At 42.5% G+C, this 144,179-nt stretch overlaps 4 protein-coding genes and 2 long non-coding RNA genes across 16 annotated transcripts; 3 read left to right on the forward strand and 3 right to left on the reverse strand.

Moving 5' to 3' along the window:
* Window positions 1-28,394: 28,394 nt before the first annotated feature.
* On the forward strand, window positions 28,395-43,114 carry LOC118379116 (probable RNA-binding protein 18; the record flags this gene model as incomplete). Its single annotated transcript, XM_035766132.2, is given in 3 exon segments — window positions 28,395-28,559; window positions 29,018-29,101; window positions 40,389-43,114. Coding segments are annotated over 3 exon segments (339 nt in total), but the record flags the coding sequence as incomplete, so codon positions are not given.
* A 1,538-nt stretch (window positions 43,115-44,652) lies between these two features.
* Window positions 44,653-72,469, forward strand: LOC118379118 (LIM/homeobox protein Lhx6-like). 5 transcript variants are annotated; one of them, XR_004824565.2, is made up of 9 exons: window positions 44,653-45,431; window positions 46,164-46,232; window positions 46,489-46,686; window positions 48,172-48,293; window positions 63,173-63,393; window positions 67,297-67,397; window positions 67,698-67,793; window positions 67,959-68,128; window positions 69,371-72,469. XR_004824565.2 is itself a non-coding variant. In XM_035766133.2 (9 exons), the coding sequence occupies exons 1-9, from the start codon at window positions 45,270-45,272 to the stop codon at window positions 69,451-69,453; spliced, it is 1,242 nt and encodes a 413-aa protein (XP_035622026.1). In that variant the 5' UTR covers window positions 44,653-45,269; the 3' UTR covers window positions 69,454-72,469. The 5 variants fall into 5 exon arrangements, 3 of the variants coding, with proteins under 3 accessions (XP_035622026.1, XP_035622028.1, XP_035622029.1); XR_004824566.2 differs by having other exon boundaries at window positions 67,959-68,113; XM_035766133.2 differs by having other exon boundaries at window positions 67,939-68,128.
* Window positions 72,470-73,825: 1,356 nt separating this feature from the next.
* On the reverse strand, window positions 73,826-94,429 carry LOC118391614 (MORN repeat-containing protein 5-like). Its single transcript, XM_052458414.1, has 5 exons — window positions 93,241-94,429; window positions 92,890-93,037; window positions 91,987-92,098; window positions 91,620-91,751; window positions 73,826-74,069 (listed from the first exon to the last, which is right to left on the reverse strand). Exons 1-5 carry the CDS (start codon window positions 93,378-93,380, stop codon window positions 73,990-73,992), a joined length of 612 nt encoding a protein of 203 aa, XP_052314374.1. The 5' UTR covers window positions 93,381-94,429; the 3' UTR covers window positions 73,826-73,989.
* Window positions 94,430-99,130: 4,701 nt separating this feature from the next.
* On the reverse strand, window positions 99,131-101,030 carry LOC118391547 (uncharacterized). The gene is made up of 2 exons (XR_004827162.1): window positions 100,892-101,030; window positions 99,131-100,239 (listed from the first exon to the last, which is right to left on the reverse strand). It is a non-coding gene; the product is annotated as an uncharacterized LOC118391547 (long non-coding RNA).
* On the forward strand, window positions 100,931-105,729 carry LOC118391546 (NADH dehydrogenase [ubiquinone] 1 alpha subcomplex subunit 8-like). The gene is made up of 4 exons (XM_035783042.2): window positions 100,931-101,383; window positions 102,317-102,480; window positions 104,381-104,546; window positions 105,298-105,729. Exons 1-4 carry the CDS (start codon window positions 101,333-101,335, stop codon window positions 105,433-105,435), a joined length of 519 nt encoding a protein of 172 aa, XP_035638935.1. The 5' UTR covers window positions 100,931-101,332; the 3' UTR covers window positions 105,436-105,729.
* Window positions 105,730-125,305: 19,576 nt separating this feature from the next.
* Window positions 125,306-126,297, reverse strand: LOC127906387 (uncharacterized). 7 transcript variants are annotated; one of them, XR_008061145.1, is made up of 3 exons: window positions 126,158-126,297; window positions 125,982-126,069; window positions 125,306-125,819 (listed from the first exon to the last, which is right to left on the reverse strand). It is a non-coding gene; the product is annotated as an uncharacterized LOC127906387 (long non-coding RNA). The 7 variants fall into 7 exon arrangements; XR_008061143.1 differs by having other exon boundaries at window positions 125,306-125,841; XR_008061140.1 differs by having other exon boundaries at window positions 125,894-126,069.
* Between the last annotated feature and the right edge of the window lie 17,882 nt (window positions 126,298-144,179).

Consider the following 144,179-nt stretch of genomic DNA (forward strand, 5'->3'; position numbering starts at 1 on the left):
ACAGGTTAGTTAAGAGAAGGCAGGATGTATTTATGTGATATAACCTGCTAATATAGAACAGGTTAGTTAAGAGAAGGCAGGATGTATTTATGTGATATAACCTGCTAATATAGAACAGGTTAGTTAAGAGAAGGCAGGATGTATTTATGTGATATAACCTGCTAATATAGAACATAGGTTAGTTAAGAGAAGGCAGGATGTATTTATGTGATATAACCTGCTAATATAGAACATAGGTTAGTTAAGAGAAGGCAGGATGTATTTATGTGATATAACCTGCTAATATAGAACATAGGTTAGTTAAGAGAAGGCAGGATGTATTTATGTGATATAACCTGCTAATATAGAACAGGTTAGTTAAGAGAAGGCAGGATGTATTTATGTGATATAACCTGCTAATATAGAACAGGTTAGTTAAGAGAAGGCAGGATGTATTTATGTGATATAACCTGCTAATATAGAACAGGTTAGTTAAGAGAAGGCAGGATGTATTTATGTGATATAACCTGCTAATATAGAACAGGTTAGTTAGGTTAGTTAAGCTAATATAGAACATAGGTTAGTTAAGAAGGCAGGATGTATTTATGTGATATAACCTGCTAATATAGAACACAGGTTAGTTAAGAGAAGGCAGGATGTATTTATGTGATATAACCTGCTAATATAGAACAGGTTAGTTAAGAGAAGGCAGGATGTATTTATGTGATATAACCTGCTAATATAGAACAGGTTAGTTAAGAGAAGGCAGGATGTATTTATGTGATATAACCTGCTAATATAGAACAGGATGTATTTAGGTTAGTTAAGAGAAGGCAGGATGTATTTATGTGATATAACCTGCTAATATAGAACAGGTTAGTTAAGAGAAGGCAGGATGTATTTATGTGATATAACCTGCTAATATAGAACAGGTTAGTTAGAGAAGGCAGGATGTATTTATGTGATATAACCTGCTAATATAGAACAGGTTAGTTAAGAGAAGGCAGGATGTATTTATGTGATATAACCTGCTAATATAGAAATAGGTTAGTTAAGAGAAGGCAGGATGTATTTATGTGATATAACCTGCTAATATAGAACAGGTTAGTTAAGAGAAGGCAGGATGTATTTATGTGATATAACCTGCTAATATAGAACAGGTTAGTTAAGAGAAGGCAGGATGTATTTATGTGATATAACCTGCTAATATAGAACATAGGTTAGTTAAGAGAAGGCAGGATGTATTTATGTGATATAACCTGCTAATATAGAACAGGTTAGTTAAGAGAAGGCAGGATGTATTTATGTGATATAACCTGCTAATATAGAACAGGTTAGTTAAGAGAAGGCAGGATGTATTTATGTGATATAACCTGCTAAGGTTATAGAACAGGATGTATTTATGTGATATAACCTGCTAATATAGAACATAGGTTAAGAGAAGGCAGGATGTATTTATGTGATATAACCTGCTAATATAGAACAGGTTAGTTAAGAGAAGGCAGGATGTATTTATGTGATATAACCTGCTAATATAGAACAGGTTAGTTAAGAGAAGGCAGGATGTATTTATGTGATATAACCTGCTAATATAGAACATAGGTTAGTTAAGAGAAGGCAGGATGTATTTATGTGATATAACCTGCTAATATAGAACATAGGTTAGTTAAGAGAAGGCAGGATGTATTTATGTGATATAACCTGCTAATATAGAACAGGTTAGTTAAGAGAAGGCAGGATGTATTTATGTGATATAACCTGCTAATATAGAACAGGTTAGTTAAGAGAAGGCAGGATGTATTTATGTGATATAACCTGCTAATATAGAACATAGGTTAGTTAAGAGAAGGCAGGATGTATTTATGTGATATAACCTGCTAATATAGAACAGGTTAGTTAAGAGAAGGCAGGATGTATTTATGTGATATAACCTGCTAATATAGAACAGGTTAGTTAAGAGAAGGCAGGATGATGTATTTATAGGTTAGTTAAGAGAAGGCAGGATATGTGATACCTGCTAATATAGAACATAGGTTAGTTAAGAGAAGGCAGGATGTATTTATGTGATATAACCTGCTAATATAGAACAGGTTAGTTAAGAGAAGGCAGGATGTATTTATGTGATATAACCTGCTAATATAGAACAGGTTAGTTAAGAGAAGGCAGGATGTATTTATGTGATATAACCTGCTAATATAGAACATAGGTTAGTTAAGAGAAGGCAGGATGTATTTATGTGATATAACCTGCTAATATAGAACAGGATGTATTTATGGTTAAGTTAGGTTAGAGAAGGCAGGATGTATTTATGTGATATAACCTGCTAATATAGAACATAGGTTAGTTAGAGAAGGCAGGATGTATTTATGTGATATAACCTGCTAATATAGCAGGTTAGTTAAGAAGGCAGGATGTATTTATGTGATATAACCTGCTAATATAGAACATAGGTTAGTTAAGAGAAGGCAGGATGTATTTATGTGATATAACCTGCTAATATAGAACAGGTTAGTTAGAGAAGGCAGGATGTATTTATGTGATATAACCTGCTAATATAGAACAGGTTAGTTAAGAGAAGGCAGGATGTATTTATGTGATATAACCTGCTAATATAGAACAGGTTAGTTAAGAGAAGGCAGGATGTATTTATGTGATATAACCTGCTAATATAGAACAGGTTAGTTAAGAGAAGGCAGGATGTATTTATGTGATATAACCTGCTAATATAGAACATAGGTTAGTTAAGAGAAGGCAGGATGTATTTATGTGATATAACCTGCTAATATTAGGTTAGTTAAGAGAAGGCAGGATGTATTTATGTGATATAACCTGCTAATATAAGGTTAGTTAGAGAAGGCAGGATGTATTTATGTGATATAACCTGCTAATTAAGTTAGAAGGCAGGATGTATTTATGTGATATAACCTGCTAATATAGAACATAGGTTAGTTAAGAGAAGGCAGGATGTATTTATGTGATATAACCTGCTAATATAGAACAGGTTAGTTAAGAGAAGGCAGGATGTATTTATGTGATATAACCTGCTAATATAGAACAGGTTAGTTAAGAGAAGGCAGGATGTATTTATGTGATATAACCTGTTAATATAGAACATAGGTTAGTTAAGAGAAGGCAGGATGTATTTATGTGATATAACCTGCTAATATAGAACAGGTTAGTTAAGAGAAGGCAGGATGTATTTATGTGATATAACCTGCTAATATAGAACATAGGTTAGTTAAGAGAAGGCAGGATGTATTTATGTGATATAACCTGCTAATATAGAACATAGGTTAGTTAAGAGAAGGCAGGATGTATTTATGTGATATAACCTGCTAATATAGAACAGGTTAGTTAAGAGAAGGCAGGATGTATTTATGTGATATAACCTGCTAATATAGAACAGGTTAGTTAAGAGAAGGCAGGATGTATTTATGTGATATAACCTGCTAATATAGAACAGGTTAGTTAAGAGAAGGCAGGATGTATTTATGTGATATAACCTGCTAATATAGAACAGGTTAGTTAAGAGAAGGCAGGATGTATTTATGTGATATAACCTGCTAATATAGAACAGGTTAGTTAAGAGAAGGCAGGATGTATTTATGTGATATAACCTGCTAATATAGAACATAGGTTAGTTAAGAGAAGGCAGGATGTATTTATGTGATATAACCTGCTAATATAGAACATAGGTTAGTTAAGAGAAGGCAGGATGTATTTATGTGATATAACCTGCTAATATAGAACATAGGTTAGTTAAGAGAAGGCAGGATGTATTTATGTGATATAACCTGCTAATATAGAACAGGTTAGTTAAGAGGCATGTGATATAACCTGCTAATATAGAACATAGTTAGTTAAGAGAAGGCAGGATGTATTTATGTGATATAACCTGCTAATATAGAACATAGGTTAGTTAAGAGAAGGCAGGATGTATTTATGTGATATAACCTGCTAATATAGAACAGGTTAGTTAAGAGAAGGCAGGATGTATTTATGTGATATAACCTGCTAATATAGAACAGTTAAGAGAAGGCAGGTTAGTTAAGAGAAGGCAGGATGTATTTATGTGATATAACCTGCTAATATAGAACATAGGTTAGTTAAGAGAAGGCAGGATGTATTTATGTGATATAACTGCTAGAACTAGGTTAGTTAAGAGAATAGATGTATTTATGTGATATAACCTGTTAGTTAAGAGAAGGCAGGATGTATTTATGTGATATAACCTGCTAATATAGAACATAGGTTAGTTAAGAGAAGGCAGGATGTATTTATGTGATATAACCTGCTAATATAGAACAGGTTAGTTAAGAGAAGGCAGGATGTATTTATGTGATATAACCTGCTAATATAGAACAGGTTAGTTAAGAGAAGGCAGGATGTATTTATGTGATATAACCTGCTAATATAGAACAGGTTAGTTAAGAGAAGGCAGGATGTATTTATGTGATATAACCTGCTAATATAGAACAGGTTAGTTAAGAGAAGGCAGGATGTATTTATGTGATATAACCTGCTAATATAGAACATAGGTTAGTTAAGAGAAGGCAGGATGTATTTATGTGATATAACCTGCTAATATAGAACATAGGTTAGTTAAGAGAAGGCAGGATGTATTTATGTGATATAACCTGCTAATATAGAACAGGTTAGTTAAGAGAAGGCAGGATGTATTTATGTGATATAACCTGCTAATATAGAACATAGGTTAGTTAAGAGAAGGCAGGATGTATTTATGTGATATGTGATATAATAGGTTAGTTAGAGAAGGCAGGATGTATTTATGTGATATAACCTGCTAATATAGAGGTTAGTTAAGAGAAGGCAGGATGTATTTATGTGATATAACCTGCTAATATAGAACATAGGTTAGTTAAGAGAAGGCAGGATGTATTTATGTGATATAACCTGCTAATATAGAACAGGTTAGTTAAGAGAACAGGATGTATTTATGTGATATAACCTGCTAATATAGAACATAGGTTAGTTAAGAGAAGGCAGGATGTATTTATGTGATATAACCTGCTAATATAGAACATAGGTTAGTTAAGAGAAGGCAGGATGTATTTATGTGATATAACCTGCTAATATAGAACATAGGTTAGTTAAGAGAAGGCAGGATGTATTTATGTGATATAACCTGCTAATATAGAACAGGTTAGTTAAGAGAAGGCAGGATGTATTTATGTGATATAACCTGCTAATATAGAACAGGTTAGTTAAGAGAAGGCAGGATGTATTTATGTGATATAACCTGCTAATATAGAACATAGGTTAGTTAAGAGAAGGCAGGATGTATTTATGTGATATAACCTGCTAATATAGAACAGGTTAGTTAAGAGAAGGCAGGATGTATTTATGTGATATAACCTGCTAATATAGAACATAGGTTAGTTAAGAGAAGGCAGGATGTATTTATGTGATATAACCTGCTAATATAGAACAGGTTAGTTAAGAGAAGGCAGGATGTATTTATGTGATATAACCTGCTAATATAGAACAGGTTAGTTAGAGAAGGCAGGATGTATTTATGTGATATAACCTGCTAATATAGAACATAGGTTAGTTAAGAGAAGGCAGGATGTATTTATGTGATATAACCTGCTAATATAGAACATAGGTTAGTTAAGAGAAGGCAGGATGTATTTATGTGATATAACCTGCTAATATAAGGTTAGTTAAGAGAAGGCAGGATATAACCTGCTAATTAGAACAGGTTAGTTAAGAGAAGGCAGGATGTATTTATGTGATATAACCTGCTAATATAGAACATAGGTTAGTTAAGAGAAGGCAGGATGTATTTATGTGATATAACCTGCTAATATAGAACAGGTTAGTTAAGAGAAGGCAGGATGTATTTATGTGATATAACCTGCTAATATAGAACAGGTTAGTTAAGAGAAGGCAGGATGTATTTATGTGATATAACCTGCTAATATAGAACAGGTTAGTTAAGAGAAGGCAGGATGTATTTATGTGATATAATGTAATATAGAACAGGTTAGTTGATGTATTTATATATAACCTGCTAATATAGAACAGGTTAGTTAAGAGAAGGCAGGATGTATTTATGTGATATAACCTGCTAATATAGAACATAGGTTAGTTAAGAGAAGGCAGGATGTATTTATGTGATATAACCTGCTAATATAGAAGGCAGGATGTATTTAGGTTAGTTAGGTTAGAGAAGGCAGGATGTATTTATGTGATATAACCTGCTAATATAGAACATAGGTTAGTTAAGAGAAGGCAGGATGTATTTATGTGATATAACCTGCTAATATAGAACATTAGGTTAGTTAAGAGAAGGCAGGATGTATTTATGTGATATAACCTGCTAATATAGAACATAGGTTAGTTAAGAGAAGGCAGGATGTATTTATGTGATATAACCTGCTAATATAGAACATAGGTTAGTTAAGAGAAGGCAGGATGTATTTATGTGATATAACCTGCTAATATAGAACATAGGTTAGTTAAGAGAAGGCAGGATGTATTTATGTGATATAACCTGCTAATATAGAACAGGTTAGTTAAGAGAAGGCAGGATGTATTTATGTGATATAACCTGCTAATATAGAACAGGTTAGTTAAGAGAAGGCAGGATGTATTTATGTGATATAACCTGCTAATATAGAACAGGATGTATAGGTTAGTTAAGAGAAGGCAGGATGTATTTATGTGATATAACCTGCTAATATAGAACAGGTTAGTTAAGAGAAGGCAGGATGTATTTATGTGATATAACCTGCTAATATAGAACATAGGTTAGTTAAGAGAAGGCAGGATGTATTTATGTGATATAACCTGCAGGTTAGTTAGGATGTATTTATGTGATATAACCTGAATAGGTTAGTTAAGAGAAGGCAGGATGTATTTATGTGATATAACCTGCTAATATAGAACAGGTTAGTTAAGAGAAGGCAGGATGTATTTATGTGATATAACCTGCTAATATAGAACAGGTTAGTTAAGAGAAGGCAGGATGTATTTATGTGATATAACCTGCTAATATAGAACAGGTTAGTTAAGAGAAGGCAGGATGTATTTATGTGATATAACCTGCTAATATAGAACAGGTTAGTTAAGAGAAGGCAGGATGTATTTATGTGATATAACCTGCTAATATAGAACATAGGTTAGTTAAGAGAAGGCAGGATGTATTTATGGATATAACCTGCTAATATTAGGTTAGAGAAGGCAGGATGTATTTATGTGATATAACCTGCTAATATAGAACAGGTTAGTTAAGAGAAGGCAGGATGTATTTATGTGATATAACCTGCTAATATAGAACAGGTTAGTTAAGAGAAGGCAGGATGTATTTATGTGATATAACCTGCTAATATAGAACAGGTTAGTTAAGAGAAGGCAGGAGGTTAGTTAGGTTAGAGAAGGCAGGATGTATTTATGTGATATAACCTGCTAATATAGAACAGGTTAGTTAAGAGAAGGCAGGATGTATTTATGTGATATAACCTGCTAATATAGAACAGGTTAGTTAAGAGAAGGCAGGATGTATTTATGTGATATAACCTGCTAATATAGAACATAGGTTAGTTAAGAGAAGGCAGGATGTATTTATGTGATATAACCTGCTAATATAGAACATAGGTTAGTTAAGAGAAGGCAGGATGTATTTATGTGATATAACCTGCTAATATAGAACAGGTTAGTTAAGAGAAGGCAGGATGTATTTATGATATAACCTGCTAATATAACCAGGATGTATTTATGTGATATAAGCTAATATAGAACAGGTTAGTTAAGAGAAGGCAGGATGTATTTATGTGATATAACCTGCTAATATAGAACATAGGTTAGTTAAGAGAAGGCAGGATGTATTTATGTGATATAACCTGCTAATATAGAACATAGGTTAGTTAAGAGAAGGCAGGATGTATTTATGTGATATAACCTGCTAATATAGAACAGGTTAGTTAAGAGAAGGCAGGATGTATTTATGTGATATAACCTGCTAATATAGAACATAGGTTAGTTAAGAGAAGGCAGGATGTATTTATGTGATATAACCTGCTAATATAGAACATAGGTTAGTTAAGAGAAGGCAGGATGTATTTATGTGATATAACCTGCTAATATAGAACAGGTTAGTTAAGAGAAGGCAGGATGTATTTATGTGATATAACCTGCTAATATAGAACAGGTTAGTTAAGAGAAGGCAGGATGTATTTATGTGATATAACCTGTTAATATAGAACATAGGTTAGTTAAGAGAAGGCAGGATGTATTTATGTGATATAACCTGCTAATATAGAACATAGGTTAGTTAAGAGAAGGCAGGATGTATTTATGTGATATAACCTGCTAATATAGAACAGGTTAGTTAAGAGAAGGCAGGATGTATTTATGTGATATAACCTGTTAATATAGAACAGGTTAGTTAAGAGAAGGCAGGATGTATTTATGTGATATAACCTGCTAATATAGAACAGGTTAGTTAAGAGAAGGCAGGATGTATTTATGTGATATAACCTGCTAATATAAGGTTAGTTAAGAGAACAGGATGTATTTAGGATATTAGTTAGGTTAGAGAAGGCAGGATGTATTTATGTGATATAACCTGCTAATATAGAACAGGTTAGTTAAGAGAAGGCAGGATGTATTTATGTGATATAACCTGCTAATATAGAACAGGTTAGTTAAGAGAAGGCAGGATGTATTTATGTGATATAACCTGCTAATATAGAACAGGTTAGTTAAGAGAAGGCAGGATGTATTTATGTGATATAACCTGCTAATATAGAACAGGTTAGTTAAGAGAAGGCAGGATGTATTTATGTGATATAACCCTAGAACAGGTTAGTTAAGAGAAGGCAGGATGTATTTAGATATAACCTGTTAATATAGGTTAGTTAAGAGAAGGCAGGATGTATTTATGTGATATAACCTGCTAATATAGAACAGGTTAGTTAAGAGAAGGCAGGATGTATTTATGTGATATAACCTGCTAATATAGAACAGGTTAGTTAGAGAAGGCAGGATGTATTTATGTGATATAACCTGCTAATATAGAACATAGGTTAGTTAGAGAAGGCAGGATGTATTTATGTGATATAACCTGCTAATATAGAACATAGGTTAGTTAAGAGAAGGCAGGATGTATTTATGTGATATAACCTGCTAATATAGAACATAGGTTAGTTAAGAGAAGGCAGGATGTATTTATGTGATATAACCTGCTAATATAGAACATAGGTTAGTTAACCTGCTAATATAGAAGGCAGGATGTATTTATGTGATATAACCTGCTAATATAGAACATAGGTTAGTTAAGAGAAGGCAGGATGTATTTATGTGATATAACCTGCTAATATAGAACATAGGTTAGTTAAGAGAAGGCAGGATGTATTTATGTGATATAACCTGCTAATATAGAACAGGTTAGTTAGAGAAGGCAGGATGTATTTATGATATAACCTGCTAATATAGAACAGGTTAGTTAAGAGAAGGCAGGATGTATTTATGTGATATAACCTGCTAATATAGAACAGGTTAGTTAAGAGAAGGCAGGATGTATTTATGTGATATAACCTGCTAATATAGAACATAGGTTAGTTAAGAGAAGGCAGGATGTATTTATGTGATATAACCTGCTAATATAGAACAGGATGTATTTATGTGATATAAGGTTAGTTAAGAGAAGGCAGGATGTATTTATGTGATATAACCTGCTAATATAGAACATAGGTTAGTTAAGAGAAGGCAGGATGTATTTATGTGATATAACCTGCTAATATAGAACAGGTTAGTTAAGAGAAGGCAGGATGTATTTATGTGATATAACCTGCTAATATAGAACATAGGTTAGTTAAGAGAAGGCAGGATGTATTTATGTGATATAACCTGCTAATATAGAACAGGTTAGTTAAGAGAAGGCAGGATGTATTTATGTGATATAACCTGCTAATATAGAACAGGTTAGTTAAGAGAAGGCAGGATGTATTTATGTGATATAACCTGCTAATATAATATAGAACAGGATGTATTTAGGTTAGTTAAGAGAAGGCAGGATGTATTTATGTGATATAACCTGCTAATATAGAACAGGTTAGTTAAGAGAAGGCAGGATGTATTTATGTGATATAACCCTGAACAGGTTAGTTAATATAGATATAACCAGGTTAGTTAAGAGAAGGCAGGATGTATTTATGTGATATAACCTGAACAGGTTAATATAGAACATAGGTTAGTTAAGAGAAGGCAGGATGTATTTATGTGATATAACCTGCTAATATAGAACAGGTTAGTTAAGAGAAGGCAGGATGTATTTATGTGATATAACCTGCTAATATAGAACATAGGTTAGTTAAGAGAAGGCAGGATGTATTTATGTGATATAACCTGCTAATATAGAACAGGTTAGTTAAGAGAAGGCAGGATGTATTTATGTGATATAACCTGCTAATATAGAACAGGTTAGTTAAGAGAAGGCAGGATGTATTTATGTGATATAACCTGCTAATATAGAACAGGTTAGTTAAGAGAAGGCAGGATGTATTTATGTGATATAACCTGCTAATATAGAACATAGGTTAGTTAAGAGAAGGCAGGATGTATTTATGTGATATAACCTGCTAATATAGAACATAGGTTAGTTAAGAGAAGGCAGGATGTATTTATGTGATATAACCTGCTAATATAGAACATAGGTTAGTTAAGAGAAGGCAGGATGTATTTATGTGATATAACCTGCTAATATAGAACATAGGTTAGTTAAGAGAAGGCAGGATGTATTTATGTGATATAACCTGCTAATATAGAACAGGTTAGTTAAGAGAAGGCAGGATGTATTTATGTGATATAACCTGCTAATATAGAACAGGTTAGTTAAGAGAAGGCAGGATGTATTTATGTGATATAACCTGTTAATATAGAACAATATAGAACAGGATGTATTTAGGTTAGGTTAAGAGAAGGCAGGATGTATTTATGTGATATAACCTGCTAATATAGAACATAGGTTAGTTAAGAGAAGGCAGGATGTATTTATGTGATATAACCTGCTAATATAGAACATAGGTTAGTTAAGAGAAGGCAGGATGTATTTATGTGATATAACCCTAATATAGAACATAGGTTAGTTAAGAGAAGGCAGGATGTATTTATGTGATATAACCTGCTAATATAGAACAGGTTAGTTAAGAGAAGGCAGGATGTATTTATGTGATATAACCTGCTAATATAGAACAGGTTAGTTAAGAGAAGGCAGGATGTATTTATGTGATATAACCTGCTAATATAGAACAGGTTAGTTAAGAGAAGGCAGGATGTATTTATGTGATATAACCTGCTAATATAGAACATAGGTTAGTTAAGAGAAGGCAGGATGTATTTATGTGATATAACCTGCTAATATAGAACAGGTTAGTTAAGAGAAGGCAGGATGTATTTATGTGATATAACCTGCTAATATAGAACAGGTTAGTTAAGAGAAGGCAGGATGTATTTATGTGATATAACCTGCTAATATAGAACATAGGTTAGTTAAGAGAAGGCAGGATGTATTTATGTGATATAACCTGCTAATATAGAACAGGTTAGTTAAGAGAAGGCAGGATGTATTTATGTGATATAACCTGCTAATATAGAACAGGTTAGTTAAGAGAAGGCAGGATGTATTTATGTGATATAACCTGCTAATATAGAACAGGTTAGTTAAGAGAAGGCAGGATGTATTTATGTGATATAACCCTAATATAGCTAGGTTAGTTAGAAGGCAGGATGTATTTATGTGATATAACCTGCTAATATAGTTAGGTTAGTTAAGAGAAGGCAGGATGTATTTATGTGATATAACCTGCTAATATAGAACAGGTTAGTTAAGAGAAGGCAGGATGTATTTATGTGATATAACCTGCTAATATAGAACATAGGTTAGTTAAGAGAAGGCAGGATGTATTTATGTGATATAACCTGCTAATATAGAACATAGGTTAGTTAAGAGAAGGCAGGATGTATTTATGTGATATAACCTGCTAATATAGAACAGGTTAGTTAAGAGAAGGCAGGATGTATTTATGTGATATAACCTGCTAATATAGAACAGGTTAGTTAAGAGAAGGCAGGATGTATTTATGTGATATAACCTGCTAATATAGAACATAGGTTAGTTAAGAGAAGGCAGGATGTATTTATGTGATATAACCTGCTAATATAGAACAGGTTAGTTAAGAGAAGGCAGGATGTATTTATGTGATATAACCTGCTAATATAGAACAGGTTAGTTAAGAGAAGGCAGGATGTATTTATGTGATATAACCTGCTAATATAGAACAGGTTAGTTAAGAGAAGGCAGGATGTATTTATGTGATATAACCTGCTAATATAGAACAGGTTAGTTAAGAGAAGGCAGGATGTATTTAGATATAACTAATATAGAACAGGTTAGTTAAGAGAAGGCAGGATGTATTTATGTGATATAACCTGCTAATATAGAACAGGTTAGTTAAGAGAAGGCAGGATGTATTTATGTGATATAACCTGCTAATATAGAACATAGGTTAGTTAAGAGAAGGCAGGATGTATTTATGTGATATAACCTGCTAATATAGAACAGGTTAGTTAAGAGAAGGCAGGATGTATTTATGTGATATAACCTGCTAATATAGAACAGGTTAGTTAAGAGAAGGCAGGATGTATTTATGTGATATAACCTGTTAATATAGAACATAGGTTAGTTAGAGAGAAGGCAGGATGTATTTATGTGATATAACCTGCTAATATAAGGTTATAGAACAGGATGTATAGATATAACCTGTTAGTTAAGAGAAGGCAGGATGTATTTATGTGATATAACCTGCTAATATAGAACAGGTTAGTTAAGAGAAGGCAGGATGTATTTATGTGATATAACCTGCTAATATAGAACATAGGTTAGTTAAGAGAAGGCAGGATGTATTTATGTGATATAACCTAGAACAGGTTAGTTAGAGAATATGTATTTAGAACCTGTTAATATAGGTTAGTTAAGAGAAGGCAGGATGTATTTATGTGATATAACCTGCTAATATAGAACAGGTTAGTTAAGAGAAGGCAGGATGTATTTATGTGATATAACCTGCTAATATAGAACAGGTTAGTTAAGAGAAGGCAGGATGTATTTATGTGATATAACCTGCTAATATAGAACAGGTTAGTTAAGAGAAGGCAGGATGTATTTATGTGATATAACCTGCTAATATAGAACAGGTTAGTTAAGAGAAGGCAGGATGTATTTATGTGATATAACCTGTTAATATAGAACATAGGTTAGTTAAGAGAAGGCAGGATGTATTTATGTGATATAACCTGCTAATATAGAACAGGTTAGTTAAGAGAAGGCAGGATGTATTTATGTGATATAACCTGCTAATATAGAACAGGTTAGTTAAGAGAAGGCAGGATGTATTTATGTGATATAACCTGCTAATATAGAACATAGGTTAGTTAAGAGAAGGCAGGATGTATTTATGTGATATAACCTGCTAATATAGAACATAGGTTAGTTAAGAGAAGGCAGGATGTATTTATGTGATATAACCTGCTAATATAGAACATAGGTTAGTTAAGAGAAGGCAGGATGTATTTATGTGATATAACCTGCTAATATAGAACAGGTTAGTTAAGAGAAGGCAGGATGTATTTATGTGATATAACCTGCTAATATAGAACAGGTTAGTTAAGAGAAGGCAGGATGTATTTATGTGATATAACCTGCTAATATAGAACAGGTTAGTTAAGAGAAGGCAGGAGGATGTATTTATGTGATATAACCTGCTAATATAGAACATAGGTTAGTTAAGAGAAGGCAGGATGTATTTATGTGATATAACCTGCTAATATAGAACATAGGTTAGTTAAGAGAAGGCAGGATGTATTTATGTGATATAACCTGCTAATATAGAACAGGTTAGTTAAGAGAAGGCAGGATGTATTTATGTGATATAACCTGCTAATATAGAACATAGGTTAGTTAAGAGAAGGCAGGATGTATTTATGTGATATAACCTGCTAATATAGAACAGGTTAGTTAAGAGAAGGCAGGATGTATTTATGTGATATAACCTGCTAATATAGAACATAGGTTAGTTAAGAGAAGGCAGGATGTATTTATGTGATATAACCTGCTAATATAGAACATAGGTTAGTTAAGAGAAGGCAGGATGTATTTATGTGATATAACCTGCTAATATAGAACAGTTAGGTTAGTTAAGAGAAGGCAGGATGTATTTATGTGATATAACCTGCTAATATAGAACTAATATAGAACAGGTTAGTTAAGAGAAGGCAGGATGTATTTATGTGATATAACCTGCTAATATAGAACAGGTTAGTTAAGAGAAGGCAGGATGTATTTATGTGATATAACCTGCTAATATAGAACATAGGTTAGTTAAGAGAAGGCAGGATGTATTTATGTGATATAACCTGCTAATATAGAACAGGTTAGTTAAGAGAAGGCAGGATGTATTTATGTGATATAACCTGCAGGTTAGTTAAGAGAAGGCAGGATGTATTTATGTGATATAACCTGCTAATACAGGTTAGTTAAGAGAAGGCAGGATGTATTTATGTGATATAACCTGCTAATATAGAACAGGTTAGTTAAGAGAAGGCAGGATGTATTTATGTGATATAACCTGCTAATATAGAACAGGTTAGTTAAGAGAAGGCAGGATGTATTTATGTGATATAACCTGCTAATATAGAACAGGATGTATTTATGTGGTTAGTTAAGAGAAGGCAGGATGTATTTATGTGATATAACCTGCTAATATAGAACATAGGTTAGTTAAGAGAAGGCAGGATGTATTTATGTGATATAACCTGCATAGGTTAGTTAAGAGAAGGCAGGATGTATTTATGTGATATAACCTGCTAATATAGAACATAGGTTAGTTAAGAGAAGGCAGGATGTATTTATGTGATATAACCTGCTAATATAGAACATAGGTTAGTTAAGAGAAGGCAGGATGTATTTATGTGATATAACCTGCTAATATAGAACATAGGTTAGTTAAGAGAAGGCAGGATGTATTTATGTGATATAACCTGCTAATATAGAACATTAGGTTAGTTAAGAGAAGGCAGGATGTATTTATGTGATATAACCTGCTAATATAGAACAGGTTAGTTAAGAGAAGGCAGGATGTATTTATGTGATATAACCTGCTAATATAGAACAGGTTAGTTAAGAGAAGGCAGGATGTATTTATGTGATATAACCTGCTAATATAGAACAGGTTAGTTAAGAGAAGGCAGGATGTATTTATGTGATATAACCTGCTAATATAGAACATAGGTTAGTTAAGAGAAGGCAGGATGTATTTATGTGATATAACCTGCTAATATAGAACAGGTTAGTTAAGAGAAGGCAGGATGTATTTATGTGATATAACCTGCTAATATGTATTTATGTGATATAAGAACATAGGTTAGTTAAGAGAAGGCAGGATGTATTTATGTGATATAACCTGCTAATATAGAACAGGTTAGTTAAGAGAAGGCAGGATGTATTTATGTGATATAACCTGCTAATATAGAACAGGTTAGTTAAGAGAAGGCAGGATGTATTTATGTGATATAACCTGCTAATATAGAACATAGGTTAGTTAAGAGAAGGCAGGATGTATTTATGTGATATAACCTGCTAATATAGAACATATGTGTTAAGTTATAGAGAAGGCAGGATGTATTTATGTGATATAACCTGCTAATATAGAACAGGTTAGTTAAGAGAAGGCAGGATGTATTTATGTGATATAACCTGCTAATATAGAACAGTAGGGTTGTTAAGAGAAGGCAGGATGTATTTATGTGATATAACCTGCTAATATAGAACAGGTTAGTTAAGAGAAGGCAGGATGTATTTATGTGATATAACCTGCTAATATAGAACAGGTTAGTTAAGAGAAGGCAGGATGTATTTATGTGATATAACCTGTTAATATAGAACAGGTTAGTTAAGAGAAGGCAGGATGTATTTATGTGATATAACCTGCTAATATAGAACAGGTTAGTTAAGAGAAGGCAGGATGTATTTATGTGATATAACCTGCTAATAGTTAGAACAGGTTAGTTAAGAGAAGGCAGGATGTATTTATGTGATATAACCTGCTAATATAGAACATAGGTTAGTTAAGAGAAGGCAGGATGTATTTATGTGATATAACCTGCTAATATAGAACAGGTTAGTTAAGAGAAGGCAGGATGTATTTATGTGATATAACCTGCTAATATAGAACAGGTTAGTTAAGAGAAGGCAGGATGTATTTATGTGATATAACCTGCTAATATAGAACATAGGTTAGTTAAGAGAAGGCAGGATGTATTTATGTGATATAACCTGTTAATATAGAACATAGGTTAGTTAAGAGAAGGCAGGATGTATTTATGTGATATAACCTGCTAATAGGTTAGTTAAGAGAAGGCAGGATGTATTTATGTGATATAACTAATATAGAACAGGTTAGTTAAGAGAAGGCAGGATGTATTTATGTGATATAACCTGTTAATATAGAACATAGGTTAGTTAAGAGAAGGCAGGATGTATTTATGTGATATAACCTGCTAATATAGAACATAGGTTAGTTAAGAGAAGGCAGGATGTATTTATGTGATATAACCTGCTAATATAGAACATTAGGTTAGTTAAGAGAAGGCAGGATGTATTTATGTGATATAACCTGCTAATATAGAACATAGGTTAGTTAAGAGAAGGCAGGATGTATTTATGTGATATAACCTGCTATATAGAACAGGTTAGTTAAGAGAAGGCAGGATGTATTTATGTGATATAACCTGTTAATATAGAACAGGTTAGTTAAGAGAAGGCAGGATGTATTTATGTGATATAACCTGCTAATATAGAACAGGTTAGTTAAGAGAAGGCAGGATGTATTTATGTGATATAACCTGCTAATATAGAACATAGGTTAGTTAAGAGAAGGCAGGATGTATTTATGTGATATAACCTGCTAATATAGAACAGGTTAGTTAAGAGAAGGCAGGATGTATTTATGTGATATAACCTGTTAATATAGAACAGGTTAGTTAAGAGAAGGCAGGATGTATTTATGTGATATAACCTAGAACATAGGTTAGTTAAGAGAAGGCAGGATGTATTTATGTGATATAATATATAGAACAGGTTAGTTAAGAGAAGGCAGGATGTATTTATGTGATATAACCTGCTAATATAGAACATAGGTTAGTTAAGAGAAGGCAGGATGTATTTATGTGATATAACCTGCTAATATAGAACATAGGTTAGTTAAGAGAAGGCAGGATGTATTTATGTGATATAACCTGCTAATATAGAACATAGGTTAGTTAAGAGAAGGCAGGATGTATTTATGTGATATAACCTGCTAATATAGAACATAGGTTAGTTAAGAGAAGGCAGGATGTATTTATGTGATATAACCTGCTAATATAGAACATAGGTTAGTTAAGAGAAGGCAGGATGTATTTATGTGATATAACCTGCTAATATAGAACATAGGTTAGTTAAGAGAAGGCAGGATGTATTTATGTGATATAACCTGCTAATATAGAACAGGATGTATTTAGGTTACCTGCTAATTAAGAGAAGGCAGGATGTATTTATGTGATATAACCTGCTAATATAGAACATAGGTTAGTTAAGAGAAGGCAGGATGTATTTATGTGATATAACCTGCTAATATAGAACAGGTTAGTTAAGAGAAGGCAGGATGTATTTATGTGATATAACCTGCTAATATAGAACAGGTTAGTTAAGAGAAGGCAGGATGTATTTATGTGATATAACCTGCTAATATAGAACAGGTTAGTTAAGAGAAGGCAGGATGTATTTATGTGATATAACCTGCTAATATAGAACAGGTTAGTTAAGAGAAGGCAGGATGTATTTATGTGATATAACCTGCTAATATAGAACAGGTTAGTTAAGAGAAGGCAGGATGTATTTATGTGATATAACCTGCTAATATAGAACATAGGTTAGTTAAGAGAAGGCAGGATGTATTTATGTGATATAACCTGCTAATATAGAACAGGTTAGTTAAGAGAAGGCAGGATGTATTTATGTGATATAACCTGCTAATATAGAACAGGTTAGTTAAGAGAAGGCAGGATGTATTTATGTGATATAACCTGCTAATATAGAACATAGGTTAGTTAAGAGAAGGCAGGATGTATTTATGTGATATAACCTGCTAATATAGAACATAGGTTAGTTAAGAGAAGGCAGGATGTATTTATGTGATATAACCTGCTAATATAGAACATAGGTTAGTTAAGAGAAGGCAGGATGTATTTATGTGATATAACCTGCTAATATAGAACAGGTTAGTTAAGAGAAGGCAGGATGTATTTATGTGATATAACCTGCTAATATAGAAGGTTAGTTAAGAGAAGGCAGGAGGTTACCTGTTAGAGAGTTAGTTAAGAGAAGGCAGGATGTATTTATGTGATATAACCTGCTAATATAGAACATAGGTTAGTTAAGAGAAGGCAGGATGTATTTATGTGATATAACCTGCTAATATAGAACAGGTTAGTTAAGAGAAGGCAGGATGTATTTATGTGATATAACCTGCTAATATAGAACAGGTTAGTTAAGAGAAGGCAGGATGTATTTATGTGATATAACCTGCTAATATAGAACATAGGTTAGTTAAGAGAAGGCAGGATGTATTTATGTGATATAACCTGCTAATATAGAACAGGTTAGTTAAGAGGAGGCAGGATGTATTTATGTGATATAACCTGCTAATATAGAACAGGTTAGTTAAGAGAAGGCAGGATGTATTTATGTGATATAACCTGCTAATATAGAACATAGGTTAGTTAAGAGAAGGCAGGATGTATTTATGTGATATAACCTGCTAATATAGAACATAGGTTAGTTAAGAGAAGGCAGGATGTATTTATGTGATATAACCTGCTAATATAGAACAGGTTAGTTAAGAGGAGGCAGGATGTATTTATGTGATATAACCTGTTAATATAGAACAGGTTAGTTAAGAGAAGGCAGGATGTATTTATGTGATATAACCTGTTAATATAATATAGAACATAGGTTAGTTAAGAGAAGGCAGGATGTATTTATGTGATATAACCTGCTAATATAGAACATAGGTTAGTTAAGAGAAGGCAGGATGTATTTATGTGATATAACCTGCTAATATAGTTTTAGGTTAGTTAAGAGAAGGCAGGATGTATTTATGTGATATAACCTGCTAATATAGAACATAGGTTAGTTAAGAGAAGGCAGGATGTATTTATGTGATATAACCTGCTAATATAGAACATAGGTTAGTTAAGAGAAGGCAGGATGTATTTATGTGATATAACCTGCTAATATAGAACAGGTTAGTTAAGAGAAGGCAGGATGTATTTATGTGATATAACCTGCTAATATAGAACAGGTTAGTTAAGAGAAGGCAGGATGTATTTATGTGATATAACCTGCTAATATAGAACAGGTTAGTTAAGAGAAGGCAGGATGTATTTATGTGATATAACCTGCTAATATAGAACATAGGTTAGTTAAGAGAAGGCAGGATGTATTTATGTGATATAACCTGCTAATATAGAACATAGGTTAGTTAAGAGAAGGCAGGATGTATTTATGTGATATAACCTGCTAATATAGAACAGGTTAGTTAAGAGAAGGCAGGATGTATTTATGTGATATAACCTGCTAATATAGAACAGGTTAGTTAAGAGAAGGCAGGATGTATTTATGTGATATAACCTGCTAATATAGAACATAGGTTAGTTAAGAGAAGGCAGGATGTATTTATGTGATATAACCTGCTAATATAAGGTTAGTTAAGAGAAGGCAGGATGTATTTATGTGATATAACCTGCTAATATAGAACATAGGTTAGTTAAGAGAAGGCAGGATGTATTTATGTGATATAACCTGCTAATATAGAACATAGGTTAGTTAAGAGAAGGCAGGATGTATTTATGTGATATAACCTGCTAATATAGAACAGGTTAGTTAAGAGAAGGCAGGATGTATTTATGTGATATAACCTGCTAATATAGAACAGGTTAGTTAAGAGAAGGCAGGATGTATTTATGTGATATAACCTGCTAATATAGAACATAGGTTAGTTAAGAGAAGGCAGGATGTATTTATGTGATATAACCTGCTAATATAGAACAGGTTAGTTAAGAGAAGGCAGGATGTATTTATGTGATATAACCTGCTAATATAGAACATAGGTTAGTTAAGAGAAGGCAGGATGTATTTATGTGATATAACCTGCTAATATAGAACATAGGTTAGTTAAGAGAAGGCAGGATGTATTTATGTGATATAACCTGCTAATATAGAACAGGTTAGTTAAGAGAAGGCAGGATGTATTTATGTGATATAACCTGCTAATATAGAACAGGTTAGTTAAGAGAAGGCAGGATGTATTTATGTGATATAACCTGCTAATATAGAACAGGTTAGTTAAGAGAAGGCAGGATGTATTTATGTGATATAACCTGCTAATATAGAACAGGTTAGTTAAGAGAAGGCAGGATGTATTTATGTGATATAACCTGCTAATATAGAACAGGTTAGTTAAGAGAAGGCAGGATGTATTTATGTGATATAACCTGCTAATATAGAAACAGGTTAGTTAAGAGAAGGCAGGATGTATTTATGTGATATAACCTGCTAATATAGAACAGGTTAGTTAAGAGAAGGCAGGATGTATTTATGTGATATAACCTGCTAATATAGAACAGGTTAGTTAAGAGAAGGCAGGATGTATTTATGTGATATAATATAACCTGCTAATATAGAACCTGCTAATATAGAACAGGTTAGTTAAGAGAAGGCAGGATGTATTTATGTGATATAACCTGCTAATATAGAACAGGTTAGTTAAGAGAAGGCAGGATGTATTTATGTGATATAACCTGCTAATATAGAACAGGTTAGTTAAGAGAAGGCAGGATGTATTTATGTGATATAACCTGCTAATATAGAACAGGTTAGTTAAGAGAAGGCAGGATGTATTTATGTGATATAACCTGCTAATATAGAACAGGTTAGTTAAGAGAAGGCAGGATGTATTTATGTGATATAACCTGCTAATATAGAACAGGTTAGTTAGAACAGGATGTATTTAGGTTAGTTAAGAGAAGGCAGGATGTATTTATGTGATATAACCTGCTAATATAGAACAGGTTAGTTAAGAGAAGGCAGGATGTATTTATGTGATATAACCTGCTAATATAGAACAGGTTAGTTAAGAGAAGGCAGGATGTATTTATGTGATATAACCTGCTAATATAGAACATGTTAGTTAAGAGAAGGCAGGATGTATTTATGTGATATAACCTGCTAATATAGAACAGGTTAGTTAAGAGAAGGCAGGATGTATTTATGTGATATAACCTGCTAATATAGAAACAGGTTAGTTAAGAGAAGGCAGGATGTATTTATGTGATATAACCTGCTAATATAGAAACAGGTTAGTTAAGAGAAGGCAGGATGTATTTATGTGATATAACCTGCTAATATAGAACAGGTTAGTTAAGAGAAGGCAGGATGTATTTATGTGATATAACTAATATAGAACAGGTTAGTTAAGAGAAGGCTGATATAACCTGCTAATATAGAACAGGTTAGTTAAGAGAAGGCAGGATGTATTTATGTGATATAACCTGCTAATATAGAACAGGTTAGTTAAGAGAAGGCAGGATGTATTTATGTGATATAACCTGCTAATATAGAACATAGGTTAGTTAAGAGAAGGCAGGATGATTTGACAGGTGGTGCAGGATTCTTTTTTTGCCTGGTTTTAAATATGTTTCTGCTTCTAATTTCTGACATTTTGGTAGACTTTTTGTTAGTCAACTTGTGTTTAATTAGATACTGTAGATGCAGCATTTTCTCTGTCATTGTATGTTGCCCTAGAAGTCTAAATAAACCTTTACTCACCAGAATAATGTCATAAATGATAGAATGAATGTTTAGTTGACATTGACATGAATGTTTAATCTAGTTGACATTGGCAACGTTTTCCCTGTCATCTCTGCTTCTTTCTCGGAGCAAAGGAAATAGAAACCTGTGTAAACGACCTAACATGTTTCTGATTAGATTTCAGTTCAGCTTGGATGCATATTTAATGTGGTTGAAGTACTATCAGTGTTTATGATGCTGATAAATATAGCACCTCTACAGACGGTATCTAACTGACCATTCACATTCTCTCAAGATACTGAAATAAATAAATCATATTTCTCCACTCCTGTTCCCCAGTCAAAATGTAGCCTACATTTGGTGTATCATTTTAGTGCAAGAAATGTTTAATTCTACAGGAGTTAATGTTAAGGCAATGTGGGAGGTTATAGACCTACAGTCAGAGTCCAGATTTCAGTTTCCATTTTACCCATCTGAACAGCAGGCTACAGTTCCCTTGACCTGTCATTGGCCTATTTGAAGTCTGATCTTGTGACTGTTGAATTTGTATAGCGTCTCACAATCACCACACATAACATAACCGCCACTGCCAAACCCTTAACCAACAATGCAGTTCAAGAAATAGGGTTAAGAAAATATTTACTAAATAAAGTCAAAAGTAACCCAATAAAATAACAAGGTTATATATAGGGGTACCGGTACCAAGTCAATGTGCTGGGGTACAGGTTAGTCGGGGTAATTTGTACATGTAGGTAGGGGTAAAGTGATAGATAATAAACAGCGAGTAGCAGCAGTGTAAAAACAAGGAGGGGGTCAATGTAAATAGTCTGGTGGCCATTTGATTAAATGTCCAGCAGTCTTATGGCTTGGGGGTAGAAGCCTTTAAGGAGCCTTTTGGACCTAGACTTGGCATTCCGGTACCACTTGCCGTGCGGTAGCAGAGAGAGCAGTCTATGACTTGGGTGACTGGAGTCATTGAAAATTGTTTGGGCCTTCCTCTGACACCGCCTGGTGTAGAGGTCCTGGATGGCAGGAAGCTTGGCCCCAGTGATGTACTGGGCCGTACGCACTACCCTCTGTAGCGCCCTATGGTCGGATGCCGCCATACCAGATGGTGACGCAACCAGTCAGGATGGTCTCAATGGTGCAGCTGTAGAACTTTTTGAGGATCTGGGGACCCATGCCAAATATTTTAGGGGGGAAGGTGTTGTCGTCTCCTCTTCACGACTGTCGTGGTGTGTTTGGACCATGATAGTTTGTTGACGATTTGGACAACAAGGAACTTGAAAATCTCAAGCCGCTCCACTACAGCCCTGTCGATGTGAATGGAGATGTGTTCGGCCCTCCTTTTCCTGTAGTCCACGATCAGCTCCTTTGTCTTGCTCACATTAAAGGAGAGGTTGTTGTCCTGGCACCACACTGGCAGGTTTCTGACCTCCCTATAGGCTGTCTCATCGTTGTCGGTGATCAGGCGTCAGCAAACTTTATGATGATGTTGGAGTCATGTTTGGCCACGCAGTCGCGTGTCAACGGAGAGTACAGGAGGGGGCTGAGCACGCACCCCTGAGGGGCCCCCGTGTTGAGGATCAGCGTAGCAGATGTGTTGTTACTGACCCTTACCACTTGGGGGCAGCCTGTCAGGAAGTCCAGGATCCAGTTGCAGAGGAAGGTTTTTAGTCCCAGGGTCCTTAGCTTAGTGATGAACTTTGAGGGTACTATGGTGTTGAACGCTGAGCTGTAGTCAATGAACACCATTCTCACATAGGTGTTCCTTTTGTCCAGGTGGGAAAGGTTGATTGCATGATCTGTTGGGGTGGTATGCGAATTGGAGTGGGTCCAGGTTTTCCGGGATGATGGTGTTGAAGTGAGCCATGACCAGCCTTTCAAAGCACTTCATGGCTACCGACGTGAGTGCTACGGGGCGGTAGTTATTTAGGTAGGTTACCTTCGCTTTCTTCGGCACAGGTACTATGGTGGTCTGCTTGAAACATGTAGGTATTACAGACTCGGTCAGGGAGTGTTTGAAAATATCACTGCTAGACCACTTACCAGTTGGTCTAGCAAAACAGTCCTGTAGCGTAGCATTCACAAGAATAATAAATTAATGACAGATGAGTGACAGATGAATGGTAGATTAATGATGGATTGATGATGGATTACTGGTAGATTAATGATGGATTAATGATGATTTAATGGTAGATTAATTGATTTTTTTCAAGGCATTGCTATATTTTTTTTCAATCCACACAATATTTCCTGACCCACCCGCCCAGCTGATATAACCCAGAGGGCTGTTTGTGAGTCAACCCTTGCATCACAAATGACTATGACACAACGACGACCCGTTTTAGAGTGAGGATTCCATGAGAGATAATGAATATAAAGGTTATATTATGACTGTATGATAAGGTAACCTTTCTATTCATGATCTGGTCATGCCCAGTCTACGCTGGAGATGCTGTTATAATGACCCCCGTGAATGAGTAGCGTGCAGCACAGACTCGTGACGTGCATGGACAGTGATATTTGGCTTGGATAACAGAGAAAATACACTCTCCTACGCACAGACTGCATGCTAGGCTGCCCACTAATACAGACAGTCGACATGGACATATGAAATTGTCTGCATCTTGTTCAGACTGCTCCTCCCCCATTTATATTACAGCTCGGACTAGACATACAGTATATCCTTTACTGTTTTCTTAACTTCTCTCTCTGTTCTAGGCTACTGTAGGGATGTTTGAGAGAACTCTCATAATCACTTATACTTAAAGGGATAATCCACCCTGTAAACCACTACTTCCTATGATTAACAGTGTTAAACAATGTAAAATAACACTAATATGTGAAAATATATATATTTTTTATAAATATTACATTTTGTTATATCAAGGATGCTAGAAAAATCGTTATGGAAATCTGTTGAGACTCAAGTTGACAAAACCCACAATGTCTCTCTCTGGGCTGGCTAGCTCACTAGCTAGCAAATGTAGCTACACACAATAATATCAATGTCAGCATGTGAAGTCGCTAGTTGGCAGTAAAATTGCCGTAAACCAACTTCACTATCAATTTAGGAGTCTATCCCACCGAGTTCAGCTTACAGTTGGTCTCTTGCCCAGAGCCAGTTCAGCTTACAGTTGGTCTCTTGCCCAGAGCCAGTTCAGCTTGCAGTTGGTCTCTTGCCCAGAGCCAGTTCAGCTTGCAGTTGGTCTCTTGCCCAGAGCCAGTTCAGCTTACAGTTGGTCTCTTGCCCAGAGCCAGTTCAGCTTACAGTTGGTCTCTTGCCCAGAGCCAGTTCAGCTTGCAGTTGGTCTCTTGCCCAGAGCCAGTTCAACTTGCAGTTGGTCTCTTGCCCAGAGCCAGTTCAGCTTGCAGTTGGTCTCTTGCCCAGAGCCAGTTCAGCTTGCAGTTGGTCTCTTGCCCAGAGCCAGTTCAGCTTGCAGTTGGTCTCTTGCCCAGAGCCAGTTCAGCTTGCAGTTGGTCTCTTGCCCAGAGCCAGTTCAGCTTGCAGTTGGTCTCTTGCCCAGAGCCAGTTCAGCTTGCAGTTGGTCTCTTGCCCAGAGCCAGTTCAACTTGCAGTTGGTCTCTTGCCCAGAGCCAGTTCAACTTGCAGTTGGTCTCTTGCCCAGAGCCAGTTCAACTTGAGTGCAGCACTACGTTTTATTTCATCCACTGATACAACATAGGCTTTTGCCAAATTGACAGTTTCATGATTGTTATTTCTGGGGTATGGATTATCCCTTTAAACGTCAGTGTGTAGGCTGTGTAGAATGTATGTATAGTCGTGGCCAAAAGTTTTGAGAATGACACGAATATTAATTTTCACAAAGTCTGCTGCCTCAGTTTGTATTATTGCAATTTGCATATACTCCAGAATGTTATGAAGAGTGATCAGATGAATTGCAATTAATTGCAAAGTCCCTCTTTGCCATGCAAATGAACTGAATCCCCAAAAAACATTTCCACTGCATTTCAGCCCTGCCACAATAGGACCAGCTGACATCATGTCAGCGATTCTCTTGTTAACATAGGTGTGAGTGTTGACGAGGACAAGGCTGGAGATCACTCTGTCATGCTGATCGAGTACGAATAACAGACTGGAATCTTCAAAAGGAGGGTGGTGCTTGGAATCATTGTTCTTCCTCTGTCAGCCATGGTTACCTGCAAGGAAACACGCGCCGTCATCATTGCTTTGCACAAAAAGGGCTTCAGAGGGAAGGATATTGCTGCCAGTAAGATTTCACCTAAATCAACCATTTATTGGATCATCAAGAACTTCAAGGAGAGCGGTTCAATTGTTGTGAAGAAGGCTTCAGGGCGCCCAAGAAAGTCCAGCAAACGCCAGGACCGTCTCCTAAAGTTGATTCAGCTGCAGGATCAGGGCACCACCAGTACAGAGCTTGCTCAGGAATGGCAGCAGGCAGGTGTGAGTGCATCTGCACGCACAGTGGTGAGGAAAGGACTTTTGGAGGATGGGCTGGTGTCAAGAAGGGCAGCAAAAGAAGCCACTTCTCTCCAGGAAAATTCTGCAAAAGGTACAGGGATTGGACTGCTGAGGACTGGGGTAAAGTCATTTTCTCTGATGAATCCCCTTTCCGATTGTTTGGGGCATCCGGAAAAAAGCTTGTCCGGAGAAGACAAGTTGAGTGCTGCCATCAGTCGTGTGTCATGCCAACAGTAAAGCATCCTGAGACCATTCATGTGTGGGGTTGCTTCTCAGCCAAGGGAGTGGGCTCACTCACAATTTTGATTAAGAACACAGCCATGAGAGAGCAACTTCTCCCAACCATCCAGGAACAGTTTGGTGACGAACAATGCCTTTTCCAGCATGATGGAGCAACTTGCCATAAGGCAAAGTGATAACTAAGTGGCTTGGGGAACAAAACATCGATATGTTGGGTCCATGGCCAGGAAACTCCCCAGACCTTAATCCCATTGAGAACTTGTGGTCAATCCTCAAGAGGCGGGTGGACAAACAAACCCCACAAATTCTGACAAACTCCAAGCATTGATTATGCAAGAATTGGCTGCCATCAGTCAGGATGTGTCCCAGAAGTTAATTGACAGCATGCCAGGGCGGATTGCAGAGGTCTTGAGAAAGAAGGGTCAACACTGCAAATATTGACTCTTTACATCAACTTCATGTAATTGTCAATAAAAGCCTTTGACACTTATGAAATGCTTGTAATTATACTTCAGTATTCCATAGTAACATCTGACAAAAATATCTAAGACACTGAAGCAGCAAACTTTGGAAATTAATATTTGTGTCATCCCCAAACCTTTGGCCACGACTGTAGGCCGTAATCTTCTTACAATGTTGAGACTCTTCTGTCTGGAGGCCTTCTGTATCACTGGTACAATTGTTAGCCATGTTTATGACTAATGAATCCAATTAGTCTATTGAGTCGTACAAGGCCGGGCTGGTCTAGTACAGCATGTGCCACTGTAGAGGACTCCTCCGAGCCTAACGTGTTCACAATGAGGCTATAGTCTAGACCTTCTCACAGTCAGATGGTCAAATAATTAATATTAGATTCTAGCTATCTGGGATCCTTGGGATGTACCAACTCTGACATTACCACATTGAAGTTGAAATGTTTAAGATAAGGGTTAAGGTTATATTATTATTATTATTATTATATTATTATTATTATTATATTATTATATTAGGTTAGGGTTATGGTAGGGGTTAAGCTGAGGGTTATGGTAAGGGTAGGGATTAGGGTTATGGTAAGGGTAGGGGTTAAGGTTAGGGATGTCCGAACGGGATAGCACTAACCATTCATATTATTAATGGTTCCTGGATGTTAGTGAGAATGAATCCCATTGCTAATAACATAACATTTCCCACGAATTCTATAGGTTACAGCAGCATGGCAGCTAGCCTAATGCACGCAGTAGTGGATGTTTTTCTTGAATTAGAGTCTGTTGGGAATTCAGGCTTCCTCTGTTTTATTTTGTCATTGTCCTGCTGCCGTATCCTCTGCATTGTGTGGATATAAGATTTACTGTGCCTAAAAAGGTGTTAAGAGACCTGTCATTCTAATCAGGGTCAGCTGACCGGGATACCTAATGTACTGTAGTTATGTTACATGGGTGGATGATGTATATGTTAAGAATAGAATAGCACTGTCTGTGACAAAGGAACATTAACCAATTATGTTCTTATGTTCTTAGTTGATAGTAGACATTCATAAAGGCATATAGGCCTGTATTGAGAATGACATTCATGTGTTTGGAGATTACAAAATGGAACTTTAAAGTGACTTAAGTACTTTGAAACAGCAAATCAAAACTGAGCGACATGATTTTTTTTTGGGGGGGGGGCATTTTAGTAATTTAGCAGCTGCTCTTATAAATACCGACTTCCAGAGCAATTTGGGTTTAAGTGCCTTGCTCAAGGGCACATTGACAGATTTTTCACCAATTCACCTTGGGGATTCGAACCAGCAAATGTTTGGTTACTGGCCCAATGCTCTAACCGCAGTATTGTTTGTGTGTTTTTCTCCCTCCCTCGCTGTACCACCTGGTGAAGCTGCTGGAGAGGTTTGGGAAGGTGAAACAGTTTGACTTCCTGTTCCACAAGTCTGGACAAATGGAGGGCCAGCCCTGATGATACTGCTTCGTTAACTTCCACACCAAAGAGGTACAACACCAAACCAACCATTTCACATCTTTCAATTCCAAGAAAAGATTAGCTCACGAACGTGAAAAGTTAGGGCTAGTCAAAAGCTATAGACGGCATAGACAAGAGGCACGATATAACCGACTATTTCCCATCTCTAACTTAATAGGGCTCCACCAACGGTAAGATGGAGATCTCTTGTTTAGTGTAATGGGAGGCAGTCCCCTGGTTGTTATTCAGAGGAACTATGTGTATTAGCCTCATACACACACACACAGACACATCATCATCAGCCATTATTGTCTCTGTTGTCATCACTCTATGAAAAGGAATGATGATATAATGATTTGTGTAAGAGGTCTTGGATAAGAGTGTCTGCTAAGTGACTACAATGTGATGATACTGACCTAGTTTCAGATGGGGGAAATTATGATTTTCATGAGGATCAAACACGTACTCTTTTTCCAATCTCCAGGAAGCAGAGTGGGGCGATCCATTGTCTGAATGGGAAGCTGGCCCTCTCCAAGAAGCTGGTGGTGCGCTGGGTACACGCACAGGTAAAGGTAAGGGTCCCTCTCTGAAACCTCTTCAAATCAAATCAAATGTTATTTGTCACATACACATGGTTAGTAGATGTTAATGCGAGTGTAGCGAAATGCTTGTGCTTCTAGTTCCGACAATGCAGTAATAACCAACGAGTAATCTAACAATTCCACAACTACCTTATACACACATGTGTAAGGGGATAAAGAATATGTACATAAAGATATGAGTGAGTGATGGTACAGAGCGGCATAGGCAAGATACAGTAGATGGTATTGAGTGCAGTATATACATATGAGATGAGTATGTAAACAAAGTGGCATAGTTAAAGTGGCTAGTGATACATGTATTACATAAAAATGCAGTAGATGATAGAGTACAGTATATACATATGAGATGAATTATGTAGGGTATGTAAACATTATATTAGGTAGCATTGTTTAAAGTGTCTAGTGATATATTTTACATTTCCCATCAATTCCCATTATTAAAGTGGCTGGAGTTGAGTCAGTGTGTTGGCAGCAGCCACTCAATGTTAGTGGTGGCTGTTTAACAGTCTGATGGCCTTGAGATAGAAGCTGTTTTTCAGTCTCTCGGTCCCAGCTTTGATGCACCTGTACTGACCTCTCCTTCTGAATGATAGCTGGGTGAACAGGCAGTGGCTCGGGTGGTTGTTGTCCTTGATGATCATTATGGCCTTCCTGTGACATCGGGTGGTGTAGGTGTCCTGGAGGGCAGGTAGTTTGTCCCCGGTGATGCGTTGTGCAGACCTCACTACCCTCTGGAGAGCCTTACGGTTGTGGGCGGAGCAGTTGCCGTACCAGGCGGTGATACAGCCCAACAGGATGCTCTCGATTGTGCATCTGGAGTAGTTTATGAGTGCTTTTGGTGACAAGCCGAATTTCTTCATCCTCCTGAGGTTGAAGAGGCGCTGCTGCGCCTTCTTCACGATGCTGTCTGTGTGGGTGGACCAATTTATTTTGTCTGTGATGTGTACGCAGAGGAACTTAAAACTTACTACCCTCTCCACTACTGTCCCATCAATGTGGATAGGGGGGTGTTCCCTCTGCTGTTTCCTGAAGTCCACAATCATCTCCTTAGTTTTGTTGACGTTGAGTGTGAGGTTATTTTCCTGACACCACACTCCGAGGGCCCTCACCTCCTCCCTGTAGGCCGTCTCATCGTTGTTGGTAATCAAGCCTACCACTGTTGTGTCGTCCGCAAACTTGTTGATTGAGTTGGAGGCGTGCGTGGCCACGCAGTCATGGGTGAACAGGGAGTACAGGAGAGGGCTCAGAACGCACCCTTGTGGGGCCCCAGTGTTGAGGATCAGCGGGGTGGAAATGTTGTTGCCTACCCTCACCACCTGGGGACGGCCCGTCAGGAAGTCCAGTACCCAGTTGCACAGGGCGGGGTCGAGACCCAGGGTCTCGAGCTTGATGACGAGCTTGATGACGAGCTTGGAGGGCACTATGGTGTTAAATGCCGAGCTGTAGTCGATGAACAGCATTCTCACATAGGTATTCCTCTTGTCCAGATGGGTTAGGGCAGCGGGCAGTGTGGTTGAGATTGCATCGTCTGTGGACCTATTTGGGCGGTAAGCAAATTGGAGTGGGTCTAGGGTGTCAGGTAGGGTGGAGGTGATATGGTCCTTGACTAGTCTCTCAAAGCACTTCGTGATGACAGAAGTGAGTGCTACGGGGCGGTAGTCGTTTAGCTCTGTTACCTTAGCTTTCTTGGGAACAGGAACAATGGTGGCCCTCTTGAAGCATGTGGGAACAACAGACTGGGATAGGGATTGATTGAATATGAATATGCTTGCCTTTACACACACGCACACATGCATACGCACACACGCATACGCATGGCCAGTGATTCATTGTGGCTTCCTCAGTTAGGGTGCAAGGCTAGCCCAATACAGGTCATTAAGTTGTACGGAGTTAGCCTGTATGTTAGCGTCATGCATGCAACTATGTTTGCCTATGGTCTGGTCAGTGGTGTGACTGTTTTGGGGTGCTGCACTGTGGCAGCATGTAGGACATTAGCTGAAAGGCAGTAGTGTGGGACGTTAGCTGAAAGGCAGTAGTGTAGGACGTTAGCTGAAAGGCAGTAGTGTAGGACGTTAGCTGAAAGGCAGTAGTGTTGGACGTTAGCTGAAAGGCAGTAGTGTAGGACATTAGCTGAAAGGCAGTAGTGTAGGACATTAGCTGAAAGGCAGTAGTGTAGATAATTAGCTGAAAGGCAGTAGTGTGGGACGTTAGCTGAAAGGTAGTAGTGTAGGACGTTAGCTGAAAGGCAGTAGTGTGGGACGTTAGCTGAAAGGCAGTAGTGTGGGACGTTAGCTGAAAGGCAGTAGTGTGGGACGTTAGCTGAAAGGCAGTAGTGTAGGACGTTAGCTGAAAGGCAGTAGTGTAGGACGTTAGCTGAAAGGCAGTAGTGTAGGAAGTTAGCTGAAAGGCCGTAGTGTAGGAAGTTAGCTGAAAGGCAGTAGTGTAGGAAGTTAGCTGAAAGGCAGTAGTGTAGGAAGTTAGCTGAAAGGCAGTAGTGTAGGACATTAGCTGTAAGGCAGTAGTGTAGGACGTTAGCTGAAAGGCAGTAGTGTTGGACGTTAGCTGAAAGGCAGCCGTGTAGGACGTTAGCTGAAAGGCAGCCGTGTAGGACGTTAGCTGAAAGGCAGCCGTGTAGGAAGTTAGCTGAAAGGCAGTAGTGTAGGACGTTAGCTGAAAGGCAGTAGTGTAGGACGTTAGCTGAAAGGCAGCCGTGTAGGACGTTAGCTGAAAGGCAGCCGTGTAGGACGTTAGCTGAAAGGCAGTAGTGTGGGACGTTAGCTGAAAGGCAGTAGTGTGGGACGTTAGCTGAAAGGCAGTAGTGTAGGACGTTAGCTGAAAGGCAGTAGTGTAGGACGTTAGCTGAAAGGCAGTAGTGTAGGACGTTAGCTGAAAGGCAGTAGTGTAGGACATTAGCTGAAAGGCAGTAGTGTAGGACATTAGCTGAAAGGCAGTAGTGTAGGACGTTAGCTGAAAGGCAGTAGTGTAGGACGTTAGCTGAAAGGCAGTAGTGTAGGACGTTAGCTGAAAGGCAGTAGTGTAGGACGTTAGCTGAAAGGCAGTAGTGTAGGACGTTAGCTGAAAGGCAGTAGTGTAGGACGTTAGCTGAAAGGCAGTAGTGTAGGACGTTAGCTGAAAGGCAGTAGTGTAGGACGTTAGCTGAAAGGCAGTAGTGTAGGACGTTAGCTGAAAGGCAGTAGTGTAGGACGTTAGCTGAAAGGCAGTAGTGTAGGACGTTAGCTGAAAGGCAGTAGTGTAGGACGTTAGCTGAAAGGCAGTAGTGTAGGACGTTAGCTGAAAGGCAGTAGTGTAGGACGTTAGCTGAAAGGCAGTAGTGTAGGACGTTAGCTGAAAGGCAGTAGTGTAGGACGTTAGCTGAAAGGCAGTAGTGTAGGACGTTAGCTGAAAGGCAGTAGTGTAGGACGTTAGCTGAAAGGCAGTAGTGTAGGACGTTAGCTGAAAGGCAGTAGTGTAGGACGTTAGCTGAAAGGCAGTAGTGTAGGACGTTAGCTGAAAGGCAGTAGTGTAGGACGTTAGCTGAAAGGCAGTAGTGTAGGACGTTAGCTGAAAGGCCGTAGTGTAGGACGTTAGCTGAAAGGCAGTAGTGTAGGACATTAGCTGAAAGGCAGTAGTGTAGGACGTTAGCTGAAAGGCAGTCGTGTAGCCAGCCAGTCCATCAGTACCTCCTAGGCCGGGCCAGGGGTGATCTCTTGAACTCCAGCGACCCTGGTCTTTCCCTAACAATAGACAGCTGCCGTGTGGACTAAGGAAATCCTGTATAGTCCCAAATCACACCCCTTCTGTGCACACCCTGTCCCCGTCTCCCACTCCTTGGACAACAACAAGTCTGTGTCCACACACACACACATACACACATAAGATAGATAATCAAAAATAGGAAAGTAACTGGTATGTTGCCATATTTATTTTATTGTATCTTTATTTAACTAGGCAAGTCAGTTAAGAACAAATTCTTATTTACAATGACGGCCTAGGAACAGTGGGTTAACTGCCTTGTTCAGGGGCAGAATGACAGATTTTTACCTTGTCAGCTCGGGGATTTGATCTAGCAACCTTTCCGCTACTAGTCCAACGTGCTAACCACTAGGCTACCTGCCAACATGCCCTCCATTTACCCTTCTAAAACTGACTATCCTACTGATCCTTGACTTCGGCGATGTTATTCATAAAATAGCCTCCAATACCCTACTCAGCAAACTGGATGCAGTCTATCACAGTGCCATCTGTTTTGTCACCAAAGCCCCATATACCACCCACCACTGCGACCTGTATGCTCTAGTCGGCTGGCCCTCGCTACATATTCGTCGCCATACCCACTGGCTCCCGGTCATCTATAAGTCTATGCTAGGTAAAGCTCCGCCTTATCTCAGCTCACTGGTCTTAATAACAACACCCACCCATAGCACGTGCTCCAGCAGATATATCTCACTGGTCATCCCCAAAGCCAACACCTCCTTTGGCCGCCTTTCCTTCCAGTTCTCTGCTGCCAATGACTGGAACGAATTGCAAAAATCGCTGAAGCTGGAGGCTTATATTTCCCTCACTAATTTTAAACATCACATATCTGAGCAGCTAACTGATCACTGCAGCTGTACATAGCCCATCTAAATAGCCCACCCAATCTACCTACCTCATCCCCATATTGTTTTTATTTACTTTTCTGCTCATTTGCACACCAGTATTTATACTTGCACATCCTCATCTGCTCATCATCTATCACTCCAGTGTTAATTTGTTCAATTGTAATTACTCCCCTACTATGGCCTATTTATTGCCTTAACTCCTCACGCCATTTGCACACACATTGTATATAGACTTTCTTTTTCTCTATTGTGCTATTGGCTGTACACTTATTTATTCCATGTGTAACTCTGTGTTGTGGTTGTTGTGTCGCACTGCTTTGCTTTATCTTGGCCAGGTCGCAGTTGTAAATGAGAACTTGTTCTCAACTTGCTTACCTGGTTAAATAAAGGTGAAATAAAAAAATAAAAAATCCATATGCCATCTATATGCCATCCATATACCATCTACAGTTGAAGTCGGAAGTTTACATACAGTTGTGGCCAAAGGTTTTGAGAATGACAAAAATATTAATTTTCACAAAGTCTGTTTCCTCAGTTTGTATGATGGCAATTTGCATATCCTACAGAATGTTATGAAGAGTGATCAGATGAATTGCAATTAATTGCAAAGTCCCTCTTTGCCATGCAAATTAACTGAATCCCCAAAAAACATTTCCACTGCATTTCAGCCCTGCCACAAAAGGACAGGCTGACATGTCAGTGATTCTCTCGTTAACACAGATGTGAGTGTTGACGAGGACAAGGCTTGAGATCACTCTGTCATGCTGATTGAGTTTGAATAACAGACTGGAAGCTTCAAAGGAGGGTGGTGCTTGGAATCATTGTTATTCCTCTGTCAACCATGTACCTGCAAGGAAACATGTGCCATCATCATTGCTTTGCACAAAAAGGGCTTCACAGGCAAGGATATTGCTGCCAGTAAAATTGCACCTAAATCAACCATTTTTTGGATCATCAAGAACTTCAAGGAGAGCGGTTCAATTGTTGTGAAGAAGGCTTCAGGGCGCCCAAGAAAGTCCAGCAAGCGCCAGGACCGTCTCCTAAAGTTGATTCAGCTGCAGGATCAGGGCACCACCAGTACAGAGCTTGCTCAGGAATGGCAGCAGGCAGGTGTGAGTGCATCTGCACGCACAGTGGTGAGGAAAGGACTTTTGGAGGATGGGCTGGTGTCAAGAAGGGCAGCAAAGAAGCCACTTCTCTCCAGGAAAAACATCAGGGACAGACTAATATTCTGCAAAAGGCACAGGGATTGGACTGCTGAGGACTGGGGTAAAGTCATTTTCTCTGATGAATCCCCTTTCCGATTGTTTGGGGCATCTGGAAAAAAGCTTGACCATTCATGTGTGGGGTTGCTTCTCAGCCAAGGGAGTGGGCTCACTCACAATTTTGATTAAGAACACAGCCATGAGAGAGCAAATTCTCCCAACCATCCAGGAACAGTTTGGTGACGAACAATGCCTTTTCCAGCATGATGGAGCAACTTGCCATAAGGCAAAGTGATAACTAAGTGGCTTGGGGAACAAAACATCAATATTTTGGGTCCATGGCCAGGAAACTCCCCAGACCATAATACAATTGAGAACTTGTGGTCAATCCTCAAGAGGCGGGTGGACAAACAAACCCCACAAATTCTGACAAACTCCAAGCATTGATTATGCAAGAATGGGCTGCCATCAGTCAGGATGTGGCCCAGAAGTTAATTGACACCATGCCAGGGCGGATTGCAGAGGTCTTGAGAAAGAAGGGTCAACACTGCAAATATTGACTCTTTACATCAACTTCATGTAATTGTCAATAAAAGCCTTTGACACATGAAATGCTTGTAATTATACTTCAGTATTCCATAGTAACATCTGACAAATAGATCTAAAGACAATGAAGCAGCACATTTTGTGGAAATTAATATTTGTCACTCTCAACTTTTGGCCACGACTGTACACTTAGGCTGTCATTAAAACTTGTTTTTCAACCACTCCACAAATTTCTTGTTAACCAACTATAGTTTTGGCAAGTCGGTTAGGACATCTACTTTGTGCATGACACAAGTAATTTTTCCATCAAATCAAATTTTATTTGTCACATACACATGGTTAGCAGATGTTAATGCGAGTGTAGCGAAATGCTTGTGCTTCTAGTTCCAACAGTGCAGTAATAACCAACGAGTAATCTAACAATTCCACAACTACCTTATACACACAAGTGTAAAGGGATAAAGAATATGTACATAAAGATATATGAATGAGTGATGGTACAGAACGGCATAGGCAAGATGCAGTAGATGGGATCGAGTACAGTATATACATATGAGATGAGTAATGTATGGTATATAAACATTATATAAAGTGGCATTGTTTAAAGTGGCTAGTGATACATTTTTTACATCAATTTCCATTATTAAAGTGGCTGGAGTTGAGTCAGTATGTTTGCAGCAGCCACTCAATGTTAGTGGTGGCTGTTTAACAGTCTGATGGCCTTGAGAAAGAAGCTGTTTTTCAGTCTCTCGGTCCCAGCTTTGATGCACCTGTACTGACCTCGCCTTCTGGATGATAGCGGGGTGAACAGGCGGTGGCTCGGGTGGTTGTTGTCCTTGATGATCTTTATGGCCTTCCTGTGACATCGGGTGGTGCAGGTAGTTTTCCCCCGGTGATGCGTTGTGCAGACCTCACTACCCTCTGGAGAGCCTTACGGTTGTGGGCGGAGCAGTTGCCGTACCAGGCGGTGATACAGCCCGACAGGATGCTGTCGATTTGTGCATCTGTAAAAGTGTGTGTGCTTTTGATAACAAGCCAAATTTCTTCAGCCTCCTGAGGTTGAAGAGGCGCGCTGCTGCGCCTTCTTCACAACTGTCTGTGTGGGTGGACCAATTCAGTTTGTCCGTGATGTGTATGCCGAGGAAATTAAAAAACGTACTACCCTCTCCACTACTGTCCCGTCGATGTGGATAGGGGGCTGCTCCCTCTGCTATTTCCTGAAGTCCACTATCATCTCCTTTGTTTTGTTGACGTTGAGTGTGAGGTTATTTTCCTGACACCACACTCCGAGGGCCCTCACCTCCTCCCTGTAGGCCGTCTCGTCGTTGTTGGTAATCAAGCCTACCACTGTTGTGTCATCCGCAAACTTGATGATTGAGTTGGAGGCGTGCATGGCCACGCAGTCGTGGGTGAACAGGGAGTACCGGAGAGGGCTCAGAACACACCCTTGTGGGGCCCCAGTGTTGAGGATCAGCGGGGTGGAGATGTTACCTACTCTCACCACCTGGGGGGGCCCGTCAGGAAGTCCAGTACCCATTTGCACAGGGCGGGGTTGAGACCCAGGATCTCGAGCTTGATGACGAGTTTGGAGGGTACTATGGTGTTAAATGCTGAGCTGTAGTCGATGAACAGCATTCTCACATAGATATTCCTCTTGTCCAGATGGGTTAGGGCAGTGTGCAGTGTAGTTGCAATTGCGTCGTCTGTGGACCTATTGGGGCGGTAAGCAAATTGGAGTGGGTCTCGGGTGTCAGGTAGGGTGGAGGTGATATGGTCCTTGACTAGTCTCTCAAAGCACTTCATGATGACGGAAGTGAGTGCTACGGGGCGGTAGTCGTTTAGCTCATTTACCTTAGCTTTCTTGGGAACAGGAACAATGGTGACCCTCTTGAAGCATGTGGGGACAGCAGACTGGGATAGGGATTGATTTTTTTGAATTATTTAACCTTTATTTTACTAGGCAAGTCAGTTAAGAACAAATTCTTATTTTCAATGATGGCCTAGGAACAGTGGGTTAACTGCCTGTTCAGGGGCAGAATGACAGATTTGTACCTTGTCAGCTCGGGGATTTGAACTTGCAACCTTTCGTTTACTAGTCCATAAACACACCAGCCAGCTGGTCTGCGCATGCTCTGAGGACGCGGCTGGGAATGCCGTCTGGGCCTGCAGCCTTGCGAGGGTTAACACGTTTAAATGTTTTACTCACGTCGGCTGCAGTGAAGGAGTGTCCCCAGGTTTTGTTTACAGAGAGTCTGCAGGTTTTGTTTACAGACAGATTATTTCACTTTTAATTCACTATCACAATTCCAGTTGGTCAGAAGTTACATACACTAAGCTGAATGTGCCTTTAAACAGCTTGGAAAATTCCAAAAATTATGTCATGGCTATAGAAGCTTCTGATAGGCTAATTTACATAATTTGAGTCAATTGGAGGTGTACCTGTGGATGTATTTCAAGGCCTACCTTCAAACTCAGTGCCTCTTTGCTTGACATCATGGGAAAAAGAAAAGAAAAAATGTAGGCCGCCACAAATCAAATCAAATGTATTTATATAGCCCTTCGTACATCAGCTGATATCTCAAAGTGCTGTACAGAAACCCAACCTAAAACCCCAAACAGCAAGCAAAGCAGGTGTAGAAGCACGGTGGCTAGGAAAAAAGGAAAGAAAGGCCAAAACCTAGGAAGAAACCTAGAGAGGAACCAGGCTATGTGGGGTGGCCAGTCCTCTTCTGGCTGTGCCGGGTGGAGATTATAACAGAACATGACCAAGATGTCTGGTTCATCCTTGGGAGCAATTTCCAAACGTCTGAAGGTAAGTATAAACACCATGGGACCACGCAACCGTCATACCGCTCTGGAAGGAGACGAGTTCTGTCTCCTAGAGATCAACGTACTTTGATATAAAAAGTGTAAGTCAATCCCAGTACAACAGCAAAGAACCTTGTGAAGATGCTGGAGGAAACGGGTACAAAAGTATCTATATCCACAGTAAAACGAGTCCTATATCGACATAACCTGAAAGTCCGCTCAGCAAAGAAGGAGCCACTGTTCCAAAACCACCATAAAGCTAGACTACTGTTTGCAACTGCACATGGGGACAAAGATCGCACTTTTTGGAGAAATGTTCTCTTGTCTGATGAAACAAAAATAGAACTGTTTGGCCATAATGACCATCGTTATGTTTGGAGGAAAAAGGGGGAGGCCTGCAAGCCGATGAATACCATCCCAACCGTGAAGCACGGGGGTGGCAGCATCATGTTGTGGGGGTGCTTTGCTGCAGGAGTGACTGGTGCACTTCACAAAATAGATGGCATCATGAGGAAAGAAAATTATGTGGATATATTGAAGCAACATCTCAAGACATGAGTCAGAAAGTTAAAGCTTGGTTGCAAAAGTTAAAGCTTGGTTGCAAATGGGTCTTCCAAATGGACAATGACCTCAAGCATACTTCCAAAGTTGTGACAAAATGGCTTAAGGACAACAAAGTCAAGGTATTGGAGTGGCCATCACAAAGCCCTGACTTCAATCCCATAGAAAATGTGTGGGCAGAACTGAAAAAGTGTTTGTGTGCAAGGAGGCCTACAAAACTGACTCAGTTACACCAGCTCAGTCAGGAGGAATGGGCCAAAATTCACCCAACTTATGTTGGGAAGCTTGTGGAAGGCTACCTGAAACGTTTGACCTAAGTTAAACAATTTTAAAGGCAATGCTACCAAATACTAATTGAGTGTAAGTAAACTTCTGACCCACTGGGAATAAGTATGAAAGAAATAAAAGCTGAAATAAATAATTCTCTCTACTATTATTCTGACATTTCACATTCTTAAAATGAAGTGGTGATCCTAACTGACCTAAAACAGGGAATTTTGACTAGGATTAAATGTCAGGGATTGTGGATAACTGAGTTTAAATGTATTTGGCTAAGGTGTATGTAAACTTCCGACTTCAACTGTATACACCATCCATATGCCATCAATATCCCATCTATACACTATCCATATGCCATCCATATACCATCAATATACCATGTCTGACTCAGAGAGCCATTCTGAGTAGAACCTTTCTAACATGATGGTCAAGTAATGGTCCTTCAACGATATAGTCTATTGATTCAACGATATAGTCTATTGATTCAACGATATAGTCTATTGATTCAACGATATAGTCTATTGATTCAAGGATACAGTCTATTGATTTGTATGCAATTGCTGTTCCTTGTGATTGTCATGATCTCTCTTTGTCTTGTCAAGTCACCTTGACCAAGGCCATGTACTGGAGATCCCCTTCAGCTTTGTCTTTAACCGAGGGATCATTTTATTTTTCCGTCACTTCAGAGACTGATTGCCTCATCTCTGAGCCTGACCTCTGAACCTGTGTACTTACAGATAATGGAGGGAAGAGACACTAATCTAAATCATCTGAAGATAGAAATATGAGACAGATCACACATGCAGAAAATAGACCTGTGGCCCTTGTCTATCCGGGAACATATAGGATACATTCTAATAGAAGGACTTGCCAAATAGAAGGGAGTATTTGAGGGTCATGGTCATATAAATGTATGTCCATTGTCTATTATGACTAGTGTGTTCGGTAGTCTGGCGTGAGAAACAATTATGGGTGTGTGTTTACTTTCAATGTAATACTTATTTCTATGTTACGTTGAGGAATAAAGGTTTTCATCCATCCATCCATACTGGATCAGAAAGCTAACTTGTGCTTTTTGAAACCAGGACATGAACTGATTACTGAACCTGGTAAGTCTGATATGAGTAATTTCCGGTATACTGAAGTGTGTGTTGTGGTTCTTCTCTCCACAGGCTCACATTGCATCAGTCACGTGGGTGAAGTTGAAGGGTGGTTTTGAGAGGAATTAATACACAGTTCTATTGCTGTGCCTTTCAGCTTCCCCACAATGCCTGTGGATTTGACCAAAAACAGCACCAGACAAACAGTGACACGCTACCTGCCTGGTCCATGGTGCGACTGAGCTAAACGGGCTCCACTCTGGTTACCTGGTCCAACCATGGTGCGACAGTAAGCTAGCCCACCCCGAAGCTCTGCTCCCTATCTCTGTGGTTACCAGTTCAGGCTCTGCTCTGCTCAGCAGCTATGTCATGTGGGAGGAAGTTGCAGTTCATTCTCTAAAACCTCTCCTCATATCTCATATCTCATAACTCATATCTCATACTTGGCTCATCGCGCTCTAGCGACTCCTTGTTGCGGGCCGGGGGCCTGCAGGCTGACTTTGGTCGTCAGTTGGACTGTATTTTCTCCAACACATTGGTGCAGCTGGCTTCCGGGTTAAGCGGGCGGGTGTTAAGAGGCATAGTTTGCGGGGCATGTTTCGGAGGACGCATATGACTCGACCTTCGCCTCTCCCAAGCCCGTTGGGGAGTGATGAAACAAGATCGTAATTGGATCGCAATTGAATATCACCAAATTGTGGAGAAAATGGAGGTAAAATACAAAAAAAACATCATTTTACAAATGATAAACATTTCGGTTTAGTATTTTAATTGCTTGACAAGGAAGTCCCTTTTGAAATGAGCTGTTATAAAAACAAATGGCCTCTTATCTCTAATTCATACTATTAGTGTTATTACTCAAACAACCATGTCTAAGATGGACTTTTAGGAAGAGTCCTTAGGAATGTATTTTACTGTAAACTTCAAAAACATACTTACCAACCATAGACCTGTCAGTGTGGAGGAAGTGATGAAAGATAAACACAGTTTCCTTTTTCCCCCTCCTCCCCCCACACACTCTAGTTTGCTTCCCCACTCACTCACTCTCCTCACAGTCACTATCTCCCTCTCTCTATAACGCTCTCCTTCTCACAGTCACTCTCCCTCTCTCTATACTCTCTCGATAACTCTCTCCTTCTCAGTCACTCTCTCTTCTCTCTATAACTCTCTCCTCATAGTCTCTCTCTCCTTCTCAGTCACTCTCTCCCTCTGAATAACGCTCTCCTCAGTCACTATTGCCTCTCTCTATAACGCTCTCCTTCTCAGTCACTCTCTCCCTCTCTAAATAACGCTCTCCTCACAGTCACTATTGCCTCTCTCTAAAACGCTCTCCTTTTCAGTCACTCTCTCTCTCCCTCTCTCTAACTCTCTCCTTCTCAGTCACTCTCTCCTTCTCAGTCACTCTCTCCTTCTCAGTCACTCTCCCTCTCTATATAACGCTCTCCTTCTCAGTCACTCTCTCCCTCCCTCTACAGCTCTCTCCTTCTCTGTCATTCTCTCCTTCTCAGTCACTCTCTCTTCCCCTCTCTCCTGTACAAAGTACAAGTGTGACGATCCATGCGATTGAGGCCAAGCTTCAGATGATGGAGAACCAAGGCCACTCAACCTACATGTACAACAAGCCCCCAGAGAAGAAACACCTACAGCCCTACAGCAGACCCTTCTGCAAGTTCAGGAGATGACACAAATGAGATGGAGACAGACCATCCAACACCTAGGCTCAAACAATTCCGTTAACTTTCCCAAAATGTCCAGGTTTTGCAGAAATCCCAGTTTGAAGATTCCCAGTATCAGAAGGGAATAGGCAGGAAATCCAGAATCCTCCAACCAGAATTTGTGGAAAATCTGGTAATTTTAGTAAAGTTACTGGAATTGTGGTCAAGTTACTGGAATTGTGGTCAAGTTACTGGAATTGTGGTCAAGTTACTGGAATTGTGAATATTGTCTAACTGTTAAGTTATTATTCCACTTTGGCACTCAGGCTACTTCCACTAGTCTGTTTGGACTATCATGTTTGGCTTGGTAATGACTGCAGTTGGCAAGAGCACAAACAGATCTGGGACCAGGCTACAGTGGGAGAGGTCTGGCCACCAAACCAAAACCTCTGTACTGTATGGCTTCAGGTTTGGACAGACAGCACAACAAGCCATTTGACAGGTGGAAGCCTCACACTGTCTGCTTTATTTTCAGCGAGTGTGTATTCTTACTTGGGAGAGGAGGGATTTTTTATTTGAGTTGTTTTTCTAATCTTATTTTCAATAACTTTTAACGGCTATATATTATATGATGTGTACAATATCACACCTTCAATGTATCTTACTGTTGTTTATTTTTGTCATTGTAATGTTTAATTTCTCTCTTTGCTGTTTAGTGTTGGGAGTTTGACATTATTAGTCTTAATAATTACCAATTTTCCAGGGCACGTCGTCACAAAGCATCTCAGAGAAGGAGTGCTGATCTAGGATCAGGTCCCTTCTCTTATTCATTATGATTATGATGTAGAAGGGAAGCCTAGATCAGCACTCCTACTCTGAGATGCTTTGTGAATATGGGCCCTGATTTAGTGGATCATATAATGTTTCCAATACATGCTCAGTCTGAGTCCCTTATTCAGCATGTTATGTTGGTCTGTAGTCACAAAAGGGAAGACATGGCATAAAATTGTGTCTTTTGAAAACTGAGTAGTTGTCACCTTTCTGTGTTTCTTGTGATCAAAAATCATAAATGTATTTAATTCATGTTTGTTTGAGTGTGATTTGATGGCAACTTTGTACAATTGGAACTATTTTTATTCATGCTATGACACCCAGTAAACCAAGAAACTACATTGTCACTCAACTCATGCATGGTTCCTTCATTAAATAGTATTTTTATTTATTTATATATATATATATTGTTTTGTTTGTTCTCCTTTTGATTTCAATGTTATGCCCATATGTTTCTGTATTGTAGCCTACTTGTTGTTTTTTGGAAGTGTTTACAGGGCTGTTTTATTCATCCCATAATTTGTAGATCTGCCAAATGGTTAGAAGATTCTGGTACTACTAGAGTGAGATTTCCATCGCTATTTACCACTCCTCATCAATGTTGTGCACAGTAGCTCTATCCTCAATGAGGTTTTAATATAATACCAGTCCTCAGTATAGTCTCGTCAAAAAACGCGAATTTGATTTTCTTCAATCACGAAAGGAGTCACTTGATATCCCATTTTTGTGCTGCCTCACTGCACTCCGTTTAAATGTGTTGCAGGCAGCTGAAATGTAGGTGTCTGTTTGATGCCCATGTGAATGGCGCGTGATAACTCTGCCTGCAGCCTGAATGGTAAGAAACGGACATGATTCATTTAGCGATCAAGACCTGTGAGATCATTTCATTCAAACGTAATGAATTACCAGACTGGATCAGTTATTAGGCTTTGCTTTTAAGAAATACAAAATAAATGTACAGTGAAATTATAGCTAAACCCTGATGATCGAAACAGCTTTGGTAACATCTTAAACTCTTGGTGCTCATTTTGAACGCCTTCTTTGCGGTGATGTCCATGACAGTGGCAGATTTACCGCCAATATTCCAGTTGCGCGCTGTTCTCAAACTGGTCAGCCTTGGTCTGTATATTGTCCTGATTATCGATCATTTCAAGCATGTATACATTAACTATAAGACTAGTTGAAATTGTTTTATGCTTGATGCTGCAGGGTTGTGTTCCATTGAAGTTGTCTTTTTCATAGCTAAACAAAGCATCTACAGATTCGCCCTCAATATATGATTAGATTATTGGATTAAAAAGCCTATATATTTGGGGTGAGAATGAGATGTGATGTCTATTTATTTTGGGTCAAATTTGCAATAGATCCTCTTGCAGAATCAAACATGTACGTTTAGTTTAATCTTTTTCTAATCAGCGATAATAAATGACCCATTATGATAACAATAATAATCAAAAAAGGAACTAATTGAATAATAAATGTATGTCTCGTTTGAAATCGTATGTCTATTTAGTCTCACAAACTCCAAGAATGCAATATAATAAATGTATAACATTAATAATTAAACCTTAACTATTTACGGTGCATAATTGTGTTTTTAATTTTGCAAAATGAAAAACAATGATTCGATGAAGTGCTATGTTTCTCATGACTATCCACTTTTAAATAAGTTTACAACAAATATTTAATTAAATCATCTCCAGACAGACATGGATTACTTGATCTTGTGATCAAGGGTCATACATGCATTTCATTCCTATTTGTTTAGGTTTGGGTGTGATTTGATGTCAACTTTGTAAAATACTACAAAGTGTATATATAGCCTAACTAATATTATATATAGGATTACTTATATATTGTGAAATTCTAACATAATAAGTCGAAATAATAAAAATCAACACCTACATAGTTTTTTCAATTAAACCTAAATAAAAATAGCCGTGAACCTGAATCAACATTATCCAGTGTCAGACTTACTTTCATTTTTAAATTGGTTATTTCTTACTAACAAAAATGGACAATTGAGGAAAAAAAGCTCCATCATAGCAGTGCTCTATCAGAAAGTTCGTGTACATGAGCCGTATAGCCTATACCTTCGCATTATACAGCAAGTTTACCCTCCCCCTCCAAACAAGGGGCGCAACTAAACTTTCACTTCAGATGAGTTGCGCTTGGAGAGACGGTACCCTACCTTGCTCTAGTTGTCTCGCGTTCTTGCCGATCTGGCACAAACCTGCCAACCCATCCACTTCCTGTAGACAGCAAGTCCATCCCTAACGGAGGAAAACAAAGAGGAAGGAAGAATTTTACTACGTGTTCTAAATAACGCGTTCTGAAGAGCAATCTCCACTTGCCGGTCCGTCCGCAACACCCAAGAGCTCCGTCATATAGGTGGGCTAGAATAACGTCTTATGCTTTATATCGCGTGTGTGCTGGGAGGCCGTTGCGTCGATCGTTGTGTAGAAGGAAAACACGCTGTGGGTGCAAAATAGAAGTGTATTAAAACCCCGAAGACCTATGGCACGGATGATACCATTGACGCTCGACTTTGCATGAAAGAGAAATCAGTTCAAAGCGCTGAGCTTGGGAAGCGAACTCAACCTACGTTAAGCTATATCAGAATACCAAGTGCTTTCATGTATTGGAAAAATGAGGTCTTGGCCCCTCTACCAGAGGGAGATCAGTTTTTATCCGAAGGAATTCCCGCAAAACAGGTAATGTGACGAAAACAAGGCTATACAATTATACTCTGTGTAAATATATATGCGTAATAAAAAGTATTAGAAGATGCACGATTGCTTTCTGGTAAACCACACATTGTTCGTTGATATTGTATAGACTACACTGGGATCTTACTGCTAATCTTCTGTCTGCTGTCATCATGTTGCTTTCTTAACTGAAACGGTTTTTTGTGTCTTAAAGTGGAGTCAGGAATCACTGGTTGTGTACAAAGATCAGCTGCGCAAGGAATAGGCACGCGCGTCTATTATGAACAGTGTGATTTGCAGTCCACCCTCTTCAACATGCCAATTCGCCAGAGAAGAATTCGATTTTAATTACTGCCATTACAAATCAAATGTGCAATTATTTGGGTGGCCCGTTGCCTTTTCTGATTGACAGTTGAAATTGACACTTCGGAGTCCCTCTTATCATGAGCATTTCAAGCTATTTGTAATTGCAGGTAGTTTTTTTTCTTCGTTTCTCTGGATTGCGAGGAAAATACGATTACTTTAAGAGGCATGGGTTAAGTGAAATAGCTTCATTAAAACTGGGGCTTTTGTTGCAGGGCCCAAAATAGCCTACAACAGTTGAAATCGGGATTATTGTCTGGACGCTTTATATAGCTGCAGGGCTGCAATGTCTCTCAATGATTTCATGGCTGGAGATGGAAGGAACTTTAGCCGCGAGTTGACGTCGATTTCTTGCTGTTAAACCTGGTCTTGTAGGTCATTTCTCCAGGAATGCAGCAGAGTGCACCGGGTGCCTCGCGCTGTGTGGAAGCCGAACACGTCATGGTAAGAAGTTATTCCTTATTTTCAATTTCTGCAATGCTGTTATTATTATGGCATCTGAAGCTGTGTTTTATTGCCATGCGTAAATTGTCATGTTATTGCTAATTGTCCAATTGCCTGTAAAGTATTATCTAAACCATAAAGCATGTGGCCTATGTCCGTTTTTGGTGACCCTGTATGCTGGAATATTTTAAGTATGATGGCCCAGATGTGTTTACAACCTATCCATGTCCTTATTATTGTCTTGTTTATCGTGCAGTCTCACTCTGACGGGGAATCACACCGATCGAACATGGAGAATGGGGAATCCCACCGATCGAACACGCGCTCCTCCCCGAGTCCCCCCTCTACTCCATCTATCTGCTCGCCTACCTCCACCGCCTCCTCGGTGCTGTCCACCCGGAAGAACGTGTGCGCGAGCTGCGGTTTGGAGATCCTGGACAGATACCTTCTCAAGGTGGGAGTGTGCATGTTTTTGCCTATGCAAGAGTGTGTGCAAATGTAAACATCTAAAAACCCTTTTATAGCGGGTTTTGTTCTTCACAACTTTCAAATATGTTTGATGTATTTGGCAAGCGATATTCTACATCCATGTTGGCTACATTATCTTCCGTAGGAAATGTTTAAATATAAATATGATTATAAAAATTAAAAAAATAAAAGCATACTCCAAAATACGAAAAGCAAATACAATTTGGGGTTTCTGAATAACCAGTTTGGACATAGGACAGGACAGTAGCCATAGATATATGGGCCAGTATCATAAATCGTTGTTTTTTCTGTCTTTCAATTTCACATCAAGACCTCCCAGCCTTGCGTGCACTCGCGTGCTTCCAAGTAAAAACAACTGCTTGGGTGTGTTTTGCAGAGATGCAGAAAGTGTGTTACTAAACTACGAAGATCATTTAGTCCGCTATCTGTCTCAATGTGTCTATATATGGAAACGAGGCATGTGGAAATTATCATATCAGGAATCGACGGGATGAAATGCATCAACCATAATAATCTTGAAATAGGGTATTTTCTAGGCTATTTATCTTTAAATTATATGAACATGTCTGCTTGCTTCTCTAAAAAAAAATACTCAGAAAACCTCAAGCAAAATTCTATTTGATGCATGTGATTTTTTTGTCGTAATATTAGCCTATAGCTGATCATAAAGGTAAACAGACCAAATGGTCCACTCTCCACCAAAACTCGCTGTAATTTGTGCGTCTGTTAAATCATCTATTCTAGACCTAGTGCTGCAAGGACATACTCCTTTATTTTGAACATTGCCCATTTTCTTACACGGAGAACGAAGTATAGAATCATTTTTGAATAACATAATGCTAATATTTAACTGATATTTAACTTAGTTCGGTGACAAACATCGGGGGAAAAAAACACAATTATAATATATTGTATTGTTTAACATCTGAATTATCCTTCAACAGAATATACGGTTTAGGAATTATTTTAACTTTAACGGCAATAGTAAAATCAAACAATAGTCAACAATTTCGTATAGTCTGCATGTAGCCTTGTGTGTGCACAATCTATCTGAAGTCAAATGGCCAATTGAACTATGATATATGTAATCAAATATCGAATTAAAGGTTACCAGACAGAGGGAAACATCAGAAATGTCATACTATTTTTGTAGCACCACCAAAATACCAAATAAGATATGGATGTTTTTTATGGGAACAAAATTCATTCATTGCAAAGGGGAGAATAGCCTAAATGAATATATGTGATTTTACTGTTGTCTATTGTGTTATTATTGGCTACGATTTGATTCATTAATTTGAATGCAAATCCATGGCATAATATTTGATAGATGGTATCTGTTGGTATCTATATTTGATAGATACCAACAGAATATTAATGTGTTATTGTTATTATTACTATTGTTATAATTATTTCAGCGGTTTTTGTTTTACCACTTTTTGTTTTGCAGGTGAATAACTTGATCTGGCACGTGAGGTGTCTGGAGTGTTCTGTCTGCCGGACGTCGTTGCGTCAACACAACAGCTGTTACATCAAAAACAAAGAGATCTTCTGTAAAATGGATTATTTCAGGTAGGGTAAGTTTTTTTACTTTGTTTTTCAAATATTATTGAGGTTTGCGGCTGCCTGCCAAATGAAAACCTGACTCCTTTGCGTGTGGCCATGCAATAGTGAGATGCGGGTTGTCTCATTTAATGGGTCAATGTTTTAAAAGGTATACAAAGCTTGAGCACAATAGGGGTTGGAGTTAACTGTGGTTAAGTTTTACGAGGACCATCGTTGAGGCTACACCATTGGCCTAAATATTGAGGTGTTACAAAATCATTTTGATTCTGATTATATAGGATTTAAATATGCAGGGTGCAGTGAGATATGTTTTGAAGGAATTATACATTGCTGGGATATAGAGGCCTACATGCATTCTCAAGATGAAAATTCGATCAATGCAGACTACTTCTTTACCATACAGTTTTGAATTTAAAATGTATTAAATCATACAATTTATAAAACAACAACAAAACAATTGCAAAATGCCTAATATTATTTTGAAGTAATAGACCTATCAACAGCAACACCGATGCCTAATATTATTTTGAAGTAATAGACCTATCAACAACAACACCGATGCCTAATATTATTTTGAAGTAATAGACCTATCAACAACACCGATGCCTAATATTATTTTGAAGTAATAGACCTATCAACAACAACACCGATGCCTAATATTATTTTGAAGTAATAGACCTATCAACAACACCGATGCCTAATATTATTTTGAAGTAATAGACCTATCAACAACAACACCGATGCCTAATATTATTTTGAAGTAATAGACCTATCAACAACAACACCGATGCCTAATATTATTTTGAAGTAATAGACCTATCAACAACAACACCGATGCCTAATATTATTTTGAAGTAATAGACCTATCAACAACAACACCGATGCCTAATATTATTTTGAAGTAATAGACCTATCAACAACACCGATGCCTAATATTATTTTGAAGTAATAGACCTATCAACAACACCGATGCCTAATATTATTTTGAAGTAATAGACCTATCAACAACAACACCGATGCCTAATATTATTTTGAAGTAATAGACCTATCAACAACAACACCGATGCCTAATATTATTTTGAAGTAATAGACCTATCAACAACACCGATGCCTAATATTATTTTGAAGTAATAGACCTATCAACAACACCGATGCCTAATATTATTTTGAAGTAATAGACCTATCAACAACACCGATGCCTAATATTATTTTGAAGTAATAGACCTATCAACAACAACACCGATGCCTAATATTATTTTGAAGTAATAGACCTATCAACAACAACACCGATGCCTAATATTATTTTGAAGTAATAGACCTATCAACAACAACACCGATGCCTAATATTATTTTGAAGTAATAGACCTATCAACAACAACACCGATGCCTAATATTATTTTGAAGTAATAGACCTATCAACAACACCGATGCCTAATATTATTTTGAAGTAATAGACCTATCAACAACACCGATGCCTAATATTATTTTGAAGTAATAGACCTATCAACAACACCGATGCCTAATATTATTTTGAAGTAATAGACCTATCAACAACACCGATGCCTAATATTATTTTGAAGTAATAGACCTATCAACAACACCGATGCCTAATATTATTTTGAAGTAATAGACCTATCAACAACAACACCGATGCCTCATCAATAATAATGATGGTAAGACACTATTATTAAACCACAACTTAATTTGTATAGGTTTACACGTTTTAAATTAAGTGATTGTAAGCCAATATATTATTATTTTTAAATTTTTGATAGGAACCTTTATTTAACTAGGCAAGTCAGTTAAGAACAATTTGTTATTGTTTTGAATGTAAAGCCCATGGATCGTCAGCTAGTCTTTTGATTTAAACATGAAAGTGAGATCAACTGATTCATCTGATTGTAATATGGGATACTATTTGTTATTCGATTGTTATCTAACCTCTTGTTAGTGTCTTTAGGCCAATAAAGGCCCGTAAATAGATTAACATTATAACTCATAACATGTATGAGTTATGACCAAATAGAAATCCAGACAAATCAATGATTGTGAGAGATTGTATAATTGTAACAAAAGACAAGAAAATATTCACAGTAAATTAGTAAATTAAATTCTAACTGCTGCTACCTGGAAGACTACCATTTATTTGTGTATTTTCTTATGGCAGTGGTTCCCAACCATGGGTACTAGGACCCCTGGGGGTACTTGGTCTATCCACAGGCGGTACTTAGGCCTACTGGTAAAATGCACATGAGGGGGGTACTTCAGGGGTACAATGGGCAGAGCAAAATTCAGTTGGTGGTACAGTAACTGAAAAAGATGGGGAACCACTGTCTTATAGCATGCTGTCATACACCCTTTCTACAGTTTCTACACACAATAACATAATTCATCATTGCTTTCAATGCTATTTGTTCAGTTTCATATTTTACCACATTAATTGACACACATACAATATGTAAAAACATAATTGTTTTCATTGCTTTAAATGCTGTTATATTTTCGATGATATGCTACATTTTACCAGCTTCATTCATATAATACATTTTACACAATATTTACAAAGGTCTGTAAATACATACATACATACATACATACATACATACATACATACATGCACTGCAGCGTGAGAATAACACTCTTTGGTTAAAGCTAAGAAGTCAAGTCTCATGTTGTATGTAGGATTACAGAGTACTCAACACAGGGCATGAATGGAAGCTGTCAAGGTTTATTTTCAGTGTTGGGCTAATAATGTGAAGTGACGCTTCACAAGATGTTTTCTCATCACCCTTCACAGAGTCTGGCTGTAGCACAGTGTAACTATTGAGAACTGAACACCAACAAGACTTGTGTTGTGCCACAGCATGCAGGCATGTAGAGCAGCTATCAAATCAACATCGAGCCTTAAACTACAGAACTAACATAAGTCAATGTCAACCGAGAATGTGTTACTGGAATTTCTAAACAGATGAACATCATGAAGAATACATCCAGGGATTGTAAACATGAGCATACAGCGGTTTCAGGAAGTATTCAGACCCCTTGTCTTTTTCCACATTTTGTTACATTACAGTCTTATTCTAAAATGGATTTAACAAAACATTTTCCTCATCAATCTACACACAATACCCTATAATGACAAAGCAAAAACAGGCTTTTAGACATTTAAGAAAATGTATTAAAAATAAAAAACAGATACCTTATTTACATAAGTATTCAGACCCTTTGCTATGACAATCAAAATTGAGCTCCGGTGTATCCTGTTTCCATTGATCATCCTTGAGATTTTCTACAACTTGATTGGAGTCCACCTGCGGCTAAATTCAATTAATTGGACACGATTTGGAAAGGCACACACCTGTCTATATAAGGTCCCACAAAGTTGACAGTGCATGTAAGAGCAAAAACTAAGCTATGAGGTCGAAGGAATTGTCCGTAGAGCTCTGAGACAGGATTGTGTCGAGGCACAGATCTGCTGAAGGGTACCAAAAACTTTCTGCAGCATTGAAGGTCCCCAAGAATACAGTGGCTTCCACGTTTGAAACCACCAAGACTCTTCCTAGAAGTGGCCGCCCGGCCAAACTGAGCAATCGGGGAAGAAGGGCCTTGGTCAGGGAGGTGACCAACAACCCAATTGTCACTCTGACAGAGCCCCAGAGTTCCACTGTAGAGATGGGAGAACCTTCCAGAAGGAGAACCATCTCTGCAGCACTCCACCAATCAGGCCTTTTATGGTAGAGTGGCCAGACAGAAGCCACTCCTCAGTAAAAGGCACATCGATGGGGCTGTAGTGGCTCAGATTGAGAGCTTCAAGTTCCTTGGTGTCCACATCACCAACAAACTAACATGGTCCAAGCACACCAAGACAGTTGTGAAGAGGGCTCAACAAAACCTATTCCCCCTCAGGAGACTGAAAAGATTTGGCATGGGTCCTCAGATCCTCAAAAGGTTCTACAACTGCACCATCGAGAGCATCCTGGTTGCATCACTGCCTGGTAACTGCTCACCCTCTGACCGCAAGGTACTACAAAGGGTTGTGCGAATGGCCCAGTACATCACTGGGGCCAAGCTTCCTGCCATCCAGGAAGTCCCTAAAAATTGTCAAAGACTCCAGCCACCCCAGACTATTCTCTCTGCTACCGCACGGCAAGCGGTACCGGAGTGCCAAGTCTAGGTCCAAGAGGCTTCTAAACAGCTTTATTATTTTCAATATGATAGATGTGTAATATGTTTACAAAATAGTACTAATACTAATATTGAGTATATATTTGAATGCATCTCTCATAATGCAGGATCAATGTGAAACACGACCTGACTATAGCTTCTTATTTGATAGAGATCATGTTATTTGGACATATGCTACGGGTTGTTTTTAACCACGCCAAACTAGGTGCAAAACCACGCCCATGAGAAACCTAGCAACGTTCAAAGCCGTGCTGATTGGTCAGAGTTCTCTTCAGATTATCACACAGAGTTTATCCATAATAACTCATGTTGATGTTGATCACTTATGGCTCAAAATTGTTACATATTGTTCGGTTCACTCGTTATTTTTCAGAATATGAACCACAGATATAATTGCTTTACAGCTGAGCACGGCCCTATATATAAAAACATTTGGTAATCTAATAATAATAATAATCACCAATATGTTGAAATATGCACATTTACATATTTTTTTCTGATTAATGACACGTTTTCCAGACACATTTTTGTTGTTGTTGCTGCTACCTTTATCTGGTAAAGTTGTATATTTGAAGAAAAACAACCATCTGTTGTAGGAAAAAGGAGTCCACCACTGAATACAATACTACTCACAGAGCGTCCAGCATTTCTCCTTCATAATTAGTGGCCAATCACGTGACAGCCGGCTTCGTTTTTTTGGTGTTCAAAAAGATATTCAAAAGCTTTAACAAAAAAGCAGTTGAAGAGAACTGTAGGCAAGTTTGTAAAAGTATATTATTGTAAGAGATACGACCATCTGCTGTAGGAAAGAGGAGTTCAACACCGAACACAGTGAAACCCACAGAACTCTCCATTTCCCTTCATAAGTCCCCTTATTAACGCTGCAAACGGGTCCTTTCTAGTTGGATTTATTTTCCTCCGGAATAATTCCACATCATACAGATACATTTTTCCTGGAGACTGATGCAAGATATGTGTCCCAAATGGCACACTATTCCCTATATAGTGCACTACTTTAGACCAGGGCCTATAGTGCTCTGGTCAAAAGTAGTGCACTATATTGGGAATAGGGCTCTGGCCAAAAGTAGTGCACTGTATAGGGAATAGGGCTCTTGTCGAAAGTAGTGCACTATATGGGGAATAGGTTTCCATTTGAGAGACAGCCACAGAGTATGGTGGCATGTTGGTAATATAACTAGAGGCAGAATGTGATTGGCTGGCTAATGTATTATTGTGGACATGGTGAAAGGGCTTTAATGGTTCCAAGCCTGAGAGGGAGCCTGGCACTAATGTTGAGGCTAGGGATCAGTTTAGCCACAGTCAGTGGACACATTGGCATATCAGTGTGTGTGTGAACAGTTTAGCCCAACAGGCAGAGCCATAGCCAGGGGCACATTAGCATCTGCCTGCTCTGCTCCCACACCTCAGATGATGGCAAAGGACCCTGCAGAAAGAGCTGTGTTTGTGTGCGTGTGTATGTGTGTCATGGAGAGGTGAAGGGAGTAGGCCTTGTTGGGGGTGTGTGTGTCCTGGGGTGGTGAGGTTTATGCTGTAAGGGTTCAGCAGCTCAGAGCGGTGAGTTGGGTCTGCCTGGTGTTTTACTAATGGTAACCTTATACAGAGCCACTGGTCTGAGGTTTATAATCACCCGCAATTAAAGCCCCCAGCCTAGCCCGGGTCAATGTGTTTCTGAACGTGATTCCTGTCACACTCCACACACATGCATGCTTGCACATATACTGACATACACACACGCACACACACACTCAACAGACACTGACCCACACACCACACACATGTGCGCGCATGCAAATACAGACACACACACACACACTCACTATGTGTCTCTGGGCCTCCTGTTTAACCAGGCGCTAAGGGAAAAATATATGTGGTTCTGATCCACATCAGGGGGTGTGTGTGTGTGTGTGTGTGTGTGTGTGTGTGTGTGTGTGTGTGTGTGTGTGTGTGTGTGTGTGTGTGTGTGTGTGTGTGCGCCATAGGAACCTACTTATGTAGACTTTTGTTTATTTACTCTAGTCCAGCTGTCAATCATTGAGGTGTCATTTTTTTTACCATGTGGAAATTGTCTGTATTGTGCTACACAATAATAATGTTCTATGTGACCCATGACATCATAAGGCCCCATTCCCCATGACATCATAAGGCCCCATTCCCCATGACATCATAAGGCCCCATTCCCCATGACATCATAAGGCCCCATTCCCCATGACATCATAAGGCCCCATTCCCCATGACATCATAAGGCCCCATTCCCCATGACATCATAAGGCCCCATTCCCCATGACATCATAAGGCCCCATTCCCCATTTTGCCTCAAACATCTTCTATTCCCTACAGTAGGAGGATTATAAGAAATATGAAATTCAGGATTTAATATTGCGAAATGCGCCATGGTTCAAAGCCGTACAATACCAGTGAGGTGTGTCATTGTTGTGGTTGGAATCTCGGCATCCAGAACCAAATCAGCTTTCACAAGACACTATTGCGTTTGGGACCAAAAGCATCCCCGAATGTGGGGTTGGTTTGTGTATGAGGATCGGAGTCATTGATTGGTCAGGTGAATCCACAGTGGGTTGATTGAATCCCCTCAACCTTACTGGTTTGAACCAGAAACCAACCAACCTGCTATAGAAAAGATTGATGACTGGTGTGAGTTCTGAGAGGACCAGAGCAAACCAGACCCGAGGGCCTCCTCCTTATGTTCTGGCCCTGAACAGAAAAACAAGGAGATATTTATCGTTTGTGTCAGTCTCTCATCTGGCTCTGGACTGACAGCTGCTGTAATGGGGCGTAATAGCAGGAAATCAGTGTGGGTTTACTCTGCCTGGGGGGGTGGTGGTAGGAGTGAGCAGGGGGCGGAGTGGGTACAGGACAGAGCACACGCTGTAGTACCTAAACCCTCTCTTTTAACCAGGCCCCGAAACAGAAAAACAGCCAGCCAGCCTGCAAGCCGTGAGCAGTTTGTGAGCCGCAGGCCACACAGGAAGTTGCAAAGCACCGCTAATCAGGGGCACCCTGAGATGCTGACATGGTAACCTGAGTGGCCGTCTGCCCTGCCGTGTTGCAGGGGAGGCAACGGCGAGCATGGGGGTTAGAGGCGACAGTGTGTGTGAGGGGCAAGCTGCCGTATGTATCCAACCCTCCTCATCAGCCCGCCCCGCTGCCCGCCCTCTTCCTGCCAGGCCCTGATGAGGTCTCCCTAGAAACCGAGAGGAACAAGCCATGAGTGAAACCAGACCTGGATAGATGAACGAGAGACTAGCGATGTCAGATTGTCTGACAGGAGAAGTCAGGGAGGTAAGTGAACACAGTGAGACTTTCGATGTACCGATTCCATGGCAACAATGGTGTGTGAAGTGATACACTGAAACAACACTTTTTCTATTTTAATTATGAAACTAAATTCTTGCCACCAACAGAATGTTATATATATGGGGCATACAACAATTGCAGCTCTGCAGATTTTGCTGCGAAGAGACAGATTCATGAGATCATTTATTCTGGTATTTGATATTCTGGACTTATCAAAGATCATTACACAGGTGCACCTTGTGCTGAGGACAATAAAATGTGCAGTTTTGTCACACAACACAATTCCACAGATGTCTCCATTTTTGAGGGAGTGTGCAATTGGCATGCTGACTGCAGGAATGTCCACCAGAGTTGTTGCCAGATAATTTAATGTTAATTTCTCTACCAAAAGCCGCCTCCAACTTCGTTTTAGAGAATTTGGCAGTACGTCCAACCGGCCTCACAACCGCAGACCACGTGTAACCACAGCAGCCCAGGACCTCCACATCCGGCTTCTTCACCTGCGGGATCGTCTGTGACCAGCCACCCGGACAGCTGATGAAACTGTAGATTTACACAACCGCCAGAAACCGTCTCAAGGAAGCTCATCTATGTGCTCGTCGTCCTCACCATGGACTTGACCTGACTGCAATTCAGCGTTGTAATCGACTTCAGTGGGCAAATGCTCACCTTTGATGGCCACTGGCACACTGGAGAAGTTTGCTCGTCACGGATTCAACCCGGTTTCAATTGTACCAGGCAGATGGCAGACAGCGTGTATGGCCTTGTGTGGGTGAGCGGTTTGCTGAGGTCAACGTTGTGAACAGAGTGCCCAATGGTGGCGGTGGGGTTATGGTATGGGCAGACATAAGATATCGTGACGAGAACCTGAGGCCCATTGTAGTGCCATTCATCCTCTGCCATCACCTCATGTTTCGGCATGATAATGTGTAAAAGTGTTGCTTCCGTCCCTCTCCTCGCCCCAACCTGGGCTCGAACCAAGGACCCTCTGAACACATCAACAACTGCCTCCCACGAAGAATTGTTATCTATCGCTCCACAAAAGCCACAGCCCTTGCAGAGCAAGGGATACAACTACTTTAAGGTCTCAGAGCGAGTGATGTCACCGATTGAAACGCTATTAGCTAACTAGCTAGCCATTTCCCACCGGTTACAAATGCATGGCCCCATGTTGCACGGATCTGTACATAATTACTGGAGTCTGAAAATGTCCAAGTTCTTCCATTGCCTGCATACTGACTAGACATGTCACCCATTCAGCATGTTTGGGATCCTCTGGCTCGACGTGTACCAGTTGTCCAGTTCCAATTTCCAGCAACTTCGCACAGCCATTGAAGAGGAGTGGGACAACATTCCACAGGCCAAAATCAACAGCCTGATCAACTCTATCCAAAGGAGATGTGTCGCGATGCATGAGGTAAATGGTGGTCACAGCAGATACTAACTGGTTTCCTGATCCATGTCCCTACCTTTTTTTAAAGGTATCTGTGACCAACAGATGCATATCTGTATTCCCAGTCATGTGAAATCCATAGATTAGGACCTAATTCATTTATTTAAATAGACTGATTTCCTTAAATTAATAGTAACTTAGTAAAATCTTTGAAATTGTTGCATGTTGCATTTATATATTTTTTCAGTATATGTGTGTGTATGTATATGTATGTATATATATATATATTCCACTGATTCTGCTCCAGTCATTACCACAAGCCTGTTCTCCCCAATTAAGGTGCCATCAACCTTCTGTGATGTTAATGTTAATTTCAGACTGGTCCTGGTGACTACAAACAGAGGGTGTTGTTGTGATGCATTGAAAGAGTCTATGCTTTGATAGTTGGGACATTTAATAAGACTTTTCCCACGCTCAATAATATGTTTATGTTAAATAATCTTGCAGATGAATATACCCTCTAATCATGCTCAACAGTATAGGCCTCTCAACGACCTAGCTACCTCCCTCCATATAATGCACAATCAAACATAGCTCTCTCAGGGATGATCTACCCCAGATTACAGAATTCCCAGAGCATACCAAAATGTATCCACAAAACGTTTAGGGCTGAGAGGATGGCTGGGGGGAGCTGAAATGAGGTTTGAGATGAGGACTGGGGGGAGCTGAGAGAAGGGCTGTGGGGAGGGCTGTGGGGAGGGCTGAAAGGAGGGCTGAGAGAAGGGCTGAGGGAAGGGCTGAGAGGAGGGCTCAGAGGAGGGCTGGGGGGTGCTGAAAGGAGGGCTGGGGGGTGCTGAAAGGAGGGCTGAGAGGAGGGCTGAGAGGAGGGCTGAGAGGAGGGCTGGGGGTGCTGAAAGGAGGGCTGGGGGTGCTGAAAGGAGGGCTGAGAGGAGGGCTGGGGGAGGGCTGAGAGGAGGGCTCAGAGGAGGGCTGGGGGGTGCTGAAAGGAGGGCTGGGGGGTGCTGAAAGGAGGGCTGGGAGGAGGGCTGAGAGGAGGGCTGGGGAGGGCAGAGAGGAGGGCTGAGAGGAGGGCTGAGAGGAGGGCTGGGGGGTGCTGAGAGGAGGGCTGGGGGAGGGCTGAGAGGAGGGCTGAGAGGAGGGCTGGGGGTGCTGAAAGGAGGGCTGGGGGAGGGCTGAGAGGAGGGCTGAGAGGAGGGCTGGGGGGTGCTGAAAGGAGGGCTGAGAGGAGGGCTGAGAGGAGGGCTGGGGGTGCTGAGGGAGGGCTGAGAGGAGGGCTGAGAGGAGGGCTGAGAGGAGGGCTGGGGGAAGACTTTCTGAAGAAGATTTTCCTCCTGAAGGTAATACGGAAAGTTCTTTGTTTCTGGCTATTTTGAGCCTATAATCGAACCCACAAATGCTGATGCTCCAGATACTCAACTAGTCTAAAGAAGGCCAGTTTAATTGCTTCTTTATTTAATCAGGACAACAGTTTTCAGCTGTGATAACACAAGTTGAGTATCTGGAGCATCAGCATTTGTGGGTTCAAAATGGGCACAGGAAGATTGGAAAAAAGTGTTATGGACAGACTATTCTACATTTGAGGTGTTCGGATCACAAAGAAGAACATTCGTGAGATGCAGAAAAAAATTAAAGATGCTGGAGGAGTGCTTGACGCCAACTGTCAAGCATGGTGGAGGCAATGTGATGGTCTGGGGGTGCTTTGGTGATGGTAAAGTGGGAGATTTGTACAGGCTAAAAGGGATCTTGAAGAAGGAAGGCTATCACTCCATTTTGCAATGCCATGCCCCGTGGACGGCTCTTAATTGGAGCCTATTTCCTCATACAACAGGAAAATGACCCAAAGCACAGCTCCAAACTATGCAAGAACTATTTAGGGAAGAAGCAGTCAGCTGGTATTCTGTCTATAATGGAGTGGCCAGCACGGTCACCCTACTGAGCTGTTGTGACGTATGGTACATAAAGAAGTGCCCATCAAGCCAGTCCAACTTCTGGGAGGTGCTTCAGGAAGCATGGGGTGAAATCTCTTCAGATTACCTCAACAAATTGACAGCAAGGCTGTAATTGCTGCAAATGGCGGATTCTTTGACAAAAGCAAAGTTTGAAGGACACAATTATTATTTCAATTAAAAAATCATTATTTATAACCTTGTCGGCATCTTGACTATATTTCCTATTCATTTTGCAACTAATTTCATGAATGTTTTTATGGAAAAAAATGACATTTCTAAGTGACCCCAAACTTTTGAACATTAGTGTGTATATACTGTATATTATTTTAATAGCAGGACACTGTAAAGTCCATTATCCCTATGAAGTGTATGAATTAGGCTGTTTGAGAAGGTTTTGAATCCTAAGCAACCTGCCTAGAAGTACAAGTACAATAGACCAACATGTAGTAGGTCAAAGCTGTATACTGGAAAACCTTGGTAGAGCATGGGTGAAGTATGCATTGTGGTGCTCATATGAATTTCCTTTCTTTACAATGTAAAAAGGGGCACATATGACAATCAAAGTACTACATTTATTTGATAGTTTATGACTGCCTGGTTAAGATGTGTCATATCAACACCATAAAAGAGGGTATTGAGAGATCAGGCGTTAGTTTATTTGAACTGGCAGACAGACAGAGAAGGGCTGAAGTAATGACCAATCACCAATCATAGCAAACCAGGCAGGCAGCAGACTGATTTCGCAGCAGGCAGCATCTCCCAAAAGTGTTCTTCGGCTGTCCTCATAAGAGAACCCTTTTTGAATCCAGGTAGAACCATTTCGGGTTCCATGTAGAACCCTCCGTAGAAGGAATCCAAAAGAGTTTTACCTAGAACCAAAAGGGTTCTGCCTGCAACCAAAAAGAGTTCTTCAAAGGGTTCTTCTATAGGGACAGCCGAAAGGTCCTTTAAGGTTCTAGATGGCACCTTTTTTTCTAGGAGTACACGGTGCGTCCCAAATGGCCCCCTGGTCTAAAGTCGTTTACTATATAGGGAACAGGGTGCCATAGGGCTCTGGTCTAAAGTAATGTACTATATAGGGAACAAGGTGCCATAGGGCTCTGGTCTGAAGTCGTGTACTATATAGGGAACAGGGTGCCATAGGGCTCTGGTCTAAAGTAGTGTACTATATAGGGAACAGGGTGCCATAGGGCTCTGGTCTAAAGTAGTGTACTATATAGGGAACAGGGTGCCATAGGGCTCTGGTCTAAAGTAGTGTACTATATAGGGAACAGGGTGCCATAGGGCTCTGGTCTAAAGTAATGTACTATATAGGGAACAAGGTGCCATAGGGCTCTGGTCTAAAGTCGTGTACTATATAGGGAACAGGGTGCCATAGGGCTCTGGTCTAAAGTAGTGTACCATATAGGGAATAGGGTGCCAGTTGGACTTCAACCTATCCCAGTTACAGGATTATACCATAGAGCTGAATTAGTTGTAATGAGCGTGGCTTCCGAGCTCTACTGGCTCCAGTGCAGAGAGAGATGTAGTCTGGGCTTTGTCCACTAAGAAATGACATGGTGAGGTCAAGAGAGGGTCTGAGACTGACTCTACAGACCTGCCTGGCTGGCAAGATGTCTCAGCCTTTTCCCTGGGAAAGAATGGTGTTCAACTCCGACAGACCTAATAATAAATAATATATGCCATTTAGCAGACGCTTTTATCCAAAGCGACTTACAGTCATCTGTGCATACATTCTACGTATGGGTGGTCCCGGGAATCGAACCCACTACCCTGGCGTTACAAGCGCCATGCTCTACCAACTGAGCTACAGAAGGACCTAAATGAATAAGCTATAGTAGCAACCGCACACACACACACACACACGCACACACACACATACAACTCCCTTCCTTCCCTGGCCTGATCACTTAAAATGCTTGGTACTCTGTAGCTCATGCATCTCCACTTTACAGATATTGCTGCTAATGGACACAACTAAAGTGGATACGACTCATTATGCACAAATACACACAGCATGCTTTCAAAAGCCTCTGTGAAACCATTCCAAAGTGTATTGTGTACTTTAAACGGACTATCTACTGCCCTATTTGATGACAATACAGTGTGTTGAGTAGAGGACAGCGAAACAAAGCAGTAATCTAACATGACAGCGTGTCTGTCTCAGAATCTATGACACAACACAGAGGAGTGTGTGTGGTGTGTGGTATGTGGTGTGTGTGCGTGTGTGCGTGTGCGTGTGCGTGTGCGTGTGCGTGTGTGTGTGTGTGTGTGTGTGTGTGTGTGTGTGTGTGTGTGTGTGTGTGTGTGTGTGTGTGTGTGTGTGTGTGTGTGTGTGTGTGTGTGTGTGTGTGTGTGTGCATATCATTGTCTTTCTTCTTCTACACTAGCTTTGTATTTAATTATTCCTTTGTACCAAAAACCTGGTGTTTATACTGTGTTTACACTACCGTTGCAAAATTTGGGGCCACTTCGAAATTTCCTTGTTTTGGAAAGAAAAGCAAATTTTTTGTCCATTTAAAATAACATCAAATTGATCAGAAATACAGTGTAAACATTGTTAATGTTGTAAATGACTATTGTAGCTGGAAACGGCAGATTTTTAATGGAATATCTACATAGGCGTACAGAGGCCCATTATCAGCAACCATCACTCCTGTGTTCCAATGGCACGTTGTGTTAGCTAATCCAAGTTTATAATTTTAAAGAGATAATTGATCATTACAAAACCCATTAGAAAGGGGTTTTCTAATGATCAATTTGCCTTTTAAAATGATAAAAATCTGCAGTTTCCAGCTACAATAGTCATTTACAACACTAACAATGTTTACACTGTATTTCTGATCAATTTGATGTGATTTTAATGGACAAAAAATTTGCTTTTCTTTCAAAAACAAGGACATTTCTAAGTGACCCCAAACTTTTGAACGGTAGTGTATATATCATTAGTCTGTATGTATTTTTTTAAGATAGCCTATTGTAAATAGGTATTTATTGCAAAAATAAATAACTTTAAGCTACATATTCATTTGCCAGGTAATGAACTGTCCATTGTTCAGAACAGCAATCTATAAAAGAGAACCATGCTTGAAAAACAAGTCGTTCTGAGCTTATGTCAATATTAACTTTACAGAAATCAGGAATGCAAACGGGCTCTATTATGAGTGGTTGTGTCGAACACAACTCCTCCTGTTGTTATGTTGGGTATCTATTGACCCCCAAAAATATTTATAAAATATATTTATTTTTAAATGACATGTATTGTTAATGTAAAGGTGTAAGGAAATACAGGCAGGCACCACATTACTACAAGACAAAACAGCTCACTCAATCAAGATGGTATTGTAAGTATAAAAGGAAAGCTTTCGTTCAGTCAGAATGTTGCTTTTAACATTGTGCATCCATTTAAATGCATGGATTTCGCTAGTTCAATTCACCTATAAGCATTGTCATATTCTGTATGTAAAGTTGACATATTTAATAACTTCTGACTGCACCTTTACTTTTTTGACATAGCAGAGTATTAATGCCACAGCCCTTCGCTCTCTCCTCTCCTCTCGCTCTCTCTCCTCTCGCTCTCTCTCCTCTCGCTCTCTCTCCTCTCGCTCTCTCTCCTCTCGCTCTCTCTCTCCTCTCGCTCTCTCTCTCCTCTCGCTCTCTCTCTCCTCTCGCTCTCTCTCTCCTCTCTCGCTCTCTCTCTCCTCTCTCGCTCTCTCTCTCCTCTCTCGCTCTCTCTCTCCTCTCTCGCTCTCTCTCTCCTCTCTCGCTCTCTCCTCTCTCACTCTCTCTCTCCTCTCTCGCTCTCTCTCTCTCCCCTCTCGCTCTCTCTCTCTCTCCTCTCTCGCTCTCTCTCTCTCCCCTCTCGCTCGCTCTCTCTCTCTCCTCTCGCTCTCTCTCTCTCCTCTCTCGCTCTCTCTCTCTCTCCTCTCGCTCTCTCTCTCTCTCCTCTCGCTCTCTCTCCTCTCTCTCTCTCTCTCTCTCTCTCCTCTCTCTCTCTCTCACAGTAGGTTCGGTACAAAGTGTGACCAGTGTGGACGCCAGATATATTCCAGCGACTGGGTGCGTCGGGCCAAGGGCAATACCTACCACTTGGCGTGCTTCGCCTGCTTCTCCTGCAAGAGGCAGCTGTCCACGGGGGAGGAGTTTGGCCTGGTGGAGGAGAAGGTGCTCTGCAGGATCCACTACGACACCATGGTGGAGAACCTCAAACGGGCTGCCGAGAGTGGTGATTGGGCGCTCTTACCTAGTCGTATATATTTATATATACTTAAATGTTTTGTCTTGCCCACTCACCCTCTGAATAGAACACATACACAATCCATGTCCCAATGTTCTCAAGGCTTAAACATCCTTCTTTAACCTGTCTCCTCCCCTTCATCTACACTGATTGAAGTGGATTTAACAAGTGCCATCAATAAGGGATCATAGCTTTCACCTGGATTCACCTGGTCAGTCTATGTCATGTTGTTAAAGTGTTGGATACCCAGTGCATTCAGAAAGTATTCAGATCCCTTTCTCACATGTTAGAGTACAGCCTTATTCTGAAATGGATTAAATATGTTTTCCCCCCTCATCAATCTACACACAATAACCCATAATGGCATCACAATACCCCATAATGACATCACAATACCCCATAATGACATCACAATACCCCATAATGACATCACAATACCCCATAATGGCAAAACGAAAACAGGTTTTCAGAAATGTTTGCAAATGTTTAAAAAAATAAAAAAGATAAATACCTTATTTACATAAGTATTTAGACCTTTGCTATGACAATCAAAATTGAGCTCAGGTGCATCTTGTTTCCATTGATCACTGATTGGAGTCCACCTGTGGCAAATTCAATTGATTTGACATGATTTGGTAAGACCCTACAGTTGACAGTGCATGTCAGAGCAAAAACCAAGCCATGAAGTCGAAGGAATTATCCGTAGAACTCCGAGACAGGATTGTGTCGAGGCACAGATCTGGGGAATTTTTCTGATTTCTGCAGCATTGAAGGTCCCCAAGAACACAGTGGCCTCCATCATCCTTAAATGGAAGAAGTTTGGAACCACCTAGAGTTGGCAACCAATGGTCACTCAGACAGAGCTCCAGAGTTCCTCTGTGGAGATGGGAAGGAACTATTGATGATGAGAAGGACAACCATCTCCGCAGCACTCCACCAATAAGATATTTTTGGTAGAATGGCCAGACGGAAGCCACTCCTCAGTAAAAGGCACATGTCAGCCCATTTGGAGTTTGCCAAAAGGCACCCAAAGGACTCTCAGGCCACGAGAAACAATATTCTCTGGTCTGAAGAAACCAAGATTGAACTATTTGGCCTTAATGCCAAGCGTCACATCCAGAGGAAACCTGGCACCATCCCTAAGGTGAAGCATGGAGGTGGCAGCATCATGTCTGGAGGAAACCTGGCACCATCCCTAAGGTGAAGCATGGAGGTGGCAGTATCATGTCTGGAGGAAACCTGGCACCATCCCTAAGGTGAAGCATGGTGGTGGAAGCATCATGTCTGGAGGAAACCTGGCACCATCCCTAAGGTGAAGCATGGTGGTGGAAGCATCATGTCTGGAGGAAACCTGGCACCATCCCTAAGGTGAAGCATGGTGGTGGAAGCATCATGTCTGGAGGAAACCTGGCACCATCCCTAAGGTGAAGCATGGAGGTGGCAGCATCATGCTGTGTTTTTCAGCGGTAGGGACTGGGAGACTAGTCAGGGAAAGATTAATGGAGCAAAGTACAGAGAGATCCTTGATGAAAACCTGCTCCAGAGTGCTCAGGACCTCAGATTAGGGTGAAGGTTCACCTTCCAACAGGACAACGACCCCAAGCACACAACCAAGACAACACAGGAGTGGCTTCAAGACAAGTCTCTGAATGTCCTTGAGTGGCCCAGCCAGAGCACATACTTGAACCCGATCGAACATGTGCAGCAACACTCCCCATCCAACCTGGCAGAGCTTGAGAGGATCTGCAGAGAAGATATATACAAAATCAGGTCTGTGCCAAGAAGACTCAAGGCTGTAATCGCTGCCAAAGGTGCTTCAACAAAGTACTGAGTAAAGGGTCTGAATACTTATGAATGTCTAAAACCTGTTTTTGCTTTGTCATTATAGGGTATTGTGTGTAGATTGATAAAGGAAGAAAAACAATGAAACAATTTTAGAATAAGGCTGTAATGTAACAAAATGTGGGGAAAATCAAGAGGTCTGAATACTTTCCGAATGCACTGTATATATCTGTATAGAGATATATATCACTGCTAAGAACTAGTCTAGATTCTGCTCTCTGACATAGTATAGTACTTGTCCCTTTCCAATATATTTCTGTATGGTTATATGTATGTAGCTGTATAATCCCTGTCATATTGTTACATGTACAGTTGAAGTCAGAAGTTTACATACACTTAGGTTACAGTCATTAAAACTCGTTTTTCAACCACTCCACAAATTTCTTGTTAACAACCTGTAGGTTTGGCAAGTCGGTTAGGGCATCTACTTTGTGCATGACACAAGTCATTTTTTCAACAATTGTTTACAGACATATTATTTCACTTATAATTCACTGTATCACAATTCCAGTGGGTCAGAAGTTTACATACACTTAGTTGACTGTGCCTTTAAACAGCTTGGAAAATTCCAGAAAATGATGTAATGGCTTTAGAAGCTTCTGATAGGCTAATTGACATCATTTGAGTCAATTGTAGGTGTACACATGGATGTATTTCAAGGCCTACATTCAAACTCAGTGCCTCTTTGCTTGACATCATGGGAAAATCTAAATAAATCAGCCAAGACCTCAGAATGTTTTTTGTAGGTTTGTTGGGAGCAATTTCCAAACCCCTGAATGTACCACGTTCATCTATTAAACAATAGCACGCAAGTATAAACTCCATGGGATCCCGCAGTCGTCATACCTCTCAGGAAGGAGACGCGGTCTGTCTCCTAGAGATCAACGCACTTTGGTGTGAAAAGTGCAAATCAATCACAGAACAACAGCAAAGGACCCTGTGAAGATGCTGGAGGAAACGGGTACAAAAGTATCTATATCCACAGTAAAACGAGTCCTACATCGACATAACCTGAAAGGCCACTCAGCAATAAGATGCCACTGCTCCAAAACCACCATAAAAAAGCCAGACTACGGTTTGCAACTGCACATGGGGACAAAGATTGTACTTTTTGGAGAAATGTCCTCTGGTCTGATGAAACAAAATAGAAGTGTTTGGCCATAATGACCATCGTTATGCTTGGAGGAAAAAGGGGGAGGCTTGAAAGCCGAAGAATACCATCCCAACCGTGAAGCACGGGGGTGGCAGCATCATGTTGTGGGGGTGCTTTGCTGCAGGAGGGACTGGTGCACTTCACAAAATAGATGGCATCATGAGGAAAGAAAATGATGTGGCTATATTGAAGCAACATCTCAAGACATGAGTCAGGAAGTTAAAGCTTGGTCCCAAATGGACAATGACCCGAAGCATACTTCCAAAGTTGTGACAAAATGGCTTAAGGACAACAAAGTCAAGGTATTGGAGTGGCCATCACAAAGCCCTGACCTCAATCCTATAGAACATTTGTGGGCTGAATTGAAAAAGCGTGTGCGAGCAAGGAGGCCTACAAGCCTGACTTGGTTACACCAGCTCAGTCAAGAGGAATGGGCCAAAATTCACCCAACTTATGTTGGGAAGCTTGTGGAAGGCTACCTGAAAAGTTTGACCCAAGTTAAACAATTTAAAGGCAATGCTACCAAATTGAGTGTATGTAAACTTCTGACCCACAGGGAATGTGATGAAAGAAATAAAAGCTGAAAGAAATCCTTCTCTCTACTATTATTCTGACATTTCACATTCTTAAAATAAAGTGGTGATCCTAACTGACCTAAGACAGGGAATTTTGACTAGGATTAAATGTCAGGAATTGTGAAAAACTGAGTTTAAATGTATTTGGCTAAGGTGTATGTAAACTTCAGACTTCAACTGTATGTAGTTTTATAACACTCTGTATAACCCTGTTAACACTGGTTTTAAATGTGGCGTTTGCCTCATGTCCCTTTCTGTTGGTCTCTTTCTTTCTATGTTTCTCCCTCTCATTCTCCCCCTCTCTGTGCCGTGGTGTCTCAGGTAGTGGCATCACTCTGGAGGGGGCAGTGCCGTCAGAGCAGGACAGCCAACCCAAGCCTGCCAAGAGAGCACGCACCTCCTTCACTGCTGAGCAGCTGCAGGTTAGTCACAGAGAGGCCCCCTCATGTCCCTGTCTCCTCATTTTTCTTTCTAATAGTAAGTCAATAGTGAATGATCATGACTTCACAAAGTGATTTCACTGTCTTATTAACTTTCTAATGGTCGTTGTTGGTTACATTGTCAGATGTGGTTTGGTGTCTCATTCATTCCAATGGGCTCCCTGTCGTATATCTCTGCAGTAATATGAAAAATGGAAGCTGATACGGAACAATTAGCTAATGTAGAATAAAAATAACAGCGACGGAGGTCATACATTTGTAAAACTCTGTTATAATTCCCAGGTGATGCAGACTCAGTTTGCGCAGGACAACAACCCCGATGCACAGACCCTGCAGAAACTGGCAGACATGACTGGTCTAAGCAGGAGAGTCATACAGGTAGCGATTGCACTGTAAAGCAACTGTGACTTGCTTTGGATAACAGCGTATGCTAGGTGGCATCGTTAGTGCATGAATAATGGTCCTAAAACATTGAGAATATAGCTGCAGACACATCACGGCTGGTAACATTGCATTTTCATAGGTTTGGTTTCAAAACTGCAGAGCAAGACACAAAAAGCATACCCCGCAGCACAGCGGACCCTCACAAGGCCACCCCCAGTCCCGGATGCACCCCTCGCTGCCTGACGACCTGCATTACTCCCCCTTTGGAAGTTCTGAGAGGGCGCGCATGGTGGCCCTGCACGGATACATCGACAGTGAGTGTTACATAGGTTAGTCTGTCTACTACATCATCCCAAAGCCCTCATCTTCCGGCTGTCTTTTCAGTCCTTTCATCCTTACGTCTCCTCTGTTAGAAAAGGAAATGGTCATGATGAAGACATAATGAGAGATACAGAGGAGGGATCTGGGCAGCCGAATAACCCTTTTGGAACCCTTTTTTCTAAGACTTTAACTATTGACCGTGTTTCCCTGTGTCAATAGTTAAAGTCCAAGTTTTCTGTTTATTTGCCATTTGTAATGAACTCATTGGAAATCTCACTCGAGCGCTAACAATAATACAAATACTGTGCTTAAGTATGTCCCTCTACTGCTCCTCCATCTTGATATTTTAAATGTGTCCCTCTACTGCTCCTCCATCTTGATATTTTAAATGTGTCCCTCTACTGCTCCTCCATCTTGATATTTTAAGTGTGTCCCTCTACTGCTCCTCCATCTTGATATTTTAAGTGTGTCCCTCTACTGCTCCTCCATCTTGATATTTTAAGTATGTCCCTCTACTGCTCCTCCATCTTGATATTTTAAGTGTGTCCCTCTACTGCTCCTCCATCTTGATATTTTAAATGTGTCCCTCTACTGCTCCTCCATCTTGATATTTTAAGTGTGTCCCTCTACTGCTCCTCCATCTTGATATTTTAAGTGTGTCCCTCTACTGCTCCTCCATCTTGATATTTTAAGTGTGTCCCTCTACTGCTCCTCCATCTTGATATTTTAAGTGTGTCCCTCTACTGCTCCTCCATCTTGATATTTTAAGTGTGTCCCTCTACTGCTCCTCCATCTTGATATTTTAAATGTGTCCCTCTACTGCTCCTCCATCTTGATATTTTAAATGTGTCCCTCTACTGCTCCTCCATCTTGATATTTTAAATGTGTCCCTCTACTGCTCCTCCATCTTGATATTTTAAGTATGTCCTCTACTGCTCCTCCATCTTGATATTTTAAGTGTGTCCCTCTACTGCTCCTCCATCTTGATATTTTAAATGTGTCCCTCTACTGCTCCTCCATCTTGATATTTTAAATGTGTCCCTCTACTGCTCCTCCATCTTGATATTTTAAGTGTGTCCCTCTACTGCTCCTCCATCTTGATATTTTAAGTGTGTCCCTCTACTGCTCCTCCATCTTGATATTTTAAGTGTGTCCCTCTACTGCTCCTCCATCTTGATATTTTAAGTATGTCCCTCTACTGCTCCTCCATCTTGATATTTTACTTATATCCCTCTCTTCTTTTCCACTAGGCCACCCATTCTCTGTCCTAGCAACACAGAGCCTGAATCCCCATCAAGCAATGTCGCTGTCCCAGCTACCCCTCAGCCGCTAACTAACGGATGCTGCCGCCATCACCCCTGACCTCCCATCAGCAACCTCCGTTTGCCGACTCGACCCCAGAGGTCAAACATGAAGACTTACGGAGAGGATCAAGATTCAAGATGCCTGAGAGACCGAGGCAGAGAGCGACCGAGGCAGAGAGCGACCGAGGCAGAGAGCGACCGAGGCAGAGAGAGACCGAGGCAGAGAGAGACCGAGGCAGAGAGACAGACAGAGAGAGAGAGAGAGAACTATTTTTCTATGAACAGGATCATGAAAATATATATTCCACCTATTGTTGTCATGGAGGACATGAGCCCTTCCTTTTCCTAACTGGGACTTATTCACTGTCAAGATACATTCAACTCGACTATGAGCTCTCTGTGCGTGCAGAAATGGACTGAAAAGGTCTCTTCTCTCCATCCTCTGAAGGAAGTGATGGGACCAGACTAACAGGAATACACCCTCATGTGTGGTCAGATTTACTCATGAGGAGAGAAAAACGGCAAGGGACACTGAGGTAAGAAACCTCCCCTTTCATTCTGTGATGATACCATGAAGGAATGCAAAATAACTGACAGTTTTAGGTGTGGAATCTGCTACGAACTAAAAACGAATATGAATTTTTAAATCACAGTTGTTAGTATTGATGTTGTATGAAATCATCAGGTAATCAGCTGTTCGTTAAAGGGAAATGTTTAAATAAAAATGAAACTTCATATTCATCTTCTCCAGCACCATCCCAACCTCAATATACAGTTGAAGTCTGAAGTTTACAAACTTAGGTTGGAGTCATTAAAACTTGTTTTTCAACCACTCCACAAATGTCTTCTTAACAAACTATATCCAACAATTGTTTACGGACAGATTATTTAACTTATAATTCACTGTATCACAATTCCAGTGGGTCAGAAGGTTACATACACTAAGTTGACTGTGCCTTTAAACAACTTGAAAAATTCCAGAAAATGTCATAGCTTTAGAAGCTTCTGTTAGGCTAATTGACATCATTTGAATCAATTGGAGGTGTACCTGTGGATGTATTTCAAGGTCTACCTTCAAATTCAGTGCCTCTTTGCTTGACATCATGGGAATATCAAAAGAAATCAGCCAAGACCTCAGAAAAATAATTGTAGACCTCCACAAGTCTGGTTCATCCTTGAGAGCAATTTCCAAACGCCTGAAGGTACCATGTTCATCTGTACAAACAATAGTACGCAATTATATGTTTGGAGGAAAAATGGGGAGGCTTGCAAGCCGAAGAACACCATCCCAACCGTGAAGCACGGGGGTGGCAGCATCAAGTTGTGGGGGTGCTTTGCTGCAGGAGGGATTGGTGCACTTCACAAAATAGATGGCCTCATGAGGAAAAACAATTATGTGGATATATTGAAGCAACATCTCAAGACATCAGTCAGGAAAGTTAAAGCTTGGTCGCAAATGGGTCTTCCAAATGGGCAATGACCCCAGGCATACTTCCAAAGTTGTGACAAAATGGCTTAAGGACAGCAAAGTCAAGGTATTGGATCGGCCATCACACAGCCCTGACCTCAATCCTATAGAAAATTTGTGGAAAAGCGTGTGCGAGCAAGGCTGACTCGGTTACACCAGCTCTGTCAGGAGGAATGGGCCAAAATTCACCCAACTTATTGTGGCAGGCTTGTGGAAGGCTACCTGAAACGTTTGACCCAAGTTAAACAATTTAAAGGCAATGCTACCAAATACTAATTGAGTGTATGTAAACTTCTGACTCACTGGGAATGTGATGAAAGAAATAAAAGCTGAAAGAAATCATTCTCTCTACTATTATTCTGACATTTCACATTCTTAATATAAAGTGGTGATCCTAACTGACCTAGAACAGGGAATTTTGACTAGGATTAAATGTCAGGAATTGTGAAAAACTGAGTTTAAATGTATTTGGCTAAGGTGTATGTAAACTTCCGACTTCAACTGTATGTGAAAATTGCGCGTTTCTATGTTTTGTAATAAAAAATTAGGAATGTAGAGGAAATGTTTCCAATGACATCATCAACCAATTAGTAGACGATTAGTGAGCAATGCCTACTCATAATTGGTTAAAATTAGACGATGCACAGTGAAGATGTCATTGGTATCACTTATTTTACTCTCTTTTTTTTTTTTTTTACAACAAAACATAGAAATGTGCAATTTTATCATGTGCTGGAGATGATGGAATATACATTTTAAATGTCCCTTTAATACATTGTCATCAGCAGCCTTCTGTAAAGGATATGAGCCTCAGATGAGGATAGATTGTGTGCCTTATCTTCTACATGATGAGAAAACCGTCATTTGGTTGTTTTGAATTATCAATCATTTTCAGGCAGCTGAGGTAAAACACTCAAATTCACAGAGAGAAATTTTTTTTTTATTAGGATGATTTTTTATTACACCTTTTTTTGGAAAGGTGTAACTTTCAATCTGTACTGGTGAAAATATTAAAACATGATTTATTTGGTGTGATTTGAATTTCCAATACTCTTGTGCAAAAACACATGACAATCTATTGTTATGGACATTTCAATAATTTGAAGCTCCAAATTGTAGTTGTCTAAAATCATGATTTATTACTGTAACACCCGTGTGAGACTTTTGAAATTGACAAAACTCTTTTAAATGTTGAACAATCACATTGTGTATGAGAGAGGTAGATCTGCAATGTATAAACAGATACGTCTTCCCCCAGTGGTTAAGGACTGAAAGACCGATACATGTCACATTACATGTTTAAACCGCTGTTTTGTCAGCAATTTAGTGTTTATGTCTGTGCAGGATCCATGTCCGTCAGCTTTTATCTTCTACAGTGGTCCAGCCTGTGTGCTTCACTTCTATGGTTTGAAATGGAGATGTGGTACAATGACAGTTAGCGGACTGGGGATATGATATGTATATAGACGTCTGTGGCTGGCCAGCCTGACTGGCAGGGTAGAGGGAGGTTGTGTGAAACTGTAACTTTGTGTCTTGGCTGTGGAGTGGAGTCAGTGAGGAATAGGATCCTGTGTTTACGAAGGGACTAAGGGAGACAAGACTTCAATGTTCTTGTATTTATTGAGACAATAGTCTGTAAGCACTTTTTTTCTCAGAAAATGTCAAAATAGTATTGTTTTATTAAAAATGAAACAGGTTTATTTGATTGACTGTGTTTTGTGTACTAAATGCAATAAAATTGACTTTAAAATGCGAAATTTGTATTTTTTTACAAATAATTTCAGTTGGACCACAACAATTTGATGCAAGAAGCACTTTAACCTCCTTATCCCAAACAATCAATAAAGGACACACACACGCAGAGGTGCCAATTTAAAAATAGATCTTGAAATATGAAATCCGTGGTCAAGGTTAAGTGATCCTGCTGGATAACCGTGTCTGAACATGTTACGCTATATGCATCATTCATTGTAAATTTGTATAGGCCTCGGAGTTATTCTGGTGTGTTTGGATTTTCCTTAAACCTGGGTTTGCCTGGTTGTGTGCGTGCGGGTGTGCCCGGCGCGGGGTAGGAAGCAATCACAGGCCGATGGCTGTGCTAGTAAGCGCTTCATGGGTCAGTGTGTGCAGTAATAACTACTCTCCTCTCTTTCTCCACGGCTCTGCTGCTGATTCCTCCCGCGAGCCCAGCGGAGCGCCATCACAGACAGGAAGTCACTGTCAGGCTGCATCATGAGATTGATCCCCTACTCTGGGTTCTGTTTCAAAGGGCAGCTCTCGCTGAGGCAGACATAACGTCTCACTCAGAATAAGCTTGTCTGTCTGTACAAAAACACACACAAATGTAAAACCCTCAAAATCGAACATGCATAAAACTACAGAAATATGCCCCCCCAAAAAACAGCATTATAGTAGAAAATACAATTATCGGAGCCAAAGCCTTATATTGAGATTTCTTTGCAATATTTCTATAGTTGAATGTATGTTCGATTGAGGGTTTTACATTGGTGTGTTTTTGTACAGACAGACAAGATATATCTCAATATAAGACTACAACTGGAACAAAGCCTATAGCAACTGCATATATTGCACGTATAACAGGAAGTGATCTCGTGTTGATTTGCATCCATTAGGCTGCTACCTGCAGAGTCTTTCAGGACACTTGAGAGAACAATCTGACACTGATTACACAGGCAGCACCAAGCACCATGCAGAGAATTAAGGACAAACATTACACGTAAACAAATGGCTTTACACGTTAGAAATCCAAAATTGTTTTTTTCCTCATTCTGCATGAACATGTTTGAAGCATTAGCATCTTTTTCGATCTAGACTTCATAACATTATATTTCAGTATAGGCTGGCTACATTGCATGCGTTTCGCTGTGTTTTTGTGCATCTGAAATAAACCTACCGATGTTTTTATGCATCTGTTAAAATCATATATATTTATAACAACGAAAATGTGTAATATTCCATATTTCACAAAATATGATTCACAGGTAGCTTATACAGTTAAACATTCCATAGATTAGCTGCCTTTATATCAGTAGCTGCTCAGGCCCCTCAACTCAATGTCCAGTTCTGAAATTCAGCCTTAGTTGTCAGGTGAATGTCCAACGATCTCATCCCAGCTCTTCCGACAAGTGGACACAATCCACTCCCGTTCATAGTCATCTGCAGGAAAATAGATTTTCAGAATAATCAAGTAAGACCACGAAGGTCAGAATAAAGCAACAACCTTTTAAAACACGTTTTAAACACACAATTATTCTAACTGAAAGGGTATAAAGAAATAACTTATTCTAATAGTTCATTAAATAAAATTGTAATCTTAAAATGTGATCGAGGAAGACGAAAAAAGGACACTGGACTGGATGCATATAATTATATCAGAGCTTTTGAAATGGACACATTCAACTCAATAACGATTTACATCTCAGTGAAAAATCAGGGTAACAATTAGGAGAAAATAACTTAGTGGTACTTCAACCACCAATAAATCACCAAAAAAATGAACGACAATTTTAACAAGGATGACTCGACTACCAAAACTGCGGATAATATAGTGTTTTTCATAGTTAAAACTGAAATTACTTGATAATTGCAGAGCAAGAGGTAGCATCTCTGCTGGGACTGAATCGGAGCGTCGCAGCTGCACACACTTGAGAGCTCATCTGGGGGAACAGTGTGCGCTGGGCCCATTGTTGGGCACAGGTCTGAAGCTCTAGCCTGATTGTTTGTAATTGCCTGCGATAGCCCCAGCCACTCCAAGTCGCCTCTCTCGCCACTCTACCTGGCGCGCGCGTTCAGAAATAGAAATCACAGTTGCGAACCGGCCACGGTCTGCTCCATGCACCACGGTAACTGCATGCGGGAAACAGCCTATCCACCCTTTTTGTCGCGTTGTGTTGCCTCCCCCTTCTCAACAAACGGAGGTCAGCGTCAAGAAGGTCATTTCAGCACTATTTTAAACCAATTAATACCACTGCACCGGTTTCTGCCTGTTGCGAGGTCTTAGAACTGCAATTAGGCCTTCCGTTTCTCCGAGCGCGTATGGTAATGAGATAGAATTCACACATTTTCATATGCTGTAATTTGCCCTGGATTGTGATCGTTCACAGAGTGTTTAAAAGTCACTCCTACTTTAATACAATTCTATTTGAGGGCACAGGTGGCCACCATGGTTCGGAAGCAATCTGAAATAAAATGTCAATTGTGAACACTTAACATACACTTCATGTGTTTTTAAATTGTTACTGTGGACGTTTTATAGAAAGCCTTCTATAATGAGTGTTTAGGGGCGTTTAGGGACATTCATTTGGAATGTATTAATTATTGGAAACAAGAATTTAGCCTACACATTTTAGCAAAAAAAAAAAAATCCTAAATCTGTTCCAAAAAATATTATCCACAAGATAATTGTAGGATGCATGGTTGTATTGTTTGATTCACTTATCTACACATGACTGTCATGAAATAAAATATGATAAAAGTACAACAACAACAAAAATGATTGGGAACACTGTACACTAGCTGTAGGCTATATTGCCTGTTACTACATATAACTTGTGGAATAGACACCGGCTGTAATGCGCTTAACCAATCAGCATTCAGGATTAGATCCACCCTTTGTATAATGCATATCAATTAGCACATCATAAACATGACATTGTTGGTGAACCACTTTTCTCCTACTGACTATGCCTTTCCCTCTAGCCCCCCCATTTGCTGCTGGCCATTAACTGGATATCAACTAATTCCCCAAACTCTCTCACAAAAAAGCTCCAACTCACCCAGGAGCAGTGGTGTACATGGTGCGGTAGGGAAACGATAATGGCTCCTTGTTAAAACGTGTTTATCTTAATCCTTAAAATACACTCAAAGGGAAAAGTGTTTCCTGCCAACTAATGCAGAAGCAACACTTTAAAGTGTTAAATTAACTTAATGGCTGTCAGATCAACTTGACCAATAGACTTAACATTACTTAATGCTGCCAGTCGGTTACTTGGGCTAATACTGGAGTATGGTTGACATTGGAGTTGTCATGATTCTGGGGGAGTCTATTTGTTGAAATGTAAATAATTATTGATTAATGTACTGCATTGTCGAGCGACCTGGAGCATTTCGCTGTACGTGATGAATACATTTTGATTTGAATTTGATTTAGGATTGTAGAGGAGATGGTTTCAGGAAAGAACATAATGCGATATTACAGTAAACATGAACACGATGACCTGAACCCAGCGATATTACAGTAAACATGAAGACACTGACCTGAACCCAGTGATATTACAGTGAATATGAAGACACTGACCTGAACCCAGTGATATTACAGTAAACATGAACATGATGACCTGAACCCAGTGATATTACAGTAAATATGAAGACACTGACCTGAACCCAGTGATATTACAGTAAATATGAAGACACTGACCTGAACCCAGTGATATTACAGTAAATATGAAGACACTGACCTGAACCCAGTGATATTACAGTAAATATGAAGACACTGACCTGAACCCAGTGATATTACAGTAAATATGAAGACACTGACCTGATCCCAGTGATATTACAGTAAATATGAAGACACTGACCTGAACCCAGTGATATTACAGTGAATATGAAGACACTGACCTGAACCCAGTGATATTACAGTAAATATGAAGACACTGACCTGATCCAAGTGATATTACAGTAAATATGAAGACACTGACCTGAACCCAGTGATATTACAGTGAATATGAAGACACTGACCTGAACCCAGTGATATTACAGTAAATATGAAGACACTGACCTGTACCCAGTGATATTACAGTAAACATGAATACGATGAACTGAACCCAGTGCTATTACAGTAAAAATAACCATGATATCCTGAACCCAGTGATATTACAGTTAATATGAAGACACTGACCTGTACCCAGCAATAATACAGTAAATATGAAGTCACTGACCTGATCCCAGTGATATTACAGTAAATATGAAGACACTGACCTGAACCCAGTGATATTACAGTGAATATGAACATGATGACCTGAACCCAGTGATATTACAGTTAATATGAAGACACTGACCTGTACCCAGCAATAATACAGTAAATATGAAGTCACTGACCTGATCCCAGTGATATTACAGTAAATATGAAGACACTGACCTGAACCCAGTGATATTACAGTGAATATGAAGACACTGACCTGAACCCAGTGATATTACAGTAAATATGAAGACACTGACCTGTACCCAGTGATATTACAGTAAACATGAATACGATGAACTGAACCCAGTGCTATTACAGTAAAAATAACCATGATAACCTGAACCCAGTGATATTACAGTGAATATGAAGACACTGACCTGTACCCAGCAATAATACAGTAAATATGAAGACACTGGCCTGAACTCAGTGATATTACAGTAAATATGAAGACACTGACCTGTACCCAGTGATATTACAGTGAATAGGGGTGCCATTTTGGGAACACACCTCGACTCACAACCAAGTGGCAGTAGCTCAAACCAAGGCTGTTTTCCTTGGCAGAGGGATGTTTTGAATGTGAACCCTTACGACTTTCAAAAGAAGTTATTCCAGAAACAGGAAACTGCAACAAACAATGTGGCAATAGGGTTCCTGACCACTTGTAGGGCTGGTCCTGCTCGATGCCAGGGCGAACAACAGACAATTACAGACAGACAGATAAATACCAGTGGTGGAAAAAGTACCCAATTGTCATACTTAAGTAAAGATAGCTAAATAGAAAATTACTCAGGTAAAAAGGGTAGTCACCCAGTAAAATACTACTTGAGTAAAAGTTTTAAAATATTTGGTTTTAAATATACTTACGTATCAAAAGTAAATGTAAAATTGCTAAAACATACTTAAGTATTGAAAGTAAAAGTAAAATTATAAATCATTTCAAATGCTCTATATTAAACAAACCAGACAGTACCATTTTATTTTTTCTATTTATGGATAGCCAGGGGCACACTCCAACACACAATTTATAAACAAAGCATTTGTGTTTAATGAGATCAGAGGCAATTGCGATGACCAGGGATGTTCTCTTGATAAGTGTGTGAATTGGACCATTTTCCTGCTAGCCATGCAAAATGTAACGAGGACTTTTGGGTGTCAGGGAAAATGTATGGATTAAAAAGTACATGATTTTCTTTAGGGATGTAGAAAAAGTTGTCAAAAATATAAATAGTAAAGTAAAGTACAGATACCCCCCAAAACTACTTAAGTAGTACTTTAAAGTATTTTTACTTAAGTACTTTACATTACAGATAGTTAGTTTTGTGCTGATAAGACTGCAGAGATGTAGTGTGTATCAGCTCAATCTGTTCCTGTATTCCACTATTGACTCTGTTCAGTTTGTAGCGTATATTGTGTGATGGATGATGCACTCTATGTATCTCTGGAATTAAAAAGCTGATCCATAAGAGCTCTTGTATAGCTGGAGAAATTCAAGCATGTCAGTTGATCAGGCAGCAGTGGGCTCCATGTGGCGTTGGTTGGCAGGAAGGTGGTGGAAGTAAGACACACCTTACTTCCACCCGCGCCACGACTCCACTCCCCCGACTGGACCGACCTCAGAGGGGTTGGGTCTAGTCCAGATGACCCGTTTCACCTCATCTTTCCTCAGCTGGGCTGCTGCTGTGAAGACTCAGAGATTCTTCCTCAGGGCTTCTTCCTTCCATCTGCTTTTGTGCTTCTTTTCATGTCTTGGCCCAAAGCCTGGGCACTTCCCTGACCCTTCCTGCATGGCCCAACATCGCTCTGGTCTGACGGCCCTGCTCCGCTCCCCCTTCCCCCCGCACACATCCCTTCTTCTGTCCTCTTCCACAGCGGTGACTGCACTCTTTCCTCTCCTCTTCAAAACACATGGTCCCCACAGGGAGAGCAGTTCCTCTCAATGTCCAGTTAGTGCCGGGGCCCTCTGCTCTTCTCCTTCCTGGATGGAAGCCATTGGCATTAAATTCTGTCTTCACACCCATTTTGACAGACATACCTTCAACCTCTCAGAGATTATTAACACAGATCCAGAGGACACAGTGTTCCTCGTCACGTCATGTGACGAGGCCCAATGATCCTTCTTGTGCGTGCGGTTCCTCACACACACTGGCTGTCTATTGAAAGCTTATATGCATATTTCATTTTAAATTCTTCACTATATTAGTTCCTAGGTAAGGGCTAACAGAAATGGAGCATCGAGATAATGGATCTGAGGGGTATATTAAAGCATTAAATATACGGCCAATATGGTAAATATACCACGGTTAAGTGCTGTTATTAGGATTTCGACAAACCCCTGAGGTGCCTTATTGCTATTATAAACTGGTTACCAACATAATTAGAACAGTAAAAATACATGTTTTGTCATACCCGTGGTATTCTTTCAGACAATCAGCATTCAGGGCTCAAACCACCCAGTTTATAATGATGGTTTTGAATGGCTGACATTTCATCCCTGATAGTAGCTGTAATAGCCAAGACCGTCTACGGTATACTGCTAAATAAATCAAAGATTTCCTGTAGAAAAATGCCCTACCAATACGCAGTACAAACAGCAGACACCAAATGAATCTGAATCCAATGATTGGAACAACTGTATTTTATAGCTCCTCCTCTTTTCTCCTTCAACACTATCTTCTTTCCCTCCGTTTCATTGGTCAATACCAGAACTGTTATGAAGGAACAAATCTGAACATATTTCTTATTGCACATGTTCAGGACATCTGTTCAGGATATGCATCTCTTTGTCTGTTTTTGTCTGTCTGTTGTCTATATACATGAATTAGATTTGCATGCTCCGGATCAAGCAGTGATTAATATGAGGACACTCATCTGTATCATGTTGCATACTCTAGACAGGGTTTACCAAACTATAGTCTGGCTAGTACATCATACACCACTGCCTGTCTGTCATGGTCTGGCTGGAACTACTAGTACATCCTAAACCATTGCCTGCCTGTCATAGTCTGGCTGGAACCACTAGTACATCCTAAACCACTGCCTGTCTGTCATAGTCTGGCTGGGACCACTAGTACATCCTAAACCACTGCCTGTCTGTCATGGTCTGGCTGGAACCACTAGTACATCCTAAACCACTGCCTGTCTGTCATAGTCTGGCTGGAACTACTAGTACATCCTAAACCACTGCCTGTCTGTCATGGTCTGGCTGGAACTACTAGTACATCCTAAACCACTGCCTGTCTGTCATGGTCTGGCTGGAACCACTAGTACATCCTAAACCACTGCCTGTCTGTCATAGTCTGGCTGGAACTACTAGTACATCCTAAACCACTGCCTGTCTGTCATGGTCTGGCTGGGACCTCTAGTAAATCTGGGACCAATAGTACATCCTAAACCACTGCCTGTCTGTCATGGTCTGGCTGGAACTACTAGTACATCCTAAACCACTGCCTGTCTGTCATGGTCTGGCTGGAACTACTAGTACATCCTAAACCACTGCCTGTCTGTCATGGTCTGGCTGGAACTACTAGTACATCCTAAACCACTGCCTGTCTGTCATGGTCTGGCTGGAACTACTAGTACATCCTAAACCACTGCCTGTCTGTCATGGTCTGGCTGGAACCACTAGTACATCCTAAACCACTGCCTGTCTGTCATAGTCTGGCTGGAACTACTAGTACATCCTAAACCACTGCCTGTCTGTCATGGTCTGGCTGGAACCACTAGTACATCCTAAACCACTGCCTGTCTGTCATAGTCTGGCTGGAACTACTAGTACATCCTAAACCACTGCCTGTCTGTCATGGTCTGGCTGGAACTACTAGTACATCCTAAACCACTGCCTGTCTGTCATGGTCTGGCTGGAACTACTAGTACATCCTAAACCACTGCCTGTCTGTCATGATCTGGCTGGAACCACTAGTACATCCTAAACCACTGCCTGTCTGTCATGGTCTGGCTGGAACCACTAGTACATCCTAAACCACTGCCTGTCTGTCATGGTCTGGCTGGAACCACTAGTACATTCTAAACCACTGCCTGTCTGTCATAGTCTGGCTGGAACCACTAGTACATCCTAAACCACTGCCTGCCTGTCATGGTCTGGCTGGGACCTCTAGTAAATCTGGGACCAATAGTACATCCTAAACCACTGCTTGCCTTTCATGGTCTGGCTGGGACCACTAGTACATCCTAAACCACTGCCTGTCTGTCATGGTCTGGCTGGAACCACTAGTACATCCTAAACCACTGCCTGTCTGTCATGGTCTGGCTGGAACCACTAGTACATCCTAAACCACTGCCTGTCTGTCATGGTCTGGCTGGAACCACTAGTACATCCTAAACCACTGCCTGCCTGTCATGGTCTGGCTGGAACCACTAGTACATCCTAAACCACTGCCTGTCTGTCATAGTCTGGCTGGAACTACTAGTACATCCTAAACCACTGCCTGTCTGTCATGGTCTGGCTGGAACTACTAGTACATCCTAAACCACTGCCTGTCTGTCATAGTCTGGCTGGAACCACTAGTACATCCTAAACCACTGCCTGTCTGTCATGGTCTGGCTGGAACTACTAGTACATCCTAAACCACTGCCTGTCTGTCATGGTCTGGCTGGAACCACTAGTACATCCTAAACCACTGCCTGTCTGTCATAGTCTGGCTGGAACTACTAGTACATCCTAAACCACTGCCTGTCTGTCATGGTCTGGCTGGAACTACTAGTACATCCTAAACCACTGCCTGTCTGTCATGGTCTGGCTGGAACCACTAGTACATCCTAAACCACTGCCTGTCTGTCATAGTCTGGCTGGAACTACTAGTACATCCTAAACCACTGCCTGCCTGTCATGGTCTGGCTGGGACCTCTAGTAAATCTGGGACCAATAGTACATCCTAAACCACTGCCTGTCTGTCATGGTCTGGCTGGAACTACTAGTACATCCTAAACCACTGCCTGTCTGTCATGGTCTGGCTGGAACTACTAGTACATCCTAAACCACTGCCTGTCTGTCATGGTCTGGCTGGAACCACTAGTACATCCTAAACCACTGCCTGTCTGTCATAGTCTGGCTGGAACTACTAGTACATCCTAAACCACTGCCTGTCTGTCATGGTCTGGCTGGAACCATGGAACCACTAGTACATCCTAAACCACTGCCTGTCTGTCATGGTCTGGCTGGAACCACTAGTACATCCTAAACCACTGCCTGTCTGTCATAGTCTGGCTGGAACTACTAGTACATCCTAAACCACTGCCTGTCTGTCATGGTCTGGCTGGAACTACTAGTACATCCTAAACCACTGCCTGTCTGTCATGGTCTGGCTGGAACTACTAGTACATCCTAAACCACTGCCTGTCTGTCATGATCTGGCTGGAACCACTAGTACATCCTAAACCACTGCCTGTCTGTCACTGGCTGGAACCACTAGTACATCCTAAACCACTGCCTGTCTGTCATGGTCTGGCTGGAACCACTAGTACATTCTAAACCACTGCCTGTCTGTCATAGTCTGGCTGGAACCACTAGTACATCCTAAACCACTGCCTGCCTGTCATGGTCTGGCTGGGACCTCTAGTAAATCTGGGACCAATAGTACATCCTAAACCACTGCTTGCCTTTCATGGTCTGGCTGGGACCACTAGTACATCCTAAACCACTGCCTGTCTGTCATGGTCTGGCTGGAACCACTAGTACATCCTAAACCACTGCCTGTCTGTCATGGTCTGGCTGGAACCACTAGTACATTCTAAACCACTGCCTGTCTGTCATAGTCTGGCTGGAACCACTAGTACATCCTAAACCACTGCCTGCCTGTCATGGTCTGGCTGGAACCACTAGTACATCCTAAACCACTGCCTGTCTGTCATAGTCTGGCTGGGTACATCCTAAACCACTGCCTGTCTGTCATGATCTGGCTGGAACCACTAGTACATCCTAAACCACTGCCTGTCTGTCATAGTCTGGCTGGAACTACTAGTACATCCTAAACCACTGCCTGTCTGTCATGGTCTGGCTGGAACCACTAGTACATCCTAAACCACTGCCTGTCTGTCATGGTCTGGCTGGAACCACTAGTACATCCTAAACCACTGCCTGTCTGTCATGATCTGGCTGGAACCACTAGTACATCCTAAACCACTGCCTGTCTGTCATGGTCTGGCTGGAACCACTAGTACATCCTAAACCACTGCCTGTCTGTCATAGTCTGGCTGGAACCACTAGTACATCCTAAACCACTGCCTGCCTGTCATGGTCTGGCTGGGACCTCTAGTAAATCTGGGACCAATAGTACATCCTAAACCACTGCTTGCCTTTCATGGTCTGGCTGGGACCACTAGTACATCCTAAACCACTGCCTGTCTGTCATGGTCTGGCTGGAACCACTAGTACATCCTAAACCACTGCCTGTCTGTCATGGTCTGGCTGGAACCACTAGTACATTCTAAACCACTGCCTGTCTGTCATAGTCTGGCTGGAACCACTAGTACATCCTAAACCACTGCCTGCCTGTCATGGTCTGGCTGGGACCTCTAGTAAATCTGGGACCAATAGTACATCCTAAACCACTTTCATGGTCTGGCTGGGACCACTAGTACATCCTAAACCACTGCCTGCCTGTCATGGTCTGGCTGGAACCATCCTAAATCACTGCCTGCCTGTCATGGTCTGGCTGGAACCTCTAGTAAAATGGGACCACTAGTACATCCTAAACCACTGCCTGCCTGTCATGGTCTGGCTGGAACCCCTAGTACATCCTAAACCACTGCCTGCCTGTCATGGTCTGGCTGGGACCACTAGTACATCCTAAACCACTGCCTGTCTGTCATGGTCTGGCTGGAACTACTAGTACATCCTAAACCACTGCCTGCCTGTCATGGTCTGGCTGGGACCACTAGTACATCCTAAACCACTGCCTGCCTGTCATGGTCTGGCTGGGACCACTAGTACATCCTAAACCACTGCCTGTCTGTCATGATCTGGCTGGAACCACTAGTACATCCTAAACCACTGCCTGTCTGTCATGGTCTGGCTGGAACCACTAGTACATCCTAAACCACTGCCTGTCTGTCATGGTCTGGCTGGAACCACTAGTACATTCTAAACCACTGCCTGTTTGTCATAGTCTGGCTGGAACCACTAGTACATCCTAAACCACTGCCTGCCTGTCATGGTCTGGCTGGGACCTCTAGTAAATCTGGGACCAATAGTACATCCTAAACCACTGCTTGCCTTTCATGGTCTGGCTGGGACCACTAGTACATCCTAAACCACTGCCTGTCTGTCATGGTCTGGCTGGAACCACTAGTACATCCTAAACCACTGCCTGTCTGTCATGGTCTGGCTGGAACCACTAGTACATTCTAAACCACTGCCTGTCTGTCATAGTCTGGCTGGAACCACTAGTACATCCTAAACCACTGCCTGCCTGTCATGGTCTGGCTGGAACCACTAGTACATCCTAAACCACTGCCTGTCTGTCATAGTCTGGCTGGAACTACTAGTACATCCTAAACCACTGCCTGTCTGTCATGGTCTGGCTGGAACTACTAGTACATCCTAAACCATTGCCTGCCTGTCATAGTCTGGCTGGAACCACTAGTACATCCTAAACCACTGCCTGTCTGTCATGGTCTGGCTGGAACTACTAGTACATCCTAAACCACTGCCTGTCTGTCATGGTCTGGCTGGAACCACTAGTACATCCTAAACCACTGCCTGTCTGTCATAGTCTGGCTGGAACTACTAGTACATCCTAAACCACTGCCTGTCTGTCATGGTCTGGCTGGAACTACTAGTACATCCTAAACCACTGCCTGTCTGTCATGGTCTGGCTGGAACCACTAGTACATCCTAAACCACTGCCTGTCTGTCATGGTCTGGCTGGAACCACTAGTACATCCTAAACCACTGCCTGTCTGTCATAGTCTGGCTGGGACCTCTAGTAAATCTGGGACCAATAGTACATCCTAAACCACTGCCTGTCTGTCATGGTCTGGCTGGAACTACTAGTACATCCTAAACCACTGCCTGTCTGTCATGGTCTGGCTGGAACTACTAGTACATCCTAAACCACTGCCTGTCTGTCATGGTCTGGCTGGAACTACTAGTACATCCTAAACCACTGCCTGTCTGTCATGGTCTGGCTGGAACTACTAGTACATCCTAAACCACTGCCTGTCTGTCATGGTCTGGCTGGAACCACTAGTACATCCTAAACCACTGCCTGTCTGTCATAGTCTGGCTGGAACCACTAGTACATCCTAAACCACTGCCTGTCTGTCATGGTCTGGCTGGAACCACTAGTACATCCTAAACCACTGCCTGTCTGTCATAGTCTGGCTGGAACTACTAGTACATCCTAAACCACTGCCTGTCTGTCATGGTCTGGCTGGAACTACTAGTACATCCTAAACCACTGCCTGTCTGTCATGGTCTGGCTGGAACTACTAGTACATCCTAAACCACTGCCTGTCTGTCATGATCTGGCTGGAACCACTAGTACATCCTAAACCACTGCCTGTCTGTCATGGTCTGGCTGGAACCACTAGTACATCCTAAACCACTGCCTGTCTGTCATGGTCTGGCTGGAACCACTAGTACATTCTAAACCACTGCCTGTCTGTCATAGTCTGGCTGGAACCACTAGTACATCCTAAACCACTGCCTGCCTGTCATGGTCTGGCTGGGACCTCTAGTAAATCTGGGACCAATAGTACATCCTAAACCACTGCTTGCCTTTCATGGTCTGGCTGGGACCACTAGTACATCCTAAACCACTGCCTGTCTGTCATGGTCTGGCTGGAACCACTAGTACATCCTAAACCACTGCCTGTCTGTCATGGTCTGGCTGGAACCACTAGTACATTCTAAACCACTGCCTGTCTGTCATAGTCTGGCTGGAACCACTAGTACATCCTAAACCACTGCCTGCCTGTCATGGTCTGGCTGGAACCACTAGTACATCCTAAACCACTGCCTGTCTGTCATAGTCTGGCTGGAACCACTAGTACATCCTAAACCACTGCCTGTCTGTCATGATCTGGCTGGAACCACTAGTACATCCTAAACCACTGCCTGTCTGTCATAGTCTGGCTGGAACTACTAGTACATCCTAAACCACTGCCTGTCTGTCATGGTCTGGCTGGAACCACTAGTACATCCTAAACCACTGCCTGTCTGTCATGGTCTGGCTGGAACCACTAGTACATCCTAAACCACTGCCTGTCTGTCATAGTCTGGCTGGAACCACTAGTACATCCTAAACCACTGCCTGCCTGTCATGGTCTGGCTGGGACCTCTAGTAAATCTGGGACCAATAGTACATCCTAAACCACTGCTTGCCTTTCATGGTCTGGCTGGGACCACTATTACATCCTAAACCACTGCCTGTCTGTCATGGTCTGGCTGGAACCACTAGTACATCCTAAACCACTGCCTGTCTGTCATGGTCTGGCTGGAACCACTAGTACATTCTAAACCACTGCCTGTCTGTCATAGTCTGGCTGGAACCACTAGTACATCCTAAACCACTGCCTGCCTGTCATGGTCTGGCTGGGACCTCTAGTAAATCTGGGACCAATAGTACATCCTAAACCACTGCTTGCCTTTCATGGTCTGGCTGGGACCACTAGTACATCCTAAACCACTGCCTGCCTGTCATGGTCTGGCTGGAACCGCTTGTACATCCTAAATCACTGCCTGCCTGTCATGGTCTGGCTGGAACCTCTAGTAAATATGGGACCACTAGTACATCCTAAACCACTGCCTGCCTGTCATGGTCTGGCTGGAACCCCTAGTACATCCTAAACCACTGCCTGCCTGTCATGGTCTGGCTGGGACCACTAGTACATCCTAAACCACTGCCTGTCTGTCATGGTCTGGCTGGAACTACTAGTACATCCTAAACCACTGCCTGCCTGTCATGGTCTGGCTGGGACCACTAGTACATCCTAAACCACTGCCTGCCTGTCATGGTCTGGCTGGGACCACTAGTACATCCTAAACCACTGCCTGCCTGTCATGGTCTGGCTGGGACCTCAGTACATCCTAAACCACTGCCTGCCTGTCATGGTCTGGCTGGGACCACTAGTACATCCTAAACCACTGCCTGCCTGTCATGGTCTGGCTGGGACCACTAGTACATCCTAAACCACTGCCTGTCTGTCATGATCTGGCTGGAACCACTAGTACATCCTAAACCACTGCCTGTCTGTCATGGTCTGGCTGGAACCACTAGTACATCCTAAACCACTGCCTGTCTGTCATGGTCTGGCTGGAACCACTAGTACATTCTAAACCACTGCCTGTCTGTCATAGTCTGGCTGGAACCACTAGTACATCCTAAACCACTGCCTGCCTGTCATGGTCTGGCTGGGACCTCTAGTAAATCTGGGACCAATAGTACATCCTAAACCACTGCTTGCCTTTCATGGTCTGGCTGGGACCACTAGTACATCCTAAACCACTGCCTGTCTGTCATGGTCTGGCTGGAACCACTAGTACATCCTAAACCACTGCCTGTCTGTCATGGTCTGGCTGGAACCACTAGTACATCCTAAACCACTGCCTGTCTGTCATGGTCTGGCTGGAACCACTAGTACATCCTAAACCACTGCCTGTCTGTCATGGTCTGGCTGGAACCACTAGTACATCCTAAACCACTGCCTGTCTGTCATAGTCTGGCTGGAACTACTAGTACATCCTAAACCACTGCCTGTCTGTCATGGTCTGGCTGGAACTACTAGTACATCCTAAACCATTGCCTGCCTGTCATAGTCTGGCTGGAACCACTAGTACATCCTAAACCACTGCCTGTCTGTCATGGTCTGGCTGGAACTACTAGTACATCCTAAACCACTGCCTGTCTGTCATGGTCTGGCTGGAACCACTAGTACATCCTAAACCACTGCCTGTCTGTCATAGTCTGGCTGGAACTACTAGTACATCCTAAACCACTGCCTGTCTGTCATGGTCTGGCTGGAACTACTAGTACATCCTAAACCACTGCCTGTCTGTCATGGTCTGGCTGGAACCACTAGTATATCCTAAACCACTGCCTGTCTGTCATAGTCTGGCTGGAACTACTAGTACATCCTAAACCACTGCCTGCCTGTCATGGTCTGGCTGGGACCTCTAGTAAATCTGGGACCAATAGTACATCCTAAACCACTGCCTGTCTGTCATGGTCTGGCTGGAACTACTAGTACATCCTAAACCACTGCCTGTCTGTCATGGTCTGGCTGGAACTACTAGTACATCCTAAACCACTGCCTGTCTGTCATGGTCTGGCTGGAACTACTAGTACATCCTAAACCACTGCCTGTCTGTCATGGTCTGGCTGGAACTACTAGTACATCCTAAACCACTGCCTGTCTGTCATGGTCTGGCTGGAACCACTAGTACATCCTAAACCACTGCCTGTCTGTCATAGTCTGGCTGGAACCACTAGTACATCCTAAACCACTGCCTGTCTGTCATGGTCTGGCTGGAACCACTAGTACATCCTAAACCACTGCCTGTCTGTCATAGTCTGGCTGGAACTACTAGTACATCCTAAACCACTGCCTGTCTGTCATGGTCTGGCTGGAACTACTAGTACATCCTAAACCACTGCCTGTCTGTCATGGTCTGGCTGGAACTACTAGTACATCCTAAACCACTGCCTGTCTGTCATGATCTGGCTGGAACCACTAGTACATCCTAAACCACTGCCTGTCTGTCATGGTCTGGCTGGAACCACTAGTACATCCTAAACCACTGCCTGTCTGTCATGGTCTGGCTGGAACCACTAGTACATTCTAAACCACTGCCTGTCTGTCATAGTCTGGCTGGAACCACTAGTACATCCTAAACCACTGCCTGCCTGTCATGGTCTGGCTGGGACCTCTAGTAAATCTGGGACCAATAGTACATCCTAAACCACTGCTTGCCTTTCATGGTCTGGCTGGGACCACTAGTACATCCTAAACCACTGCCTGTCTGTCATGGTCTGGCTGGAACCACTAGTACATCCTAAACCACTGCCTGTCTGTCATGGTCTGGCTGGAACCACTAGTACATTCTAAACCACTGCCTGTCTGTCATAGTCTGGCTGGAACCACTAGTACATCCTAAACCACTGCCTGCCTGTCATGGTCTGGCTGGAACCACTAGTACATCCTAAACCACTGCCTGTCTGTCATAGTCTGGCTGGAACCACTAGTACATCCTAAACCACTGCCTGTCTGTCATGATCTGGCTGGAACCACTAGTACATCCTAAACCACTGCCTGTCTGTCATAGTCTGGCTGGAACTACTAGTACATCCTAAACCACTGCCTGTCTGTCATGGTCTGGCTGGAACCACTAGTACATCCTAAACCACTGCCTGTCTGTCATGGTCTGGCTGGAACCACTAGTACATCCTAAACCACTGCCTGTCTGTCATAGTCTGGCTGGAACCACTAGTACATCCTAAACCACTGCCTGCCTGTCATGGTCTGGCTGGGACCTCTAGTAAATCTGGGACCAATAGTACATCCTAAACCACTGCTTGCCTTTCATGGTCTGGCTGGGACCACTATTACATCCTAAACCACTGCCTGTCTGTCATGGTCTGGCTGGAACCACTAGTACATCCTAAACCACTGCCTGTCTGTCATGGTCTGGCTGGAACCACTAGTACATTCTAAACCACTGCCTGTCTGTCATAGTCTGGCTGGAACCACTAGTACATCCTAAACCACTGCCTGCCTGTCATGGTCTGGCTGGGACCTCTAGTAAATCTGGGACCAATAGTACATCCTAAACCACTGCTTGCCTTTCATGGTCTGGCTGGGACCACTAGTACATCCTAAACCACTGCCTGCCTGTCATGGTCTGGCTGGAACCGCTTGTACATCCTAAATCACTGCCTGCCTGTCATGGTCTGGCTGGAACCTCTAGTAAATATGGGACCACTAGTACATCCTAAACCACTGCCTGCCTGTCATGGTCTGGCTGGAACCCCTAGTACATCCTAAACCACTGCCTGCCTGTCATGGTCTGGCTGGGACCACTAGTACATCCTAAACCACTGCCTGTCTGTCATGGTCTGGCTGGAACTACTAGTACATCCTAAACCACTGCCTGCCTGTCATGGTCTGGCTGGGACCACTAGTACATCCTAAACCACTGCCTGCCTGTCATGGTCTGGCTGGGACCACTAGTACATCCTAAACCACTGCCTGCCTGTCATGGTCTGGCTGGGACCTCGAGTACATCCTAAACCACTGCCTGCCTGTCATGGTCTGGCTGGAACCACTAGTACATCCTAAACCACTGCCTGTCTGTCATAGTCTGGCTGGAACCACTAGTACATCCTAAACCACTGCCTGCCTGTCATGGTCTGACTGGGACCTCTAGTAAATCTGGGACCACTAGTACAACCTAAACCATTGCCGGCATGTCATGGTCTGACTGGGACCTCTAGTAAGTCCTAAACCACTGAGTCAGTCAGTGATCATCCACATACACACACCTGTGTTTGTGGCAGGCTGATCAAAGGCAGTCATAAATATACACTTTCATATCATATTTAGCATTTTATGTGTGTATATAGTCTAAGCCTATACACTCACTGTTTCCAAATAATGCCGGCTTAGCTGCAACCTATGGCAAGAGATAGAATATAGTGTGGCTATTATTTCACAAGACAGACGATGACATCACAGCTGGGCTGTCTCCCATAGATATACTCCCATCCATCCCATTCACAGAGAGACGATTAGATCCATAACCGTTCGTAATCCATGACATTGTCTGGTGATGCAAAAACAAAAATATCTATCTCAAAACCTGACAGACCTCGTTGCCTTCAAATCAAAGATCCCACATCGAGCACTCAATGGGTGGAGAAAATGTGTTTAAAATTTTCCCTTTGAAAGCAAAACTAAAATGACTGCAGTGGAGAGGCATGCTTGGCTGAGAGGACTACAGATGATGAGTTATAGGCTGCCTCAGCAAAGTATCTGGCTGAAATAATCTTACATTAGAGAATATGGGTAATCCGTTTATAGTATTCTATCAGTTTTTAATATAAAATGTTTCCCAGGTGGCCAGAGCTTACTGATGAGATAATAATTGCCCTGAACATTAGAATAAAGCAGGGGTGCAACTTTCGCTGGGGACGAGGCACACCGTTGCCTCGTTTTGTACTACATTTTAAAATGGCATTTTTATTCCCCCCAGTTTTATCATTGGAATGTGATACAAAACAAGGAAGCTGTGTGCTTTAGGGCCATGTGGACGCTTCTAAGTGGTCGGGTAACCTGTTTGGGGTGTTTATCCAACTGGATTTAAAATGTATATATAAATAAATAAAGTTATGTCCCCCCACTTCTAAAACCTAATTTTAAAAAAAAATATTATTTTACCTTTATTTAACCAGGCAAGTCAGTTAAGAACAAATTCTTATTTTCAATGACAGCCTGGTGGGTTAACTGCCTGTTCAGGGGCAGAACGACAGATTTGTACCTTGTCAGCTCGGGGGTTTGACCTCGCAACCTTCCGGTTACTAGTCCAACGCTCTAACCACTAGGCTACCCTGCCGCCCCAAAATATGATAAGTTAAGATATAAGACAAAGTCAAACTCAGTACTGGAAAATTGGAGGTTACTGCGCATTCAAATGAGCCCGAGGTCAGAAATATATGTAATACAATACGCCTGGATCTGTTTTCACACTCAGTGTCAAAACCTTGAAATGAGCTCCAACAGTCTCTGCTCACCTGCGTTCCTCAGGAATTGATGCTCATAGTCAGTGATAACCCTGGTGTTGGGGTCGTAGAAGCCGTCCCCACAGTCATAGCAGCCATCTGGGATGACGCGCGGCGGGTCCAGGTCTGTCAGCTGAGACTCCCCTGCCAGGACAGATAGACAGAGAGTCAGTGACTGGTCAAGTCCTGAGACAAACAACAAAAAACAAGGTGACTGAATTTGACAAAACATACAGATTGTGGTAAAAACCATTGAGATAATATGTTCTATCCCATTGCTATGGTATTGAGACTGAATAGATTATTATCCTAATACTTTAGGATTTAGTCTGCTTGTAAAAAGGTAGATTTTCATTTAAAAAAGAAGTGCATGTTTTACCTGCAGGTTTGAGTCCATTGCACCTCTCAGTGTAGAACTGTCTGTCATAACCATCACAGAAGTCCCAGTCCTTCTCCTGGTACTCCAGCCCATCAGAGAAGGTATACTTTCCCTGTGGATGAAACACTGTAGTATTCTGCTACAAACTGTTGTTATTTAGTCATAAACTTGAAACTTGTATCTAATGGCAAATAAGGGTTATTAGGGGGAAAAAAACAGACAAACTTTTCACCACTTCAATTCTGTTTGGATTGGGGAATTACATTTCACCACAACATAGGCCTAAGTATGTCAATATGGTTGAATAGTCTTTAAATGTGCATCCTTTGTTGAGAGATCTATGTTCCATATCCTGTAGAGTTTTTACCATGAAACAAAGAGAGGTCTGAGCTGGATGGGAGTGAGGTGTGTTTGGTCATGGGCTTGCTAAACCTAGATCATGTCTAATGGACCGCAGTAATCATGATAATAATCGAACGAACTGGTTACTATTATGGCTGAGATACGCATGAATGAACGGTTGACCAAAAAGGAATGTCTTTCCTGTGTGGAACATGCAGAGAGCACATGTTGGAGGAGAGGTATGGAAACGGAATAACTGCGACAATGAATGTGAATGATTGCTAAAGGGGACCAGATGTAATGGCCACTATAACCAATGCGAAACACAAACACACACACACACACAGACCTACACAGGCATGAAGGTACACACACACACACAGACCTACACAGGCATGAAGGTGCACACACACACACACACACACACACACACACACACACACACACACACACACACACACACACACACACACACACACACACACACACACACACACACACACACACACAGGCATGAAGGTGCACACACACACACACAATCACAGAAAGTATGCTCCACACCTGTTTGGATATCCCTTTCTCCCAAGTTCCTTCATATTTGCTTCCATTTGGAAAATAGAGAACACCTTTTCCATGGAACATGCCATCCTTCATATCCCCAACATATCTTGTATCTGTTGGGAATTTATACTCTCCTTCTCCCTCCATCCTGAGGAACAGAGCAAAGGACATAGCTAATTCACCAATGGTGAGATGATAAGAACATTCGAATTCAACTTGTGCCAGAATTGGTGCAAGCTAGCGAGCTACCCACTACTGCTAAAGTAAGCTAGCTAACGTTATGTCACATTACACATTGACACATAGAAGTTTTGCAAACTGGCCTATGGCAATTTTTTAAAATTAATTTACCTGCCATTCTTGAAGGCTCCAGTGTAACTGCTACCTGTGAACTCCATATTTGCTATGAAGTTACAATGAAAAACAGAGGTTAGCTTAGCTGACAGCTGTCTGGTTTCTGCAGCAAGCAGGTTGTGTGCCGACGTCGCCATGGAAACGGGAAGCTCGTGCGGTGTCTCTTTTTTTCAAATTTCACCGCATGAAGTGTATTATGATAAAAGAAGCCTAGCATGTTGTCTCTTGTCTTAGAAAATAGTAAGTCTTGTAAACACAATACTTGAATCCAATGTTCCCTCTAAACTGCCGGGGCCTGCGCAGCTCCCCATGGACTGCAGCGCAGAAGAAAAACCAGCACAGAGAAGCACGAGATTGAATTTTATTAAACTTTCTTGAGTTTTCCCCATTAGTTAACACTATCAAGTCAACGTTTCCCTTTAATGTGGGAATTGTGATCGAATTAACGCAATATTAGACACTTTCAACGCAACATACCCGAAAGAAAACGAACTATGCAAGACGTAGTATACTATGCAAGACTTAGTATGCAAAACGAACTATATGCAAATAGACCATTGCCATATATGGATTTGTGCCGTTCACTTGGAACTGGACTGTTTTACAGCATGAGTGTCAGGATTATAATGGCTTGTTTTGAAATCAAAGCAAGAGTTGCATGTAGCCAGGTGTGTATATTTGTTCATATTCTTTGCTAGTTAGTGAGTTATTAGCCCAGTTAAAACTAATTTGTAGTCAGCAATGTGGGAGTGATTGCTTCCTACAAGAGCACAAACCTTGTACATTTCTAGACATATTTGAAAAGTGAGTCCATTAAGGAGCTTTTTTCTTTGTCTTAAAGGGACAATGTTGTATTTTGAGAAAGGATGAATACGCTAAGTAGCCAATAGGCAGAGGGTAGCATAATTTTGTCTGGTTCTCTGTAATAATGGTATGGGAATAATAATGAATTAAATTTTGTAAAGTAATTTCTTGCGTCAAAAAACACAACAACATTTTCAGTCACCTTTTCTGAAGGACAACTGCATTAACAGGTTAATGTCAAGCACTGCATGTTTTTTCAAAAGTCTCATGGAATGTAGGCCTACATTGAACACCACACATTGGCTGCTACCGTAGCTGAATGATAGAACCGCTATTTTTATATTAAAATGAAATGTAAAGCATTTTCTCCATTGTTTTTTTTTATAGTAGGCCACTCTGGTAGGCCTACCTACATTATGATCAAATAGCCACAGTAGCCTAATTGGCCACAGTTAAAACAATACATTAAAGTGTGTACAACCTCAGTGTTCACAGTAAATGTGCCGGAAGTTGCATAGAAATTTCACAAGGTTAAAGTTTGCGCTCAGCAGACCTGAAATGTGCTCAGTGCTTGTGACAATACAAATATTGGCGTACCACACGCCCACACAAAGTAGGGAGCTCTAGGGGTCTGCCTCCCATCTAGTTGTTGTTGTAAATTAATCATTTTGAAAGAAACCCTCCCATGTCCATAAAACGTTTAGAATTTCCACCTGTAGCAAGCCAAGTGTTTATGTTGTCCAATTGACATGGGTAGGTAGGTCAGACCATATCATTTTTGGTTAGGGTTAGGCTTAGCTAAAATGCTGTACTCCATCTAGCTTCAACTAAAAGCCATCAGTTCCCAGAAACCATCATTGTCACCACACCGGGCCTCCAGCCATACCAATTCAGGCTCGGGCCCTACCTTTTGGGGTGGGTCAACATTCTAACAGCCTAATAATAAATACATTTAATATATGCTATCTCAAAAAGTATTTGGTTGTGTTTATGAAGGTCTTAACATTAATACGAAATAAAATGTATTTCAAAGAACACAATAGGATTGTTTATATATAGTATATATACAGTGTACTATCCATAGTTATATACAGTATTTAGCTGGAATTTATACACTATCAAATTATACTTACTTTGTTATTGAGTGGCTGACGCATTAAATCTGTTCGTTTTTTTTAGGTTGGGAGGGGCACGAACTCCGATCTTGCAGGGGGTCCACAGAAACTGCAGTACACCACTGAATACAAATTGCTGTATTTCATGCAAAATCGAGCTGAAATGGCTCATGTTTTCTTTGTTTACATTTACATTACATTTAAGTCATTTAGCAGACGCTCTTATCCAGAGCGACTTACAAATTGGTGCATTCACCTTATGACATCCAGTGGAACAGCCACTTTACAATAGTGCATATAAATCTTTTAAGGGGGGGTGAGAAGGATTACTTATCCTATCCTAGGTATTCCTTAAAGAGGTGGGGTTTCAGGTGTCTCCGGAAGGTGGTGATTGACTCCGCTGTCCTGGCGTCGTGAGGGAGTTTGTTCCACCATTGGGGGGCCAGAGCAGCAAACAGTTTTGACTGGGCTGAGCGGGAAATGTACTTCCTCAGTGGTAGGGAGGCGAGCAGGCCAGAGGTGGATGAACGCAGTGCCCTTGTTTGGGTGTAGGGCCTGATCAGAGCCTGGAGGTACTGAGGTGCCGTTCCCCTCACAGCTCCGTAGGCAAGCACCATGGTCTTGTAGCGGATGCGAGCTTCAACTGGAAGCCAGTGGAGAGAGCGGAGGAGCGGGGTGACGTGAGAGAACTTGGGAAGGTTGAACACCAGACGGGCTGCGGCGTTCTGGATGAGTTGTAGGGGTTTAATGGCACAGGCAGGGAGCCCAGCCAACAGCGAGTTGCAGTAATCCAGACGGGAGATGACAAGTGCCTGGATTAGGACCTGCGCCGCTTCCTGTGTGAGGCAGGGTCGTACTCTGCGGATGTTGTAGAGCATGAACCTACAGGAACGGGCCACCACCTTGATGTTAGTTGAGAACGACAGGGTCGTTAAAACAGTGAGGATTTCTACAATCTTGTATGAAATGAAGTCATCTAATAAAACAAATGATAAGAGGTTTCTGTTTTGAAACCCATCCACCATTGTAAAATGAACACACCTCAATGCAGGGGTGTCCAACTCATTCCATGGAGGGCCTAGTGTCTGCTTGTTTTTGTTTTTTCCTTTCAATTAAGACCTAGACAACCAGGTGAGGGGAGTTCCTTACTAATTAGTGACATTAATTCATCAATCAAGTACAAGGGAGGAGAAATCCTGAAGACACCCATGAAATGAGTTTGACAAATGTACCTTAATGCATACTTTTACATGATATTATGTGAACTTAACACACACAAAATCTTCTATATGTATGAAAATTTTCCTTAAAGTATAATTACTAATGTTACTGCCCCCTCTACAACAAATACTGTACATACTTAATTAAATACATGTAATTTAAACAATTTATTTGAATACTGTAGAATTTCATTCATTCCTATGGAGGACTGCTCCTAGTGGTCAGAAAGGATAAACGTTTTTCCACCATTCATTGTTCCCATAGGGGATTTTAGGAACTCTTAAAATAAGGGCTGTGTTTCGTGTAGGCTTACACTGGCATGACGTTTCGATAACTGTGTAAATCTCTCTCAGACAAGGTGACTTTCATCAATATATTTGCCTGTATTTACCCCCCCCAAAAAAAATTAAACACTAGTTAACTGCTAATGTGGCTATCATACACAAATGCCATGATGCTCTGGATGAGACTGCCGAATCAAGGCAAAGGTAAGAATCTCTGGATTAACTATCTAATGTTAACTAAATTTAGTAATTCCTAAATTGGCTAAATTTACTTAAATTGACAATTCTGTGAACTGTCTTGGGCAAGTTTTAAATTGACACAATACCTGTAGGCAAATGAGTCAGATAAAGATGAGGTGCAGGAGTTTGCAGTGATTTGTAGTCTTGCATGATGTCTACTTTTATGCTAACTAGTATTTTCAAATCTGAGCATAAATAGAACAAAATACACACTGCTCAAAAAAATAAAGGGAACACTAAAGTAACACATCCATTTATTCTGAATGAATGAAATATTCGTATCAAATACTTTAGTTAGTATTAGTTGGATTTGAATGTGCTGACAACAAAATCATACAAAAATGATCAATGGAAATCAAATTTATCAACCCATGGAGGTCTGGATTTGGAGTCACACTCAAAATTAAAGTGGAAAACCACACTACAGGCTGATCCAGCTTTGATGTAATGTCCTTAAAACAATGAGGCTCAGTGTGTGTGGCCTCCACCTGCTTGTATGACCTCCCTACAACGCCTGGGCATGCTCCTGATGAGGTGGTGGATGGTCTCCTGAGGGATCTCCTCCCAGACCTGGATTTTATGCTAACTAGTATTTTCAAATCTGAGCATAAATAGAACAAAATACACACTGCTCAAAAAAATAAAGGGAACACTGTGTGTGTGGCCTCCACCTGCCTGTATGACCTCCCTACAATGCCTGGGCATGCTCCTGATGAGGTGGCGGATGGTCTCCTGAGGGATCTCCTCCCAGACCTGGACTAAAGCATCCGCCAACTCCTGGACAGTCTGTGGTGCAACGTGGCGTTGGTGGATGGAGCGAGACATGATGTCCCAGATGTGCTCAATTGGATTCAGGTCTGGGGAACGGGCGGGCCAGTCCATAGCATCAATGCCTTCCTCTTGCAGGAACTACTGACACACTCCAGCCACATGAGGTCTAGCATTGTCTTGCATTAGGAGGAACCCAGGGTCAACCACACCAGCATATGGTCTCACAAGGGGTCTGAGGATCTCATCTCGGTACCTAATGGCAGTCAGGCTACCTCTGGCAAGCACATGGAGGGCTGTGCGGCCCCCCAAAGAAATGCCACCCCACACCATGCTGGAGGATGTTGCAGGCAGCAGAACGTTCTCCACGGCGTCTCCAGACTGTCACGTCTGTCACATGTGCTCAGTGTGAACCTGCTTTCATCTGTGAAGAGCACAGGGCGCCAGTGGCGAATTTGCCAATCTTGGTGTTCTCTGGCAAATGACAAACATCTTGCACGGTGTTGGGCTGTAAGCACAACCCCCACCTGTGGACTTTGGGCCCTCATACCACCCTCATGGAGTCTGTTTCTGACCGTTTGAGCAGACACATGCACATTTGTGGCCTGCTGGAGGTCATTTTGCAGGGCTCTGGCAGTGCTCCTCCTTGCACAAAGGCGGAGGTAAAGGTCCTACTGCTGGGTTGTTGCCCTCCTACAGCCTCCTCCACATCTCTTGATGTACTGGCCTGTCTCCTGGTAGCGCCTCCATGCTCTGGACACTACGCTGACAGACACAGCAAACCTTCTTGACACATCTCGCATTGATGTGCCATCCTGGATGAGCTGCACTAGCTGAGCCACTTGTGTGGGTTGTAGACTCCGTCTTATGCTACCATCAGAGTGAAAGCACCGCCAGCATTCAAAAGTGACCAAAACATCAGCCAGGAAGCATAGGAACTGAGAAGTGGTCTGTGGTCCCCACCTGCAGTTACCACTCCTTTATTGGGGGTGTCTTGCTAAATGCCTATAAATTCCACCTGTTATCTATTCCATTTGCACAACAGCATGTGAAATTTATTGTCAATCAGTGTTGCTTCCTAAGTGGACAGTTTGATTTCACAGAAGTGTGATTGACTTGGAGTTACATTGTGTTGTTTAAGTGTTCCCTTTATTTTTTTGAGCAGTGTATATTGATAAAAATCACCTTGTCATAGAGATTTACATGGTTATCAAAACATAACAAAAAAAATTAATGGTGAAAAAACGATTGGAACCGTTAGGTTTTATACCCATAAAACCTAGCGGTTTCAATTGTTTTTTCACCATTCATTTTTTTGTTATGGGTATTATGACACGTACACTGTGGGGCTCTATATGGCAGCTGGTTGCTTGAAAGCCTCTCATTAGCCAACACAAAGCATCGAAAAGCAGGGTTTATATAAACTCAGCAAAAAAAATAAACATCCCTATATGGAACATTTCTGGGATCTTTTATTTCAGCTCATGAAACGTGACACGGTATACTTTACATGTTGCATTTATATGTTTGTTCAGTGTGTGTATATATATATTTATTTATTTTTTATGTTTCACACATTTCTGGAATTTATACAATTGTAGAAGCTAAAAATATATATATATCCCAAAGCGTTTGCATTTATGAATATACAATTTGGCCATGAGAATTATTTTATTTTTATGGAATTACTGTGTTCATGTTAGCGCCAGCCTGGCCTGGGTTGCATTGCCTGCTGGGTAGTCTCCCTGTGCAAGGTTACTAGCAGCTAAACACTCTCTTCCTTCAAGTCGAAACGGTCTGCTAGTTGTGAATTAAACTGCCTTTGTCATCAACATGTTAGGCTAGCTAATGCTAAAGCAGCCAATTGGATTCAATGAAAATGCGATATATAGCGTTGGGGAGTAGCTGCCGGAAGTGTTGTGGAATCCAATAGGCTGCTTTAGCATTCACTAGCATAGCATGCTGATGAAAAATGCAGTTTAATTCAAACTAGCAGCATTTCAATCTTCTCGATTTCGTTGCTTGTTGTAAATGAGAACTTGTTCTCAACTAGCTTACCTGGTTAAATAAAGGTGAAATTAAAAATAAATAAATAATGGAATAATTAGGAGTACAGAAAAACCTTCATTCCCTGAATTGAGGTATGTTATCAAGCCATATCCCTTGTCTGTCATCGCAGTGAAAACATATTGGCATAGGACCGTTTCAATTTGAAGGAAAACTGAACTTCAAGTTGAGTTTTTGCTAACGAGCAGCCAGATAAACTTGGATCCATTGGTCCCAAGTGTCTCTCTCTGAGATTGTCATGTAGTCAAATCCCTGGTAGGTAGGCAAGGACCTCACCCCGCCAGCTTCAATAAGCAGCGGAATCCCCAGATAAAACAGGTTAGGCTAAGCCGTGTTTCGGTTGTCCCTTTCTGTTGTGTACGGAGACAAAGCACCATCCTACCCAGTGCCCTGCATTATTCCCGTCCGGAGCGTTTCCGACCTCACCATTACCAGTCCGGGCCCGAATCAAGTCTATGGCATTCTGCCATGGGAAATCCTGATATTCCCTCAAGGCCCTATTGAGAGAAGTAATCACTGTCAGCATCCTAAACTCTGATCAAACATAATCCTCAATTTGATTGAGACTTCAATTGAGCACATCAACCACCCGAGCCACTGCCTGTTCACATCCAGAAGGCAAGGTCAGTACAGATGCATCAAAGTTGGGACCGAAAGACTGAAAAATGCCATCAGACTGCCAAACAGCAATCACACACTCAGCGAGGCTGCAGCCTACATTGAGACCCAATCACTGGCTACTTTAATAAAATGGATCACTAGTCACTTTATGCCACTCTAAATAGTGTCACTTTAATAATGTTTCCATATATTACATTACTCATATCACATGTATATACTGTATTTTATACCATCTTGCCTATGTCGCTCGGCCATCGCTCATCCACATACATGTACATATTCTCATTCACCCCTTTAGATTTGTGTGTATTAGGTGGTTGGTGGGGAATTGTTAGATTACTTGTTAGCTATTACTGCACTGTCGGAACTAGAAGCACAAGCATTTCACTACACTCATTAACATCTGCTAACCATGTGTATGTGACAAATAAAATGTGATTTGACTTGACAGACAGTGGCACCTAAATAGTACAGTTGGTGGAAACGAGTCTGTTGGCCTGTCCAAACTCGTGCCAGGAAGTACCACACCTTGAGCACATTGCCTCTGGTGAAGTCTATCTCCTGTCTTACTTGATGCAGGGTCCTCCTGTCCTGAGTTAATTAAGCAGGAGTGATAGATCCTCCAGACGTCAGGATTGTGATTAGCCAACACCGTCAGATTGAGGATTGCTTAACCTGTTCAAGGCGACAAAACAAAATGGATTAACGCCACCGGGGTGTTCTATCTCCAATGAAGAAGGAAACCAATTGTAAAACAAGTTAACTCGGCGTTTAAATCCGTGTAAACCACAGTATATTTTGTGTTATTCTTTCGGTTTCAACACGTCACTGAAATGCGTTTCAAACCTGTGGACATGCGCAATGCACTCACTGACCTTCCTTATGCGGCCTCGTCCAGTAGCTAGACGAGGACCTTGAGTGTGTATGACATTGTTCTTTCATTTTGATTAATCTGACAGAAACCGGACCATGCCGGGTTCGGTGGAGGTTCCCACTTTTAATGACTTGAATGTTGAGGAGGTAAGAACGAGGCGTAACGTTGAGAAACAATTTGGTTAGCAATGCTAGCAAAGTTAGCTAAGTCAGCAATCCAACTGGAGCTAGCATAGCAGGCTATTGTTAGCGAGCAAGCTTGTTAAATACTGGCTTTCCAACAAGGTTACTAGCTTACGTTTTCTAGGTGTGTTGATTGCAGTATTGCATCGATTGTGATACCGTCAGCTAACGTTACTTGCTGTGATCTGGAAGTGAAAGGTTAATGCTAGCAAACGTTAGTTAGGTACTATAACTTAGCTAGTGTTTAATTTATGTACAGCAGTCCCTGTTTGAGACAGCTACAGCTGTTACTATAAAAACATGTGATACCGTACAATGCAAGATACCTAGCAAGCTTGCTAACTCTATCATGTACGTGATTTTATGCGTTCTGGCTAGCTAGCTACTTGGTTTAATTTAATTCCCCTCAAGTTGTCTCACATCAAAATGTATTTTTGGCTAGCTGTCAATCGGTTATGATATTTAGCCTGTCCTTGAGTGCATTTACAGGGCAACTTCAGTTGGCCTACAACAAGAATACAGTTGATGTTTGGGGCGCATCTAAAGACATCGATATAATGTCGTGATTTGTATTCTGAGCAATATGTTTTGAACGGAATAAAATGAGACCTGTAAGAAATAGGAGCTCGTGCCCCTCTGATTGCCATGATCAAAAACACTGATGTACTTTAATTGATCTCCCCACTCCAAATACTAGTACGCCATATTTATGCTCTCAAAAAGTAATGTTTTTTTTCCAAAGATGGCATATCTGACAATGTTCACCTTTGTCTTTTGTCATTATATTTGGCTGTTTAGGGTTTGAAATTGAAGTAAGCTATACACTTGTCTATATACAGTATGTGTGTCTGTGTTGAGTAGTGTCTGTAGTCTCATTCTGCCCTCACCCCTGTGTAGATCAGTGTGTCATCTGCGGTGCTGAAGGGAGCTGCCCACCACTATGGCTCACAGTGTGACAAGGCCAACAAGGAGTTCATGCTCTGTCGCTGGGAGGAGAAGGACCCTAGGAAGTGTCTGAACGAAGGGAGGAAAGTCAACGAGTGTGCACTTAACTTCTTCAGGTAGGTAATCATAGTGTTGACTGACTATTAAACACCCACATGAAAAATGTTGGTCTGTTTCACATGAGCCACTTTAATGCTGTTTTAGCATGATTAAGGACCAGAAATAGTTGTGATGACATGATATAAGATCTTAAGCCTGCATGTGTTTTTACAACAGAAATTGAAAAGATGTGAACCCTTGCCAGGACTCTGCTGTATGTTTACTGTATCCACATCCAGCAGCTTTTGCTGAACTACACTGTCTGCCGTTTTAGATTCATGGTTCTGTCAACAGTTTTCAGCCAAATAAAGCCTCAACCTGGGTGTTTTCATATGGCCATTACAACAGGGTGAATAGATTTCAACTTAAAGTGTACAGTTTCCATTTCACTTCTGTTCTGCAACTGACCAGTAAGAGTCAAGAGAGTGGTAGGCTAACTATATGCTATCTGTCAGTCAGACATGGTATATACAGGTAACTGACTAAATAAAGGAAACCCCAACCTAGTGTCTTAATATGGCGTTGGGCCACAACGAGCTAGAACAGCTTTAATGGAACTCTTGGCAAGGGATTCTTGCACAAGAAATTCCATCATTTGGTTTTTCGTTGATTGTGGTAGAAAAAATTCTCTTGCACCGCTTCTGAATCTTCCATAAGTATACGATTGGGTTGATATTTGGTGACTGAGATGGCCAGGCTTATGGTTTTCATGGGTTGTCTCACCGTGGGGGTTGACTGGCGGCTTTGTTTACAGAAGGCCGCTGTGCACTAATAACACCTATTAATGCCGGACACACAGGCACATACCTCTGCAGTGACTGGTATCTGTCTGAATTGGCCTGGGTTTGACATGCAGGCTTGCTCTGTGTAAGGTCCACAAATAAAACCCCACTTCCATAGCAGGAACACATAAACAGTTCTGCTCCCAGATGTAAACAGGCTGAGTGGTAAAATATGGCATTATTGTAATGGTACAAGGTTTTGTCAAACTTGTAATTACAACTGGTTGTTTATTCTTTTGGAGGTCCTACACCTACCTTGAAGTGGTACCTTGCCCACATTTAAAAAGGTCAATTAACATAGGGCTAGCTAGATAGTAAAAATAAGTTTTATATCCAGGATCATAATAGTATGTAGTAGTATTATTATTATTATTATATTATTATATTTAGTATGTACTCAAGTGTTAATTTGAGCATAAGAAAGCCAACTCTTGTCCAGCATGTAGGGAAAGTGATACATCTAGAACTCAATTCAGTTTCCTGTGTGAGATGGGGGACATTTGTCAACAGCCTATGCTCCTTAAAAGAACCGAGGGCTTAAATAAGTAAATAGATGCCTGGGGAAGGGATTCTGTCTGAATTGTCACCTGAGTGGCGCAGCGGTCTAAGACGCAGCGTCTCAGTGCTAGAGGTGTCACTACAGACTCTGGTTCGATTCCAGGCTCTATAACAACCGGCCGTGATTGGGAGTCCCATAGGACTATTTACACCTTTATAACCCTAACCCTTTATAATATAAAAATACATCAGGAGTCACTAAACAAACAAAGGCCTTATGCTTGTTAACATTGTAGTGAAGAGTACACTACAGGGTCAGAGTAATATGGTGATTTCTCTGTAGGGACAATCAAGTTTCATTGAGAACCTTTGAGGTCAGTTCCAATACTCATTAGACAGTTTCTTTGTCAGACAGTGTGTGGATATCAACAGGCTTCTCTCTATACGACTCTGAAGGGTTAGTCCCAAATGGCACTCCAGGGATCTGGTCAAAAGTAGTGCCAAGTAGGCGAGGGTTTGGCCGGGGTAGGCGAGGGTTTGGCCGGGGTAGGCAGTCATCGTAAAATAAGAATTTGTTCTTCGCTAAATTAAACAACAACAGTGTGCTAAATATTAAGGAAACATCTGATTCCTCCAGGCAGATAAAGGGGAGCTGTGCTGAGTCCTTCACAGAGTACTGGACCTGCCTGGACTACTCCAACCTGGCAGAGCTGCGTCAGTGCCGCCAACAGCAGCAGGCCTTTGACAGTTGTGTGCAGGACAAGCTGGGCTGGGAGAGACCCAACCTTGGAGAACTGTCCAAGGTGAGGCCCTTTAAACTATTACCAGAAGGAGAAGTCGGCTCATTTAGTAGACGCAGAGCGACTTAACAGTAGTTAAGCGGTGGTCCTGAGCTGGGTGATGTGCAGTGGGATGGAGGGGATGAAGGGGAAGGGGTCTGAGAGGTGGATGGCGTGGCACAAGGCAGGGCCTGCCTGCGTGTGGTGGGCAGAGGAGTTGAAGGTGGAGTCCACACATTTATCATACGTGTTTTTCTTTTACTGGTCCTTCGTGAGAATTGAACCCACAACCCTGGTGTTATAAGCGCCATGCTCTACCAACTGAGCCACACGGGACCTCTCTGCTGCTCCCAGACATCATCTTTCAACAAAGCTTTGGGTGATTCAGTTAAAAGGTCACGTTTGGGAACAACAAAAGAATGATTGAACATTCTCTATGTATTGGACCTTCATTTTGTCCAACTCCTGTTATTATGGATGTTTAAAACCCTGTCCCATTCTCTTACCTATATTACCAGCGGGTTGGTACTCTCCATTTGCCTCTGTCCTCCATCAGCGGTGCAAATGCTAGGTAAACAGTACTCCCTCACATTTGAAAACAGCTCTAAGCCTTTTGACACAGATCTTCATTGAACCAATATGCTTTCTCTTTTACCAGCAAAACATTCACTTGTGTTCTTAGTACAGGCCTTACAAACCAGTCTGCCTGCTCCCCGTCTCCTCTCCTCTTTGCTGTGGATATATGTAACGTTTCGGCTCCTGTGTTTCTCTTCAGGTGACAAAGGTGGACACCTCTCGTCCCCTTCCTGAGAATGCTTACCACTCGAGACCCCGGCCAGAGCCCAACCCTGTGATCGAGGGCCAGCTGCAGCCAGCCAAGCACGGCAGCAGACTCTTCTTTTGGAGCTGGTAAAGGGTAATCTACCCAGCCTCCGCACCAATCCTCACCTTAACCATTAGCGAGAGGGGGAGGGGTGCGCAAAACTAGGGGCAACTTCACCCTACACCGGAAGGCAGTCCTCCAGAGCCTATCCCATCATGCCTGCTGTCTTGTCCAGTACAGCCACCATCATCAGACCTGGTTGGATAGGAAGGGACGTCTGCGTGCACCAGCCATCGTCACATCTCCTCCTATGTTGTAGAAATGATCATGAATGAACAAAAACTACTTGTGTTTATTGTTGTGAAATAAATACTAAATGTTGAAGTTGTTTTAGAAATCTCCTGTCTGGTAGTTAGAATGTTACGTCGGTTTTAAAGGGAATGTTCAGCTGAAATGTCTTGTACTTTTGCATTTGGTTCAAAAGACTCAAGGAAATGTATTTTCTACAAACTGTAGAAAATCATTGATTTAAGTTATGATGTTGCAGACAGGAACAGTGTCTCTCACCCCCTTTGAAATCCTGCAGTGTAGTCATCATCAACTGTATTGTTGGGTTCAGGGTCAGTACCCATGAGCACCGTCCAGTTTCCTCCTGTTCTCCCTACTCACTTCCTGCCTGAGACCCGGAGGATGGTCCTGGGAAGACAGACGGGGTCAGTTCAAAGACAGTCTGCTTCCCAAGTTGCACCCTATTTATTATATAGTGCACTACTTTTGACCAGATCCCTGGAGTGCCATTTGGGACTAGCCCTTCAGAGTCGTATAGAGAGAAGCCTGTTGATATCCACACACTGTCTGACAAAGAAACTGTCTAATGAGTATTGGAACTGACCTCAAAGGTTCTCAATGAAACTTGATTGTCCCTACAGAGAAATCACCATATTACTCTGACCCTGTAGTGTACTCTTCACTACAATGTTAACAAGCATAAGGCCTTTATTTGTTTAGTGATTCCTGATGTATTTTTACATTATGAAGGGTTAGGGTTATAATCAAATTGTATTTGTCACATCCGCCAAATACAACAGGTAGACCTTACAGTGAAATGCTTACTTTACAAGCCCTTAACCAACAATGCAGTTTTAAGAAAAAGTGTTAAGTTAAAAAAATAAAAAACAATTCCAAACAGGAATGGAGTCTGAGGTCTGTCAGTGCAGTGTATAGTCTGAGGTCTGTCAGTGCAGTGTATAGTCAGGTCTGTCAGTGTATAGTCTGATGTCAGTGCAGTGTATAGTCTGAGGTCTGTCAGTGCAGTGTATAGTCTGAGGTCTGTCAGTGCAGTGTATAGTCTGAGGTCTGTCAGTGCAGTGTATAGTCTGAGGTCTGTCAGTGCAGTGTATAGTCAGGTCTGTCAGTGTATAGTCTGATGTCAGTGCAGTGTATAGTCTGAGGTCTGTCAGTGCAGTGTATAATCTGAGGTCTGTCAGTGCCGTGTATAGTCTGATATCAGTGCAGTGTATAGTCTGATGTCAGTGCAGTGTATAGTCTGAGGTCTGTCAGTGCAGTGTATAGTCAGTGCAGTGTATAGTCTGAGGTCTGATGTCAGTGCAGTGTATAATCTGAGGTCTGTCAGTGCAGTGTATAATCTGAGGTCTGTCAGTGCAGTGTATAGTCTGAGGTCTGTCAGTGCAGTGTATAGTCTGAGGTCTGTCAGTGCAGTGTATAGTCTGATGTCTGTCAGTGCAGTGTATAGTCTGAGGTCTGTCAGTGCAGTGTATAGTCTGAGGTCTGTCAGTGCAGTGTATAGTCAGGTCTGTCAGTGTATAGTCTGATGTCAGTGCAGTGTATAGTCTGATGTCTGTCAGTGCAGTGTATAGTCTGATGTCTGTCAGTGCAGTGTATAGTCTGATGTCTGTCAGTGCAGTGTATAGTCTGATGTCAGTGCCGTGTATAGTCAGGTCTGTCAGTGTATAGTCTGTCAGTGCAGTGTATAGTCTGAGGTCTGTCAGTGCAGTGTATAATCTGAGGTCTGTCAGTGCAGTGTATAGTCTGAGGTCTGTCAGTGCAGTGTATAGTCAGTGCAGTGTATAGTCTGAGGTCTGATGTCAGTGCAGTGTATAATCTGAGGTCTGTCAGTGCAGTGTATAATCTTTGGTCTGTCAGTGCAGTGTATAGTCTGAGGTCTGTCAGTGCAGTGTATAGTCTGAGGTCTGTCAGTACAGTGTATAGTCTGAGGTCTGTCAGTGCAGTGTATAGTCTTAGGTCTGTCAGTGCAGTGTATAGTCTGAGGTCTGTCAGTGCAGTGTATAGTCTGATGTCTGTCAGTGCAGTGTATAGTCTGATGTCTGTCAGTGCAGTGTATAGTCTGAGGTCTGTCAGTACAGTGTATAGTCTGAGGTCTGTCAGTGCCGTGTATAGTCTGATGTCAGTGCAGTGTATAGTCTGAGGTCTGTCAGTGCAGTGCATAGTCTGAGGTCTGTCAGTGCAGTGTATAGTCAGTGCAGTGTATAGTCTGAGGTCTGATGTCAGTGCAGTGTATAATCTGAGGTCTGTCAGTGCAGTGTATAATCTGAGGTCTGTCAGTGCAGTGTATAGTCTGAGGTCTGTCAGTGCAGTGTATAGTCTGAGGTCTGTCAGTGCAGTGTATAGTCTGAGGTCTGTCAGTGCAGTGTATAGTCTTAGGTCTGTCAGTGCAGTGTATAGTCTGAGGTCTGTCAGTGCAGTGTATAGTCTGATGTCTGTCAGTGCAGTGTATAGTCTGAGGTCTGTCAGTGCAGTGTATAGTCTGAGGTCTGTCAGTACAGTGTATAGTCTGAGGTCTGTCAGTGCAGTGTATAGTCTGAGGTCTGTCAGTGCAGTGTATAGTCAGTGCAGTGTATAGTCTGAGGTCTGATGTCAGTGCAGTGTATAATCTGAGGTCTGATGTCAGTGCAGTGTATAATCTGAGGTCTGATGTCTCAGTGCAGTGTATAGTCTGATGTCTGTCAGTGCAGTGTATAGTCTGATGTCAGTGCAGTGTATAGTCAGTGCAGTGTATAGTCTGAGGTCTGATGTCAGTGCAGTGTATAATCTGAGGTCTGTCAGTGCAGTGTATAGTCTGATGTCAGTGCAGTGTATAGTCTGATGTCGGTGCAGTGTATGGTCTGTCAGTGCAGTGTATAGTCTGTGCAGTGTATCGTCTGAGGTCTGATGTCAGTGCAGTGTATAGTCTGATGTCTGTCAGTGCAGTGTATAGTCTGATGTCAGTGCAGTGTATAGTCTGTGCAGTGTATCGTCTGAGGTCTGATGTCAGTGCAGTGTATAGTCTGAGGTCTGTCAGTACAGTGTATAGTCTGAGGTCTGTCAGTACAGTGTATAGTCTGAGGTCTGTCAGTGCAGTGTATAGTCAGTGCAGTGTATAGTCTGAGGTCTGATGTCAGTGCAGTGTATAATCTGAGGTCTGATGTCAGTGCAGTGTATAATCTGAGGTCTGATGTCTCAGTGCAGTGTATAGTCTGATGTCTGTCAGTGCAGTGTATAGTCTGATGTCAGTGCAGTGTATAGTCAGTGCAGTGTATAGTCTGAGGTCTGATGTCAGTGCAGTGTATAATCTGAGGTCTGTCAGTGCAGTGTATAGTCTGATGTCAGTGCAGTGTATAGTCTGATGTCGGTGCAGTGTATGGTCTGTCAGTGCAGTGTATAGTCTGAGGTCTGTCAGTACAGTGTATAGTCTGAGGTCTGTCAGTACAGTGTATAGTCTGAGGTCTGTCAGTACAGTGTATAGTCTGAGGTCTGTCAGTGCAGTGTATAGTCTGATGTCTGTCAGTGCAGTGTATAGTCTGATGTCAGTGCAGTGTATAGTCTGATGTCAGTGCAGTGTATAGTCTGATGTCAGTGCAGTGTATTTTATTTTATTTATTTTATTTCACCTTTATTTAACCAGGTAGGCTAGTTGAGAACAAGTTCTCATTTGCAACTGCGACCTGGCCAAGATAAAGCATAGCAGTGTGAACAGACAACAGAGTTACACATGGAGTAAACAATTAACAAGTCAATAACACAGTAGAAAAAAGGGGAGTCTATATACAATGTGTGCAAAAGGCATGAGGAGGTAGGGGAATAATTACAATATTGCAGATTAACACTGGAGTGATAAATGATCAGATGATCATGTACAGGTGGAGATATTGGTGTGCAAAAGAGCAGAAAAGTAAATCAATAAAAACTGTGGGGATGAGGTAGGTGGAAATGGGTGGGCTATTTACCAATAGATTATGTACAGTTGCAGCGATCGGTTAGCTGCTCAGATAGCTGCTCAGATAGCTGATGTTTGAAGTTGGTGAGGGAGATAAAAGTCTACAACTTCAGCGATTTTTGCAATTCGTTCCAGTCACAGGCAGCAGAGTACTGGAACGAAAGGCGGCCGAATGAGGTGTTGGCTTTAGGGATGATCAGTGAGATACACCTGCTGGAGCGCGTGCTACGGATGGGTGTTGCCATCGTGACCAGTGAACTGAGATAAGGCGGAGCTTTACCTAGCATGGCCTTGTAGATGACCTGGAGCCAGTGGGTCTGGCGACGAATATGTAGCGAGGGCCAGCCGACTAGAGCATACAAGTCGCAGTGGTGGGTAGTATAAGGTGCTTTAGTGACAAAACGGATGGCACTGTGATAAACTGCATCCAGTTTGCTGAGTAGAGTGTTGGAAGCGATTTTGTAGATGACATCGCCGAAGTCGAGGATCGGTAGGATAGTCAGTTTTAATAGGGTAAGCTTGGCAGCGTGAGTGAAGGAGGCTTTGTTGCGGAATAGAAAGCCGACTCTTGATTTGATTTTCGATTGGAGATGTTTGATATGGGTCTGGAAGGAGAGTTTGCAGTCTAGCCAGACACCTAGGTACTTATAGGTGTCCACATATTCAAGGTCGGAACCATCCAGTGTGGTGATGCTAGTCAGGCATGCGGGTGCAGGCAGCGATCGGTTGAAAAGCATGCATTTGGTTTTACTAGCGTTTAAGAGCAGTTGGATGTCAGTGCAGTGTATAGTCTGATGTCTGTCAGTGCAGTATATAGTCTGATGTCAGTGCAGTGTATAATCTGAGGTCTGATGTCAGTGCAGTGTATAGTCTGAGGTCTGATGTCAGTGCAGTGTATAGTCTGATGTCAGTGCAGTGTATAATCTGAGGTCTGATGTCAGTGCAGTGTATAGTCTGAGGTCTGATGTCAGTGCAGTGTATAGTCAGTGCAGTGTATAGTCTGAGGTCTGATGTCAGTGCAGTGTATAGTCTGATGTCTGTCAGTGCAGTGTATAGTCTGATGTCAGTGCAGTGTATAATCTGAGGTCTGATGTCAGTGCAGTGTATAGTCTGAGGTCTGATGTCAGTGCAGTGTATAGTCTGAGGTCTGTCAGTACAGTGTATAGTCTGATGTCAGTGCAGTGTATAGTCAGTGCAGTGTATAGTCTGAGGTCTGATGTTAGTGCAGTGTATAGTCTGAGGTCTGTCAGTACAGTGTATAATCTGAGGTCTGTCAGTGCAGTGTATAGTCTGATGTCAGTGCAGTGTATAGTCAGTGCAGTGTATAGTCTGAGATCTGATGTCAGTGCAGTGTATAGTCTGATGTCTGTCAGTGCAGTGTATAGTCTGAGGTCAGTGCAGTGTATAGTCTGATGTCAGTGCAGTGTATAATCTGAGGTCTGATGTCAGTGCAGTGTATAGTCTGAGGTCTGATGTCAGTGCAGTGAATAGTCTGATGTCTGTCAGTGCAGTGTATAGTCTGATGTCAGTGCAGTGTATAATCTGAGGTCTGATGTCAGTGCAGTGTATAGTCTGAGGTCTGATGTCAGTGCAGTGTATAGTCTGAGGTCTGTCAGTACAGTGTATAGTCTGATGTCAGCTCAGTGTATAGTCTGATGTATGTCAGTGCAGTGTATAGTCTGAGGTCTGTCAGTGCAGTGTATAGTCAGTGCAGTGTATAGTCTGAGGTCTGATGTCAGTGCAGTGTATAATCTGAGGTCTGTCAGTGCAGTGTATAGTCTGAGGTCTGTCAGTGCAGTGTATAGTCTGAGGTCTGTCAGTACAGTGTATAGTCTGAGGTCTGTCAGTACAGTGTATAGTCTGATGTCAGTGCAGTGTATAGTCTGATGTATGTCAGTGCAGTGTATAGTCTGAGGTCAGTGCAGTGTATAGTCTGATGTCAGTGCAGTGTATAATCTGAGGACTGATGTCAGTGCAGTGTATAGTCTGATGTCTGATGTCAGTGCAGTGTATAATCTGAGGTCTGTCAGTGCAGTGTATAGTCTGATGTCAGTGCAGTGTATAGTCTGAGGTCTGTCAGTGCAGTGTATAGTCTGTGCAGTGTATCGTCTGTGGTCTGATGTCAGTGCAGTGCAGTGTATAGTCTGATGTCTGTCAGTGCAGTGTATAGTCTGATGTCAGTGCAGTGTATAGTCTGAGGTCTGTCAGTGCAGTGTATAGTCAGGTCTGTCAGTGCAGTGTATAGTCTGTGCAGTGTATCGTCTGAGGTTTGATGTCAGTGCAGTGTATAGTCTGAGGTCGGATGTCAGTGCAGTGTATAGTCTGATGTCAGTGCAGTGTATAGTCTGAGGTCTGATGTCAGTGCAGTGTATTGTCAGAGGTCCTTGGCAGGGGGAGAAGCAGGGCTGCCTGTTGCTGCCAGGAATACAGAATCTGCATCCCAAATAGCAACCTATTTCCTCGGTAGTGCACTACTGTTTCTTTTGTATTTGATCATCAGTCTTAAGTAGTGAGGACATCCAGTCACTGGACATTCTGGACATTTTTCTCACAGCCTCTTCATCCTCTAGAAAATAGCCTATCTGTCCTCTATAAAAACAGCCTCTGTCCTCTATAAAATAGCCTCTCTGTCCTCTATAAAATAGCCTCTTTGTCCTCTATAAAATAGCCTCTCTGTCCTCTATGAAATAGCCTATCTGTCCTCTAGAAAACAGCCCCCCCATCCTCTATAAAACAGCCTCTCTGTCCTCTAGAAAACCTCCTGTCTGTCCACTAGAAAACAGCCTCCCCGTCCTCTAGAATCAGTCTCTTTGTCCTCTATAAAACAGCCTCTTTGTCCTCTATAAAAACAGCCTCTTTCTCCTCTATTAAACAGCCTCTCTGTCCTCTATAAAACAGCCTCCTTGTCCTCTATAAAACAGCCTCTTTGTCCTCTATAAAACAGCCTCTTCGTCCTCTATAAAACAGCCTCTCTGTCCTCTACAAAACAGCCTCTGTCCTCTATAAAACAGTCTCTGTCCTCTAAAACCAAATCACAGATGAGATTGATCCCATTGAATTTAGAAGACTTCAACAAAGGAGACATTACTGTGATAGCTACATTCCTATCCTCTCCTAATAAGAGAAACTCAATTGTCAGAGGGCTGATTGTCTTTGTAGAAATCCCCTGAAGATCCCCTGAGATGTAGTCTCTGGTCTGTACCGGTGGCTCGTGCAGGAAGCGTCTGACAGCGGTGGTCCTGACCTGGGTGATGTGCAGTGGGATGGAGGGGATGAAGGGGAAGGGGTTCGAGAGGTGATGGAGTGGCACAAGGCAGGGCCTGCCTGCGTGTGGTGGGCAGAGGAGTTGAGGGTGGAGTCCAGTGTCTCTAATAGAGGGGGGTGGGTCTAGTGGCTCGTGGCAGGCCCGGCTCAGAGCCCCTCAGGAAAGGGGGAGGCCACCAACAGTTGAATTTGACCTGCTGCAGGAAGCCTACTCTGGCAGAGGAAAGAAATTCAACACAGGATTTTCTCGGAGCAACAGCCCGCTCGGGACAGTAAACCGCAGTGCTAAAACACAAACTAATTAACCTTCCCCAACTGTCAATATTCCCCACTGTTCAGCCCACCACTTTGACAGAATCAAATTAAATATTTGAAGTGACAGTGGCTCGTGGATACAAACAGTCAGTTGCTGCCCAAATGTTTTAATCTCACAGTCATCAGGTCCTTTGGGTTGGAGAATAGGGATGGAATTCTATGAGGTGTCAAAGGAAGTATTTCCATAAGCAGTGTCTTTTCCCTATTTAGTGTTTGGTATAGCTGAATATCCTTCATTGTTAGTTGTAGTAATGCTCCCTCAAAATCCTTCTTTTGTCAAGGCAATCACCTAGATTTTTTGGCAGTTCTTGATTGCTTTTTCTATGAGGGTAATCAATCAAAATGCAAATGAGTTTGTCTTAGAAATCTGTCTTGTCAAATATGCCAAAAAAGTATCAATGCCATTATGAACCTCGTCAGGCAGACCTATTTGATTTGTTTATCCTCTAGTCCTCTGTAGAGCTCTCTGTTCCGTACATGGGTTGACTTCTGCTTTAATGTTTCTTCTCAACATGTACTTGCCTGCTTTGAACTCCCATGCAGGTTGTACTTAATAGCCAGTCGGACTCTGCCACTCATGGGAATTGTCATTTTGTAGAGTACAAAGAGATCTGGGACTGGAAGTCACTCCCCAGATCCCCACCAGTCTAGTCTAAATAATCCCTGGACTAGTCTTTTCTCTCTCGCTTGTTAAACCCAGACCTGGGCTCAAATAATTTTTGAAATCATTTCATATACCTACACTGTGCTTTATTCAGCTTGTCTGTTGTAATGAAGCCAATAGAAAAGTTCCAAAAGGGCAAATCCTGCCAATCAGGTACTCCAGTATGGCTAAAGCCAAACTCTCCGTATTTTAAATAGTATTTGAACCCAGGTCTAGTTTAGCCAACAGAGAGAGAGTTGCATTGCTCCCCGAATGTCTTTCAGCTGAAGTTGGAAAAATCCTGCCACATTTCTGGAGTAACGCAAAACATGTTCCATAACATGAACATGATTAGCAGAGGAAGAATTCTTGCATTTTAATGGGATTACTGTCATGTGGGGCGGCAGGGTAGCCTAGTGGTTAGAGCATTGGACTAGTAATCGGAAGGTTACAAGTTCAAATCCCCGAGCTGACAAGGTACAAATCTGTCGTTCTGCCCCTGAACAGGCAGTTAACCCACTGTTCCTAGGTCGTCATTGAAAATAAGAATTTGTTCTTAACTGACTTGCCTAGTAAAATAAAGGTTTTAAAAAATAATGTGTTTGACTTGAGGGACCTACTCTACAAACCCCACACAACCACCACAACCTCTGGTGTCCTGCCTGAGCAATTACAGAAATCAGGACACCAAAGTTTAGGCAAACATAGAAAGCTGTTTCTTTCCCACCTTCTACCCAGAGGCCTCTTGGAATGAATTCATTTGGCAAGTTAATGCTTTTCAGCCAGATATCAACATTTCAAAGTATTGTCATTTCAGGGTTCTTTAAAAGGTGGCTGAATATGCAGATTCATATTGTGTGTCTAAATGCTGCATAAATTAAATAACTACTCAGAAAATTAATATTCTAATGTTATCACCTAGTCAGTCACACAACTGAATGCCTTCAACTGAAACGTGTTTTCCACATTTAACCCAACCCCTCTGAATCAGAGAGGTGTGTTTTCCACATTTAACCCAACCCCTCTGAATCAGAGAGGTGTGTTTTCCACATTTAACCCAACCCCTCTGAATCAGAGAGGTGTGTTTTCCACATTTAACCCAACCCCTCTGAATCAGAGAGGTGTGTTTTCCACATTTAACCCAACCCCTCTGAATCAGAGAGGTGTGTTTTCCACATTTAACCCAACCCCTCTGAATCAGAGAGGTGTGTTTTCCACATTTAACCCAACCCCTCTGAATCAGAGAGGTGAGGGGGGCTGCCTTAATCGACATCCATGGCGCCCAGACAGCATTGTTTTTGGGGGTTAACTGCCTTGGTCAAGGGCAGAACGGCTGATTTCTCCACCTTGATGGCTCAGGGTTCAAATCAGCAACCTTTTGGTTACTGGCCCACTGCTCTTAATCACTAGGCTACCTGCCCCCCTTTAAAGAGGGAATCATAGAGGATGACAGAACCTTTTTAAAGTGACAGATTCATTGTTTGCGTTCCAGTGGCTTTACACTTCAAATACGCCTTTTAAAATGCCTATGAATGGTTTGGTTAAGATAACATTTAATAACGGTGTGTGTGTGTGTTTCAGTGAGCAAGGTGTTTGCAGGGCAAAGACAAGACAGCGCATGTGAGCTCTCTCTCATCCCACAGCTCTCTGATGACGCAGCCAGGTGACTCTGATGACGCAGCCAGGTGACTCTGATGACGCAGCCAGGTGACTCTCTGATGACGCAGCCAGGAGACTCTCTGATGACGCAGCCAGGTGACTCTCTGATGACGCAGCCAGGAGACTCTGATGACGCAGCCAGGTGACTCTCTGATGACGCAGCCAGGAGACTCTCTGATGACGCAGCCAGGTGACTCTCTGATGACGCAGCCAGGTGACTCTCTGATGACGCAGCCAGGAGACTCTCTGATGACGCAGCCAGGTGACTCTGATGACGCAGCCAGGAGACTCTGATGACGCAGCCAGGTGACTCTCTGATGACGCAGCCAGGAGACTCTGATGACGCAGCCAGGTGACTCTCTGATGACGCAGCCAGGAGACTCTCTGATGACGCAGCCAGGTGACTCTCTGATGACGCAGCCAGGTGACTCTGATGACGCAGCCAGGTGACTCTCTGATGACGCAGCCAGGAGACTCTCTGATGACGCAGCCAGGTGACTCTCTGATGACGCAGCCAGGAGACTCTGATGACGCAGCCAGGTGACTCTGATGACGCAGCCAGGTGACTCTCTGATGACGCAGCCAGGTGACTCTCTGATGACGCAGCCAGGTGACTCTCTGATGACGCAGCCAGGTGACTCTCTGATGACGCAGCCAGGTGACTCTCTGATGACGCAGCCAGGTGACTCTGATGACGCAGCCAGGTGACTCTCTGATGACGCAGCCAGGAGACTCTCTGATGACGCAGCCAGGAGACTCTGATGACGCAGCCAGGTGACTCTGATGACGCAGCCAGGTGACTCTCTGATGACGCAGCCAGGTGACTCTCTGATGACGCAGCCAGGTGACTCTCTGATGACGCAGCCAGGAGACTCTCTGATGACGCAGCCAGGTGACTCTCTGATGACGCAGCCAGGTGACCCTCGGTAGATCTACTGTATGTGCAAATGGGAATCCCCAAAAATGATCACTTTCAACTTGTTCAGTTTCTATATGTGTTCCCTGGTCTGATATCCGTCCAGGAACATTTGTTCATTTTTATTTAAAAAATACATTGTTTATATTATTTCAATTTGTCACCTTGAATAGTGCTGTGCTAGTGAGGTAAATATATTTGTAAAGAGTTTACACATGTCTTCTTCAGGAACAATAGAATGTGCTTTTTAATCAGTGTTAACAGCCTAATGTGAAGACTGTGTGTTGACATGATATGTTTAAAGGACTCCTATTTCTCCCCAGAATGTTGCCTCTGCTTAACACTCCATGAGCTGTGGGTTGTGTCCTAAATGACACCCTATTCTAATATAATAATAATAATATAATAATTATTATTATTATCTATGTAGTGCACTATATATAGGGAATAGGGTGCCATTTAGGACTCAGTGTGGTCTTGTTAAACTCTTTTTTATCCTCTGGGTATTGTTGTCCTTCTGTAGCTCAGTTGGTAGAGCATGGCGCTTGTAACGCCAGGGTAGTGGGTTCGATTCCCGGGACCACCCATACGTAGAATGTATGCACACATGACTGTAAGTCGCTTTGGATAAAAGCGTCTGCTAAATGGCATATATATATATATATTTATACACTGGCAGGAGGATTTGTATTTTTTTTTTCTACATGTCAAGGATGGACTAATATTAGGTCTACAATTACAGTACTAACATATGAGTACTTGGGGGTTAGGTTCAAAACACAGGATACAAAATGGTTGTGTCTGTTGTTTGACTACTATTTGAGTCAGTGAGGGGGAAGAACCATCTGTTGAATGATGGATGGATGCGTGTGTGTGTTACGCAGATGAGCGCATGTATGTCTGTGTATGCCAGCCCACACATGACTGTGTGTGTGTGGGCACCGTGGAGTGGTGCTGCGGATCCTTCTGGGCTGGTTCTGGCCTGTGTTTGTGTTGGCTCCATCCCAGGCCTTCATTACTCCTCCTGAGATACAGCCCTGGGTTCACTCCCAAAAGGCACCCTTTTCCCTATAGGGCCCTGGTCAAAAGTAGTGCACTATGTAGGGAATAAGGTTCCATTTGGAACGTAACCCTGGCCTCAGGACTATTTACAGCTTCTCTGTTCCACCGTGGCGTGCAAGATAAAAATCCTCTCCTCTCCTCTCCTCTCCTCTCCTCTCCTCTCCTCTCCTCAGCGCAGGAGAGCTGGAAAGATGGAGACAGCCCCCGTCACGTGCGCCGATGTTTGTTGAAACTCCTGCCGATTCATCGTTTTCTCTCAGTGGGGAGAGTTAGAATTCCAAAAAGTTATTTCTCTCCCCGGTCTTCTCAGCCAAGCCGAGGGTCAAGAGAGAGTGTAGAAACATGTCCATCTTCCACTTACTCTCTCTCTCATCCACTCCTCTCCCTCATCCACTCCTCTCCCCGATCCACTCCTCTCCCCCATCCACTCTTCTCTCTCATCCACTCTTCTCTCTCATCCACTCCTCTCTCTCATCCACTCTTCTCCCTCATCCACTCCTCTCCCTCATCCACTCTTCTTCCTCATCCACTCCTCTCTCTCATCCTCTCCCTCATCCACTCCTCTCTCTCATCCACTCCTCTCCCTCATCCACTCCTCTCCCCCATCCACTCCTCTCCCTCATCCACTCCTCTCCCTCATCCACTCTTCTCCCTCATCCACTCCTCCCCCTCTTCTCTCCTCCCTTTCTCACCACGGCTTCTCTCTATTCTCTTACCTCCTTCAATCGTAGAATGCCCTTTCTTCATTTTCATGTCTACTAGTCAATGCAAACCTTCTGAAGTCGTTGTTAAAGCCACTTTGCTGTTGTCTATCCTTATTAACTAGTTCCCACACACATATAGAATCAAAGCTCAGTGAGAGAACTTTAGTTGGCAGCGCTACATGTTTGCTATATGTTTGCGCAGTTGCCCAATACCCAATACCCATTCATTTTGGCCAATGTCATTTTACTGCAGTTGTGTGTGGTTTCCAGGAGGTATATGGAGGCATTCCTTTTTACTGCTCTCATCTAAACAGATTTAGTTGAAAGGGACGCATTACGACGCAGCTCAGCTCAGCTCCTCCGGTGGTTCCTATCTGACTGCTTGCTCAGCCTGCTAGGGTTTCCTACACATGTCAAGGTGGGTTAGTCTTTCCCCCCGTCTCCGCTTGCTGAGGCCTTGGTGGGCTATCAGTCACACCGCCGGCCGTGCCTAGGTCACCTCACTCCCCTAACCTTCTCTCCCCTAACCCTGGCTCTCCTAACCCTCCCTCGCCTAACTCTCCCTCCCCTAACCCTGGCTCCCCTAACCCTCCCTCCCCTAACCCTGGCTCCCCTAACCCTCCCTCCCCTAACCCTCCCTCCTCTAACCCTGGCTCCTCTAACCCTCCCTCCTCTAACCCTCCCTCCTCTAACCCTGGCTCCCCTAACCCTCCCTCCCCTAACCCTGGCTCCCCTAACCCTCCCTCCGCTAACCCTACCTCCCCTAACCCTCCCTCCCCTAACCCTGGCTCCTCTAACCCTCCCTCCTCTAACCCTCCCTCCTCTAACCCTCCCTCCTCTAACCCTGGCTCCCCTAACCCTCCCTCCCCTAACCCTGGCTCCCCTAACCCTACCTCCCCTAACCCTGGCTCCTCTAACCCTCCCTCCTCCAACGCTCCCTCCTCTAACCCTCCCTCCTCTAACGCTCCCTCCTCTAACCCTGGCTCCCCTAACATTCCCTCCCCTAACCCTGGCTCCTCTAATCCTGGATCATCTAACCCTCCCTCCTCTAACCCTGGCTCCCTAACCCTCCCTCCCCTAACCCTGGCTCCCCTAACCCTCCCTCCGCTAACCCTACCTCCCCTAACCCTCCCTCCCCTAACCCTGGCTCCTCTAACCCTCCCTCCTCTAACCCTCCCTCCTCTAACCCTCCCTCCTCTAACCCTGGCTCCCCTAACCCTCCCTCCCCTAACCCTGGCTCCCCTAACCCTCCCTCCCCTAACCCTCGCTCCCCTAACCCTCCCTCCCCTAACCCTACCTCCCCTAACCCTGGCTCCTCTAACCCTCCCTCCTCCAACGCTCCCTCCTCTAACCCTCCCTCCTCTAACGCTCCCTCCTCTAACCCTGGCTCCCCTAACATTCCCTCCCCTAACCCTGGCTCCTCTAATCCTGGATCATCTAACCCTCCCTCCTCTAATGCTCCCTCCTCTAACCATCCCTCCCCTAACCCTGGCTCCCTTAACCCTCCCTCCCCTAACCCTCCCTCCGCTAACCCTACCTCCCCTAACCCTCCCTCCCCTAACCCTGGCTCCTCTAACCCACCCTCCTCTAACCCTCCCTCCTCTAATGCTCCCTCCTCTAACCCTGGCTCCCCTAACCCTGACTCCCCTAACCCTCCCTCCCCTAACCCTCCCTTCTCTAACCCTCACTCCCCTAACCCTGGCTCCTCTAACCCTCACTCCCCTAACCCTGGCTCCCCTAACCCTCCCTCCCCTAACCCTGGCTCCTCTAACCCTCCCTCCCCTAACCCTGGCTCCCCTAACCCTCCCTCCCTCCCCTAACCCTGGCTCCCCTAACCCTGGCTCCCTAACCCTCCCTCCCCTAACCCTGGCTCCTCTAACCCTCCCTTCCCTAACCCTGGCTCCCTAACCCTCCCTCCCTAACCCTGGCTCCTCTAACCCTGGCTCCTCTAACCCTGGCTCCTCTAACCCTCCCTCCTCTAACCCTCCCTCCTCTAACCCTGGCTCCCCTAACTCTCCCTCCCCTAACCCTCCTTCAACTAACCCTCCCTCCTCTAACCCTGGCTCCCCTAACCCTCCCTCCCTCCCCTAACCCTCCCTCCCCTAACCCTGCCTCCCCTAACCCTCCTTCCCGTAACCCTGGCTCCCGTAACCCTCTCTCCCTCCCCTAACCCTCCCTCCCCTAACCCTGCCTCCCCTAACCCTCCTTCCCGTAACCCTGGCTCCCGTAACCCTCTCTCCCCTAACTCTCCCTCCCCTAACCCTCCCTCCTCTAACCCTGGCTCCCCTAATCCTCTCTCCCCTAACCCTGGCTCCCCTAACCCTTTCTCTCAACTGTCACCTTTCATCCTCTCCCCTATGACCTATGACCTGTGTCTAAACACAAGGCAATGGACTTCCTCCTAATACTGGTCAGTTGCCCCCCCCCCAACGCCAGGGCACACCTAACGTGTTCCGGATACAAGATTGTGTCCAGAATCTGTCTCTTTTAGGATTCCTTTCCCTCAGCTCCCCCTTAACTATCAAGCCACAAGTTCAACAAGTTGAGATGGAGATATTTATTCAGGTAACCACAGCAGGATAGTGTGGGACGTTAGAAATCCTGTTTACTGAACGGGCTGCAGCTGCTCTTGCCTGTTGGTGGAATTAACACACACCATCAGGCTGATATAGAAGGAAGTCCAGCACTCCTCAGACACGCACGTACATACCTTTGGCAGGGATGCAAAAGGATTTTGCCCCTCTGAAACATTATTGTCCATAGTGGAAATGCCTTCACACACCCAGGTGCTTTCTGCTACATTCTCTCCACTATGACATCACTTGTTATCCAGGAAGTTTGTAGAATAGAATGTCTGGACTGGTTCCAGGTCATTCTGATAGTTGGAGTGTGTCGATGATTTTACAGCATGCACTTCTATTAGCCTATGGGGAATAGTGCAGGTGTCATTCCAGATTCCAATATGGCAACCAAGGAACATGATGTAACATCTCCATGTTATATCAGTCCATCGCTACTCCACAGGAACACCTTGATGCTCTTTCATCAGGGCTGGAACCAACCGTTAAGAAATAGCACCACATGCCTGAGCAGGTTATACAGTGCCTTTGGAAAGTATTCAAACGCCTTGACTTTTTCCACATTTTGTTACGTTACAGCCTTATTCTAAAATTGATTACAAAGTTTTTTTCCTTCATCAATCTACACACAATACCCACAGTGACAAGGCAAAAACAGGTTTTTAGAAATGTGTTAAACATAAAAACTGAAATTTCACATTATTTTTGTTTGTTTGTGTCACGATCGTCATAATGATCGGACCAAGGTGCAGCGTGGTATATGTACATTCTTCTTTTAATAAAGAAAGACCACTGAACAAACTAACAAAACGAACAAACCGTGAAGCTAATACGAATAGTGCAGACAGGCAACTAAACATAGAATAAGAACCCACAAACACAAAAGGGATAATGGCCACCTAAATATAATCCCCAATCAGAGACAACGATAAACAGCTGCCTCTGATTGGGAACCATATCAGGCCACCATAGACATATAAATACCTAGACCTACAAAACCCCTAGACCTACAAAAACCCTAGACAATACAAAAATTAGCATACCCACCCTTGTCACACCCTGACCTAACCAAAATATTTAAAAAACAGAGATATTAAAGGTCAGAGTGTAACAGTACCCCCCCAAAGATGCGGACTCCCGGCCGCAAACCTGAACCTATAGGGGAGGGTCCGGGTGGGCATCTACCCTCGGTGGCGGCTCCGGTGCTGGAGGCAGCCACCCCTCCTTACGCTGATCCCTCCGCCTTTGTAAAACTGGACCGTGGATCATCGCCGGAGGCTCTGGACTGCGGATCATCGCCAGAGACACCAGACTGGGGATCGTCGCTGGAGGCTCTGGACTGGGTACTGTCGCCGGAAGCTCTGGACTGGGTACTGTCGCCGGAAGCTCTGGACTGGGTACTGTCGCCGGAAGCTCTGGACTGGGTACTGTTGCCGGAAGCTCTGGACTGCGGAGGCGCACTGGATACCTGGTGCCGGCACTGGTGGTACCGGGCTGAAGACACACACCTCAGGGCCAGTGCGAGGAGGAGGCACAGGACGTACTGGACTCTGGAGGCGCACTGGAGATCTGGAGCGTAGAGCTGGCACAATGCGTCCTGGCTTGATGCTCACCTGAGCCCAGCAAGTGCACAGGACGCACTGGGCTGTGCAGACGCCCTGGAGACACAGTACACAGAGCCGGCACAGGATATCCTGGTCCAAGGAGGTGTACTGGAGACCAGGAGCGCTGACCCGGCACCATCCGTCCTGGCTGGAAGCCCATTCTAGCCCGGCAAATGCGAGGAGCTGGAATAGAGTGCACCGGGCTATGAATGCGAACTGGAGACACCGTGCGCATCTCTGCATAACACGGTGCCTGTCTCCAACCTGACTCAGCCAATCTCCCCGTGTGCCCCCCAATTATTTTTTATTGGGGCTGCATCTCGTGCTTGCCTCGTTTGTATTTCTCCTCGTAATATCGGCGTTTCGCTTTAGCTGCCTCTATTTCTTCCTTCGGAAGGCGATACTCCCCCACCTACGTCCATGGTCCTGCTCCATCCAGAATCTCTTCCCATGTCCATTCCTCCTGAACACGCTGCTTGGTCCTTTTGTGGTGGGTTCTTCTGTCATGATCGTCATAATGATCGGACCAAGGTGCAGCGTGGTATATGTACATTCTTCTTTTAATAAAGAAAGAACACTGAACAAACTAACAAAACAACAAAACGAATGAAACGTGAAGCTAATACGAAGAGTGCAGACAGGCAACTAGACATAGAATAAGAACCCACAAACACAAAAGGGAAATGGCCACCTAAATATAATCCCCAATCAGAGACAAAGATAAACAGCTGCCTCTGATTGGGAACCATATCAGGCCACCATAGATACCTAGACCTACAAAACCCCTAGAAATACAAAAACCCTAGACAATACAAAACTAGCATACCCTCCCTTGTTACACCCTGACCTAACCAAAATATTAAAAAACAGAGATATTAAAGGTCAGAGCGTGACAGTTTGTTAATTTGACCTTTATTTAACAAGGCAAGTCAATTAAGAACAAATTGTTACAATGACGGCCTACCCTGGCCAAACCTGGACGACGCTGGGCCAATTGTGTGCCGCCCAATGGGACTCCCAATCACGGCCGGATGTGATACAGCCTGGAATCGAACCTGGGACTGTAGTGACGCCCCTTAGACCACTGCGCCACTCAGGAGTATTCAGACCCTTTACTCAGTACTTTGTTGAAGCACCTTTGGCAGCGATTACAGCATTGAGTCTTCTTGGGTATGAAGCTACAAGCTTGGCACACCTGTATTTGGGGAGTTTACCATTTTTCTTTGCAGATCCTCTCAAGCTCTATCAGGTTGGATGGGGAGCGTCACTGCACAGCTATATTCAGCTCTCTCCAGAGATGTTCGATAGGGTTCAAGTCCGGGCTCTGGCTGTGCCACTCAAGGACATTCAGAGACTTGTCCCGAAGCCACTCCTGCATTGTCTTGAATGTGTGCTTAGGGTTGTTGTCCTGTTGGAAGGTGAACCTTCGCCCCAGTCTGAGGTCCTGAGTGCTCTGGAGCAGGTTTTCATCAAGGATCTCTTTGTACTTTGCTCCGTTCATCTTTGCCTCGATCCTGACTAGTTTCCCAGTCCCTGCCGTTGAAAAACATCCCCACAGCATGATGCTGTCACCACCACCATGCTTCACTGTAGGGATGGTGCCAGGTTTCCTTCAGACGTAACGCTTGGTGAAGCTTGGCATTCAGGCCAAAGACTTCAATCTTGGTTTCATCAGACCAGAGAATGTTGTTTCTCATGGTCTGAGAGTCTTTAGATGCCTTTTGGCAAACTCCAATCAGTTGTCATGGGCCTTTTACTGAGGAGTGGCTTCCGTCTGGCCACTCTGGAGTGCTGCAGAGATGGTTGTCCTTCTGGAAGGTTCTCCCATCTCCACAGAGGAACTCTAGAACTCTGTCAGAGTGACCATCGGGTTCTTGGTAACCTCCCTGACCAAGGCCCTTCTACACCAATTGCTCAGTTTGGCCGGGTACCCAGCTCTAGGAAGAGTCTTGGTGGTTCCAAACATTCTCCATTTAAGAATGATGGAGGCCACTGTGTTCTTGGGGACTTTCAATGCTGCAGATATTTTTTTTGGTACTCTTCCCCAGATCTGTGCCTCGACACAATCCTGTCTCTGAGTTCTACGGACAATTCCTTTGACCTTATGGCTTGGTTTTTGCTCTGTCAACTGTGAGACCTTATATAGACAGGTGTGTGCCCTTCCAAATCATGTGCAATCAATTGAATTTACCACAGGTGGACTCTAATCAGGTTGTAGAAACAGCTCAAGGATGATCAATGGAAACAAGATGGCACCTGAGCTCAATTTCGAGTCTCATAAGCAAAGGTCTGAAAACTTATGTAAATAAGATATTTCATTTTTTTTCTTCTAAAAACCTGTTTTCGCAATGTCATTATGGGGTATAAAGTATGTAGATTGCTGAGGATGTATTTATTTTTTAATCAATTTTAGAATTAGGCTGTAACGTAACAAAATGTGGAAAAATAAATGGGTCTCAATACATTCCGAAGGCCCTGTATACTTTCACCATGACCAGAGTTTTCATACCACTCTGTGTGTTTGAGAACTATTACAGAGAGGGACCTTGTTGAAAACAGAGTCACGGTGTTTCCTCTGTCAGGCTAGGCTGTGCTGTGTTGTTGTTCAGGTACTCCGTGAGAGAGAGACAGTCCAGGCCAGGGCACCGGTCCACAGCCATCTACAGCTTCAACCTGCCCACAGTGTGTTCCAAACGGCACCCTATTCCTCATATAGTGCACTACTTTTGACCAGAGGCCTGTCGTCTCTGGTGAAAAGTAGTGCACTAAATAGGGAATAGTGTGCCATTTAGGATGTATCCACAGACAAATAATCCCAGCACTTCCACGTTTGCCTTGCCTGTTAGTGTCCCACGTGGAGCCTGTACACAACCCAATTACAACACCAATGCTTAATTGTGATCTGCCAGTCAGTTTGTGAGTCAAAACTAAAATAACTTTTTGCAAAGAATAATAAACAGGACAGGGATTTTTCGTGGGAGGAAACCTTTAGTTTACTGTATGACATGTTTCTTAATAGTGCTAAAGTGTTCTGTGTTCTTTAGATAAACAGTTGGGAGTTTTGCATTCTGGGGCATGGAAGAATGCAGTGTTTCTCTGCCCCTTACACACACATGTCTGCAATTTGGCCGCCTTGTGTATTTTGGATGTAAAAAAAACCTGCAGCATTTCAAAGTAAACGAAAGAAGGAAAGTCTTATCCGCCTGGCAGCTGTGTTCGGCACCAAATTGCTTTCAGCTGATGCACTGCAGCTCAAACCTGCTTGGATAATGTCAAGTGATGCATTGCAATGCTGAGAAAACAACACAGACAAAACAAAGAATGAGAAAAGAAACGGTGGAAAGTTCCTTGTCTGGGCAAACCTCCCTACTCACCACCCAAAACCTCCCTACTCACCACCCAAAACCTCCCTACTCACCAGCCAAAACCTCCCTACTCACCACCCAAAACCTCCCTACTCACCACCCAAAACCTCCCTACTCACCACCCAAAACCTCCCTACTCACCACCCAAAACCTCCCCACCACCCAAAACCTCCCACCACCCAAAACCTCCCACCACCCAAAACCTCCCTACTCACCACCCAAAACCTCCCTACTCACCACCCAAAACCTCCCTACTCACCACCCAAAACCTCCCTACTCACCAGCCAAAACCTCCCTACTCACCACCCAAAACCTCCCTACTCACCACCCAAAACCTCCCTACTCACCACCCAAAACCTCCCTACTCACCACCCAAAACCTCCCTACTCACCACCCAAAACCTCCCTACTCACCACCCAAAACCTCCCTACTCACCACCCAAAACCTCTCTACTCACCACCCAAAACCTCCCTACTCACCAGCCAAAACCTCCCTACTCACCACCCAAAACCTCCCTACTCACCACCCAAAACCTCCCTACTCACCACCCAAAACCTCCCTACTCACCACCCAAAACCTCCCTACTCACCACCCAAAACCTCCCTACTCACCACCCAAAACCTCCCTACTCACCACCCAAAACCTCCCTACTCACCACCCAAAACCTCCAAACTCCCAACCTTCACCCACGTCCTCCTCAGGTCTCTGAAAAAGAGGATCATGGTACCTAAGATACGATCCATTGCCAGGTCATCATTGTAAATAACAATTTGTTCTATACTGACTCTCCTGGTTAAATAAAGGTTAATAATAATAAAGGCTTCATTAAATATAAAATTCACCTCTTGCAAAAAAAATCAACTCCTAATCAATCTTCTCATCAGATACTTAGTAGGGGTTTGATACGCAGAACAACTGATAAGCCACTCTCCACTGCACATTGTGCCCTCAAGGAAACAGAAAACCTCAATCCTACAGATGATAATATGTGATGATGACGTGTCTGTAAACAATCCAATGAGGTGCAGAAGTTGGTATGATCATATATCCTGGAACGTCTTCCAGGAAGCAGAGCGACGTGAGTACATGGTGTGAGCAGTGAGCACATGGTGTGAGCACATGGTGTGAGCAGTGAGCACATGGTGTGAGCACATGGTGTGAGCAGTGAGCACATGGTGTGAGCACATGGTGTGAGCAGTGAGCACATGGTGTGAGCACATGGTGTGAGCAGTGAGCACATGGAGTGAGCACATGGTGTGAGCACATGGTGTGAGCACATGGTTGTGAGCACATGGTGTGAGCACATGGTGTGAGCACATGGTGTGAGCACATGGTGTGAGCACATGGTTGTGAGCACATGGTGTGAGCACATGGTGAGCACATGGTGTGAGCGAAGAGTAAGATACATTTCATTATTTTGCCTGTTTGAATAGAGATAACTTGACAATACAACATATGTACTTGTGTAGGAACCTCTAAAGAGAAAGAATGGGCCCCAGAAGGAGGTTTGATCGGCAGGGAAATACTTGTTTATGGCCCCTTTATGCCCATTTTGGTATGAAGGGTTTCTACTTTAGTTCACTTAATAAATGGTCTGAAAATATCTGATTTTACTTGGTGTTTTAGCACCCTTATGGCACAGCGTTGCTCTGAGGCACTGAGGCACTGAGGTTCTGAGGCACTGAGGCTCTGAGGCACTGAGGCTCTGAGGCTCTGAGGCTCTGAGGCTCTGAGGCTCTGAGGCACTGAGGCTCTGAGGCACTGAGGCTCTGAGGCACTGAGGCTCTGAGGCTCTGAGGCACTGAGGCACTGAGGCTCTGAGGCACTGAGGCTCTGAGGTACTGAGGCACTGAGGTTCTGAGGCACTGAGGTTCTGAGGCACTGAGGTTCTGAGGCACTGAGGCTCTGAGGCACTGAGGCACTGAGGCACTGAGGCACTGAGGCTCTGAGGCACTGAGGATCTGAGGCTCTGAGGCTCTGAGGCACTGAGGCTCTGAGGCTCTGAGGCACTGAGGATCTGAGGCTCTGAGGCACTGAGGATCTGAGGCACTGAGGCTCTGAGGATCTGAGGAAACCCAAAAAATGTCTGGGTGTGGCGGGTAAAATGTGATCTTTTCAACTATTGATACATTATCAGAAAGCATAAATCTTCCAAAAAATAGGATGGAATATTTTTTTTTTACAATGGAAAAACCAAAATGTGTGCAGTTGAGGGTTAACACCTAACTTTATCAGTTATTCTCCATTACAATGCAACAGCTCTGAAGGTGAATTCCATGTGTTATACAACATTTACACACAGCTACATGTGTGTATGACTTCATGGTATTATCTCAACCCTGTAGGCATATATATGTATGCGATCTCTTGACTGATATAATCATGCCTTTCTCTCTTTAACAACAGTTAGGTAACGCCCCAAATGGCACCCTATTCCCTATAGAGTGCACTACTTTAGACCAGGGTTCACAGGTCTCTGGTAAAGAGTAATGCACTTTGTAGGACTGCCATTTGGAACACAGTTAGTTCTCTTGCTACGAATCCCCCTCTAAGCACATCTCAATAGGTTACAATCCAAACCTTCAAGTACCTCAGTAGATCTTTAACTGCCTAAGTGCACCTTTCAATGGCTCGGGGAGTATAATGGATTTGAACCACTAACAGCCGTAAGTTGGATAGTGTGTGCCGTTTTTCATAAATCCTTTTTTATAAGCTTATATTAACCGTAGTCTTACTGTTACTATGTACCTTTTTTTACGGTCCTCTTTCCACCATTAACTACCTGGCCGCTACCAAATGGTACCAAGTGGTGCTACTTGTTTAAACAACAAATGAACACAAAGAAAGGGATTCATAGAATATTACTCTGTATCTACAATCTCAATATGTCCTCTCTAAGTAAATATATGATCATTGCTGTACTCTATTTATAATCTCAATATGTCATCTCTAAGTAAATATATGATCATTACTGTACTGTATTTACAATCTCAGTATGTCATCTCTAAGTAAATGTATGATCATTACTGTACTGTATTTACAATCTCAGTATGTCATCTCTAAGTAAATATATGATCATTACTGTACTGTATTTACAATCTCAGTATGTCATCTCTAAGTAAATGTATGATCATTACTGTACTGTATTTACAATCTCAGTATGTCATCTCTAAGTAAATGTATGATCATTACTGTACTGTATTTACAATCTCAGTATGTCATCTCTAAGTAAATATATGATCATTACTGTACTGTATTTACAATCTCAGTATGTCATCTCTAAGTAAATGTATGATCATTACTGTACTGTATTTACAATCTCAGTATGTCATCTCTAAGTAAATATATGATCATTACTGTACTCTATTTACAATCTCAATATGTCATCTCTAAGTAAATATATGATCATTGCTGTACTCTATTTACAATTTCAATATGTAATCTCTAAATAAATATATGATCATTGCTGTACCGTAACATAAAGTGCTACCCTGATATGAATTTTGAAATGGTGCTTTTTTTTGGTGAAAACACAAACACTAATATTCGATCAGTCTCTGGAGCGGAGTTTACTTCCTGTACAGTCATGGTTATTATGTACAGCTCTGCTGTGGTGGAGTCTAAACATACATACAACCTGTGCTTCAGGACAGAGGCAGTTAGCCAGGACTGTGTTATCTCAAAGGAATTTCTGTTTTGAGGCAATGTGTTTGCGACAGCGCTGCTACCGCCATTGGGGGGGTATGGTTTATAGCAGGCACTTCGTCAAAGGTCATGGACGTAGGGGGGAGACTCTTTGACCTCTGTTAATTAGGGGTGATTTGAGTCTCGCTCTGCCACACGCATGGCGGGTGTAGGCTAGCTACCCTAGAGGAACACCTCCCCTCCCCTTAGCCTTCCTATAACCACTTCACCTCTCTAACCCAGAGCTCAGTCACTAATGTTAACCCCCCCTATAACCACTTCACCTCTCTAACCCTCTAACCCAGAGCTCAGTCACTAATGTTAACCTTCCTATAACCACTTCTCTCTAACCCAGAGCTCAGTCACTAATGTTAACCCCCCCTATAACCACTTCACCTCTCTAACCCTCTAACCCAGAGCTCAGTCACTAATGTTAACCTTCCTATAACCACTTCTCTCTAACCCAGAGCTCAGTCACTAATATTAACCTTCCTATAACCACTTCTCTCTAACCCTCTAACCCAGAGCTCAGTCACTAATGTTAACCCCCCCTATAACCACTTCACCTCTCTAACCCTCTAACCCAGAGCTCAGTCACTAATGTTAACCTTCCTATAACCACTTCACCTCTCTATATATATATATATATATGCCATTTAGCAGACCCTCTAACCCAGAGCTCAGTCACTAATGTTAACCTTCCTATAACCACTTCACCTCTCTAACCCAGAGCTCAGTCACTAATGTTAACCTTCCTATAACCACTTCTCTCTAACCCAGAGCTCAGTCACTAATGTTAACCTTCCTATAACCACTTCTCTCTAACCCTCTAACCCAGAGCTCAGTCACTAATGTTAACCTTCCTATAACCACTTCACCCCTCTAACCCAGAGCTCAGTCCCTAATATTAACCTTCCTATAACCACTTCACCTCTCTAACCCTCTAACCCAGAGCTCAGTCACTAATGTTAACCTTCCTATAACCACTTCTCTCTAACCCTCTAACCCAGAGCTCAGTCCCTAATGTTAACCTTCCTATAACCACTTCACCTCTCTAACCCAGAGCTCAGTCCCTAATATTAACCTTCCTATAACCACTTCACCTCTCTAACCCTCTAACCCAGAGCTCAGTCCCTAATGTTAACCTTCCTATAACCACTTCACCTCTCTAACCCAGAGCTCAGTCACTAATATTAACCTTCCTATAACCACTTCACCTCTCTAACCCTCTAACCCAGAGCTCAGTCCCTAATGTTAACCTTCCTATAACCACTTCACCTCCCTAACCCAGAGCTCAGTCCCTAATGTTAACCTTCCTATAACCACTTCACCTCTCTAACCCAGAGCTCAGTCCCTAATGTTAACCTTCCTATAACCACTTCACCTCTCTAACCCTCTAACCCAGAGCTCAGTCACTAATGTTAACCTTCCTATAACCACTTCACCTCTCTAACCCTCTAACCCAGAGCTCAGTCACTAATGTTAACCTTCCTATAACCACTTCACCTCTCTAACCCTCTAACCCAGAGCTCAGTCCCTAATGTTAACCTTCCTATAACCACTTCACCTCTCTAACCCTCTAACCCAGAGCTCAGTCACTAATGTTAACCTTCCTATAACCACTTCACCTCTCTAACCCTCTAACCCAGAGCTCAGTCACTAATATTAACCTTCCTATAACCACTTCACCTCTCTAACCCTCTAACCCAGAGCTCAGTCCCTAATATTAACCTTCCTATAACCACTTCACCTCTCTAACCCTCTAACCCAGAGCTCAGTCACTAATGTTAACCTTCCTATAACCACTTCACCTCTCTAACCCAGAGCTCAGTCCCTAATATTAACCTTCCTATAACCACTTCACCTCTCTAACCCTCTAACCCAGAGCTCAGTCCCTAATGTTAACCTTCCTATAACCACTTCACCCCTCTAACCCAGAGCTCAGTCCCTAATATTAACCTTCCTATAACCACTTCACCTCTCTAACCCTCTAACCCAGAGCTCAGTCACTAATGTTAACCTTCCTATAACCACTTCACCTCTCTAACCCAGAGCTCAGTCACTAATGTTAACCTTCCTATAACCACTTCACCTCTCTAACCCAGAGCTCAGTCACTAATATTAACCTTCCTATAACCACTTCACCTCTCTAACCCTCTAACCCAGAGCTCAGTCCCTAATATTAACCTTTCTATAACCACTTCACCTCTCTAACCCAGAGCTCAGTCACTAATGTTAACCTTCCTACAACCACTTCACCTCTCTAACCCAGAGCTCAGTCACTAATGTTAACCTTCCTATAACCACTTCACCTCTCTAACCCAGAGCTCAGTCCCTAATGTTAACCTTCCTATAACCACTTCACCTCTCTAACCCAGAGCTCAGTCCCTAATATTAACCTTCCTATAACCACTTCACCTCTCTAACCCAGAGCTCAGTCCCTAATATTAACCTTCCTATAACCACTTCACCTCTCTAACCCTCTAACCCAGAGCTCAGTCCCTAATGTTAACCTTCCTATAACCACTTCACCTCTCTAACCCTCTAACCCAGAGCTCTGTCCCTAATGTTAACCTTCCTATAACCACTTCACCTCTCTAACCCTCTAACCCAGAGCTCAGTCCCTAATGTTAACCTTCCTATAACCACTTCACCTCTCTAACCCAGAGCTCAGTCCCTAATATTAACCTTCCTATAACCACTTCACCTCTCTAACCCAGAGCTCAGTCCCTAATATTAACCTTCCTATAACCACTTCACCTCTCTAACCCAGAGCTCAGTCCCTAATATTAACCTTCCTATAACCACTTCACCTCTCTAACCCAGAGCTCAGTCCCTAATGTTAACCTTCCTATAACCACTTCACCTCTCTAACCCTCTAACCCAGAGCTCAGTCCCTAATGTTAACCTTCCTATAACCATTTCACCTCTCTAACCCAGAGCTCAGTCCCTAATATTAACCTTCCTATAACCACTTCACCTCTCTAACCCTCTAACCCAGAGCTCTGTCCCTAATGTTAACCTTCCTATAACCACTTCACCTCTCTAACCCTCTAACCCAGAGCTCAGTCCCTAATGTTAACCTTCCTATAACCACTTCACCTCTCTAACCCAGAGCTCAGTCCCTAATATTAACCTTCCTATAACCACTTCACCTCTCTAACCCAGAGCTCAGTCCCTAATATTAACCTTCCTATAACCACTTCACCTCTCTAACCCAGAGCTCAGTCCCTAATATTAACCTTCCTATAACCACTTCACCTCTCTAACCCAGAGCTCAGTCCCTAATATTAACCTTCCTATAACCACTTCACCTCTCTAACCCAGAGCTCAGTCCCTAATATTAACCTTCCTATAACCACTTCACCTCTCTAACCCAGAGCTCAGTCCCTAATATTAACCTTCCTATAACCACTTCACCTCTCTAACCCAGAGCTCAGTCCCTAATATTAACCTTCCTATAACCACTTAACCTCTCTAACCCAGAGCTCAGTCCCTAATATTAACCTTCCTATAACCACTTCACCTCTCTAACCCAGAGCTCTGTCCCTAATGTTAACCTTCCTATAACCACTTCACCTCTCTAACCCTCTAACCCAGAGCTCAGTCCCTAATGTTAACCTTCCTATAACCACTTCACCTCTCTAACCCTCTAACCCAGAGCTCTGTCCCTAATGTTAACCTTCCTATAACCACTTCACCTCTCTAACCCTCTAACCCAGAGCTCAGTCCCTAATATTAACCTTCCTATAACCACTTCACATGTCTAACCCAGAGCTCAGTCCCTAATATTAACCTTCCTATAACCACTTCACCTCTCTAACCCAGAGCTCTGTCCCTAATGTTAACCTTCCTATAACCACTTCACCTCTCTAACCCTCTAACCCAGAGCTCAGTCCCTAATATTAACCTTCCTATAATCACTTCACCTCTCTAACCCTCTAACCCAGAGCTCAGTCCCTAATATTAACCTTCCTATAACCACTTCACCTCTCTAACCCTCTAACCCAGAGCTCAGTCACTAATGTTAACCTTCCTATAACCACTTCACCTCTCTAACCCAGAGCTCAGTCACTAATATTAACCTTCCTATAACCACTTCACCTCTCTAACCCTCTAACCCAGAGCTCAGTCCCTAATATTAACCTTTCTATAACCACTTCACCTCTCTAACCCAGAGCTCAGTCACTAATGTTAACCTTCCTACAACCACTTCACCTCTCTAACCCAGAGCTCAGTCACTAATGTTAACCTTCCTATAACCACTTCACCTCTCTAACCCAGAGCTCAGTCCCTAATGTTAACCTTCCTATAACCACTTCACCTCTCTAACCCAGAGCTCAGTCCCTAATATTAACCTTCCTATAACCACTTCACCTCTCTAACCCAGAGCTCAGTCCCTAATGTTAACCTTCCTATAACCACTTCACCTCTCTAACCCTCTAACCCAGAGCTCAGTCCCTAATATTAACCTTCCTATAACCACTTCACCTCTCTAACCCAGAGCTCAGTCCCTAATATTAACCTTCCTATAACCACTTCACCTCTCTAACCCTCTAACCCAGAGCTCTGTCCCTAATATTAACCTTCCTATAACCACTTCACCTCTCTAACCCAGAGCTCTGTCCCTAATGTTAACCTTCCCATAACCACTTCACCTCTCTAACCCTCTAACCCAGAGCTCTGTCCCTAATGTTAACCTTCCTATAACCACTTCACCTCTCTAACCCTCTAACCCAGAGCTCAGTCCCTAATGTTAACCTTCCTATAACCACTTCACCTCTCTAACCATCTAACCCAGAGCTCTGTCCCTAATGTTAACCTTCCTATAACCACTTCACCTCTCTAACCCTCTAACCCAGAGCTCAGTCCCTAATGTTAACCTTCCTATAACCACTTCACCTCTCTAACCCTCTAACCCAGAGCTCTGTCCCTAATGTTAACCTTCCTATAACCACTTCACCTCTCTAACCCTCTAACCCAGAGCTCAGTCCCTAATGTTAACCTTCCTATAACCACTTCACCTCTCTAACCCAGAGCTCAGTCCCTAATATTAACCTTCCTATAACCACTTCACCTCTCTAACCCAGAGCTCAGTCCCTAATGTTAACCTTCCTATAACCACTTCACCTCTCTAACCCAGAGCTCAGTCCCTAATATTAACCTTCCTATAACCACTTCACCTCTCTAACCCAGAGCTCAGTCCCTAATATTAACCTTCCTATAACCACTTCACCTCTCTAACCCAGAGCTCAGTCCCTAATATTAACCTTCCTATAACCACTTCACCTCTCTAACCCAGAGCTCAGTCCCTAATATTAACCTTCCTATAACCACTTCACCTCTCTAACCCAGAGCTCAGTCCCTAATGTTAACCTTCCTATAACCACTTCACCTCTCTAACCCTCTAACCCAGAGCTCAGTCCCTAATGTTAACCTTCCTATAACCACTTCACCTCTCTAACCCAGAGCTCAGTCCCTAATATTAACCTTCCTATAACCACTTCACCTCTCTAACCCTCTAACCCAGAGCTCAGTCACTAATGTTAACCTTCCTATAACCACTTCTCTCTAACCCTCTAACCCAGAGCTCAGTCCCTAATGTTAACCTTCCTATAACCACTTCACCCCTCTAACCCAGAGCTCAGTCCCTAATATTAACCTTCCTATAACCACTTCACCCCTCTAACCCAGAGCTCAGTCCCTAATGTTAACCTTCCTATAACCACTTCACCTCTCTAACCCAGAGCTCAGTCCCTAATATTAACCTTCCTATAACCACTTCACCTCTCTAACCCAGAGCTCTGTCCCTAATGTTAACCTTCCTATAACCACTTCACCTCTCTAACCCTCTAACCCAGAGCTCAGTCCCTAATGTTAACCTTCCTATAACCACTTCACCTCTCTAACCCTCTAACCCAGAGCTCAGTCCCTAATGTTAACCTTCCTATAACCACTTCACCTCTCTAACCCAGAGCTCAGTCCCTAATGTTAACCTTCCTATAACCACTTCACCTCTCTAACCCTCTAACCCAGAGCTCAGTCACTAATGTTAACCTTCCTATAACCACTTCTCTCTAACCCTCTAACCCAGAGCTCAGTCCCTAATGTTAACCTTCCTATAACCACTTCACCTCTCTAACCCAGAGCTCAGTCCCTAATATTAACCTTCCCTATAACCACTTCACCTCTCTAACCCAGAGCTCAGTCCCTAATATTAACCTTCCTATAACCACTTCACTCTCTAACCCAGAGCTCAGTCCCTAATATTAACCTTCCTATAACCACTTCACCTCTCTAACCCAGAGCTCTGTCCCTAATGTTAACCTTCCTATAACCACTTCACCTCTCTAACCCTCTAACCCAGAGCTCAGTCCCTAATGTTAACCTTCCTATAACCACTTCACCTCTCTAACCCTCTAACCCAGAGCTCAGTCCCTAATATTAACCTTCCTATAACCACTTCACCTCTCTAACCCAGAGCTCAGTCCCTAATATTAACCTTCCTATAACCACTTCACCTCTCTAACCCTCTAACCCAGAGCTCTGTCCCTAATATTAACCTTCCTATAACCACTTCACCTCTCTAACCCTCTAACCCAGAGCTCTGTCCCTAATGTTAACCTTCCTATAACCACTTCACCTCTCTAACCCTCTAACCCAGAGCTCTGTCCCTAATGTTAACCTTCCTATAACCACTTCACCTCTCTAACCCTCTAACCCAGAGCTCAGTCCCTAATGTTAACCTTCCTATAACCACTTCACCTCTCTAACCATCTAACCCAGAGCTCTGTCCCTAATGTTAACCTTCCTATAACCACTTCACCTCTCTAACCCTCTAACCCAGAGCTCAGTCCCTAATGTTAACCTTCCTATAACCACTTCACCTCTCTAACCCTCTAACCCAGAGCTCTGTCCCTAATGTTAACCTTCCTATAACCACTTCACCTCTCTAACCCTCTAACCCAGAGCTCAGTCCCTAATGTTAACCTTCCTATAACCACTTCACCTCTCTAACCCAGAGCTCAGTCCCTAATATTAACCTTCATATAACCACTTCACCTCTCTAACCCAGAGCTCAGTCCCTAATGTTAACCTTCCTATAACCACTTCACCTCTCTAACCCAGAGCTCAGTCCCTAATATTAATCTTCCTATAACCACTTCACCTCTCTAACCCAGAGCTCAGTCCTTAATATTAACCTTCCTATAACCACTTCACCTCTCTAACCCAGAGCTCAGTCCCTAATGTTAACCTTCCTATAACCACTTCACCTCTCTAACCCAGAGCTCAGTCCCTAATATTAACCTTCCTATAACCACTTCACCTCTCTAACCCAGAGCTCAGTCCCTAATGTTAACCTTCCTATAACCACTTCACCTCTCTAACCCTCTAACCCAGAGCTCAGTCCCTAATGTTAACCTTCCTATAACCACTTCACCTCTCTAACCCAGAGCTCAGTCCCTAATATTAACCTTCCTATAACCACTTCACCTCTCTAACCCTCTAACCCAGAGCTCAGTCACTAATGTTAACCTTCCTATAACCACTTCTCTCTAACCCTCTAACCCAGAGCTCAGTCCCTAATGTTAACCTTCCTATAACCACTTCACACCTCTAACCCAGAGCTCAGTCCCTAATATTAACCTTCCTATAACCACTTCACCTCTCTAACCCAGAGCTCAGTCCCTAATGTTAACCTTCCTATAACCACTTCACCTCTCTAACCCAGAGCTCAGTCCCTAATATTAACCTTCCTATAACCACTTCACCTCTCTAACCCAGAGCTCTGTCCCTAATGTTAACCTTCCTATAACCACTTCACCTCTCTAACCCTCTAACCCAGAGCTCAGTCCCTAATGTTAACCTTCCTATAACCACTTCACCTCTCTAACCCTCTAACCCAGAGCTCAGTCCCTAATGTTAACCTTCCTATAACCACTTCACCTCTCTAACCCAGAGCTCAGTCACTAATATTAACCTTCCTATAACCACTTCACCTCTCTAACCCTCTAACCCAGAGCTCAGTCACTAATGTTAACCTTCCTATAACCACTTCTCTCTAACCCTCTAACCCAGAGCTCAGTCCCTAATGTTAACCTTCCTATAACCACTTCACCTCTCTAACCCAGAGCTCAGTCCCTAATATTAACCTTCCTATAACCACTTCACCTCTCTAACCCAGAGCTCAGTCCCTAATATTAACCTTCCTATAACCACTTCACCTCTCTAACCCAGAGCTCAGTCCCTAATATTAACCTTCCTATAACCACTTCACCTCTCTAACCCAGAGCTCTGTCCCTAATGTTAACCTTCCTATAACCACTTCACCTCTCTAACCCTCTAACCCAGAGCTCAGTCCCTAATGTTAACCTTCCTATAACCACTTCACCTCTCTAACCCTCTAACCCAGAGCTCTGTCCCTAATGTTAACCTTCCTATAACCACTTCACCTCTCTAACCCTCTAACCCAGAGCTCAGTCCCTAATATTAACCTTCCTATAACCACTTCACCTCTCTAACCCAGAGCTCAGTCCCTAATGTTAACCTTCCTATAACCACTTCACCTCTCTAACCCAGAGCTCAGTCCCTAATGTTAACCTTCCTATAACCACTTCACCTCTCTAACCCTCTAACCCAGAGCTCAGTCACTAATGTTAACCTTCCTATAACCACTTCACCCCTCTAACCCAGAGCTCAGTCCCTAATGTTAACCTTCCTATAACCACTTCACCTCTCTAACCCTCTAACCCAGAGCTCAGTCACTAATGTTAACCTTCCTATAACCACTTCACCTCTCTAACCCTCTAACCCAGAGCTCAGTCACTAATATTAACCTTCCTATAATCACTTCACCTCTCTAACCCTCTAACCCAGAGCTCAGTCCCTAATATTAACCTTCCTATAACCACTTCACCTCTCTAACCCTCTAACCCAGAGCTCAGTCACTAATGTTAACCTTCCTATAACCACTTCACCTCTCTAACCCAGAGCTCAGTCACTAATATTAACCTTCCTATAACCACTTCACCTCTCTAACCCTCTAACCCAGAGCTCAGTCCCTAATATTAACCTACCTTTCTATAACCACTTCACCTCTCTAACCCAGAGCTCAGTCACTAATGTTAACCTTCCTATAACCACTTCACCTCTCTAACCCAGAGCTCAGTCCCTAATGTTAACCTTCCTATAACCACTTCACCTCTCTAACCCAGAGCTCAGTCCCTAATATTAACCTTCCTATAACCACTTCACCTCTCTAACCCAGAGCTCAGTCCCTAATATTAACCTTCCTATGACCACTTCACCTCTCTAACCCAGAGCTCAGTCCCTAATATTAACCTTCCTATAACCACTTCACCTCTCTAACCCAGAGCTCAGTCCCTAATATTAACCTTCCTATAACCACTTCACCTCTCTAACCCAGAGCTCAGTCCCTAATATTAATCTTCCTATAACCACTTCACCTCTCTAACCCTCTAACCCAGAGCTCTGTGCCTAATGTTAACCTTCCTATAACCACTTCACCTCTCTAACCCTCTAACCCAGAGCTCTGTCCCTAATGTTAACCTTCCTATAACCACTTCACCTCTCTAACCCTCTAACCCAGAGCTCAGTCCCTAATGTTAACCTTCCTATAACCACTTCACCTCTCTAACCCTCTAACCCAGAGCTCAGTCCCTAATGTTAACCTTCCTATAACCACTTCACCTCTCTAACCCTCTAACCCAGAGCTCAGTCCCTAATGTTAACCTTCCTATAACCACTTCACCTCTCTAACCCTCTAACCCAGAGCTCTGCCCCTAATGTTAACTTTCCTATAACCACTTCACCTCTCTAACCCTCTAACCCAGAGCTCAGTCCCTAATGTTAACCTTCCTATAACCACTTCACCTCTCTAACCCAGAGCTCAGTCCCTAATATTAACCTTCCTATAACCACTTCACCTCTCTAACCCAGAGCTCAGTCCCTAATGTTAACCTTCCTATAACCACTTCACCTCTCTAACCCAGAGCTCAGTCCCTAATATTAACCTTCCTATAACCACTTCACCTCTCTAACCCAGAGCTCAGTCCCTAATATTAACCTTCCTATAACCACTTCACCTCTCTAACCCAGAGCTCAGTCCCTAATATTAACCTTCCTATAACCACTTCACCTCTCTAACCCAGAGCTCAGTCCCTAATATTAACCTTCCTATAACCACTTCACCTCTCTAACCCAGAGCTCAGTCCCTAATGTTAACCTTCCTATAACCACTTCACCTCTCTAACCCTCTAACCCAGAGCTCAGTCCCTAATGTTAACCTTCCTATAACCACTTCACCTCTCTAACCCAGAGCTCAGTCCCTAATATTAACCTTCCTATAACCACTTCACCTCTCTAACCCAGAGCTCAGTCCCTAATATTAACCTTCCTATAACCACTTCACCTCTCTAACCCAGAGCTCAGTCCCTAATATTAACCTTCCTATAACCACTTCACCTCTCTAACCCAGAGCTCAGTCCCTAATATTAACCTTCCTATAACCACTTCACCTCTCTAACCCAGAGCTCAGTCCCTAATATTAACCTTCCTATAACCACTTCACCTCTCTAACCCAGAGCTCAGTCCTTAATGTTAACCTTCCTATAACCACTTCACCCCTCCGAACGCCCTAATATTGCATTTCACCCCCCTTTGCCCTCAGAACAGCCTCAATTTGTCTCTACAAGGTGTCGAAAGCGTCCAACATGTATGCTGGCCCATGTGGAGTCCAACGCTTCCCACAGTTGTGTCAAATTGGCTGAATGTCCATTGGCTGGTGGACCATTCTTGATACACTTGGAAAACTGTTGAGCATGAAAAGCCCAGCACCGTTGCAGTTCTTGACACACTCCAACCGGTGTGCCTGGCACCTACTATCATACCCCTTTCAAAGGCACATACATGTGTTGTCTTGCCCACTCACCCTCTGAATGGTACACATACACAATCCATCTTTCAATGTTCTCAAGGCTTAAACATCCTTCTTCAACCTGTCTCCTCCCCTTCATCTACACTGATTGGTGGATTTAACAGGTGACATCAATCATGGATCATTGCTTTCACCTGGATTCACCTGCTCAGTCTATTGCATTGAAAGAGCCGGTGTTCCTAATGTTTTGTACACTCATTGTAGTGCACTACTTTTGACCAGACCAATGCTCTATAGGGAATAGGGTGTCATTTGAGATGCAGACGATCCTGGTGACCTGTTAGCCAAATGTGTTTATTCTGTGAGGTTGCTATTACCCCCAGTATGATCCCAAGCTCTGGGAGCTAATGGCTCCACGAATTTCCTTCTATGAGTTTTTGTGAAATAATTGATCACATATGAGTGGTCTGGCGCACGTTTCCTCTCCATCCTCTTGCGTTTTAGAAGGTGATATCATGCTGTGGTTAGACGGCTCTTGCGATACCGTGATTGCTTCCGGAATCGGAAGACGGAGGTAGATTCTGCAAGGTTTTACATCATTAAATCATCTGCACACACATATTAACGCAAGGTGTTATCGCTAGCCAATCACAAACTACCCTTGGATGTGAGCCACCTGGACAATAGCGTTCTACAAACCTGTGGTTTTAAGTCATTACGAGACCAGTTAATTGGACTATATTAGACATGGCAAGAGCATGTATTTTACAGATAACTCAATGGGAGTGTGATTTGTTGGCATTTCCATGGATGAGCAAGGTTCCATGTAGCAGTACTGAACAGAAAGGATGAGCAAGGTTCCATGTAGCAGTACTGAACAGAAAGAATGAGCAAGGTTCCATGTAGCAGTACTGAACAGAAAGGATGAGCAAGGTTCCATGTAGCAGTACTGAACAGAAAGGATGAGCAAGGTTCCATGTAGCAGTACTGAACAGAAAGGATGAGCAAGGTTCCATGTAGCAGTACTGAACAGAAAGAGCCCCAGAAGGAGCTGGTCCTAAAGTAAAGGGCTCTGATATCTATATCCTAACAGTCCAGTTTATCATAACAGTCCAGTTTATCCTAACAGTCCAGTTTAGTGCATCTGGATTTTTCACTCTTAGAACCACTTGGAGAAATGTAGCTATGTGTCAAGTTAAACCTACACAACACAGGACTGCTGTGACGAGGCCCTGCTCATAAACACTGACTGAGAGGGAGCCTCAGCCTGGAGCCTCAGCCTGGAGCCTCAGCCTCAGCCTGGAGCCCCAGCCTGGAGCCTCAGCCTGGAGCCTCAGCCTGGAGCCTCAGCCTGGACTGACTGTGTTAGCTCTAACTGTTCCCCTTGTTTCTCTCTCATTTTGACAAATTTGCGTTTCCAGGAAGCGACTGAGGTCAGCGCTACATCGGCATCTGTTGGTACTTACATTTCTGAGTCAAGACGCAGGCGAGGTAGGGGATAGCTGCTTAGCTTTGTGTGGGTTGTCCAGGCAACTGAGCGCCGCAATCAGATCTGAATGTCTGCTCAGGTCACGTGACTGTCTGTAGTAGTAGGCCTCAGAACTTTGGAACCTCAGAAACTCTGAACTTTGGAACCTCAGAACTTTGGAACCTCAGAACATCAGAAAGTTCAAATTAACTATTAAGGATGTCCCTGAGTAACGCTGGCAAGACATTTTCGGTTACGGGCTGGTGAGCCCTTCAAGGCTTCAACCTCCAATCCCTCATATCCCTGTGTTTTACAGTGTGATTGTCCATTCATCCTTAGTAAGAAAAAGTGGATATTTCTGGATTTCAGGGATACAATATTTTCAACTTAACTTCCGTTTCCCCTGAAAAGTGGAAGAGGGGACTCCCCTCAGGCATCTTTCTACACCTGCTACATAAGGTTACATTAGGTCCTGTGTGGCTCAGTTGGTAGAGCATGGCACTTACAAACACCAGTACGAACAAATACAAAAATATATGCACTCACTACTGTAAGTCGCTCTGGATAAGAGCGTTTGCTAAATGACACAAATGTTACTGTCCATTACCTTTCAGACTTTCTTTGCAAAGTCGGCCTGCATTAATGACCAAACATGGAGTTGCCTGCCATCAACGTCTCGAGTACCTCTGCAATTTTCATCAACAATAAAAAGGAAACAGAAATGTGTCTCATAATTATGGGAATTCGAAAATACATTGAATACCCAAGATGAAAGAAGCCAGACATGATCGGGAACTTTCGAGGAATGTTTTCTCCGGCCCAAACCAACAGGAACCGTTCCTTCACAGCCAAGTCCCAAAGCCAGACAGACTCTCAGGTCGAAGAGTCCTAATAAAGAATCAGACTCAATTTGTAAGTCGCTCTGGATAAGAGCGTCTGCTAAATGACTTAAATGTAAATGTAAATGTATACAGTTGTGTAGAGGAATGTACAACTAGAGAACTGTGTGGTTCAGACAGATGATTGGGAGCAGAGGATGGAACATGGAAGTCATGATGCAACTGTTGGATCACCTGAAATGGAACATCATCATTAGTGTCAGCTGGGTTCTTTGTGTCAGTTTCTCTGTCTAGTCGTGTCAATTCTACACACTTTGAGATAATTCTGTATAATGAAAAGCGTTTTACATATGTAATACATTATTTTATATATTTTTTTTGCCTTAAAGCTGAAACGTTTTATTGGTAAGGGGTAGAATACACCGTATCATCAGCCTCCATAGTACAATGGTCTCCCAGGTTTAATGTTCTGGCTGGAAAGAGTGCAGTATCGTGGTCCCAAATGTAACTTTATAATACTCAGTACGCTTGTCAATGTCAGACACATATCGTAACACCCAAGTCAACCTCAGTTTATAAACTCCAAAGGAACTCATTCAACAACGAAGAAGTTGGGTTTTAGACAGAGCAGAAATGTCCCCCATTTTTCACATCATAGATGATTTAGAGTTCAATGCAGAGAATGTGATTTAGCCCACCAGTACCTTGCCATTTGATTGACTTCCAGAGCCCTGTTGTGTTAACAGGGCAGGCGTGTTATACAGCGAGGAGTCAAAGACGACCCCACAAAGGTTTCCCTCCCAAAACTTAACCAGATGTGTAATGAGCGTCTCCTCAGTGTAATTCTGTTCACCTGTCCTGATACAATCCCCTGTGTCCGAAGATAGATGCTAATATGAGCAGCAACCCTGTCAGCACACACGCACTCACGCACTCACATACTCTCCCCTCTCTTTGTCTCTCCCTCTTCCCCACTCTCTCTCCCTCTCCCCTCTCTTTGTCTCTCCCTGTTCCCCGTTCTGTCTCTCTCCCCCCTCTCTGTCTCTCTCCCCCTCTCTCTCTATCTCCCTCTCCCCCTCTCTGTCTCTCTCTCTCCCCTCTCTGTCTCTCTCTCTCTCCCTCTGTCTCTCTCTGTCTCTCCCCCCTCTTTCTCTCTCTCTTCCTGTCCCCCTCTCTGTCTCTCTCTCTCTCCCTTCTCTCTGTCTCTCCCTCTCCCCCTCCCTGTCTCTCTTTCCCCCCTCTCTGTCTCTCTCTCCCCCTCTCTGTCTCTCTCCCCCTCTCTCTGTCTCTCTCCCTTCTCTCTGTCTCTCCCTCTCCCCCCTCTCTGTCTCTCTCCCCCTCTCTGTCTCTCTCTCCCCCTCTCTGTCTCTCTCCCCCTCTCTCTCTCCCTCTCCCCCCTCTCTGTCTCTCTCCCCCTCTCTCCCTCTCCCCCCCTCTGTCTCTCTCCCCTCCCCCCTCTCTGTCTCTCTCTCTCTCCCCCCTCTCTGTCTCTCCCCCTCTGTCTCTGTCTCTCCCCCCTCTCTGTCTCTCTCCCTCTCCCCCTCGTTGTCTCTCTCCCTCTATGTCTCTCTCCCTCTCCCCTCTCTGTCTCTCTCCTCTCC

Source organism: Oncorhynchus keta, chromosome 12, assembly GCF_023373465.1.
Source record: "Oncorhynchus keta strain PuntledgeMale-10-30-2019 chromosome 12, Oket_V2, whole genome shotgun sequence".
Classification (NCBI taxonomy): domain Eukaryota; kingdom Metazoa; phylum Chordata; class Actinopteri; order Salmoniformes; family Salmonidae; genus Oncorhynchus; species Oncorhynchus keta.

Coding starts and splice junctions, on each gene's coding strand:
- LOC118379118 (XM_035766133.2), top strand. CDS start 45,270: ATGAAAGAGAAATCAGTTCAAAGCGCTGAGCTTGGGAAGCGAACTCAA. Junction 46,233..46,488: donor TGGAAGCCGAACACGTCATG/GTAAGAAGTTAT, acceptor TTTATCGTGCAG/TCTCACTCTGACGGGGAATC. Junction 67,794..67,938: donor TAAGCAGGAGAGTCATACAG/GTAGCGATTGCA, acceptor GCATTTTCATAG/GTTTGGTTTCAAAACTGCAG.
- LOC118391614 (XM_052458414.1), bottom strand. CDS start 93,380: ATGGCGACGTCGGCACACAACCTGCTTGCTGCAGAAACCAGACAGCTG. Junction 93,038..93,240: donor GGAGCCTTCAAGAATGGCAG/GTAAATTAATTT, acceptor TCTGTTCCTCAG/GATGGAGGGAGAAGGAGAGT. Junction 91,752..91,986: donor CAATGGACTCAAACCTGCAG/GTAAAACATGCA, acceptor CTGTCCTGGCAG/GGGAGTCTCAGCTGACAGAC.
- LOC118391546 (XM_035783042.2), top strand. CDS start 101,333: ATGCCGGGTTCGGTGGAGGTTCCCACTTTTAATGACTTGAATGTTGAG. Junction 101,384..102,316: donor ATGACTTGAATGTTGAGGAG/GTAAGAACGAGG, acceptor ACCCCTGTGTAG/ATCAGTGTGTCATCTGCGGT. Junction 102,481..104,380: donor TGTGCACTTAACTTCTTCAG/GTAGGTAATCAT, acceptor TGATTCCTCCAG/GCAGATAAAGGGGAGCTGTG.